This window comes from Lutjanus erythropterus, chromosome 13, assembly GCF_056507025.1.
Source record: "Lutjanus erythropterus isolate fLutEry1 chromosome 13, fLutEry1.hap2, whole genome shotgun sequence".
Classification (NCBI taxonomy): domain Eukaryota; kingdom Metazoa; phylum Chordata; class Actinopteri; order Lutjaniformes; family Lutjanidae; genus Lutjanus; species Lutjanus erythropterus.
In genome coordinates, this window is record NC_139329.1 from 38,735,758 (window position 1) to 38,843,685 (window position 107,928).

Consider the following 107,928-nt stretch of genomic DNA (forward strand, 5'->3'; position numbering starts at 1 on the left):
GAGAAAGTATTTGATGTGTCTTGCAGCAGCGTGATGAAACATGAAATATCTTCTCTCTCATCAGTTCCAGATATAATCACAGATATTTGATGGTGTTTTTATGGTTATGCTTCACACGTTGTCTGTGTTTAGGAATGTAAATTTGCTCTAAGCTTCATGCTGGGACTGGCACAAAATGTCCAAATATCTGTCCAAATCAATGGGTCTCAGGCCAAGAAGTAGCTGCCAGTTGGTTGTGAGCTGAGAGCTGAGTTTGTCTCTCACTATCTGGACAAAATTTCTACTTTTCTGAATCATCAGTTCATGACAACATGGTGGTCCTCTAAATCCAAGAACTGTGCCCCTGTGAATCTGCTGCTAATATAGCATAACATTACAAATGCAATATTGATATTTTACTCATAATAATGTCTAATGTCAAATTAATTAATGCTAACATGCTAAATGTAAACATTTTGCAAGGCTCTGTAGTGCTAAAATTAAAATATTAGCATGCTAATATGCTAACAGGTTAAACACTGCATTGGGACAATGGTTAACTGTATTCCTGAAGATTAATAAAGTAGTTATTCTTCTGAATATGCATCAATCCATTATCTGTACCTGCTTATTCCTGGGGGTCACAGGGGGGCTGGTGTGACTCACCAGATGCACACTGCTGGTACAAATCCTGCCACTGGTTGCTTGCTTCAAGCAGTAATCTACGTTTTCAAAGTCCCTGAGAAACAAGAACCTCCGAGCTGCAACCTACATGCTGTGTGGAGTCAGACTTTTCTCCAGCACTGAGCGCTGTGGAGAGACGTCTGGCTATGCAAGACTGCCATTTAAGTTATGCTATGTTTGTACAGCTCCAAGTTTCAGGTTCAGTTTGTGTCAAACAGTTTGTTTCACATCAGGTCTGGACTGGTAGTTCCCACTGTTCACATTAAGAATGTGTTGAGCTGAAAACATCTGCACTACAAACAACATGTGTCTACTTGTACAGTCGTGGTTTGGATAGAAGAAGCAGCAGCTCAGGAGTCGGTCAGGACCTGCAGGCAGCTGTTAACATGCAACACCTGCTGCAGTTTTATTTGGATGCTGGAGCTGTAAAAGGCTCACAGTAACCAGGATGTGTTCGTCAGAGTCCAGACTGCACTGGATCAGACCAGAAACCATCGCTGAAAACTTCTTTCAGTATAAATGAGCCTCGATGTGTTGTGTGTAGTACTGTAGCACTGTTCACTGTGACGGCCAGCTGAGAGGCAGACTCCCTCCATCGTCATGACAACGGGAGGCGAGTACAATGGCGTGCTGTGTCCTCCCCAGCTGGGCGGCGACGGTCATGACGAAACGATGGCGAGAGAGAAAAAAAAAAAAAACAGCTGAGATTTGTGCTGAGCGTGACGCAGCAAATAAACTGATCAAATCAGACGAGGACAAGTTAGGGTTTGTCTGGAAATTTTTTGAGCAAATATAACTAATAACAAAAATGCTAAATACTAAAAAATAATTTTCTTGCATTGACTCTTCGGAGCTGGTTGGTTTCTGTCCATGTCTGAGGAAAGTTGTGTGTTAGACTGACTGTAACTGTGAGTGGATGAGGACACGTTGTGTTGAGTCTGAACTGTACAAACAATGGCAGCTGTGTCCTCCGGACGGACGGCAATGAAGAGTCTCTGCTTCTTTTTTTGCATTAACATGACTTAATGACCATCTCTTTTTATTCTAACTGTGATTATGATGTTGTAAAACTCTACATATCCTATATTCAGTTGCATATTAGTGGTGAGGCTGAATGAAAAACTGATCATCAGCATGTTCTTTGTCCTGACCAGCAGTTTCATACTGTGACTGTCAGAAACACTGCAGTCTTTATGGTACTCACAGGGTTTTATACTGTTTTATACTTCACTGCCTGACATCAGGCAAGAAAGTGACTCAGAAAAGTTGTGAACTAAGAGAAGTTATTTCTGCAGTAAAGGCCACATTTCCACATAGACAATTTTACGTTACGCTCTTCTATGAATTGGGTTGACAAAAAAGCAATCCTGCCTGCATCATCAGTACAACAGATTAACAAATGCATGAGAAAATATCTGATATATGAACAGACTTCATGCTGCAGGTTAATCAAATACAAGGTGATGCACAGACTGCTTTACTCTAAAACAAAACTGAACCGCATCACAAGGATCACTTGCATATCTTTTCTGGTTTTGCTCTACATTATATAACTTGGAATTTTCTCTCCAAAGGCCTATTCCAGAGACACTCGGCCCAACCTGACCATGCCATCTTTGGATGCTCTTTAAAGACATCAGGGCTGCCGTACGATGTGCAGATTGATCAGGTTCAAATGATCAGGGCCCCGTTTCCCAGAGTCTTCGTAGCGCTACGTGCATTGTAAGTTGTAAGCTTAAGGGAGACCTTAAGATACGACTTACGAAGCACGTAGCGCTGCGAAGGCTCTGGGAAACGGGGCCCAGGTTGTTATCAGGCTTCTGCAGAGGATTGATGACGAGCTGATCATTTGAATCAGGTGTGTTGAAGCAGGGAAACATCTAAAACATGCAGGGCGGTGCGCCCTGAGGACCAGGGTTGGGAAACACTGTTTTAAGGTAATGAAAAGACAACAATTATTATATTCAGGAGATTGCATGTTAATGAAAGCATAACTTATTAATATCATATATATATTGATGTCAGCAATATGATTTATTTTATTGACATTTCAGATTTGTTTGCAGTGAGTTTATATAGCGACTTTACTGTTGGAAATAGTATTATTGCTGCCCTCAAAACAACATTTAGTTTTAATTTAAAGTAATAAATTTAAAAAATATATGACGACATCCTAATGATACTCGTCCTTATTTGTAGTATTTTGAGCCTTTTGCTGATTTATTGACAAAGTTGAAATAACTGAGCTTCCATTGAACAAATAAATCAACTGTTTAAATATTAACAAGATTCAAAAATCTATTTTAAAATACTTTTTTAATTATAGTGACACTTCTCTGGTGGCTAAAAAAAAACAATAACTCTGTCATTACATACGTACTGAGTGGTGTACAGTTTTCTGCAATCAAACACAGAGTGAAGAGCAACACACACACACACACACACACACACACACACACACACACACACACACACACACACACACACACACACACACACAGAGCAAGAGCAGCAAACACAACACAGCAGCCATTTTCAATATATTACTGTACGTCCCACTGAATCACACAACACAAGAAGACAACCAAAAACATCCAAAAGAACAAAACTACAGGAGCTGAGAGTCGCCATGACAAAAACTTTAAACCAATTTAAAGTAACATGTTATTTTAATGATCTGTGATTTCTTACTAATTTCCTAGAAAGAGCAATAAATTTGTAGGGATGAACTGATCCACTGGCCACATATCCGATTTTGTGCCTGTCATTGTCACGTGTTCTGCACGATGGTCACGTCATGCACACAGCGGACAAACTGACCGTGATATGACAGTCACCACCACGCTGATTACAGCTCCACAAACTCAGACACATTTGCAGAGCCAGATTGCAACAGTAGGATAAAGAGAAGACAGACAGTCTACAACAGGACAGAGCAGCTGACGATGTCTCAGAACAGCTGTAAACTCTCTAGTTCTTCATGCTAATGTTAGCCAGCAGCAGACTGCTGTTCACAGAGGGACAGTTAAAATCTCACCTCCTGTTCTGACTGAAGAATGAACAACCTGTGTTGATGTGTCTCCTCAAACATTTTCTCATCCAGACTCGTTTAACTTCTGTGTCTGTTTTTCTCACGGCAAAGTTTTACTGCAGCAAACTGTTGCACAGCATCAGTCTCCGGTTTGATCACGTGAGATCACATCCCGCAAAAATATAAAACTATAATAAGGCCTTGCAAAATAAGTTACAAAAATATTTTTGAATGCTGTCAATTATAGTTCTTAGAAAGACTGAAAATCAGAATAGGCCACAATCAGAATCAGCAGGTCAGACCCTTAAAAAAACTAAACAAAACTGGAAATTGGCTAAGAAAGTTGAAATCAGTGCATCTCTATAAATATTAATTTAATTTACAGGGGAAATGGACAGTGGTCAATTGATTTATTAATTCCAAATAACTGCTAACACAGCACAGAAAGTCTTAGTGAGCGCACAGCAGGTCAGATGAAGATGCAAAAATATGGAATCTGTCTACAGAAAAGCAAAAAAATTTAGGTGGACCACTTTTATCCATGTGGTGCAGAATTATTCCCTCTGCTCAGGGATTCAAAATCAACAACAACAAAACAATCAACAATGCAGCATTCAAATATTGATTTGGACATCAATTACCATGGCAACAATAGAGGCATTGAAGAGTTCAGGTCAGCTCTAAAAGGGAATAAAGTTTCCAATGTAAAAAAAAAAAAAATCAACACTTAAAGGAAAGTTAACAACTGCTTATAAATTCAGCATAACTACCTAAACTCTAATTCTGAAATTACAGACTCAATTATCTCGTATCTCAAGATGTTTGTGATCATGACTGAGTCGATGTTGTGAGACGAAGACATGATCACAGAAAAAGTTCAGATCCGTGTCGACTCTCAGCTTCTGTAAAATACAGTGACAGTGAACCAAAAGTTTGACTCAGTGCAGATTCAGTAAAAATACAGGTGAGTTAATTAAAAAGAAAGAAACTAAAGAAATAAAAGCATATAAACTAATCCTGACTGTGATCTTTCAAATAGAAATTCTGTAAACAGTGAACAGACAGACTGTGACGTCTTCCTGACGTCAGTAAACACAAACGTGTTCATCAGTTTGGGGTCGATTCCACTCAAGTTTTAAAAAAACTCAGGAACATACAGCCTGATGTGTCAACGCGTCCACCAATCAAATCCACGTCTGAGTAACAACCCAGACCAGATCTTTGACCTTTGACCTCAGCAGTGTGTCCCCACAGCGGCATAGCCGGCAGAGGTGGACGCCTCGCGGCGGATGGTGCTGAACGGCGACAGCTCCAGCTCGGTGGTGTTGCACTCGTTGTCGCCGTCGCTGGCGGCGGTGGTCGGGGAGCGCGGGGGGCCACACTCGTCGCAGCAGCAGCAGCAGCAGTCCAGGAAGGCTCTGGTGAACGGCTGACAGAGACAGAACAGCAGCACCGGCGTCACCGCCGACTTACAGAAGAGCAGCAGCTGGCTGACCAGCTGCAGGATGTCCAGGGTTCTCCTGGGAACGCCGGCCGCCATGTACACACTCACGATGTTGCAGATGTTCTCTGGAATGATGCAGAAGCCGTAGAGGATGGCCAACGCCACCACGGCGCAGTTCATCTGGCTCTCCAGCTGGATCTGCTTCTTGCTGCTACGGACGCACGCCCGCTCCGCGTGGCGGATCTTGCGGGCTGTGACCAGCGAGCTGCAGATGGTGAACAGCGTTGGCAGGCAGAAGTAGCAGCCAAAGTACCACCAGAGGCGCGCGCCATCGTAGGTGAGTCCCAGGACGTAAAGTGTGTCCGGGAGGTCGGTGGAGATCCGGATCACACAGCGCTCACACGGCGTCACGTCCGGTGGGTCTCCATCCTCAGTGACCAGCTGTCGGATCAGCAGCTCGGGCAGCGCCAGCAGCAGAGCGCCCACCCAGATGACGGCGAGCTTGGCTGTGGTGGACGCCCAGTTCTCGATCATCTCGTAGTACATCTGCACGTTGGTGGCAGCACGAAAACGATCGATGCACAGAGCGCACAGCGTGAAGGTTGTGACCCCGAGAGACGCCACCTGGGAAGAGAAGAAGAACGTCAGGTTACACGTCACAGTGAACTTTAAAATGTTCTCCACACTCGTCTTTCTATTTTAGGAACAGTGACACAGAATAAGACAAGAAGAACACACAGTGCAGACACACACACACACACACACACACACACTCTTCTGCTCGTCGTCATGATGTCACAAACCACATCTGTTGTGTCTCAGCAGCTGTAAACACTTCACACTGTATGAGGGACAACAGACAGGCAAACCAGCTGTGTGTGTGTGTGTGTGTGTGTGTGTGTGTGTGTGTGTGTGTGTGTGTGAGGACAGTGTAACGCTGCTGTGGAGAGTCTCATAAACAAGCAAAGTCCTGATGTCACTTCCTGTCCAGCTGTTGTTCCATTGATTTCTGTAACTCAAAACAATCTCTCACTGGTCGATCAAACTTTTTATGAATCCTTGCTGACTGTATGAATTTGGTATCGTTCAAAAACTACAGTACCCATGAGTTTTTTCCACTGCAGCAGTGTGTGTGTATATGTCAGAGTAAAAGTTTTGTTCTCTTCTTTCCATCTTTTTGTCTGTTATCTCTCTCTCTCTAAACACTTTTACACAGTTTGGATCTTCCTGTTTATTCTCATTTCCTGCCACTCGACCTGCCTGACAGCTGAGTTAGTTTTTCAGATGGATGATGAACGGTTCACATCATCAGACGACTTCAGATGGTTCTGTGATTAGAGAAGTCAAGTTTGCATCCAAATGTACCACAAATTTGACCGGATTTAAAGAAATCTGCAAAAGAAAATGCAAACTAATGCACATTTCTATCCACTGCTGTTCTGTGTGAAAACAGGTGGAACGTATGGAGGTACGGACCTACTTTTCATTTGATAAGATTGTGACAAAATTAATTTTTCACCATTTTCTAATAATCGATTAATCGACAAAATAATCAACAGATTGATCGACTTCAGAGTATTTTGATTTGGGTCATGATGGTTTGTCATTTTTAAAATGTTGGTGCCCAAAGAAACACTAAACACATTTATAACACTGATTACACATATATTTATTTTTTTAAGGATCAAAATTGACAAGATATCATCATCATCATTACCCACAGTGCAACTGGACTGCGAACAGTTTGGGTTGAAGATTTGGGTGTGTTACGCTTGTAGCAGCTCATGCAGCCTGAAGCCTGCAGCAGAGATGAGGAGCAGGTGACATTAATGAGACTCCACACGCTTCACACTCAGACTACAAAAAGTCTTTATACATTTTGTTTTCTCAAATGCACACATTCTTATTTGTTGTGTAAAATCTGTATAGCTTTTCATTTTACTAAACCTGTTTTCCACTGGACTTTGTATTTTGTTTTGCACCATTTTTTTCATCCCAGCCAAGTTTTATTTTATTAGTTTTAATTTTATGATCAATATTCATTGATATCGAGTGATATGAACCTACATTAGCATGATATATTTTTCAGGTGTATCACCCCGGCCTCGGTGAGATCATCCTCATCAGACAGTCTGTCAGGCTGCTGACCTGCGACACTCTGTGGGCTTGTGGGTAATGGTGTTCATTAAGGCAGCTAAGAACAGGAACATTCACTAATTGTGTGTGTGTGTGTGTGTGTGTGTGTGTGTGTGTGTGTGTGTGTGTGTGTTTGTCTGTGTGTGTGTTGGGGGTCCGACCATCACAGAAGCTTTAATCCTCTTGCTGTTTAGTGTGATTACACTCCATTAGACAGTTAGAGGAGACAACAGGACTGATCTCAGATCTGCAGCTCTGCCTAAACTCTGACTGCATGTGCTACTGTATTTTAGTTTTTTGTTTTTTTTTACATGAATAAACTACCAACGAAGAAGTAAAACACTGGCATATCTAATCTTAGTACATTTCTTTTAATTTTAAAAAGTCAATGAAGTGAAATGAGGTGAATAAAACATGCTATTTTTTTCTAGTTGCCTTATAATAAATGTATAATATATGTAAATTTAGTGTGACTCCTTGTAAATGGATTTGAATATAAATGAACAGACTGTAACACGAAGATGACAGTTGGTGACATCAGTAAGTATCAGTGATGTCATGTAGGTCATCGTCTCAAACAAAGAGCTGCTGCTGGTAAGAAGATTAAAGTGAGTGAAAATGACCTTTTGTCTCCAGACTTCACATTAAATGATTTTTCACACCAACCTGCTGATAATGTTTACATGTCAGACAAAAACATGGCAGCTTCCGCACAAAATCACCAACATCTGATTACAAACTGCCAACAGAAAAGGTGCTTAAACCTTCTCCAAAGTTAAATTCAAGCACTTTTCAAGGTGCATTTTCAAGCTCTTCCAGCACCTTACAAGGGTGGTAAATTACACATTTATGTACATGTGATGATGATGATGATCAAGTGATCATTTTCCTTCTTCATCACATTAAATCAGATGTTACTGTGCTGTAAAACAACCAAAATGATCCCTTGTGATAGCATGTTTCAAACCCTGAACAGAGGACCTGTACACCACATGGCCAAAAGCAGTCTTTCTCTAATCTCAGTCTGAGAGACTCTCTTCATTAATCCTGATCTTCACTCTGATTGGACGGCCTGATGTCTCGTGTGCAGCAGGTGTCGCCTTGTTTTCTGCAGCCTGATGTGACGCTGATCAGATTAAAGACCCTTCACATTAGGCGACATTAAACCTGATTTAAACCTCCGTCCCCCTAAATCTCCTCCGATGTGACTCCTTCACACGAACGGGAAAATAAATGTGTAACAACATGAACTGTCACATCTCATCTATGTCAGTTCTGACATTCAAGAAGTTTCAGAGACAGGGAGTAAAGTGAACAGTCCACGTTCTGTTTTCTTAAATTCAGATGATTATCAGAGACTTCAGCAGCCTGAGTTGGAAAAATCTAATTTTCTCCCAAACTTATTGTTAATGCCTGTGATATGGGAATTTGGTACTAAACTGTACTGCAGACGCCTCATATTAGCTTTAGCTGAACCCTTGAAGTGATTTTTACATAAAACAAAAACTGTATATTTTATCCTCCATCACTCATTATGGAAACTCATTAGGAACAGATTGCTTCAGGGACAGTACAGACATGAGGAACATGAGGAATTTGTTCCCAAGTTCCAGTCGTTTAGATCAAAATTTCTTCCCACTGCTTTCTCTCCACCACCACTCACAATCTTAGGAACCTTGGTGCTATCTAGTGAACCAGTGTACATTTCCACCAGTTTTGACTGGAATCATATAATCAAGGATGTCATCAACAGGGGACGCTGCACAATGATCTGAATATGACACGCCCACTTTGGCTCCCAAGGAAAACCTGCTACTTTTCCTGGTCAGGAGTCCCAGTCCTGGTCAGGAATGGGTCGAAGAATGGTTCAAAATTAGGTGCTTGAACTGGAACGGGGCCAGTTCCATGTTGGTGGAAAATGGCCCTGTCTTCCTGCATCCAGTGATGTCACAGTGATGTCACTGGAAGTAAGGAAGAACTACAGGCTATTTCAGCTTGGATTTCTACTTTCTGCCTCTGTGTAGCGGGGGTGGGGGTGGGGTGGGGTGTCACAATGCATCCTGGTACATGTAGGCAATGCTGCAAAGGTTGCAGGCAGCACACACTGAGGAATCTGTTGCTTCAGCTGATTACATTCACCATCAACACTAACATGAACATGAAAAGTGTTGAATGTTCCCTTTAATGGACAGGATGAACAGGGAAATTGTTTAGACTTGAAAAAATGTGAACCTCTCCTTTAATACTGTATTTCTGAATCTGTATAAGATCGAAGATTGAAGACCTGTCAGCTGGTATCTAACTCATCCACACTCAGTCTGCACCATCACCAGACCCCAACCCCCCCCCCCCCCCCCCCCCTTACATCCTCACCTCCAGGTAGGGGATGATCCTGCACGAGAACTCCCCCAGCAGCCAGTTCTTGGTGAGCTCGTGGAACACCACGAGCGGCAGGCAGAAGAAGATGATGACGAAATCCCAGAGCGCGAGGTTGGCGAGCAGCGAGTTGGAGATGCTCCTCATGTAGTAGTTGTGACACACGATGCACATGACCGACACGTTCCCGATGATCCCGACGCTGAAGATGACGGCGGCGGTGATCATGATCGCGTACGCGCCCCACGACTCCGCGGTCACCGGGTAGAACGGGTTCTTCACCTGCTTCCGCCTGGGCCGCGTGTTCACGGGCCCGAGCGGCGTGGTGTCGGGGAAGTCCGGCAGAGTGTAATCCTCCTCCTCATAGTCAGTGGTGTTCAGTCCGAAAGGGGGTTCGGCTTCTTGCTCCTGCGCCATGGCCGCGGCTAAGTCCTCGCTCCGCTTCGTCCTGCGGGATTTTGCGCTCCGTCTTTGCCGCGGGTGGTGTCTGCTCCTCCCGGGGCTACAGGTGAGTCCATGCGGGGTTTGTTTGAGCACTTCTCCCGGGCTGCATCCACCACTCCGCGACTCCTCAGCCTTGTTTAAATCAGTGCGTAAAGCTTCATCTCCGGGTACAGGCCGGATGCGCCGAGCTCCATGTTGCGCATTGCTTTTACGCACAACGCGCCGGTGTGCTTGAGTCCACAACAAGTCAGAGGATGATGGATTTACGGTATCCAGCCACGAGGCCTGCGCACTCGCACCGCGCGTGCCCCCATTGTCCTCCCCGATGACTGTGCGCCATCTCCGGCTCTGCGCATTCTTGTCAGCGGCGGTGGATTCATAATGAGGGCTGAAAGTCGTCTTTGTTTTCTCCCACTGGAACTGACTCGCCACGGCCTCGCTGCAGAGCCACAAACACAGAAACCTCGAAACTGGAAGCAGCATCGTGAGGTTCGGTCTAACCCGTCACATCAAACTGATTGACTGTTTTCCAAAATGATCGATTCATCTCTAGTTTCTGATAATCAGTCCCAGAAAAAAAACAAAATCTCAACTCCAAACTGCCACAAAACTCAGTTTTCCTTCATCTTTGCGCGCAAACTCCTGTCATTAAGTCTTTGCTTGTGTACCAGTGGTGCACCTGTCGGGTTCGGGTGCGTCCCGGAGCGGCTCCAGTCTGGAGGCATCACCAAAGAGACCAGAGCGGAGAAAAAGTCCTCAAACCGGGCTGAAATAAAGTGAACTGACCGTTCAGATCCCCGGCAGAAAAGGGTGGTGACTGAGGCAGAGTGTTGGATCCCGGCCGGGGCAGGTCCACCTTCGTCCCATCAAAGTTTCTGTGCGCTGAAGGAGAAGGAGAGCGCGGAGAAATGCGGCCGCTGGAGACGCCGAGCTGCGTCTGAGAGAGGGGAGAGGACCCGAGAGGAGGAGGAGGAGGAGGAGGAGGAGGAGGAGGAGGAGGGATTCATCTGTCAAACCTGCTGTGATCCGATAATAAACTGAACAAACACTCTGAACTGTAATCTGCTTGGATTATTAGGTGTGAATTACATTAAATTATGATTTCATGAGGACATTTGTTTTATATACAAACAAACAAACAAACTTTTTGATTTTAAAGAATGTAAGAACTTTTGGACATTTTAATGAAGTGACAACAATATCAATTTCTTTAGAGCAGATTACAACATGTCTTCTATTTCCACAGCAGCCAACACTGATAAAAATCCCAAAACGTCACCAGCATCATTTATATGTGCTGTGACTCCTCTCCTGAACTTTCATTGTACAGCAGTATTTAACCCTCTGGACACTCAAGAGGGGCTGGAGACTTAGCAGTGTTTGTTTTTGGGCGTCAGGGGTGTGTTATTCCAATCCAACTGTCTGACAGTGAATTGATTGTTGTTAAAGATTCATTTCCACACATCACTGTGGCTGTTAGGCTCAGCAGTGAACCAGAGCATCTTGGAAAAATGGGGCTCGATAGCAAAACATTGATAGCAGCAGTATCAGCCTCTCTAACACAAACAATAAGACAAAGTGAGAGCATTCAGTTAGCAGGGAGCATGTTTGTTATGTATCAGCCACCTCTTCTGACTGCCGTGAAGGTTCTTGGTAAAATCCCCTGGATCCACGCGAACACATTCCAGAACCCTACGATGACTTTCATCCATCTGTCAGAACAAATGAAACCATTCCTCCTAAAAACCATTAAGGTTTCCACTTACTAGAGCTGGTGTCACCAATGTGGGTCCCACGATGGAACACAGGCCTCCATCATGGTGTCTGTTTCACCATTCAGGCAACAAATTTCTACGACAAACATGGCGACAAGGATGGGATCTGTAATAAGAGGGACTTGTTAGGGAAGTTTCCACATTTAGGCATCATACATTTGCACACACTGGATCAAACTAAGGCCTTGAGGTCATTGGGTGACCTGGACTAAATCTTAACATTGAGACACAACATCTCTTCTTACGACAGCAGATGCAGCTGTTTGGTCCTTTAGGTTAAAACACCCCGGTAGCATTTCTATGACAGCAGAGATCTGTCTCTCTGATTGGAGCAGAGAAAACTGCAATCAGGGTTTGGACATCATTGTCCCTGAGGAATGGGAGGAAAGCATGCTCAGTGAGTCTGTGAGTAAACAAAAGTAAGCAGTAAACAGGAGCATCAAGTGGATGTACTCAGTACAGTACTGGAGTAAATGTACTCGGATACTTTCCACCAGTGGAAATAAAGAAAACAAAGATGGTGCTTTGATGTTTGACTTGAATCCAGCTGCAGCACTTTTTCACCCTTAAAGCTCCTTCAGGGGAAACATGAGGAGAAAAGTGGATTTGAAGACGTTGATCAAATGTCAAATCTTCCTGATTCACAGCTCAACTTGATATTTATGTTGATGGATTTTAGTCGTGTTCATGTCACAGGTTTGAAAGCTGCCAAAACAAAGTAGCTCACAATCACAATCACAAATACTTTATTGATCCTCGGGGGGGAAACTGGTCACGTTACAGCTGCTCCCATTCAACAATACAAACATATAGAAGCACAGAGAAATGACAAGAATAGAAAAAGAACAAGTCTGTCAAAATATCGACGTTCTACTACAATATATAAAAGAGATCATAGAACAATAATAACTAAATATATACAACAGCAAGTTCACAAGTAAATATGGGCCTTATTCTACAATATATACCAGCAATATATTCATATAAAAACAGCAATCAATGGAAAATATGAGAAGAAATAGAAAGAACAAATACATCAACATCGTCATCATCATCATCATCATCATCATCATCTTCATCAGTGGTTATTTAAATTCCTCCAGTTTGATTAAATCAGGGTTTAATGTTTGAACTTGTGTGCTGAGTTGAATTTCAAAGCCAGTTGAACATTTTAAATCCAGTTGAACTAAATGATGAGGACATTGAATTTTTGCCAAATGAAGACAGAAAGCGTCGACATCAGCAGTTGAGAGGAAACGGCGCCATCTGGTGGCAGAAAGCAGCTCCAGCAGGAGCTCCACAACATGAACAACTGCTTCAACACTGATTTCTGAGGGGAAAAAGCTCCACAGGTCGACTTTATGTGTCTGTGTTGATCATGTCATGTGAAAAGCAGCAGGCTCACACATCAAACTGTGATTCACTGATGCTGCAGGAAATATGAGCATCAAAATGTTTTCACTTGTCAAACTTTACATTGAAAACTTTCTGCCTGATCGGCCACATGTGGAGCAAATCCACCGTATGTGTCGCTGATTTCAAAACAAGGCGTCTGCAACATAAAGACAGCAAATGAAAACCATCTTCCACGGCAGAGTAAAGCTTCACGCTGAGTCGTTACCACCTTGTTAAGTCATCATTATCTCATGATTATCATGACTCAGCATGTTGAACCTCAAACTACACAAGTGACAAACAGCTGCTCCACTTTTATCTGTAATGTACAAATAGTTGATAAAAACACAAACAGCAGAGTTCATATTTGTTGAAGCCACAGGAAGTAAGTTGATCATGTGACTGTTTTGATTCTGTCAGAATAAAAACAAATGCATCAGGAGACTGAAGACACGACTGCATTCAGCTCACATGTCTACAGGCTCAGACAGACAGTCAGGTCCATATACGCTGTTTGCAGTAACGTTAATGCTTAGCTAATGTTAGCTAGCAGGTTAGCTGTTAATGTTGACATATATTTGAGGTAGTGGGAGACTCGCGCTGCTGTTGATGTCCAGTGTGATGACGGAGACGCTGGGAAACGTGACTTTGTTTATTTGCTGCTGTAGTTTTCTTTGAACTTTAAGGTCCAGTTGAGAACAGGACGTGTCAAACTGGTGGTGTGGGGAGTTAATTTTAGAAGGAGCATTACAGCCACACTCCGGGGCAGCCACAGCACTGACTGTTTGTCTGTGCTATAATTCCTGCTCTGTCCTCCACACTTCTAAATGTATGTTGGGACTGGATGAACGCAGTTTTTCATTTGGTTCTATTATTGTGGAATCCAGGGGCGCAGTAATGAGGGGAACAGTGGAACTAAGTACCCAGGACCCCAACATCTGGAGGTGGATCTCAGAGCAGGTCAGACTGCAGCACTGACAGTCTTCTCCACTGGTTGTGATTGGTGTGTCAGTCAGTGCTGGATGAAGCTCTCCTCTCCACTCTACCTCCCAGTAACTCGGCCCAGTCAGAGTCTCTCCACACACAAGCTGCTGCTGCTTCAACCTCTGTGGATCATCAGGACACAGCTGATCCTCTCAACACAAACTCCTTCATCATCATCACTCACAATAACAGAGACGGCCTCCAGCTGATGAGAGAAGCAGAGAGACAGCAGGAGTCATAAATCAGTGTTTACAGAGACTCTTCTTCATCACATCCAGTATAAAGAGCAGCAGGACTTCAGTCCTGTTCAGAGCACAAGTGGAGCAGCTGTGGAGCGAAGCTGCTTCCTTTCAGCTCTCATGTTAACCTGTTGGAGTCGACACACTGAGCTGGAAGCTCACAGACCATCAGGTCTGTTGACTCTGCAGATTTCACTCAAGTACACAGTGGAAATAACCTGCTGAGAGTCCCTGAACGCATCATGACTGCAGAAACACAGAGACATTCACTGCTCACTTTAATGATGGATTTACTGCTGTTAGAGTTCAAAGCTGTTAAAAACCAGAGTCTCACTTTGAATATTTCATCTACTTTTCAAATATTAACATGATAAACATGTGAATATTCAAAATATTTGGACAAAACTACAGACACATGGACAGATATATATATTTATGATGTTAAAGGTCCTACATGTTCATACAAAGACTGAAGACAAATCATCAGCTGTGGTTCCTGGACTTCAGCAGGTTCAGGTCTGTACAAAGACCACATGGTTACTAAATGTAACCACGGTTCTATGAAATAAGAGCCAGTGATTTGCAGGCTTCAGTCAGACTGATCTGAGATCTGTGACAAAGATGAACTGATCAATTGTTTAGTGTTGAAACAAACACTTTGAGATCCTGAAGCCTGTCACCGTTCTCCTCTCACAGCTTCACTGAGGAAAACAGGAAATACTGGATCTTTACTTTGATTCAAACTGTGTTTACTTCAATACTGCTGAAACCAGCATGGACTGACTCCGCCCCTCTACTGACCTCACAGTCTCCAGTCGACAGTGTGGACTCTCCACAAGATCAAACAGCTGCTTCACTCCTGAATCCTGCAGGTTGTTGTAGCTCAGGTCCAGATGTGTCAGATGGGAGGGGATGGACTTCAGAGCTGAGACCAGAGAAGCACAGCTGATCTCTGACAAACTGCAGCGCTTCAATCTGAATAAAGAATAAATGATGAAGATCAAAATCCATTTATAATCCAATCAGATGTGTTGAGGTTTTAAATGTGCAGCTCAACATTACTATGTCCTAATCAATGAACTTTTCTCTAAAATGAGCAGAGTGACTTTGTCATTGTGTTATTGTGGATCATCATAATGTCAGCCTTCTACACACATCATCCAAATGTCAGCACAACATTCACACACCTATTCATGTCAACACACATTAATAACATGCTGCTGATCTCAGACCAGTCTGGAATAATCATCAAATCAGACATGTTGTTACTTTCACTTTCATTCTCTTCTGTTTCTTCTCATTCAAACAATCATGTGTCATTTGATGAAAAATACAGACACATGTTTTCTGTACAATTTCAAAATGTTCAATATGAAATCAATCAGACTTTATCAAATAAAAATTCATTTCATCAAGTCCTGCAATTTACAGACATGTTTAACAGCTGTCCCAGCACTTCTGCTGTTTCTGCTGCTTTTAACCCAATAGTTAATAATCATGCAGCTTTATTTTGAAGTTATATTTTGGTGTTTCTGTCTTTATTGGACAGGACAGCTGAAGAGCAGACAGGAAAGGGGGTAGAGAGCGAGGGGATGACATGCAGCAAAGGGCTGCAGGCAGGAGTTGAACCAGCAGCTGCTGCAGAGGACTAACAGCCTCCATACATGAGGCAGACGCTCTACCAACTGAGCTACAGGGCCGCCCTGTTAATAAGCATGAACCTTTAAAAATATACAATACAGAACAGGTCAAGCCTCTGGTTTCATCAGAAATTGATTCTTTGATTAAAGACAGAAATAAAGGCTGGACTCTGGCCAGACGTACTTGGGACCCTGGTCACTTACTTATTTTCAGACAGCTTAGAAACAAATGTCCATCTGCAATAAGAAAGACTAAATCTGATTATTATTTAAATCTAATCCTAAAATCAAATTCAAATCCAGCTCATTTGTGGAAGGCAGTAAATTCTCTTAACCGTAAGTCTTCCATCTCATTTCCTCCTCTCACCACAGCAAATGTCTGTTTTATATCAGAGCATGAGGAGATTTGTGTAGCTTTTAATGAACATTTTTCATCTGCTGGTAACCAGTTTGATCAAACTTACACAGGACCACCTCTGTCCACTATTGATCCAGTCACCCAGATAATGACAACTCCTCCTTTTTCACTGCAGCCTTTCTCTTTTGATGAAGAGGCCGATGCACTCCTTTCTATGGATTCTCAGATTTCTGTGGGAGACGATAAACTTGAGCCCGACTTTTTAAAACTTGCTGCTCCAGTTGTGGTCGGCTACATTACACATATTTTGAAGCTTTCAGTCAAGGCTCAATCCTGGGGTCTGTCCTGTTCACACTTTATATCAATGATATGACCTCAGCTGTCACTGGCTGGAATATTCATCTTTATGCAGATGACACCATTTTGTTGTGTATTGTGAATGATGCACACTCTGACATAAATTCCCCCCAACACTGCTTTTCTCATCTACAAGTTGCACTCAGTAATAATAAACTTCTTCTCAATGCAGACAAATCTAAATTCATGTTGTTCAGCACATCAAAAAATATGAACCTTGACAGCCTCATCATCTCCACCAACAATGGTACAAATATTGAAAGGCTCACAGAGTAGAAGTACCTTGGTATTTGGATCCATGAAAAGTTCACCTTTAAATATCATGTTTCCAAGCTGCTGACTTCTCTACCAATGAAAACTGCTTTCTTTTATAGAAACAGACTCTCCTTTCTGCTGCAGTGTAGAAAGATGCTTGTTGAGGAAACTTTTTTTTATCAGTCTCAGACTCTGGGGATATTTTATAATAAAAAACTTCTCTTGTGGATTTCATTTTGGTAGATATACACTGTACAAGAGCAAAATACATGAACTGACCTCAGAGTCTTCAGTCGACAGTGTGGACTCTCCAGTCCAGCTGACAGAAGCTTCACTCCTGAATCCTTCAGGTTGTTGAGACTCAGGTCCAGATCTGTCAGATGGGAGGGGTTGGACTTCAGAGCTGAGACCAGAGAAGCACAGCTGATCTCTGACAAACTGCAGTCCTTCAATCTGAATAAAGAATAAATGATGAAGATAAAAATCCATTTATAATCCAATCAGATGTGTTGAGGTTTTAAATGTGCAGCTCAACATTACTATGTCCTAATCAACGAACTTTTCTCTAAAATGAGCAGAGTGACTTTGTCATTGTGTTATTGTGGATCATCATAATGTCAGCCTTCTACACACATCATCCAAATGTCAGCACAACATTCACACACCTATTCATGTCAACACACATTAATAACATGCTGCTGATCTCAGACCAGCCTGGAATAATCATCAAATCAGACATGTTGTTACTTTCACTTTCATTCTCTTCTGTTTCTTCTCATTCAAACAATCATGTGTCATTTGATGAAAAATACAGACACATGTTTTCTTTACAATTTCAAAATGTTCAATATGAAATAAATCAGACTTTATCAAAAAAAAAAATCATTTCATCAAGTCCTGAACTTTACAGACATGTTTAACAGCTGTCCCAGCACTTCTGCTGTTTCTGCTACGTTTAACCCAATAATTAATAAACATGCACCTTTATTTTAAGTCATGTTTTGGTGTTTTTGTCTTTATTGGACAGGACAGCTGAAGAGCAGACAGGAAAGGGGGTAGAGAGAGAGGGGATGACATGCAGCAAAGGGCTGCAGGCAGGAGTTGAACCAGCAGCTGCTGCAGAGGACTAACAGCCTCCATACATGAGGCAGACGCTCTACCAACTGAGCTACAGGGCCGCCCTGTTAATAAGCATGAACCTTTAAAAAATATACAATACAGAACAGGTCAAGCCTCTGGTTTCATCAGGAATTGATTCTTCTTTATTCTAGACTTTTTAAAACTTGCTGCTCCAGTTGTGGTCGGCTACATTACACATATTTTGAAGCTTTCAGTCAAGGCTCAATCCTGGGGTCTGTCCTGTTCACACTTTATATCAATGATATGACCTCAGCTGTCACTGGCTGGAATATTCATCTTTATGCAGATGACACCATTTTGTTGTGTATTGTGAATGATGCACACTCTGACATAAATTCCCTCCAACACTGCTTTTCTCATCTACAAGTTGCACTCAGTAATAATAAACTGCTTCTCAATGCAGACAAATCTAAATTCATGTTGTTCAGCACATCAAAAAATATGAACCTTGACAGCCTCATCATCTCCACCAACAATGGTACAAATACTGAAAGGCTCACAGAGTAGAAGTACTTTGGTATTTGGATCCATGAAAAGTTCACCTATAAATATCATGTTTCCAAGCTGCTGACTTCTCTACCAATGAAAACTGCTTTCTTTTATAGAAACAGACTCTCCTTTCTGCTGCAGTGTAGAAAGATGCTTGTTGAGGAAACTTTTTTTTTATCAGTCTCAGACTGTGGTGATATTTTATACATGCACACCTCTGCTGACACTCTGAAGCCCCTGGACTCTGTTTATCACTCTGCCTTCAGATTCATCACTGGAGACAGTTATAACAGCCATCATTGTGACTTGTATACTAAGGTTGGGTGTCCCTCTCTCTGTGTAAGACGTGAAAGACACTGGCTTTTATTGATTTATAAAGATCTTATGGCTCTTTTACCTTCGTACATCAGTTCAATCATTTCTTTTGATGTGGGCTCTTATCAAACTCGGTCTAGTGACTGGATTACACTGCAGCTGTCGACTGTTTTTACTCAGTTTGGAAAATCCACTTTTTCATATTGTGCACCTGTAATGTTGATCAACAGGCAGAACAATTTAAAGCTTTCCTCATTTTTATCCACAGGACAATTTCAATCTTTAACTGTACTGCATTTTAGTTCTAGATGTTCCTGTTTTACCTGATTAATGTCTTCTACATTTGAACTGTTTTTATTTATTATTGACACTTTGATTTATTTCTACAGTTTTATTGTTGCTTTTATTGTTTTTACTTCTTGTTGCCACTTTTATGTAAGTTTCTCTTTGGTGTTTTCTGTGTCTAAGTGCTTTTATTTTTTATTGTTTTACTCTGCGACATTGAAAATGAGTCTCTACCTCAATGTATTTCCAAGTTCAAATAAAGGTTGAATGAATGAATGAAAATACTGTGTTGTGAAGGTTTTGTATAAAAAGACATTCCTGAACATGTGTTGAACTTGTTTGACTTTTTTGATTTCTTGATGTCTCACATGGAACAAAAATGATAAATGTTGATTTAATTTGGCAGCACATTGAAGGATAAATCCTACAGTTTCCTTAATAACATGAATCCAGTTTGACTTCAGACTAAATTCACAGATAAACTGTTCAGACTGACAAACTTTAAAAAAGAGCTGTTGTGATTTGTGCTGAAACAAACCCAGAAAACAAGAGAACTGAAGGAAATTTAAAACTTCTCTTGTGGATTTCATTTTGGTAGATATACACTGTACAAGAGCAAAATACATGAACTGACCTCAGAGTCTCCAGTCGACAGTGTGGACTCTCCAGTCCAGCTGACAGAAGCTTCACTCCTGAATCCTTCAGGTCTCTGTTGTAGCTCAGGTCCAGATGTGTCAGATGGGAGGGGTTGGACTTCAGAGCTGAGACCAGAGAAGCACAGCTGATCTCTGACAAACTGCAGCAACTAAATCTGAATAAAGAATAAATGATGAAGATAAAAATCCATTTATAATCCAATCAGATGTGTTGAGGTTTTAAATGTGCAGCTCAACATTACTATGTCCTAATCAATGAACTTTTCTCTAAAATGAGCAGAGTGACTTTGTCATTGTGTTATTGTGGATCATCATAATGTCAGCCTTCTACACACATCATCCAAATGTCAGCACAACATTCACACACCTATTCATGTCAACACACATTAATAACATGCTGCTGATCTCAGACCAGTCTGGAATAATCATCAAATCAGACATGTTGTTACTTTCACTTTCATTCTCTTCTGTTTCTTCTCATTCAAACAATCATGTGTCATTTGATGAAAAATACAGACACATGTTTTCTGTACAATTTCAAAATGTTCAATATAAAATAAATAAGACTTTATCAAATAAAAATTCATTTCATCAAGTCCTGAACTTTACAGACATGTTTAACAGCTGTCCCAGCACTTCTGCTGCTCTCATTTCAAACCACAGATGTGGACTATCTTCATCACCACCGTCATCTTCATCAACACACAGCTGACTGACTGTGAGCTTCATCCTCATCATCTTTAGAAGTGAGCAGACTGACATGAATGTTGTCTTCATCTTAAATGGAAGCTGCTACCTTATTATTTATGCTCCTGTTTACTGGTCGACTCACAACACAAAGTGACATCATTTTCTGACAGGAAGCATCATCACATGTTGAAGTGTCACCTGTCGTTGGTCAAACATCAGACACCAAACTTCAAACACCTGACTTTGTGTGTGTGTGTGTGTGTTTATGTATCAGTTCCAGTAAAATACTGTGTTGTGAAGGTTTTGTATAAAAAGACATTCTTGAACATGTGTTGAACTTGTTTGACTTTTTTGATTTATTGATGTCTCACATGGAACAAAAATGATAATTGTTGATTTAATTTGGCAGCACATTGAAGGATAAATCCTACAGTTTCCTTAATAACATGAATCCAGTTTGACTTCAGACTAAATTCACAGATAAACTGTTCAGACTGACAAACTTTAAAAAAGAGCTGTTGTGATTTGTGCTGAAACAAACCCAGAAAACAAGAGAACTGAAGGAAATTCAAAACTTCTCTTGTGGATTTCAATTTGGTAGATATACACTGTACAAGAGCAAAATACATGAACTGACCCCAGAGTCTCCAGTCGACAGTGTGGACTCTCCAGTCCAGCTGACAGAAGCTTCACTCCTGAATCCTTCAGGTCTTCATTGAAGCTCAGGTCCAGATGTGTCAGATGGGAGGTGTTGGACTTCAGAGCTGAGACCAGAGAAGCACAGCTGATCTCTGACAAACTGCAGCCCCACAATCTGAATAAAGAATAAATGATGAAGATAAAAATCCATTTATAATCGAATCAGATGTGTTGAGGTTTTAAATGTGCAGCTCAACATTACTATGTCCTAATCAATGAACTTTTCTCTAAAATGAGCAGAGTGACTTTGTCATTGTGTTATTGTGGATCATCATAATGTCAGCCTTCTACACACATCATCCAAATGTCAGCACAACATTCATACACCTATTCATGTCAACACACATTAATAACATGCTGCTGATCTCAGACCAGTCTGGAATAATCATCAAATCAGACATGTTGTTACTTTCACTTTCATTCTCTTCGGTTTCTTCTCATTCAAACAATCATGTGTCATTTAATGAAAAATACAGACACAAATTTTCTGTACAATTTCAAAATGTTCAATATGAAATAAATCACCCCTCCGTGAACCGCCACCTTATCGTGGTGGAGGGGTTTGAGAACCTAAATGATCTTAGGAGCTATGTTGTTGGGGGCTTGTTGCCCCTGGTAGGGTCTCCCAAGGCAAACAGGTCCTAGGTGATGGGTCAGACTAAGAATGGTTCCAAAGCCCCCAATGAAGCGTTTAACACCAGGGTCGTTTACGTCACCCGGATTAGCGTTACCGGGGCCCCACCCTGGAGCCAGACCTGGGTTTGGGGCTCGCAGGCGAGCGCCTGGTGGCCGGGTCTTCGCCCACGGGACCCGGCCGGGCCCAGCCCGAAGGAGCAACGTGGGCCCGCCTTCCCGTAGGCCCATCACCCGTGGGAGGGTTCAGAAGGGGCCGATGCTATGTGGTTTGGGTGGCAGTCTTGGGCGGGGGCTCCGACAACCTAATCCCAGGACATGGAATCTCACAGCGGGGACATGGAATGTCACCTCGCTGGGGGGGAAGGAGCCTGAGCTAGTGCGGGAGGTTGAGCGGTACCGGCTAGAGATAGTCGGGCTCACCTCCACGCACAGTCGGGGCTCTGGAACCCAACTCCTTGAGAGAGGCTAGACTCTTGTCTACTCTGGAGTTGCCCACGGTGAGAGGCGGTGGGCTGGTGTGGGCTTGCTTATAGCCCCCCAGCTCAGCCGCCATGTGTTGGAGTTTTCCCCGGTGAACGAGAGGGTCACCGCCCTGCGCCTTCGGGTCGGGGATAAGTGCCTCACTGTCGTTTCGGCCTATGGGCCGAACAGCAGTGCAGAGTACCTGGCCTTCTTGGAGACCTTGGGAGGGGTGCTGGAAAGTGCTCCGACTGGGGACTCCGTCGTTCTGCTGGGGGACTTCAACGCTCACGTGGATGGCAATGGTGTTACCTGGAGGGGCGTGATTGGGAGGAACGGCCCCCCAGATCTGAACCCGAGTGGTGTTCTGTTATTGGACTTCTGTGCTAGTCACAGTTTGTCCATAACGAACACCATGTTCAAGCATAAGGGTGTCCACCAGTGCACGTGGCACGGGGACGCCCTAGGTCGGAGGTCAATGATCGACTTTGTGGTCGTGTCAACTGACCTCCGGTCGTGTGTCTTGGACACTCGGGTGAAGAGAGGGGCTGAGCTGTCAACTGATCACCACCTGGTGGTGAGTTGGATCCGCTGGCAGGGGAGGAAGCTGGACAGACTTGGCAGGCCCAAACATACTGTGAGGGTCTGTTGGGAACATCTGGTGGAACCATCTGTCAGAGGGGTCTTCAACTCTCACCTCCGGGAGAGCTTTGACCAGATCCCAAGGGAGGCTGGAGACATCGAGTCCGAGTGGACCATGTTCTCTGCCTCCATTGTTGACGCGGCCATTAGGAGCTGTGGCCATAAGGTCTCCGGTGCCTGTCGCGGCGGCAATCCCCGAACCCGGTGGTGGACACCGGAGGTAAGGGATGCCGTCAGGCTGAAGAAGGAGTCCTATTGAGCTTGGTTGGCTCGTGGGACTCCTGAGGCAGCCGACGGGTACCGGCAGGCCAAGCGCGCTGCGGCCCGGGTGGTTGTGGAAGCAAAAACTCGGGTATGGGAAAAGTTCGGGGAGGCCATGGAGGAGGACTACCGGTCGGCCTCGAGGAGATTCTGGCAAACCGTCCGGCGCCTCAGAAGGAGGAAGCAGTACCCTGCCAACACTGTTTACAGTGGTGGTGGGGAGCTGTTGACTTCGACTGGGGATATTGTCGGACAGTGGAAGGAATACTTCGAGGATCTCCTCAATCCCACTGACACGCCTTCCGTAGAGGAAGCAGAGGCTGGGGACCCAGAGGTTGACTCATTCATCACCCAAGCTGAAGTCACTGAGGTAGTTCAGAAGCTCCTCAGTGGCAAGGCACCAGGGGTGGATGAGATCCGCCCTGAGTACCTCAAGTCTTTGGATGTTGTAGGGCTGTCTTGGTTGACACGCCTCTGCAACGTTGCGTGGCAGTTGGGGACAGTGCCTCTGGACTGGCAGACCAGGGTGGTGGTCCCTCTATTTAAGAAGGGGGACCGGAGGGTGTGCTCCAACTACAGGGGGATCACACTCCTCAGCATCCCTGGTAAAGTCTATTCCAGGGTACTGGAGAGGAGGATTCGGCCGATAGTCGAACCTTGGATCCAGAAGGAACAATGTTTTCGTCCTGGTCGTGGAACACTGGACCAGCTCTATACCCTCCGCAGGGTGCTTGAGGGTTCATGGGAGTTTGCCCAACCAGTCCACATGTGTTTTGTGGACTTGGAGAAGGCATTCGACCGTGTCCCTCGTGGCATTCTGTGGGAGGTGCTTCGGGAGTATGGACTACGGGGCCCTCTGCTAAGGGCCGTACGGTCTCTGTATGACCGGAGCAGGAGCTTGGTTCGCATTGCCGGCAGTAAGTCAGACCTGTTCCCGGTGCATGTTGGCTACCCTCTCCACATCGAGAGGAGTCAGCTGAGGTGGCTTGGGCATCTGGGATGCCTCCTGGGCGCCTCCCTCGGGAGGTGTTCCGGGCATGCCCCACTGGGCCTGGGAACGCCTTGGGGTACCTCCGGAACACCTGGAGGAAGTGTCCAGGGAGAGGGAAGTCTGGGTGTCCCTGCTCAGACTGCTGCCCCCGCGACCCGGCCCCGGATAAGGGGAAGATAATGGATGGATGGATGGATGAAATAAATCAGACTTTATCAAATAAAAATTCATTTCATCAAGTCATGAACTTTACAGACATGTTTAACAGCTGTCCCAGCACTTCTGCTGTTTCTGCTACGTTTAACCCAATAGTTAATAAACATGCACCTTTTTTTAAAGTTATGTTTTGGTGTTTCTGTCTTTATTGGACAGGACAGCTGAAGAGCAGACAGGAAAGGGGGTAGAGAGCGAGGGGATGACATGCAGCAAAGGGCTGCAGGCAGGAGTTGAACCAGCAGCTGCTGCAGAGGACTAACAGCCTCCATACATGAGGCAGACGCTCTACCAACTGAGCTACAGGGCCGCCCTGTTAATAAGCATGAACCTTTAAAAATATACAATACAGAATAGGTCAAGCCTCTGGTTTCATCAGAAATTGATTCTTTGATTAAAGACAGAAATAAAGTCTGGACTCTGGCCAGACGTACTTGGGACCCTGGTCACTTACTTATTTTCAGACAGCTTAGAAACAAATGTCCATCTGCAATAAGAAAGACTAAATCTGATTATTATTTAAATCTAATCCCAAAATCAAATTCAAATCCAGCTCATTTGTGGAAGGCAGTAAATTCTCTTAACCGTAAGTCTTCCAGCTCATTTCCTCCTCTCACCACAGCAAATGTCTGTTTTATATCAGAGCATGAGGAGATTTGTGTAGCTTTTAATGAACATTTTTCATCTGCTGGTAACCAGTTTGATCAAACTTACACAGGACCACCTCTGTCCACTATTGATCCAGTCACCCAGATAATGACAACTCCTCCTTTTTCACTGCAGCCTTTCTCTTTTGATGAAGAGGCCGATGCACTCCTTTCTATGGATTCTCAGATTTCTGTGGGAGACGATAAACTTGAGCCCGACTTTTTAAAACTTGCTGCTCCAGTTGTGGTCGGCTACATTACACATATTTTGAAGCTTTCAGTCAAGGCTCAATCCTGGGGTCTGTCCTGTTCACACTTTATATCAATGATATGACCTCAGCTGTCACTGGCTGGAATATTCATCTTTATGCAGATGACACCATTTTGTTGTGTATTGTGAATGATGCACACTCTGACATAAATTCCCCCCAACACTGCTTTTCTCATCTACAAGTTGCACTCAGTAATAATAAACTGCTTCTCAATGCAGACAAATCTAAATTCATGTTGTTCAGCACATCAAAAAATATGAACCATGACAGCCTCATCATCTCCACCAACAATGGTACAAATATTGAAAGGCTCACACAGTAGAAGTACTTTGGTATTTGGATCCATGAAAAGTTCACCTTTAAATATCATGTTTCCAAGCTGCTGACTTCTCTACCAATGAAAACTGCTTTCTTTTATAGAAACAGACTCTCCTTTCTGCTGCAGTGTAGAAAGATGCTTGTTGAGGAAACTTTTTTTTTATCAGTCTCAGACTCTGGGGATATTTTATAATAAAAAACTTCTCTTGTGGATTTCATTTTGGTAGATATACACTGTACAAGAGCAAAATACATGAACTGACCTCAGAGTCTTCAGTCGACAGTGTGGACTCTCCAGTCCAGCTGACAGAAGCTTCACTCCTGAATCCTGCAGGTCTCTGTTGTTGCTCAGGTCCAGATCTGTCAGATGGGAGGGGTTGGACTTTAGAGCTGAGGCCACGACTTCACAGTGAGTCACTGAGAGTCGACAGTCAATAAACCTGTGATGACAGAAAATATGAAAGTTAAAGACTAACAAAATCTGACTCTTTATTATAAAAATAAAGTGACAAAGCACATGAACCTGAGCGTCTGCAGCTCAGCTGGTCAGTCACTGATCACAAGGTTTGTGGTTTGAAACTTGAGCTCCTTCTGTCCACATGTCAAAGTTTTCCTGAGCAACATCAGGAAACACAAACTGCTGTTTTTGGACACAAGTGTCCAAATGACTGTGACGTAAACGTGTCTTATTTTGATGAACAGCTGATTTGTGTTTGTTAAACTTTATTTTAATGAAGTGTAAAATCCCTGCAGGTTGTTACTGCACTCGTATATATTTACCTCAGTCATGTGTTTGTGTGTATTTTGATGAATCTTATGTTTCTCCATCTGCTTTTCATCTCACACTAAATGAACTGAATGACTCCTGTTGCATTAATAGTTTCATTAGTACTAAAGACTGAATGATGATCATTTATGGATGATAGTTTTTCTCAAGTGGAGTTCAGCAGTTTAACAAGATCATTTCTTCTGTGAGCCTGGTGAAGATAAAAATCCTCCAGTGAACTGAACCTACTGAGCTCTCCTTCACTGGCAGAATGAACCTGGAGGACGTCCCAGGATCTGACTGTGTCCTGAGCTGCTGTCTGAGGAAATCAGCTGACAAATACACAAAGACTGTGGCTGCAAATTCAATGAAAACCAGCGTGGAAATGAGAGCTGCTACTTTCTCTGCATATGTTGCCTTTAGTGTCTCTGTTGTGAAATGGTGCAGAAAGGAAACACGTTGTCTGACAGTTTGTGTTTGCATTTCTCACATTAGGGTGACCAGATGGAAAAGCTTCAAAGTTGCCATGAAGTCAAAATCTCCATGTTTCATAGTTTTGATGACATGTGTATTGATGTATATGTCAGCGGCAGTGGAAGACATCTATCAGGCCTGATGTCGGGGCAGAGCCTCAAACATCAGCAGAGACTCAGCTCACCCTGCCCACCACCTCATCAAACTCCTCCCCTCTGGCAGGCCATACAGGAAATACATGCACATACCACAAGACTGAAAAACAGCTTGTTCCCTAAAGCTGTAAAACTGCTGAACACAGCCTGAACCCCCTCCCACACCCCCACAAACTCCCACTAGAGAAGGCAAGCTTTTGGCTCTGACTGAGAAGGTGAGACAAGGCATGAGGAGCAAACAACTCCTGAAGAAGGTTAGCTGCAGGGAGACGTCCCTGTTCACTGCCCCGCCACCAGGAGATGTTCTGGGCTAAGGAGCCAAACATCTATGAGCGGTGGTCCCCAGCTGATGACCCTGCAGCTAACAAGTGGGCACCGGTGGAGGAGCTGCAGGCTGAGAGCCTGGCAGGATGAACACCTACCTGTTCACATTAAACACATTCTGAAAAAACAAAAACGTGTTTTACCTCATTTTTATGTCTTTTTGTTTACAACATAATTCCATATGATTCCATATTTCACAGTTTTAATGTCTCCAGTGTTAATCTATAATGTAGAAAAATAAAATTAAAGAAAAAACATATATAGATATATTTTGTTTTTATACCTTTACATTTATACATTTTAATATTTGTATATTTCTATACTTGTATATTGTGTTCTTGATGTATTTTTCTAATGTTCTCTTGTATCTTTTCTAATCTCAGGGAGTTCCATCATAATTTCATTGTCTTGTTGTCTGCAGCAGAACAATAATAAAGAATCTTGAATCCTAGTTTTGGCCGTAGAGATGTCTGCCTTCTCTACAATATAACAGAGCTGGATGACACGAGTCCTGTGGAGCTCAAAGTGACAAAAAATACATCTGAAAAATTCAACAACAACGTCTCTTTCCAGAAATCATGACCTGGTTAATCCTCAGACTTCGTTGTGAGCAGTTTCATGTAGGAGCTACTTTCTTTCTGCAGTTGAATCTACTAGAACTACTTTAGACTCGACCACATGATCCACAGACGTCGCTCAGTGAACGCAGCAGTGAAGTGTGTCAACAGTTTAGGATGTTTGTCAGTGAATAAGTGCTACACCTCCTCCAGAACCAAACCAGTTCCTGTGTCCTGCTAAAAGAGGGTTAGTTCTGAACTGAACAACAACATCAGCCCAGACTGAACTACCAGAGACAGAGATCTTCATTACTGGTTATAAAACAAACTCATTTCTAGTGAAGCAAATCATCTGAAAAGATCTTCATTGTTGGAACTAAATGATGTAAAATCAAACCTTTTATTAATGAGGATGGAGAGGGGGATGTTTGATTTGTTCTTCAAGAGGGAGGATGGCCTCCCCTCACATCCTCTCTCAAATCAATCAATAATTATAGATATTAGGAATAAACTGTAAAAACAAACAGAACAGTTCTTCATATGAAATAGATCAGAAACTGCTGAGAAGAAATATGACAGCAATAACTGAATAAAAGATAAAGTGAAAAAACTTCCATCAGATCACAAGTATTACATGTCTGTGTGTCTGAATATAAAAAGATCAATAAACAGACACATTATAGAAACATAGTGCACACACTGTAAAAAATAAAACTACTGTCAAAACATTTTTAAGTCCTCATATTTCTCTGCTGAATTTGTATCAAACCTCCATCACCCAAAGAAAGACAGAAGACGACAGAAGAAACTTGTTTCACTGACTTGATGACTATAAACACAAAAAATGACTTTTGTAGATATTTGTAGTTTAACACATGTTGAATTATTTCTATTATTATCATTAAACATTTGTATTCATTATTATTATTTTAATTCTAGTTGAAGGAAACTTTTACAGTGTAGAAGTTTTATATTGTTCATGTGTGTAAAGTCTCTTTAATACTGAAGGCTTCAGCTTTTTGTTGCTTTATAATGTTGATAATCACATCTGGACTTACCGAGCCTTTCTGCAGTTCCTCACAGCTGGAATCAGTCTCAGTCGTCCCTCATCTGATGTGTTGTACTTCTTCAGGTCCAACTCATCCAGAACCTCCTCTGACATCTGCAGCATGTAGGCCAGAGCTGAGCAGTGGATCTCAGAGAGTTTCTTCTCTGGTCTGTTCTCTGACTTCAGGAACTCTTGGATCTCCTGATGTACTGAGTGGTCGTTCATCTCCGTCAGACAGTGGAAGATGTTGATGCTTCTGTCAGGAGAGATCTTATAACTGTTCATCTCCTTCAGGTTGTTGATGACTCTCTGGATGATTTCTGGACTGTTGTCTCTCTGACCCAGCAGGCCTCTGAAGAGTTTCTGACCCAGCAGGCCTCCTGAGTCTCTTTGACCCAGCAGGTCTCCTAAGAGTCTCTGGTTGGACTTCAGAGAGAGGCCATGAAGGAAGCGGACAAACAGGTCCAGGTGGCCATTTTCACTGTTGAGGGATTTCTTCATGGCTCCCATCAGGAACTCATCCAAAGATAAGTTGTTTCCACCATCTGAGGCTCTGTATTTCTCCAGGAAGTGCTTCAGTACCTGTGTGTTCCTGTTGGTGTAACAGTGGAACATGTAGACTGCAGCCAGAAACTCCTGAACACTCAGATGAACAAAGCAGTAGACTGTTTTCTGGAAGATCACACTCTCTCTTTTGAAGATCTCTGTACAAACTCCTGAGTACACCGAGGCCTCTGTGACATCCAGACCACATCGCTCCAGGTCTTCTTGGTAGAACATGATGTTTCCTTCCTTCAGATGTTCAAACGCCAGCCTCCCCAGCTTCAGAAGAACTTCCCTGTCAGCCTCCGTCAGTTCCTGTGGACTCGTCTCATGTCCCTCATGGTACTTGTTCTTCTTCCTCTTTGTCTGAACCAGCAGGAAGTGTGAGTACAGGTCAGTCAGGGTCTTGGGCAGCTCTCCTCTCTGCTCTGTAGTCAACATGTCCTCCAGAACTGTAGCAGTGATCCAGCAGAAGACTGGGATCAGACACATGATGTGGAGGCTCCTGGATGTCTTGATGTGTGAGATGATTCTGCTGGACAGATCTTCATCACTGGACCTCCTCCTGAAGTACTCCTCCTTCTGGGCGTCGGTGAAGCCTCGTACTTCTGTTACCCTGTCAACACATGAAGGAGGGATCTGATTGGCCGCCGCAGGTCTGGAAGTTATCCAGACCAGAGCCGAGGGAAGCAGATTCCCCTTGATGAGGTTTGTCAGCAGCACGTTGACTGATGACGTCTGTGTGACATCAGACACAACCTGACTGTTGTTGAAATCCAGTGAAAGTCTGCTTTCATCCAGGCCATCAAAGATGAACAGAAGTTTACAGACAGCCAGCTTCTCTGCTGTGACCTTCTGTAATGTTGGATGGAAAACATGGAGCAGACTGAGAAGACTGTACTGATCATCTTTGATCAAGTTCAGCTCCCTGAACGAAAGCAGAATCAGCAGACTGACATCTTGGTTTTCCAAACCCTCTGCCCAGTCCAGAGTGAACTTCTCTACTGAGAAGGTTTTTCCAACTCCAGCGACGCCGTTGGTCAGAACCACTCTGATGTGTCTCTGTTGGTCAGGTAAGACTTTAAAGATGTCCTGGCACTTGATTGGAGTCTCATGGAGGGTCTCCTTCTTGGACGTTGTCTCCAGCTGTCTCACCTCATGTTGGGTATTAACCTCTTCACTCTGTCCCTCTGTGATGTAGAGCTCAGTGAAGATCCTGTTGAGGAGGGTTTCACTTCCTGTTTCATCACTTCCTTCAGTCACATGTTCACATCTCCTCCTCAGACTGATCTTATGTTCATCTGAAACCTCCTGCAGACCACCGTCCACTAAAAAAGACAAAAAAGCTGTGAGACAAAACAAAGACAATCTGTTGGTATTTTCATTACCAATAAAAAACAATGTAAGAATATATAAAGAAGTAAAGGTTATAAAGTCCAGTTTCAAGGAAACATCAGAAATTCTCTCTTTTTCTCTGACTTCCTTTGACTGTGTGTCCGTGTTAGAGATTCATGATGTGGATTTTATTCAGCTGATTCTGATAATTTGATTCTCATGGCTGATACTGATAAGATAACTGTTAATTTCACGTTTTTGTATTTTAAAAACAGGTTCATATAACCTGTAGTGTAAACTTCATAAATATACTTCAGCTTTTATAGAGCATTTAACCAAAGAATTCAAATTAAATTATTAAACAATCAGATATTATAACTGATACTTTATTTATTACTGATCTATAACTGTGACAGGTCAATATCAGCTGATCATTTATCGGCTCTGATTTTTATTGTGCTTCTCCAGTCAGTGTAGGTGTTTGATTGACAGCAGAGGCGACAGGCTGAGCTGCAGCTCTTCATCTAAACCAAGGACCCCTTACAAGATTTACCAGGGACCCCCTCATGTTCGTCCCCTGGAATAATTAGATAAAGTCTATTTTTTACTCTTCTATAGTCTTATTTATGTGAAAGATGGACAGATGTGCAGTCTTACTTTGTTCAGTGCTGCTCTGACTGTCGGTCTGCAGTCCAGGTCTTGTTCTGTGAGGTAAAATATCTGTTTCTGTCCATGAAGTCTGGAGGCTGTGAAGAGAGCAGAGACGGCAGCTTCAGTTTCAAGATTACTGTCACCAATTCACCCCCAGCAGAGACACACTGGGGTCAGACACAGACGCTACATGGATCCATCTGGACACATCTCAAGATCATTTTCTCAGATTCTGAAGATTTAAAAATCTTTACAGCGACTTCAACATCAGAGCAAAGATATATGAACATTTTATGGAAGTTTAAATGATGAAATGGAGGTTCTCAGCTGTTTTGATGAAGAAATAAAATAAGATCCATCTTAGTTTGAAACAGTATCTGCACTCATAGTTCTGCATCATGAATATAAATATTTTAGCATTTTGTCTTTATCCTTAATGAATCATCTTCCATCAGGTCAGTTTACAGTAAAAACAGTCTCTTACTTTGTGTCTGAGGGTCCAGGTTCATTACTGAAGTCTGGAGGAGGCTCTTTGGACCAGTCACTCTTCATGGACAGACAGCTGGACACTGGAGACTCTGCTCTCTGTCTGTTGGACTGAACTCTGCAAACACCAACATGTTTTTATTCACATCACATGAATCCTTCATAAATCCTCTGATGAAAGTCATTTATGAAGCTCTAAATACACAAACTGCTGCTGCTGTTGATAATCAGGAGCTTTAACAGTTTGTATCAGTCCTCTTAGATTAGATTACAACTTTTCTATCTGACTGACAGCTGTCACAGATACTAAGAGGAAGACGGGACAAATTATTGATTTTATTATTTTAAATTATTATTTGTGTCTCAGATACACTGAGAAAATTTGTATAAATTCAGTTTAAAAAGTCATTTTGTGTGACAATAATAATTTTGTGTGTTTTAGAAGTTTTTAAAGTGAATCCAACAGATATCAGTAGGGTTGGTTACTGAACCAATATGACATCACTTCCTTTACGACCAGAACCAACTGGACCGAATCACAACACAGATTTCGGTGCTTCATTTCAGAGCCACACGCCTGAGCTGTTGATTGAAAGTTGTCCTCTGGTTCAGATGTTACAGACACATCAGTAAACATGTGTAGTTAACATTAGTGACAACACTCTCTCTACATGGCTCTGGCAGCAGGCAGCCTGTTCGCTCGTAGACACCGGAAATACAATTCAAATCAAACTGTATCAGTTCAGGGACTGTTTAGACACCGGCACCATTTTAAAAGCATCATGTTGACACCATTATCATAAAAAACAAATGATACCCAACCCTAGAGGTCAGAGATCGTCCTGTCAGAGTTCAGTCCAGTCAGCAACAGTACATCAGGTAGGGAGCTGATATTACTGCTGCTGGACAGTGAGCTGATGTCAACAACAGGATGTGTGAAAGATCCTGATTTTAAAACACATCTGACAACTAGAGCTTGTTGTCAAATGTGGAGGTTTGTCAGAGGATTCATTTAATAATGTTTAAACATACTGTAGTCCCCCGGTGAGAGTATGGTGAGTGTAGACGTGATACAAAAACCTTCTGTCATCATGAAGCACAATGTTACTCTACAACATCACCAGAAACACTGAATGACTCAGTTATCAGTTCTCTTACTTTGAGTCTGAGGGTCCAGGTTCATTACTCAAGTCTGGAGGAGGCTCTTTGGACCAGTCACTCTTCAGAGACAGACAGCTGGACACTGGAGACTCTGCTCTGTCCTCCTCCTCCACACAAACACTCATCTTCTGATCTGAACTCAGTCTGAGAGAAACAGGAAAACTGACTGTGAGCTCAGAGCACAAGTTTGTTCAAGAGACAAACACAGGAAGTAACACACACACACACACACACACACACACACACACACACACACACACACACACACACACAAACACACACACACACACAAGGACATATGCAAATACACACACACACACACACACACACACACACACACACACGGAGAGAGAGAGAGAGAGAGAGAGAGAGAGAGAGAGAGAGACACACACACACACACAGTGTACAGTATAATAAAGCACCTCAGTTTTCTTTAAATCTCTTTGTTTTCTCAGGTTTCAGCAGGTTTCATGTGAATTTTTCAGCCAATCAGGACTTTGTGTCGACAGCTGAATCAAACTGTTGAGTTCATTCTAACGTTTCTTTCCTCTACAGTCCACAGGGAGAAAACTGACTCACACACTTTGACAGTAAAATCATAAAAATGTTGTATTAACACTCACCCTGCCTCAGCCTTCAGTTCTCCTCCGTCTGCTCTGATCTGTCCACACAAAATGGAACCTGAAGTTTCTGACTGAACACTTTCACTTTCAGGTTCCTCCCTGTTCTCATGAACCCAGATCACATGGTCAGTGTTGCTCCTCCCCTCTACATTTACAGGAAATCACTTGATCTGTGTGTGTGTGTGTGTGTGTGTGTGTGTGTGTGTGTGTGTGCGTGTGTGTGTGTGTGCGTGCGTGTGTGTGTGTGTGTGTGTTAAACATGATGTGTTTATGAGCGTCTCTCTTGACTTGAACAGACTGAATTAAAATGAGTTTTGGTCAAAATGTTGGTCGGCTGCTTCGACTCCTCCACGTCTCAGAGGGAAATATTCTACTTCTCTGTGAACTTCTTCAACCAGCGGGTCGACTAGCTGACTGTACTGAGACACAGACCTGCTGGAGATCAAAGCTACAGCTGCAACAACTATTGAGAAGCAAACTGTGTGATAATAAAGTGTGTTTGAGGTCACACCTTTACACGGTAAATTAGACAGATCATTGGTTTTGGCATCAGGAACATGCATGTAAAGGAAATAAGTTAATCACTTGTTGCTGACTGATGCATGAAATGAAACAAAGAAGCTTGTAAAACTGCTGAGCCACTCCAACTACTTAGTAAGAGATTAATAAAAAAAAAAAAAAACACACCCTCAGATCAATCTGTACTTGATGAACAAAGAAAACACTCTGGTTCGTCTCTGCTATCTTAAAGAATGGCTGCATAAGTTCATGCTTCCCAGTCCATCCCCCACCAGTCTACATATACAACAAAACCAGGTCACAAAGAGAGACGAGTGGCTCATCTTTGCTGTCAGTGGCTCAACTAGTTGTGCAGGGGCAGGTGCTTTAAGTCTTCACAGTCAATCGCTGATCAAATGAGAATCACTATAATCCCCCTACAACCCTCTCAAGGACCCCAGACTGAAAACCCCTGCAGTGAACTATTATATTCTATTATTAGATGAAGACTAATTGTAGGAATATTTGTCTGAAAATTACACACAGGGATTCACTGTGTACTTGTGGTATTTGTGTACAATATTTCTTCTCGTTATTACTGAATAAAGTTTCAGTTGTCCCTGCGTGCCTGAGCAGTTTGGTGAAGAAGTCAAATGACAGTAAAGAAATATTATCAGTGATTCCCACTGAATTCCAGGTCAGAGCAAATATTCACAGGTCCTGTGAGCCATCTAGTGTAAAGTCAGGGTATTACACTCATACGTCACTCATCTGAAGTGCAACATTTGAACTTAAAGAGAATATAAAAGAGTTTGAGTTGGTCTCTGACTGACAGGTTTTACTGATTTACTGTGTTTCCAAATATTTACAGCTGTGGTCTCTTCTGGCTGCTCGTCTTCAGTACCTGGTCAGGTCAGCACGGAGCCCACAGCTCATGATCTGAACTACTTTGACCACCTTCACTCTGTTTGGGACTTCAGATGTTTCTCCTCTACAGTAAACATGAGAACAAACAGAAAAAATGGAGACCTTTGTTTCTGGGCTGGAGAGACAGATGAAGGCCACAAAATTTACCAAAACTCTGCAAACTCACCTTCTCTTTCTCCTCCCTCTAGACAAAAAGTAGGTCAGGTGATTCTGTTTGAAGGATGTAAACAAAGAAATGTAAAGATAATACAGATATAGAGATAAGAACATGAAGAACAGATGCAGAAATAAAGAATAACTTTAGTTTTCTCTTACCATTTGTGTTTCCTTTTGTCTGTATCTGTGCATCATCTTTGGACCCAGTTTAAATCAATAAAGGATCAATAAGTCTTTTATGAAGTGTGTCATTCTGTCAGTCGACCAGCAGATGGAGCAGCAACATCACAGATCAGGACTGAGAAATTCTCAGTGAAGACTGATTTCAAACTAAATGACTTTGTTTTCTCACTTTAACACAAAGTTCTTCACATAGTTTTCAGGGTTTTTAAACTTCGTGAACCAGTTTAATATCAGTTCTTTATAATGACAATGAGATTTGTTAGAAATCCACATCAGACACATTTGATTTATCTCCATCCACTCAGGGTGTCATATATGATGTTATATGATACTAAATATGATGAGAAAAATCACTGAAGTGAAAAATACATTACAAATGAATTAATTTGATCAGTGACGATTCAGTGCCACTAGAGCTGCAACAATTAATCAACTGTTAATCAATTATTAAATTAATCACCAACTATTTTGATAACTGATTACTCACTTTGACTAATTTTTCTTTGATTCCAGCTTCTTAAATGTAGATATATGTTGGTTTATTTACTCCTCTGTGACACTAAACTGAATATCTTTGGATCTGAGGGAAAACAGGTCATCTGAGGGTTTGGGAAACACGGATCAAAATAACATTTTTAACCATTTTCTGACATTTTATAGGCAAACAACTATTAATCAACAAATTATAATAATTGCTAGTTGCAGCCCAAAGTGGCACATTAATTAATTCTGAACTGTCAGACGCTTCGACTGCTGCATGTTTTGTTTTGGTCCATGATCATGATTGAAGACATAAGACTGTGTCCACATTTCTCTGTCCTTAATTCAGGTTCAGAAAATACAGAAATCCTGCTTATAGATTTTTGGACAAATGGCACTGTTTTATTTGATTTGATTTTTTTCTTCTCAGGGCAGATTCTGCAAAAACATAACTGACCCAGGATCTGTCACGCTGATGAGACGTCCCTGAATCAGAAAACTCTGATTCATCTCTTTTATTTTGAAGGAGTTGTTAAAAGTCTCCGTGAGCTGCACAGGAAACAGCTGAAGTTTTAGAAACTCCCTCACACGTCAGTCAGCAGTTTAAAAAAAATACTGCAAAACTTTATGTACATTTATTTTGTTTTAAACAATAAATACAAATAAAAACTACAAAGGAAGTGAAAATACAAAATAACTAAAGCACAACATTTTTTTTTCCCCTGCAGGTTTACTGGTGACCTTTGACCTTCAGATGATTCAGGCGGGGTCGGGTTCGGCCCGTATGGAGGGGGGTCTGGTGACGGTGGTGTGGCAGATCTGATAGCAGGTTTGGTTCTGTCCCTCGTCGTCCTCTCCTCGGTACGCCGTCAGACACAAATCGAGCCACGGACGCTCACCTGAGGACAAACAACACACCTGAACTCACGTGTTTCTGCCACTTTGGGGGACATAATGTTGACTTACGTTCATTTCCTGGAGGCTTACCTTAACATTAATACTTGTTTAACCCTCACTTTGACCACTGATCCTAAAATCAGCATTTCCAACCGAGGTCACGGCTTTTGTCTTCAGTTCAACTGGTCTTGAGTCGGAAATGTGTCCCCAGATATAGTTTAAGCCTCAACCTCACAGGTTTAAGAGGCACAACTCAAAATAGTAAAACTGTTGCGTAATAAGTCTTAATCAGAGGTGAAAAAAAGTGCTGAAAATACTAAAATATTACTCAGTAACAAGTAAAAGTACTGGTGCGAGAAAAATACTTCAGTAAAAGTACAAAGTATTCTTGTAAAAAACTGTTCTGAGTATTGATGTTTGATCAACAGCAGACATTCAATCACAGAGGTTTCTTCTGTCACCTTCACACCGTGTGCCGTGTTTGTGTGTTGCCATAGCAACAGGTAACACAAGGCTTTGTTGCTTGATCATGCCGTTGCAGATTTTATCTGCATCCTATTAAAGACGTCAGAGACGGAAATCAGAGAAATCACCGGTGATCATTTGAAGTTTTCAGTAACATCAAACACTTTGCTCACTGTGGATGACATTAACCTACAGATTAAAATGTTTCTGATTCTGAAAATGTCACCTGCACCCTGAAACAGCACCAAAGAAAACTTGACAATCTTTTTTTCCCTCCTCTTTCAGTTGGGAAACATCAAAATTAGAAAATTACAGCCACCATCTGTTAAAGCTCACAGGTGGATGGACAGAACTGCAGGACAGCACCTTATAGATGAATCTGATCATCTCTTAGCAGAGAACAAAACCTGGATTAAAGAGTTTTAACTTAAGTGACAGATGTACCAGTGCTGCCCCCTGGTGGACAGAGGGAGTCCATTGTCTGACGGATGCTGTTCTGAGCCTCCTGATTGGCCGCTACGTCCTCTGCAGATACCCTGAAGAACGTCTCCTGATGAAACACACAAACCATCAATTTCACCCATTAACTTTTACCTTAAAACCACTTTAAAAACTGTATCAGGTGGTTTTTAATCATGTAGTTTAGATGTTTATTTGATGTCAGTAAACTCATCATGACACATCAGACAACATGTTTATGACATAAACAATTATTAACATGTTAAAATGACTATGGTGTGATTTGTTTTTGCAGGAATCTGTACCAACTGAAGATGTAGAATCTGATTTGTAGGACAGAACATCTCTGCCTCAACACATTTATTCATTCAACATTTCTTCACATACACTTTAACTTTAACAAATTCTCCTGCGATTAAAAAAAAACTTGCTGAAAGAGTTCAATGAAATTTTAAGTAATCGTGCAGCTCTAGTGGGCAGGACTTGAAAAGTGATCTGAAACTCACGGCGTCTCTCCAGAGGAAGACGTCCAGCGTGTCGGTGGCGTCCTGCAGCTCGAGCTTCATCACGAGGACGAACTGCAGCAGCTGAACGCCGAGAGCTGCAGACCAGAAGAACGGAGACGTCAAATCTGTGGGATTTATTTCAGAGGAAAACCTGCAGCTAAAACTGAGATCAGCTGAGGAGCTTTCAGAAGCTTCTGAATCAGGAGGAAAGACAAAAGAGATGAAGAGACATCGGAAGACACAAACAGCATCAACAACAACGTCTGAGTAACAACTGAGAAACTTGATTTTTTTGGTAGAGTGAGATTACTGGTGTCGTGGCTGCAGCTGCTGAACTTGATGATGCATTTTTGGGTGATTTTTTTTGGCCACTTGGGGGCAGCAGAAGAAACTGACATTTGCGAGCTCTTCCCTGTGTGTCCACGTCAGAGTCAGAGAGTCAAACCAAACTCTCTCTCACCTTCTGCAACGATCTTCTCATCGATCAGCTCGACTCCTTCGGCACACGGTTCCCTCACTGCAGCCTCAGAGCACCGCCGGCACCTGAAACACACGCAGGGAATCATAAAGAGAAGAGATCATCAGGGCTGCTTCACCGTGAATAAAACACTAACATGATCTATAGAATCATCAAACATTTTCTCTCATTAACACTGAATTTGTTACACAGAAAAACATCTGGCACAGCTGCTTGTTCAAGGCAAGATTTATCTGTAAATCCGTTCACAGATTGATCTGAAGCTCATCTCTGACCCGTAGTATCTCTTCCTGCCTCTGAACAGGAAAGGTGCAGACAGGTCGAGCAGAGTCAGGTGACCTCCTGATGACCTCACAGGTACGATGTTCTGGTAGCCGGACGCTAGTCGACACGTTTCCTCCAGAGTCGAACCTTCAAAGACAGAAGAACTTCTAATTGTCTCATTTTAGGATCAGAACTTGACTTTGTGTTTTCGATGCCAGAATGAAAAACTTAATATTTCTTACCCATGAGGAAGAGGAGCTCCTTGGTTTTGCCGTCGGACACGAGCTGGGTGGACAGGTGAACACTCAGAGTTCGTTTCAACGATCCCCGGGAATGTCCGGGGACGTCGACCCGCCCAGAGATCGCCCACGACGGGGGACTGCAGGGTCCAGAGTCTCCGGAAGCCTCAGAGAAGAGACCTGCGAGCAGTTCATCGTCTGGGACGTCCTGCCTGAGATCACAGAGCAGAGTCAGAGGACAATCTTTTATATCTCCCTGTTTATAATGTTCTTATTTTTATTTTTAGATTTCCTCTGTTGAAATTGTTCACATCTTTTAAATTTCCTTCTTCATATTTAACACCGTTCTTTTCCCCGTTGTGGGAGTAATAAAGGAACATCTTATCTTATCTTCATGTTTTACAAATCGAACAACCCACAGTGACTCAGACAGAGACATGCAATCAGATCTGCAGATGTTAAATTTTGTACCTACAGCAGCAAATGTTTACATCAGTAAACCTGAACGAAACTGTAAGAAAACTGTATTAATCTTATATTAATGTTACGTGTGAGCCTACATAGATGTGCACTTGCTGCAGTAGAGTTTCAGAGCCTGGTGGAGTCTGCGGGGCTCGTAGGATCTCAGCTGGACTCTGACGTGGTGAACTCGACCCGGATCAGACCGCTTCAGCTCGGACAGCGTCACCGGCTCAATGTCGTGACCGCAGCTTCTCTCTGACGCACACAGTGAAGAAACGACACAAATAACACAGTTAAGAGTTTCTACAACTTTAATAAATTTTGAAAACACCACATCACAGTTCATGGGTGGAAAAGTGTCAGAGTCACAAAAGGCTGTGTTACATTGCCTTAAATAGTCTTTTCTGCTTTATTTTTACATAAGTTCAGATATGGGCTTCTAAAAATGTTCACCAAATTCAGGGGTTTGGTGGCCTTTAAAATATTAGCATCTATCATTAGTGATTATCTGTAAATCTCACAGCAGCTCAGATTCTGCTGAATGGATTTTAAAAGAGAACATATCAGAGGTCAGCAACATTTAAAATCAACAGAACCACAAAGAAAGAAAATCTGTCTGGAGCCACGTTTATTAAAGTCTCTATTTTCTTCTGAGATGACGGTGAGGGTTTTCAACCTGAGGTTCTGGAGCCACATGTGGCTCCTCCTGTCTCACTCCAGTGGCCCCCTGGGACTAAATTTTCATTCATCATTCTCGATGATTCTCATATTCTTCAACATTTTTCTTTTATTATTACTTTTATTCTGTTATCATTTCATCAACTAAAATGTGTTTGAACCTTCATCTTCAGTTCAGAACCTTTTCCTCTAAATGTTTCTGGTGGTGAGTCTGAAGCAGAGCTGCAACTTTCAATTCATCTGTCAATTATTTTCATGATTAACTGATTAATTATTTGGTCTCTAAAATGTTTAAAAAAATATGAAAAATATTGATCAGTGTTTTCCAGATTTGTCCACAACTCAAAGATATTCAGTTTATTCAAGATGATCATCAAAGTGATCAATCAATTATAAAAATACTTGACGATTGACTAATCAATTATATTCGTTCTATTTTACGTTCTAGTTCTAACCTTGAGTCTCCCTCGGCTAAATATTTATTTATTTATTTATTTTCTTAATATTGATATCAAATCCAAAAAATGTCCCAAAAAACTCTCAGAGTAAAACAGAGAAAAAGAAAGACTGGCCACCGTAAGAATCTCTTTAAACTTACAAAAATGATAAATTTAAATTAAAATGTTAAAATAAGAAACATCATTCATTTCACATTTATTTTTTTGCTACTGGAGAAAAGAGCTGCAGGTTACTGACCCCTGGTCAGTCTGACATGAGTCAGTCTCCTTACATGTTGCCCTAAAATATTCACAAATACATTTTGGAATGATTTGGATTTTGGTCTGTGCTGATGCAAACTAATCTCATTTATAATAAATGGGCCTAAATCCAAAAAAGACGCTACCTTAAGTATTGTTTCTATTTTCAGATTGTTTGAAAACCCAAAGTGAACTAAAGTGAATTTTAAAGTGTGAAAGAATATTTATTTAATTATAATTCCAGAGACGAATGTACTGTATTTTCTGATTTTCCCACAGACCTTCAAACTCCCCGACTTTGACCCACTTTGAAAGTTTTCCTCTTCGAATCCCAGGATATTCCAGGGAATCCAAAATCAATGAGAAACAACAGAAAACATCCAAATGAAAGTGCCAGAAGAGCTGGTGGTGCCTTTAAATATCATCCAGACTGAGAGGAAAAAGTGTGTTGTGGTTCATACCTGTGCTGCACTCCTCTGCTTCACCATCTAAAGCAGAACCAGAGAAACCATCAAGGACTGAAGCAAATACAGGAATACACAAATCAATAAGTAATAAAAAAAAAAAGCTGATAAACAAAAACAAACTGTCGTCTGCTGAGCTGCTGCAGCGGAGGAAAACAAAATCATCTAATCTGAAAAACATGTCATTAGAGGGCTTAAAACAAGAAAACAGGTTGTGTTCTGTCTGCTGCAGCTCATTTATCCTCCACTATTTGTTTTTCTGTCTACTGAAACACAACTGGTATATTTGCTTTTCTAAAAATATTATCCTAAATCAAGGAGAGTCGGTAACAATAAAACAATATTCAAGCATTATACTAACAAGAAGCTTTCAAAGGAAAGTAAATAAATAAGGACACAGATTGAATATGAGAGAATAATAATGATGCATATCAATGACTTTAAAGTGTGTTTGCATGAGGAACTTATTGATAGTGTATTACCTACAGCAGAAGGTCGTCGGCACCAGTTTAAGTGTACGCTATATTTTAAATATATCGAGACTTTACCTTGCTGTCAGACTGCCTTTTCAGATGGGAAACCCGTGCTATGTGAGACAAACACTGCACTCTTTCAACCAGACTCCTTTGGTCATTTTACCTTGCAGAACACAGGAGCTGCTGGTCTCCTGCTGCCTCAATCAGATCGTTTTTCTGTTACTGTGCAAATTCTGTGAACCCAAACGAAAACTTTAAAACACTAAAGTCACACAAAAACACAAACTAACCAACTAATCAAGGCAACAAAGGATGAAGCAACTCCTTTGTTCTGCAAGTTAAATTAGTGATTTTGTAAATGGAGTTTGGTTGGTGTGAAGAGAGCGATACTTAGCTGATATAACAGCAGAAAACACTTCCCTCTAATAAACTAAGTGCATGCTGACCACCATGTACTGTTGATAATACACTGACTATCAATAAGTTCATCATACAACCCCACTTTAAATAATCCAAACTATTCCTTTAAGTCATTCATTTAAAAAAATGTTGGTATGTGTGTTCTTAAAAGACGTGTTTGGCGTTTGCTGCTGTTAAAACTGAATTACCTAAATGAGTACGAACCCAAATTTGGATATGCTGATGAAGAAGTTAAATTTAATAGAAAAAAAAGGGCACTTCCTGTGTCCCACATATTTAGTCCACTCAGAGTTACACAACAGACATCAGGCCTGCAGCTCAGAATGCAGACCTTGTTTTTCAGAGTTCTTTTAAGGCTGCAGCTGTTTGTCTGTCAGTGTGGAAACCTTCAGGTCACAGCCGAAGTTTGGACTTTTTATTATTTCCCCAGTGAAGCGTGGGCTTTTAGAAGGCTCTGCTAATGGACGCAGCTCCCCGCAGCTTCAACCCGTCCATCCATCCATTCCTCAGTGACGAAACCGGTCCGTCTGAGCAGTCAGGACGTTCAGATTTCTGCTGCTGGCGGAGACATTTCTTCATTTAAACAAAAGACCGGCCAGCGGCCACCACTCTCATCGCTCTTTCTTTCTTTGTATTTTAGTCACGCAATGAAAATATTTTGATTTTTATTCTCAGTCATTTGTCAGCAGACACTATGAAGAAGGTTTATTGGAAAAACAGGACTGACGGTGAGTCTACACAGGAGGCGTTTTTTTCAGTTTACCGTCTGGCTTCTATTTTAATCCAGCTGTCTACACAGGAAGAGTAACAGCTAGATTTTCACCTGTGCTATATCCACTTAAACGCAGCTTTTGTCTACACTTAAGGTTTATTTTCTGTTGTTTTGAGGACCTAACTGCAGTGCTTTTGTGTTGGCTTTAAGTGCACTGTGCCAGAACGCTTCCTGCATAGATACAATGTTAGCCCATAAAAAGGTCACACAAGCACAGGTCACAAGCAAGACCCAAGTCACTGCGGCTAGAATCAAGCAAGTCAAACTGAATCTGGATTTTCTTCAATTTTCTACCAAAATGAATCTGAAATCCAGTCTGACACGCTGCTGCCACCATCAAGTACGAGGGAAGACTGCAGCGAATCCTTTGCTATGCAGAGAAGCTGATTGGCTGCAGTCTGCCATCCTTCCAGGACCTGTACGCCCCCAGATCTCTGAGGCGTGCAGGCAAGACTGAGGCCGACCTCTCACACCTTGATGCAAACTTTTTGAGAGACTTTCCTGCAGCAGGAGGCTGCCGTCCATCAGGACCAAAACCTCACGCCATTACAATAGTTTCTTCCCATCATCACAGCTGGTCTCATCAATAAGGCCCAAGACACAGGCTCTTATAGACCCCCCCCCACATTATGAAGTAACGTTTACACACCTGAATCAATTAACACACATTTCTTGGTCTCTATCTTGCACATTGCAAATTTTTTTTATACTTTACACTGTGAAGTTTTGCACATTCCTGCACAAACTGTGCAGCTCTTTCATTTAAATAAGAGTCATATTGTGCACACTGAAAGTATGTTTATACACAACTCATTTACAACATTTTTTTTTCTGTCAAAATAGGCAATCTTGTAAGACATATTGTTACCACAACATAACTTATTGATCTACAGGTATTATTTCTTGGAAACAGGCTTGTGTCTTCTGTTGTTTTTCTAATATGTTATTGACAGTTTTCTATTTTCTATTTATGTTTCTTGGGTGCTTGCTTTTTTTTTTTTATTGTTCCGCATCGAAACACCAAATGAAAGTCTTTATATTTGAAAACCTGCTTGACAATAAAACACTCAGACCCTGACATCCATTCATACCCAGAGACTCTGGTGGCGTGCTCCAGATCTCCAGCAGCACTGAGTCATTCAGCTCGTCTTCCTCGGGGACGGCCTCAAGGACGCTACAGACACAGAAAACAGGAAGAAGATGACATCTGGTTATGAGGACTTGTGATCACAAACACACACATAAACATAAACACGATGAATACAATGAAACATCCAGTGAAATTAATTAAACACAGCTGCACTGTGTCATTAAAATATCCATATTTCAGAACTGAAAAGAATGAACCAACTAGGACTGATTTTAAAACTGGATTAAATCCTGGATTATTTTAGACAGCAGTACAGTTTTACGAGTTTAACCAGAACCAGATCTCAATCTGAGCAAATTTTTAACAATTAACTTCTAGCCTCAGTTCTCTCAGGTATATCTGTCCCTCGTCTCCTGCCGTACCTCTTCAGGTTCTGCACGTCGGGGCTGTTTTCTGGAAGAACCCGGATCCCCCGGCCAAACGCCGTCCCTCCGTGCAGGTGAAAAGCGAGGTGATCCACCTCCTCTGACTGGCTGCTGGTGAGGCCGGGCACCTTGCTGGATCCTGGGATCGCTCGAAGGTTGTAGATCCTCAGGAAGTCCCCGGGCTGATGGGAAAATTAACACACAGAAAAGAATAAAGAAATTATTATTAAAATATTAGAAACATTCGATCTGCAGGCGGAGAGAGGAGGAGCTTGTGTTCACTTCTTAAAAATTAAAAAGGTGGTGGTTAATAATGTCAAATCAAGAAAAACAAAGTATAATGAATGAATTATGGAAGCTGAGAACAGCCAAACAAACAGTTATTGTAAGATCATAATTATTTCAGTATCTAGAGATAAGAAAGCTTGTTATTAATTTAGCTCATTATCTTGAGAAAACCCAGATAACTCTAATGACTGACAGGAAGAAGTGACGTGTGTTGATTGATTGATAAATGTTAATAAATAACGAACACCTCCTGATCTGACAAATTCAGCCTAAATAAGTTGCTACAGCCGTCGTGATATAAGATACAAGAGGAAACAGAAAGTTACTTAGTTTTTGTTGTGTTACATCATTTTTCTTTTAGTAATTTTCCTCTCGTTATGTCATCTTCATTTTGTTACATCTCCTTTGATTAACAGCATTTTGGCTGCAGGTAGAGTCAGTCACTACACTGTGGCTGATTTCATTAATCTGGACAGAAGGTGCAGTTTTTTCCTCCAGTCAACCAATCGATTGGTTGAAGACGAGGTAGAATTTCAGACCCAGACTTGACCACAAGCCAACATCTATGGGATGGGACACAATTAAAACTGGACTAATCTAGTCTCACTCTGTTGTATCAGCTCCTCTCTCACACGAGCGAACACCTTCATCAGGATTTATCCTCACGCTCTGTCACACTGTGAAGGTGCTTCTGTGTTTTCTGGTCAGTCAGTGTCGACTCCATCAGTTTTAATCGAACAGCAGATGGCGCTGTTGCACCAAACTTCCACTCAGCACGGTGACAGTGATTCAGAGGCTGCTCAAAGGACTTGTTTTGGAGGGTTTGTCATTTTTGTTTTTTTTTTTTTCTCGTCAGCTCTCCGTCACGACGAGCCTGCAGTCGACAGAAATCTTTCCTCACTCTCATCACCAGTAAACGCTTCACTGATCAAGAGTCAGAGGGATTCACTCAGTTCAGATATTTCACTGAAGACTCGACTGTTTTTACATGACTGGTTTAGTCAATATAAGACCAAGATACACACACATACTGTATATATGACCTTTAATTGCATTAAAGCTGAAGAGCAGAAGAAAGACTCAGAGAGTGAATCCTCTATAAGCTCTGGCTCCTTTTAAATCCATTTTCTCTGTATACTGAGTGAAGTTTGACTCAGTGTCAGGGTGGATTAACGGCTGATCTCCTGAGGCCTCTCCGCCTCTGAAGATCCACATGAAGAGTCGAGCGATGAACTGGGAGGACTGGAGAGCTGCACCCACTCACAGGGAAGCACTTTATTATCTGGAATTATCCTTTCATCTAGTATCGCGGCCAAATAACTGGATGTTACTTAGAAACTGACGAACAGGAGAAGTCCTGCTGTTCATGCGAGTTCAAAGAAATCACCAGACTCACTTGGTATGACTGCCTCTGTGTCATGATCTGAGAGGAGGACATTTAATGAGAGGAACAAACAATATTTTAGACTAAAACAATAAAAATATTTTACAGATTATTTATACAAAGCATGAACACTGTAACATGAACGCCTGTTCTTTGATTTTCTTGACAACGGTTCATCTGATTGATTTCACACCTGGCAGGTGTATTGTGGAGGACAAAAAAGTCGAGTGCAGTGTTGAGGTTGGTGCTGTAACAAAGAACTTTATGCTTTGGCTCATAACTTGCAAACAGAAAGTATCAGAAATGTTTTTTTTTCCTGGATTATGTGGGTTCAATCCACACCCATTTGCATCTAGATAGATTTTCTGCCATTTTGAATTGTGTCCAAATCTGTTTTTTTTTACTCCTACAAATTTTGAACACAAAATTTGGCACATATCATCTCAGGACAAGGGCTGCAAGTAACGATTATTTTCTTTTATTTTTATTAATTGTTGCAAGTTTTCTTCAAAGTCAATCAAACCGAGTGGTTTGCGAGAATGCAGCAAGCAGCCACACCACAACTGACCCTCCACTAAGCCCCGCCCTCCTTAGTTACTGTTGCTACTCCTGTCAAGGTTGGCTGGCTGAAAATGTTTGGTGTGATTTTCTGCCAGACATGATTAAGTAAAAGGCTTGTTGGATGTTATCAGTCCTGAGCGTGACTCTTTTCTCCAAACAACGGTGGCAGATTTAACAAAGAAATTGGCAGCAACTGTTGAAACGCACAGTCTTTGATTCCACAGAGGAGTAAACAAAAGCAGCTTCTCGTTTCTGGCTGACAAATGTGGATTTGTTGGTTAAAATGGTGACACTCTCTCTCTCTCTGCAGTTTTCATGAGTGTAGCTGGCTAATGTGAGCTAATGTTTAAACTCTTGAGTGAGCCGAGATGTCCATCTCCAGTGTTTTTATCACACATTTTAGAAAAAGAACCCTGTGAAAGTGAATTAAACATGTGAAGTTAACAGCTGCGTACACGATATAACTTCAACACTAACAGACTGAGGCTAAAGCTAGCTTACACCACAGCAAACATAAGTCTGATGCTGAAATATGAAACGTATATGTGATAGATGACAGAAACACACTCATTAACATGGGAAAAGGAAGTAGAAGACAGCAATGCTCACCCCAGAAAGGAAGCCGGGACAAGAGCTAAGCTTAGACCTGAGACAGGGAGCCAGAGAGAGATGCATTGTGGTCGGCCCACTTTTATTCTGCACCAGCGCTCAGTCCAAAGTTTGGCTCCAGCTAGTAAGCTAGTGTTAGTTAGCAGGAAATGCTACCGCTATTCACATCAAGGTCTGCAAATTATGATGAGTAACCAGGTCATAATTTTTGGAAAGCAACATTTGTTTTGAATTTTTCAAATGTTCTTTAATTTTCTATTTTTTTCAGACATCTCTGTGGCCGATATCTCCAAAACTCCAAAATCAATCTACATGGTAGCAGTAGGGCAGGTGAGAAACATGTATTTTTGATTTTGGGGTGAGCTTTACCATAAGGTGAGACTGCATAATTAAGAAATGTTTCAACACATGAAAAATTCACACAAATCCAGAAACATAAAGAAAGACAAAACAAAACTCAAGAATGATGTGAAGTGAAGTGTTTTGGTGCACTTAGCCTGAGCTTCCAGTCGGCCACTCTTTCACCTGGCTGTCCATCTTCTGAATTATCTCGGCATCATTTGGAAACATACCTGCCTTTATTGTTACAGATGATTCCATCCCATCAAAAGACTTACTGATTTTGTAACACTTGATTTAAAATATATAGACTCTTGTTGGGGTCATCCAATCAATCAGACTTTTTTATCTTCATTTAAAGTTGTGGTAGGAAACATTGTTTTGGTATCATTAAGAAATAATTTCATAATAACCTTTCAGCATATTGTAAATCAAGTGGTCTGAGAGAGAACTAGACTTCTGCACCTCCTCTTGGCTGTTTTCAGCCTTCAGGGAATCTGGCTCGTGACGGTAGACTTGAACCAATCACAGGCCTTCTCAGACCGGGGGCTTCTATTGGCTGTTCTACTAGTGCAGCTGCGTGCACACGTTCCTTCAGTGAGACCCTAAATCAATGGCAGAAACTCCAGCAAGAAGAGTCACTATAAAGCTGAATTATGAGACAGAGAATCTTAAAAGAATCCAGCTAATGAACAACATGTTCAGCCCAGAGGTTTATCAGCTCACTCTGTTACTTCTGACTTCGCCTTCAGTTGAGTTCATTCACGTCTATCATGGGACTTTTGCCAAGGGCAGAGAAGTCTGGGCGGAGCTGAGACACAGAGCCGACAGACAGTTACTCAGAGCCGGAGGGCCCTGGATGAGAGGGTCGGTGGCAGACTGGAGCTTCTGGAGGCAAAAAACACCGGAGTCATTCTGATGCCAACTCTTTTATTGGCAGAAGGGGAGCTTAGAGTGTTTGTTTCAAACTTTAGGGATTTAAAAAGTGGATTTATTTTCACTTGTGCTTCTCAGACCTCTGCATCAGCGACCCACGGAGAAATGGCGAACCCACAGATTAGCCAGATGAGAGCTCAGCATTTGTTTATAAACTTTTGGGATTAAAAAGTGGATTTATTTTCACGTTTGCCTGTAAACCTGTGTGCAACAGCAGCCATGGAGGAGCCAACCATGCCGGTTACAGTAACATACTTAGTCGCTCTGTCCATGTTGACTGCTGACCGGAGCAGAAATGTATTTGAAAGTCACGTCATGAGAGTAAAGAGAGGAGGGATGTAAAGGATCGAATCTTATGGACTGTCTGTACTGACACACATACACACACAGCGCTTTTAGCCAAGCATTTTTGGCTGCGCTGAGTCAAACCATGTCGCACTGATTAGCATTTCTATAACCACTTTTATTGTGCCACGCAATTCAGATGAGACTCAACAATCAACTGTTTATAGGGTTTCTACCTACTGCAGCTTTAAATAAAATTTGGCTTCCATGAAGTTAAATTTAATAAAACAAGGCCAGAAGTTGCGCTCTCCTCTTTTTTTTTCCAGGGTGTATCTTTTAGTTCTTCAGCAGCACTTTCTAAGTACATAAGAAAACATGCTATTTGAGTATGAATCATTATTAAGATTATATAAATCCCACTGTGGCAGGAAGAAAACAACGAGACCAAACAGGCAGTATTTTTGTTTGCAGAATCCCAGACTCTGCCTGGGTTTCACTTACGTCTCCAGAGACTGGGATGTTTAGCAGAATGAGACAGAAGAAAACAAGCGTAAGTACTCGGGAGTCTGGCTGTGTTTTCTCAGAGCTACACGAGAGTTTAGCAGAATCTACCACAGTTTGTGTTTAGAAACAGGTGTAGAGTGAACTGAGAGAGTGACTAATGCTGGGAGACTGAATAAACACCAGAAGACTGACAGCAGTGTGAATAAAGGCGGCGCCATGTGGCGTCGGCTCTGATCGGGCCTGGTCGAGCTTCCTGTCTGTATTCACATATTACATCCTCTGTAGTGGCCCCTGAGAGGCCAGGTGTGATTATAATGTGCAGACATTTAGCTGAGATAAGCAGCGCTAAGTTTAGACCAGAAACGTGACTCTTCTGATCAGAGGACCAAGGTCACAGTATGTCGAAAAGTACAGCTTACTCAGAAGCTTTTGTAGATTAAAGTTGGAGCTGCAATCCTTAAAAGAACTGTTGACGGTGACAAAACTTGTATGTTGTCAAGTGGACATGATATAAGAGACAGAAAAACTTACAGGCGTCTTTGTGAAGACAAATGTAAATATAAGACTCTCAGATGTCCACACAGAGACAACCATGAGTTGCCAGGTGTCCCTGCAAAACCTCTGTATATTACAAAGTCCAATAAAGATCATGTTAGGCAACAACACACCACATGTTATTAACCAACCAGACAAATTTGAATGATTAAAAAATGGCTAAACATATGAATTTGGGTCTCAAAATGAAAAAAGAAAATCAAATTTCTTTGCTCTGAAACTCTGGGGGCGTGTCCACTCCCCTGTCTCAGTGTCAAACACCACAATGATCTGAAAATGACCTGAAACATGGACGCTGCGTCTAGCAGCTTTATTGGACATGTCCAGAAATGTTTGCGCCACCAGAGCCAGAGGACAGTCACAGGATGATATTTGTTTTCTTTGTAGTCACTGAAGTGAGCTGAATAGAACTGCCGGGCTGATGTTGACTGAGAGGAGGCTTCAGATATGTTCGCAGCTGAGTGGGGACTTGGGACAGTCGGTTCGGAGTTCGTCACTTATACAGCGTTGGGGGACCATGACTGATAAAATTTAGAGGAAAATGCGCTAAGCTTTAGTCTTAAGCTATGATGCACATTTTAGTTGACGAAAAAAATTATTTTATTCTATGAATAGCTACTAGGGCTGCACAATTAACTGCAATAAAATGGCAATATGGCCAAAACACAAATTTTTGAAAAAGGAAAAATATGTGGGTAAACAGCATTATAATGAGGTACTGCAGTGCTGCAGAGATGACCAGAACAAAAAAATCTTGTTCTCCAGATGAAAGAAAAGATGTTTGGTTGGTTCAGACCTTTATAAATATCACATCATCACAATTCTAACAGCTGTTTTTTCAGTGAACATGAAAATTGTAATGCAAAACTGATCATTTAATTGAAATCTGACTTTTGTACCAAATCATGCAGCCCTAACCGATTCCCAGATACAACTGAACAATGTCGGGACCTACAGCAATGATATATGAAAAAAATTCATTTCAATTTAAGTTTTTTTCAAAGCCAAAGGAACCACATGCTGCTCCAGAGCTGCAGGTTGCAGACTCCTGATCTAGATGGATAAATAGTGTTTAAAGCAAGAGGAGAAATATGTACTTTCTGTGGGTGAACTGCTCCTTTAAAGTACGGGTATGTATTTGGCATTGGTAACAAAACTCAGGTACCATATATTGGCACTTTGTAACTGCAGGTGATTAGACCCAGAGGGCTGATAACCTTAAATATCTAACATAAACTCTACAGATGCATTTCATTAAAACTTCTACTAGAAACTGCATTATAGTCTGGTGAGTATGTTGTCTAGAGAGAACCATTTTCTCTTCTTTAGAACAAGATTACCTGAGAATATTTACTTTTTAAAGGAAATTAAAGTCCAGGAAGAAAAGAGAAAATCTCCCCATGGCCTAATCATTACAAAAACAGTTGGCATAGCAACCAACAGCAGGAAAATCAGCAGCATCTTTAGAGCTCTGCGACCGGCTTTTTGAGCTCTTTGACCAATCAGATCATTCAGCTGAGACCACATTTGGTATAATGGGCACATTATCGGCATGATCAGCATGTGCGCAGGGGGCGTTCAGGGACCGCAGGACACGCTGGTCCACAGCTCTGAGAGAGATCGGCCTGTCTTACAGAAAATGGCTCCCTGCAGCTTCCCCTGCAAACAAACCATTTTCTTTTTAAAGAGGCTGAGGGAACAGAGTGGAGCAGCCTGTGGCAGCTTCTGTAAGTACTTGATCTGTATGAAAACTAAACACTCCACCGTCCGCCCACCGCCAGACAGCCAAGACGCCGCTGCCGCTGTCTCATGGTATTAGTGCTGCTCGGCTGCTCAGTAAAAAGGGATTCCTTAAAATTCAAAAGATTGCTTTGGGCCTCCACGGCTTCTCGTCGAGCTGAGGCTCAATAAAGCAGCCAAAAAACTTGTGCCCTCCCTGAGAAGAAGAAACTGTTCATTTCACACTGGCTTCTTTATGGAGCAGCAGGAAATGGGCTTTAAAAGCCAGACAGATACAGCCTAACACGACAGCGGGGCTCTTTGTGCTGGAAAATCAACTCGATGGGGAACAGGGGATGTGACCGACTGAAGTACACCTCATTTCAGATTAAATACCTTGACTGCACTCGGAGCCTTAAAACTAACAAGGACGGAACATACAGGCTGTTTTCATTATTGAACAATCTGTTCATAATGCTTAAATTAATTTCTCACTGCTCAAGTCAGTATCACACTATATTTTGGTCAATAACAACAAGAAGAGTCATAAAAAATCAGGGAAGTTGGTTGAAGAGTTCAAGGCATCTCAACTTGTTTTCCATGTAGTTATTACATGACTACTTGAGGAGCAGCTCCATCATCTTTTTGTATCTCTGAGGTTTTTATATCACTCTGTAGTTTCCCAGTAGTGTTCTTTATGCTTTCATATCTGAGCATTAAAATGTTGGGTCTAAGTACGTATGTCCTGGTATCAAAATGCTATTTCCTGGTGGGCTGGTGGTTCAGCTGGTGGAGCTTGTGACTTGATGTAGCTTTCTGCTAAATATAAACATCCTCAGACGAGCTTCAGTGCTCTAATCTACACTAGGCTAAGTTGGCGTGTCCATTTGAAAATCGTGTAAACGTGCGCAGACAGAGCTGCCTTTCAAGCAATCGCATTATGTGAGCTTCTGTGTTGCAGCTGCTTGTTTTCCCTTTGCTGTTGTTTTAACGTGAAAGTGCCCCCTAGTGGCAGAATCAACATATTCAAAAAGTCAAAAATATAAATGTCACAAAATATTTGTGACCTTTTAATTGGTGTGTGTGTGATGACAGCTTTGTATCACTGAACTGTCTTGTTGTGATGTTGTATATATGTATTTTCTTCTTCTCAATGAGCCTCTGATCAAATAAAACCATCTATTTGCGTAGGATTTACTGTGACATCTGTTTGTTCATCAATACTCGACATAACTAAACCACCAAATTAACCACTGGTTTATTTAGAGTAGTCAGAGTGTTTATAGAGGACCTCTGTTGTGCCTCTTGCTGGTTCCTTATCTCTCTTCATGAATAATAGAAAGAGGAGGTCGAGGCGGTCACCGAGGCCACTGTGGAGTCAGACGGCCGCCAGGGAAGTCCTGTCCCTCACAAAACCTTCAGCAGCAGAATATATTACTCAAACTGGAGAGCGTACTCAGTTAGCTTTACTCTACATTAACACAACATTTCTGATCAAAAGGTTGATAAAAAAGCAAAAGAACAGACGGCCAAACAGTCTGACAAAGGACAGCGCTGGGAACTAAAAGCTGTTTTTAAACTCTGCTCCACAGATTACACCCACTCACATTCACACAGAGATAAATCTGACCGAGGCAGTATTATCTAAATAAATGATCTGTACACGAGATGAAGCTCCGCACAGACGAGAGCTGTGTAATGAAGCGTCAGTGTGAATGCGGATCTGAACTCTCGGTTGTTTGAGTGATGCTCTGCTGACTTCTCAAGCGCCAGGAGAAGCAGCATTTCCGTTGCGGTCGGTGGTTTTTGGAGGAGATTCGAGCCCGCGGGCTGACATGAAGTCTCATTTTCCTCTGAGCTGTGTTCACTAAACAGGAAACAGTGTGGGAGTAAAGAGCGCGCTGCATTAGCGCGCGACCCCCCAAAAACATTCAATGACATGGAAATGTGCACTCGGTCGAGCGTGAGTGCTAAAAATGAGATAATGAGCGGAAGCTGTTGGAGCCGAACACAGAGTGAGGAGATAACGATGACAATGTGAACACAACAATCAATGGCTCAAACTTCCTCTACAGTATTTCAGGATGTGGCCATTAAAGAAAACAAAAGAAGCAGTTATGAAAAACAACGCCTTGATCCAAAAGTCCCCCCCCTCTGGACTAAGGACTCGCAGACTTCAAGAATTACATTGAGTCCACAAGTCCTGACATTGTTCTTTCATGCAGTAAAATGGAGAAACATCATGGTTGATGTACTCAGTACAACTTTAATTTTGTCTGAGCATCAACACTTCTAATACTATATCTAAACCCTTGGCTGAGCGGTTGAGTGACGCTTGAAAGGAGATGGATGGAATTTGTTTGAGATTTGAGATGACGGTGCAGAAAAAGGGCCAGAAATTAGCGTGTCCACCCGGGTGTCATGTTTCCATCGCTGCTAATCAGAGCTGGAGCTCTGAGGCTGACGCTTATCTCCCGATTAGTATTGTGATTCTACAAAGTCTGGCTACTGATATTATGATTAATTGCAATTTTTGTTAGCTTTTTAAGCACTTGACCATGGGAAAAAAAGTTGAACCATACACTTTGAGAGACTGTAAATCATGAGTCAAATTTCCAAAAACAATGCACATCACATGTCGGTCATTCTTTGAGTTTCATTTCAGCAGCATCACTGCTATACTGCATATACAAGTAGTAAATTAAATACTTTTTGAAGTTAACTTAAGCTGTTCATGTTCTTCAAGCTGGCAAATAAAATATATATAAAGTATATTTTTGAAGAAAAGAGCTACATTTAGCTGTTCCTCTAGTAGTGAAGAATAAAAAATAAAGAAAATACAAATACTTTTTGCTGCCCTCTGCTGCCATGCAGTGTCTCCTTCAAGCAGTAGATGGATTTTGAATTTGAGTTTTGACCCTCAAAGGTCACTGTGACAAAGTAAACGTCATTTTATGTCTGAGGCCTGTATGAAGCCGATTCATTGATATTCCTCAACATTCACATCAACTGACATTAGTGTTTACAGTCTATTTAGTAGAGATGACAGATATTTACTCTTTTAATTTCTGAGTGAGCTGCAGGGACCAGGACTGAGACTGAAGACAGCTGCTGGTTCAGCAGAAGGAGAAAATGAGGTGCATGTAACCAGGTAAACATCTGTGCCGCACATTCTGCTGAGGCAGAGACAGCGAGACTGCAGGGGTGGGGTGGGGTGAGGAGGACGAGGGGAAGATAAATGGATAAATTAAGAAGGGTAGAGTCAGGAGAAACTGAACATAAGAGATGGAGAAATGGAAGGGAAGAGACAGGAGGAGTTAGAGAGACTGTGGGGGCGAATAATGTGACTCTGAGGCTGGAAGAAGGCGAGAAGGAGAAAACAGGAAAAACTGTGAGTTAATCAGAGTTTATTTTAGGAAACGTGCCTAAATGGAGCGAAGGCAGCACATGATGCAGCAAGTATGGTGTGAGTCTATCAGCTGATAATCATACAGCAGCAAGTGATAGAAATGTGATAAATTTTTATCTTTTTACAGCTTTAAGAAACAGAAACCGTGCAGTCTTTTCCATTTGGATTCATCAACAGCAAGCCACGTGAAATATGTGCTAATTAGTGTTTATTGTTGTCCTGCAAGTTTGTTTATATCAGATCACACAGAGTGCATGTGCCTCCATTGATTAAGTTACAGTAGCTACAGTAAATCAATAAGTATAATCTTCCATGCTCATTAACAACACATTTATCAATTTCTTTCAGCCCAATTATCTGTCCTCCTCTCAAGATGTGACTTGGCAGCCGTTTATCGAGCGGAGAGCAGACAGAGCTGAGTGACAGCTGGAGCTGAAAGAGGCTGTCACATGTTCAAGGCTACCAACACGCAAAGAACTCAAGCACTTTTTAGGATGTGTGAGCAGGCAGACATGTTCACACGTGCAGTCAGTCGACATCAGGGCTCTTCAATTTCAAATTTATATTTAGTTTAGCCTAATTAGCCTATTATTGTTAAATATCTTTAAAGTGAAGTTGACTGGATGAGTGGTTCAAGCAGCACTGTGGCCCAGTCTGAAGGTGCACACGCTCCGAACAGCCACGCCCACCAGTACGTCAAAAACATGAGAGACACAACGTCTGTCCACGTACATCGGGACTGACGGCACACCGCGCACTATAATCTACACACCCGTGATCTCCGTGTGCACACAGATTTATGAGTGTTTCTGCTGATGAAGGCGGTGAACGAGTGACAGACTGACATTCTGTTCCTTTGATTAAGTCTGCAGAAGGTTTCTTCCTTTCTTAAACAAATACCATTCAAATAAATGTTTTATCATCTCTCTGTGTGTGTGTGTGTTTCTGAGAGAATCAATGATGGAGGAGGTAACACACACACACACACACACACACAGAGCGACTGTGGCACTCGTCCTCCTTCTCCTCGGCGCTCTCTTGTTCTCAGCTTCTCTTTTCATCATAATGGGCTCCTTTCTCTCCTAATGGCCTTCTTCTCACAGAAACGCCTCAGTCGATTTCACACAATATCACTGATGATTCACCAGAGGAGCCTGGTAATTGGGGGAAATATTCCTGTTCAAACACTTCTTTAGTGGAAAGACTCTCACTGTGTGTCACACTGTGTAAGTGTGAGGTGAATTGACTGACGGGTGTTAAGAGACACCTGCGGAAAAAAAAACCCAATCAAAAGGACATTTTACCCATAACACATCATTCTGAGCTTTGCTTACAGTCTTTATGTGTTTTGAATGGATTCTTCTTCATCATTTAGACTTCAGATCAGGGTTCGTGGGTCTGTGAGGATCCTCCTGACAGCCAGATGCGGTCACGTGTCTCTGAACAGATCATAGCTATTTTGGGAGAAGTAAAAGTAATGACCTGAAGAAGTTTTGCACAATTAACCGTAAAAGAAATCACGATCTAAATTCAAACATCTATGTGACTATCAACAATGAAATATTACAGCATGCATGCACAGCAGTGGTAATGATGACAACAACAGAACGTGTCTTCCTCCATGACACAAACAATAACGTTGCCCTGGAGACAAAGCTGCACTGCTGAGATGGGTTTTTATTTCACGTGGACTTTTTTGGACTTTTTTACGACAGAAATTATATTTTTGTATTTCAGAGAGTAAAGTGACGAGTAAAGTTTCACATTTTACCAGTGTGTTTAATATATTTAAGTTTATATCTGCAGTAAACCTTCTTAGCCCCAGGCTAAGGACATGCAGTGTGAAAAGCCTTTAAGTTGTAAGCCACTTACTGCGCCAGGGCCAAAAGCCCGATCACGCATCGTTAGCAAAAGTAAGAATTAATTTCTATATCTGCCCTGTGATTCGATCATTTGAATTGGTTTGTCATTGTTCCATATAAATGCAGTAGTTTTTTCTGGATTCCTGCAGATCAACAGAAAAATGGAGAAAAAGACAAACTGCACCAAATCTTTTTGTTGGTGGTAATAAAGTAGCTATACATATAATTTACTGATTCAACAGCGCAAGTGATTTATTGTTTAATTCTTCTTAAACTATATTTTTGAGGCAAAGCAGCCACTTGAAATTCACTAACAAAGAAGCAGCTTATCAATTAAACATTTAACCCTTAACATGTCAGTGTTGGCATGGTGACGAGTATATCAGCATTAAATGAAGTCACTGAAGTAATATGCTGATCCTTAAAGTATTATCCCAGTGTCTGAAATAAAAAAAAAAAAATGACAGTCACAGCTGAGTGTGACCGTGTGGGTATGAAGAAGTAATTCCTGGTCAAACTGATGAGACAAACTGCACCACTGCTTTATAATTATCAAATTAAAATCAGAGTTTACACAACATGAGCAAAAACCTGTTACTGTTCTTGATTAAGGAGCAACAACAGAATCTAAAATTTAACCTGATCTTCACACCTCAGTTCTCACACACCTGACAGTCTTCTTCTCACACAGGAAAAAAAGCAAGCCTCACTCTCACTTCTGTCACATGGTGCCTGTGTTTCCCTTTTTTCTCAGGTGTTTCAGGTCAACAGCTGTAAATACAGCGGTGTGATCACAGCTCAAACACACTGAAGACATACTGGGACACAACACAGCTGAAGGTGGACGCAGACACACACACACTGGATGTCGATCAGTGTTTACCACGACACACATCTCAAACAGCTGGTTGTCCAACAAGATCACATGCTGGACTGTTACCGTTAAATCAAATTATTCATAAAGCTAAACTAAGACATTTTTGTTCAGTAAGGCTGAGTGAAGTCTATCACTGTGGAGACTCCAAAACCCCGATCCTAAACCTGATCTTAAGTGGCACACTCCAAAAACAAAATCATAATTCAGATACTCCAAAACCTGATCTTATCCACAGTAGTCCAGAAACCTGATCCTAACTGCAGTAATCCCAAAAAAACACATCCTAAACAGGACACTCCACAGACCCAATCCTCTATGGTGCGTTAATCCCAGACAAAATAAAACAATTTCTAATATTACGTTTTGTTTTCTATTCACACAACTTCTCATCAGTGATGTCTGGCTGTGTTCTGTGTTTGTGTTTGGATCGTGATGTTTTTATTTGTTTAGATGGACACTGAATCTGTCCTGTTCCTGTCACGCTTGCTTTCTTTGTTGCGGTGACTCAGCCTGAGCTGTTGACTCGGATCACTCACTTAATAACATGTGGAGGTAGATAAACAACAGTTTAACTCATGCTGCTGCTCTCATTTGTTCCGTCTGTTACGTCATTTAACAGGAACCGATTTCATTGGTCAAAGGCTCATTTCTGCTCGGCTTGGTGTGAGTATCTTGTGCGTAAAGTCTGACTCTGTGTGGAAATACTCTGATCCTAGAGATCAGTTTCAGAGCTGTAATACAGCAGTACTTCTGTACACAAAAGAAACTCCTCCAGCTCCGAGGCTTCAGGTTGAGATCATGATCGTCTTTACTCTGCTTTTAACATTTCACCGAGCCGCGTTTAATCCTCTGACCTCCAGATGATTTCAACACTTGACTTCAAACTCATAACCTCCACTGTTGTTTTACGGTAAATGACGTGTTGATGAAGCGTATTTACAGCATTTTGATGTGGTTAAAGATATTCTGTGTAATGAACCGGCGCTGTTGATTGTGAAGAGCTCTTCAGCGCCTCCAGGGTCGAGTGTGGATGTGCGTCACAACCACAGAGTGAAGAGTTGTTCACACGGTAAAGCAGAAAAATACATCCTGCTCGGCCTCACAGGCTCAACATTTAACCAACTCCCTAACAACAACTGACAGATAATCACTTCATACGGTGATAATTAAGCAAATGAGAACGAGAGGAAATTAAAATCACGTAGGCAAATGATTAATAAATAAATCAAATATGAAAGAATAACGTCGGGGTAATCTGAGTCATTTTCTATCACCATTAAAACCTCACTGATGAATTCTCCGCAGGATGACGAAGCTCCCACTGTCTATTCTGAACAACTCTGAAATATTAAAGTGAGCTAAAGGAAGAACTAAGAGAAGAATAACTTAAATCACCTTTCTGGTTTTTACTGATTGATGTAATGGGCTACAAACAGAGAATAAAGAAAAAGACATTCATCAGCTTCAGTACGCAGCTGGTGAGCTGGACGTGCTAAGATGTGACCGTGATTTTAATAATTATGATTTCCTTGGAAAGTTTTGGCAGGATTTCTAACCAAACAAAAAGTTTGATTTGTAACAAAAAAGTCTTCCTAATTTGTTGTAAATGACATTTATTCTAATTTTCTATCATCATTCTTTCCTACTGTATATCTGTTAATATTTCAAAATCCAACCTTTTGCTCAGGTACAACTGTAGAGGGAAAGTGGAAATTTTGTGCAAATCTCTTGGTCAAGTAACATAAATACAAAACAAGATACTCATAAAAATAAAATGCATAGAATTGAAAGCATAAAGTAGAACAACAATTCCTGTCAAAGGTTCACTAACTTTGAGTGAAAAAAATGTGAAGGCAGCCAAACAGAATGGTTTTAAGAATACAAGAAACTCAATATGAACAAAAAGTGGGAAAAATGTTGGATGTGGCAATGAAGCAAGGTCAAAGCTTTCTGGGAGGAAGTGAAGGAAGAAAAAAAAAATATCTCAGAGACCTTCTTATGAAACCTATTTTTCTATTTCAGGATTCAATCCAACAGGTCAGAAGAATACCAAGAGTGAATGAGTGATGATAGATACGGGCCTTCTGCACGCTAAACAAATCAAACGCACTATTTTGGAAAAATACGAGAAAATCAAATGTCACATATTGGGTCGGCAAAAAGAAGAAGATGCCTTTCACTGCACTCTGTGTGATCAGGGCCCTACTGTGAAAAAAAAATACTTGCAACCTTTTCAGCACCACGGACAGAGACGCTGAGCTGCTCAACAACTGTTTGAGACTTTTGTAGAGACGGGTTTAAAACTCAACTCAAATAAGTTTCAAGAAGGTGAACACCAGCTCACACTTTTAAAAAAAAGAGTTCCTGTGGGTGTTTTACTGGGAAATGGAAACCAGATTTTGGCGAGAGTTGCAGGAAAATACCACGAACCCTGGTCAAGACATTTTCAGTGTGTGGGCTGGCAGAGAAAACAGTGGATGAAGGTATTCTGATGTGTTTGTGTTGTGTATATATATATAATGCTTCTCTTGCACAGCCCTTTAAAACACTGCAGCTCATGTAGCTGAGAGCATCTGGTACGTCTGCGCTGAACAAGACATCTGAAAACATCAAATTCTGCTGAGGGCTGAGAGCTGAGCTGAAGCCAAGAACAACAAACCTCCAGCGCTCAAACATCTGACGCTTCAAGTCTTTAAAGATGTGAGTCTGTTTGAAACTTTCAGTGATGTTAAAATCAAGGTTACAATAAAATAATACGTTCCTCTACAAGCATACAAGCAAACGCAGAAAAGAAATCTGTGAATAAAAGCCTGGCCCTCTTGACAACTCGAGTACAAGAGACGTATCAGAGCAAGTAAAGAAACAACAGAAAGGCCCTGAAAGTACCCAGAGGTCATTGCAAACTCATTTATCTTTAAATATATTCAGAGCCCTGCGTGTGAAGTGAAAAAGCAGCTGCGGCTGTGTGAGATTAGCTCTGCAGCGGGAGGTCAGCAAATGTGGTTTTCACAGCTACGATCAGTGATTTCTCCTGTTAGAAGAGAGTTATTTGTGATTATTACAGGGTGGATGTCCTTGCAAGGAAGCAGTGAGAAGGACAAATGAGCTGCCGCTTTCCTGCCAGCTCTCCCCTGACACTTCAGCTAACTCCACAGGCCACTCTGTCCTTTTCATTCTCTACACATTGTTAATCAGTATAAAGACCTCCGGGTGCCAAAACACTAAGAATAACATAAAAAGAAAGAAAGGGCATTTATGGCTGTGATTGACAGAAGTATTAGACACGCTACTGTATGCACTGGATTCTTCCAGTGCATACAGCAGCTTTTAGACTGCAGGGGACATTTTTAAACACAGATATTTGAAGAATTGCATATCAGAGAATAATTCTAATTGTACCTTCTCTTTTTACAGCTACTTACAGAGAAGTTGACAGTGGAAAGCAATTGAAAGCATAACTTTGAAATCAGTGAAACAATATCTAGAGTTACTATTGACTTGGACTTGGAACCAAAGCTAAAAAGGAAAACTGTAGTAACTGTAATTTTGTGACAAATTCTTCTCAGTAACTGAAACAAATTACAATCTCAAGTCTCCAACTAAGATTTATTTTTAGTCAAATCAGATTTGAATATTTGGTGAGTTTGTTTTACCAGTAAGACACGTTTTAAAGCCGTTCATTCAGATTTTCTCACAGTCATAGACAGTAAAAGTGTGTGTCCTCCTTAAGTTCACTTAGAAAATCAGTGAATCTGAGAAACATCTCACGTGGGCTGAAGACACCGCTGGAGGCCGCTGTCCATCATCACTTGATCTGCACACGCTGCGCTTTATTTTTAAGATACATTTTAACCAAATCAGAGCTGGTGATTGTTGGAACAGTTTTATTTTCTTTCTGTCAAGCTTTAATGAAGCTGACGATGACGTTTGTGATGTTTTACAAAGGGAGTCTGGTTAAGTTTGGCGACAGCAAACACATCAAATAAATCAGAATGGTAGAAAAACCACCTGAGTCTGTCAGCGGCAAAACAAACAAGCGTCACCTGACCTGTGTGCTCCACTGATGCGCTCAGGTGAAGTTTCTGCTGCGCTCCGTTTCTCTCCCTCTTCTCTGCTTCCATCACAGTTCGTTTTGTGGTGATTTAGAGACTCGGTTTGTAAAGTTCACAGCCTGTCGTGTTACACTGCTCTGTGTACGACGACGCAGCTTAAAAACTACTTAAATTTAACCACCTTTCACCTTCTCTTGACAATTAACCACCAGCTCCTGTTGTCACATGATTTTTTTTTAATCTATGCACCAGCTAATTAAAGAAAATATTTATGATTCCCCCCATGATTCCTCACTGAAATGTTCTCTCTGTGCAGTTTTTAATAGGCATCCTGTTATAAAAATGACAAAGAAAAAAAAAAGTGAACAGCCTAAAATATGTAAAAGAGGGATTTGGTTCATTGGTATGATAGATGTGAATGTCTGCCTGTGGAGTTAAAACTTCAGCAGGTGAAGCAACAGAGATTTTTAGTTTAAAAAGTTTAAATAATAACAAACAGATGGGGCCACGTCTACAGTTTATGTTCCCTTGAGTCTGTGTGGACTTTAAATACATCTGTTAAATGTGACAAACGGGTAAAAAGCAGAAGAGACGCTTTAAAAACCAGTGTGAGTGTGAACTGTGCTAACAGGATGAGATTCAGAGTTCGATATGCTCAGCAGAGCTTTGTAATGAACCTGTCTGAGAAAAACAGGAGCGACAGTGAAGAACCTGCAACTACACAACAGTCTGTGAGTTCATATGTGTGTGTGTGTGTGTGTGTGTGTGTGGTTTGTCTTGTAATTCAATGTGACTCTGCAACCGACACGATGTAATTTATGTCTCAGAGACCTGAATCAAGATGGATGTGCTTCCCTGCAACAGTGACTAACACACAGACACACACTCTGCCTATGTCACCCACACACACACACACACACACACACACACACACACACTCATACACTCACGGCACAAATCACAGGAGACTGAGAGAAATCATTCTAAAAAGACTTGGGTGGATTTGTTCAGCGTTACATCCAATCTAACAAGCTGAATGAACCTGAATCTCAGTGGACGAGTGATTCCTCTGACCAGCAACCACACACACACACACACACACACACACACACACACACACACACACACACACACACACACACACACACACACACACACACACACACACACACACACACACACACAGGTTTATTAAACTCTGGTCTTATTCAGGGAGAGCCCTCCATTTCTTCTATCAGGAATAAAAACACTGAAATCACCAAGTTAAAGGGGAACTTTGGTATTTTTCAACCTGGACCTTATTTTCCAACGTTTTTGTGTCTAAGTGACCAACAGTGACCAGAAACTTTGAAATGGGTTTTGTATTGAAGGAGATGAGATGAAGGAGGTCAGACACCAGAGAAGCAGCGGAGAGAAAAGTCGTGTCATGTTTAACTCAGTGAATGAAGAGTTTATTTCAACCAAACCACAGCTGGTGATTGTTGGAGCGGTGAAAATACTTGGAGGTGGAATACTTTTTCAATACCACGTCTTTAAAACAATTGAGTATTTGTTAATTACAGTATCCGAAATACCAAATCCGTAAAAACATGATCTACATGCTGACTGACCTCAGTTCAGTTCAGAAATTTGGCCTGCAGCACAACCAGACTGTTTTCAGTGACTTTTTTCTGTACCAGCTCTGCGTGCAGGATGTCAATTTAAAAAAAGGGGAAAAAAAGCTGTTTTATTTTTGCTGTCATAAAACGAGATATCGTACAGTACTCGTGGAAAGAACAACCAAGATGGTTTTGGGGGTTTAATTTTATCATTATTATTATTATTAATGTTAATTATTTAATTAATGTTTTGTCGTTTTGTGAGGGTGAAAAATAAGACCTGTCTGCTTACACAAAAAGAAGCGATGTACAATATTAATCATCAGTATCGGGAGATAAAGGCTTTAAAATTAAATATCTGCATCAGTAAAAAGCTAATACCTCTGCAGATATGACAATAAGATGAATCTTTAATTATGTGCATGTGACATGAATTATGTCTGCGGTGTGGAGGGACTTGATTTTTACTCTAAATATGAAGAAAAAAGATGTGTGTATATCAAGTCAACACATGAGTTGAAAACAGAGCTGCAACAATCTGCAAACTGGATTGATAATCAATTAATCAGTATTTTTTTAAAGAAACAAATGTACAATGTCTCTGTAAATGTGAATATTTTCTGGTTTCTTTCCTCCTCTCTGACAGTAAACTGAAGATCTTTGAGTTATGGACAAAAAAAAAAAAAAACATTTTAGGGCACCATCTTGAACTTGGACCAGAAAACTCATTGATCAATGGAGGAAACGATCAGCATATATAACAGATAATGAAAATAATTATAACAGAAATTACTTGAGAAATATTTTGATAACTGAAAAGATTGTAACAGGATAAATTTATAGATTAACCAAGAAAATAAACAGATTAATCGAGTCCATCTCTGAAGGGATCCTATTTTAAACTGTTTTCAGGCCGTGACTCGGACTCAGTTCAGCTGAGTCTGAACCGTCAGTCTGAGCTCCAGCATGATGTTCACTTCTTCACAGCGTAATTAAAAACTATTTTGACTTTAATTATCATGAGAAAACATCATGGATTTGGCCTGCAGCTCAAGTGACAAAGTGGAGCAGTTTGACACAGGCTGACTAAACACTGGTCATGTGACTGAGGCTGCCAGCAGGGAAAATATATATATGAGCTCTAAAATACGAATCTTTTGGTTGAACGGAATGCAACGAACGAAGCTTCGAATCATCCAGTACGGAGATAAAGAACATTAAAGTACTGACATCAGTAAGCACATGTTCAGTCTTTGTGTTTCACCACAGGTGGTAAACGGCGACAATAAAAACTGTAAATGTAAACTAAAACAGGTGTAATGAGTGTCGGAGCTCCGCAGCTGTATGTTAATGAATCTCTGTCTGCAGCGTCGATAACAACAGCTGAGAAGCAAAGAGGATCAAAGCCGCCGTTTAACTCTCCAAAGAACGGGGAGGAGACTGAAGAGAGATGGAAATGAATGAGCTGAGACCTCAAACTGCATCCTCTTTAAAAATTCATGGTGATTATAGTGTGACGCGTGATCTGAGGTGAGCCTCAGGTGACGCAAGCTGCACAGAACAAACTGGTTCGTTTGGCGGAACAAAGAGAGAACGACACCAGCCTGATGTCCCGTCAGTAACAATGCAGGATTCTTCCTGACTGTGGTCGAGTCTGACTGAAGGATTTGCAGATTTAAATGAATAAGTTTATCATCTGAAGGTGGTTTTCAAGTTATTAATTGTGATTTTAGCCTTAATCATGCAGCTGTGTTTGATACTAGTCCTAATCTGACACCTTTCAGTACTGAAGCCAAAAAGATAAGATTTGGTACCTTACTTTGAGAAATATAAACATGCTTCTGTGAAGAAAAAAAACCCCCCTGTGTTTCTTAAACAAAAGAAACCAAAGTTCTCTTAACACTCACAGTCATAGCAGAACTTTGCATTAATAAAATGGAGATTTAAATCTGAAACTATCTGATCAACAAATAAGTGAAAAACACTCTTTTATACTGAGATACATTTTCGATATGCAGCCCAGAATCTTGATTTTGAGAGTAACTGCAGCGATCACGCAGCACCACGAAACACGAAAGAAACTCAAACCTCAACAATAGAAAATAATATCTTTAATAAATAATAAAACCCACGACCACCAATTTTCAGAGCAGGGAGCTCCTCTGGTCAGGAATTAAATTTAGACAGTGGTTAAAACGCAGGTTAAGGTTCCTTGAATTCCCAGAAAAGTTACTGTGGTGGAACAGAAAGGATGATTGATGCTGCAGATAAGCAGTGAATGAATCACTTGTGCACCTTTCTGCTGATGTCATACGGCACCACCATATGACATCACAGAGCTTTAGAATGAAACAACAGAAAGTTAGATAAAGGCATAAAGAATGTGGATATACAGTATAAGCTTCTCTCTCCCTCAAGGGTCCTTTTCTCTCTTTCTTTTTTAGATGAAACATCTCTGCAGATGTCGTCCTCACACACTGAGCCTTCAGTACACACTGACTGTAACAAAGCACACACACTTATTAGACTCAGCTCACAAACAAACCTCTAAACATTTGCGCAACTTTGAACCAACGGGAAAATGATGGATGGTGGCTGTTGGAGTCAAACAAACACCCAGCAGAAAAACTAACAATGTTGTGTTCCTCACTGATTCCTTTTCCATCTGATAAATCTGTGTGCAGTCAGCAGGTTTTACATCAGGACCAATCCCTCCGTCTTACTCTGTAATCTGAGAAAGCTCAGCAGAAACACAACCTGTTTATATCCTTTATTTACCAGGAAAGTTGACTGAGGCTGTGTGTTTTCTTTCCCTAATACTCTGTAACACTTTCAGTTCATTTGTTTGTATTTGCAAACTTTATTTCACAGGCTTGTGGCTTGTCTGGGGTAAGACATGTTTCATACATTATACATTAAATACATTATTTTCACAGATAAAAGTATTTCCACAACATTAAGTTACGTGCAGGACATGCACACTAACTCAAGCAGGTTGTTAAATCCTTGTTGCTTGGTGCAAAACAAAAATGCAATTCCAACAAAAACCTTGAGAGTCATGTTATTTCTTCAGTCAGAAATTACTTTGACCAATTAAATTTGTCTGTTTCGTGACACAATGTGAGCGAGGACAAAGCGGCAGCGTGCTTTTTTCGTTGTTCCTCCAACTACCTCGTCCACATCTTTGTTAGCGAGTGATCGGTCTCAACAGCAGAAGCTGAGGTCACCGTGACAACAAAAGCTGTTCAATAATGAATGAAAGCAACAGGAAAGAGTTTTCTTTTCATTCATATACAACAAAGACTAAAAATCATTATAATCTGACCTCAAACTCACTTTCCTCTCGTCACCTTGCAAAGTTTGGCTGAACCCAAAACTTTATTTTTCTTTAGCTAAAATGTATTTACAGCAAAATATCACTGCTATTGAACCTCCTCAGACGCACAAGAATTTCACACATTTTCACACTGAAATTTCAGTTTGGTCCTGATGTTTTAACAGTTTTTAGTTTGTCCACTCAGAAACTGGAGCATTTGCATGTCAGTGGCGCGACACAGAGTTTAAGGGATGTAAAAATCATGTTGGTGAATCTCTCTGAGACTTTTCTCACAACATACTCTGACAGTGTAAATCATAAAAAGATTGTTCTCATGCATTTGGTCCCAACTGTTGTTTGACTTTTTTCCATTTCAATTTGGGATGAATAAGATTTAAGTTTTTGGTTTGAGCTCCCATCATGCTTTGGGTGACACGAACATGGCACCATGGAGTGAAAATGTAAGCAGAAACAAACTGAACAAACCACATCGACGGAGAAAAGTTTAGAAGAGATACTATAGAGTTTGTCGCCACTTCTGAGTGTCGCCACGATATGTAAAACCTTAAGATACTGTGGCATCACAGAAGGATAATTCTGCCCCCTAGTGGATATACTTCTTATCATGTAGGAACACAAAACAACACTGCTAAGGTAACGACTCTCGTTTATGTGTAAATGTTATCATCAGCTTATGAAAAAAAAATCATACAGCATCAGTCCCTCTTTGCACTGTAACCATGGAAACAACAACCATCACTGGATCTACACTACTTTGACAGAGGCTCCTTCAAGCTTTGCTATATTTCTCTTGTAATCCGTTAATGTGGGTTTGGATTAAGGAGCAGCAGACCCGGAGAGGATCAACAACGCAGGCGGCATCTTTAAAACGTGCAGTCAGATCAGCTGGACGCACCGCTGCAGATCACCCCAGGGAGGAGAGGAGGAGAGCGGAGACAAGAGAAACAGTCCAGCTCAGCCAGGACAATGAAACGGACAAAATGGGACTGAAACTGGACAAACAACGGGAGACCAGGGACTGTTACGCCACATCTTACAACATCGTATGCTGAGCTAACAGGACGCAACACGCAAGACTGAGTGTTCAAACTCAGTCACAGTTAATGGATGATGCTTCTGAAATATTGAACTTATTATGGAAAGGTGTCAAGCATATTATTATCACCAACTCCTTACTGCTGTTTACATTCAACTAGGGATGTATGCAATAGAAAAACTAGAAATACCAGAAATACCAATCGGTTAAATTGAAGACAATAACTGTAATTTTAACTTTCACAGCTGTAGTGTCGTGGTAAATGATGTTGAGCTCTGACCTTCAGCTGCCTGGCGACCTCCACGTGGTTGTCGTAGACGAGGACGTTGGCGATGAGGTTCTCCATCCCTGCAGAGAAGGAGGCGGGCCCCTTGGTGACGCCCGGCTCAACTATCACCTTCAGCAGCTTGTGAGGAGACCTGGTCCCGTCCCACACCTGAAAGACACAAAAACATGACGAGAGTCAGAATCTGCCGACCGCAGAAGGACAAACATATTTTCAAACTGCTACAGACATAAAATCTTCTATTATTGTATATGTAATTTTACATTTCATAATAACTGCTCTGAAAAACAAAATAAAATAACCCAGCAGAGAGAGTCAGAGGGAGAGAGATCACATTGATGCAAATATCATATAAAAATCCAGCACTGCAATAAAACATCCTGCTCACTGATTTGCAACACTGTCCATTATGGTCGTAACATCAAGAGCTATAAAAGAAAAGCTACTGTGGTATAAATGGTATGGAAACCTCTGTGATGGTTGACAAATTTATATTATCACACAGTGTACATCATCACAGCAGCCAACCCTGGTTCTCTGCAGCTTCACAGGACCAGGATGGAGACAGAAAGAGACAGAAACCAGAGACTCAAAACCTGAACAAAACCAAAAACTGACTGTTTATGACTGGTTATTGTGTTGAGTGAAAAGTGAATGAATCACAAGGTGACCATTTTGTACCTCAAGAGGCGACAGTGAGTCACATCAAGTCTGTTCTCAGGCCTGAAAATGATCCAAAGCTCCTGTACTCTCAGCTCCATGGCTACCTGAGCTTATTAACTAATGTCAGCTACAGTTAGCAGTAGTTAGCAGTTACTCTGGAGATATGCTGCCCCCTGTTTGTTTGGGGTCTGAATTCAACAGGTGGCCACTTGTATTATTTCACCTTTAAGCTCTAAGACCATTAAATCCAAACTATGATGTGAACAAACTCTTAATTGATGACAATCTAAGGTGCCTGAGGACACGATATAAATATCTATTCTTCATCTAATAGCCGTTTATGAGTTGGAAAACATCCTCTCCTGGTTGCATGATGCGTTGTTGTGTAACAGCAGGCTCAGAGCAGAAATCAGTGCGAGCAGACTGGCAGCCGACCAGCAGTCACTGCCAAATCCTGCTCAAATTTATCTCTTCTATCAGCCTCGCTGGCAGGAAACCAGCCACCACTTACTGCCTCATTTCTGTTCTGAAAAGCGAGGTGGCAGGTAAAACAGCTCAGGAGGACCGAGATAAAAAACATGAGACCTCCTCCCACTGAGGCCAACTGACTGTGGAGCAGATTTACTACAAGACAGATGGAGACCGAAGGCAAACAGCTCACCTATTCCAAAGGGAAAAAATACAATGTGAACTACTTAAGAAGGTTGAAGTTTTTAAAGGAGTCGTAGATGGAGGAACAAGGATGAAACAAGACAGCAGCGCTGCTTCTTAACAAAACAACGAGTCACATTAACATCGACAACAAGACAAAAACAGGTGAATGTGGGTAATAAAAACAAGACAGTAAGAACAAATGGATTTAAGCTGACAGTAAACAGCCTCCAGGGAAGTTTCCCGGTGAGTGTGATGCTGCTGCATGAATGCACATTGTAGGGATTTTGTGTTGTTTATTAGCAGGAAACATCACAGACTAAATGTGAACTTCACCTTCAGATCTACTGTAATTATCATTAGTCTGATGTTGAAAATATTCTAATTAAATCTTGGAAATATTCAGTTTTTCTAGTCCCTTAAGACTTAGGAATATGTGAAACACAGACCTGAGCCTGAGTTAGTTTGATGGTTCTAGTTCTCGATGCCTGCAGTCACGAGGACGTCCCGTGTATGGATGAGTTTTCAGACTCCACCCTGATGAATCTTTAATTTACAGTACCGTTTATCGGATTCTCGGGTTTGAGAAGTCGTCCAGGTTGGTGCTCATGACACTTTGGCTCCGGAGTTGTAACACAAACACTTTTCAGAACCAAAAAGGCTCCACAAAGCCGCCAAAGCCACAACAGGATATGCTTCAAACTGACAGTGAGTGATATCAGGGAGCCTGTGTGCGTTAGAAACAGGGAAGTAACTTAGATTAACTTCTGCAGACCCACTGGAACAAATCTGGTGGTGCCAGTTTATCTGAAGGTGCCTCAAAAACAGGCCCACATCATCTGTTAAACTAAGCTAAGCTATTTGCTTCTACATTTCCCAACTTGTGAAAACTCTGAAGGTTTGCTTTGATTGACTATCGATCAATCCATCAACCAGTGAGCTAAATTTAACGGATCCTGACACATCGTTCAGCACCTTCAGACTGTTACCTCGTTCATTAAATATGCAATCTTTACTGTCTGGTGTAACGTAAACTCCTCATTTTCCCTGAAGCTTATTAATTTTGATATCATATTTCATAAAACATATTAATTTCCTCTGTCATTATTGGAAGCACTTTTTGTCCAGGTGAGAAGTGTCCCACTTATGGAAATGGGGTCGATGCAGAGGGTTTCAAAACTGGCTTCTGTTTGGATCGATTTTTCATTCAAAGCAGCAAATTTCACTGCAGGTAGCATTTGCATTTCCATGTTTGCACGTTAGCTTTAAACTAGAACTGTTAGATTCCATTAAAGTTGCTGGGCTACAGCAGGAAGACCTTCACTGAGACAGAGAAGAAGTCAGCTACTGACGTGGAACACCATAACCTCAGATACCTGTGTAAATGATCCACCTGTGTGTAACTGACACATAATTAGCACCCAAATAATACCATATAAGGCTGAGCTTCCTGCCTCATTAACAGCAAAAGTTCATTCATGAAAATGGCATCAAAGAGTAAAAAGAAGAATTTTACGAGTTCAGAGTCTAAAGTTCTGCTTTCAGAGATACATAAAGGAAAATCTGTTATTCTAACAGCATCAGCAGTGCAAAAGACCTGCTAAAGCACAGAAACGGGAAAACCAAGTGTTGTTAATGCAGTGTTACCTGAGGGTCTGACTGTCACTGAAATAAAGAAGAAATGTCTCGATATGAAAAAAAACACCGTGCTACAGTAAGTACAGGGCGACAGATGACTGCTGTGAGAGGAGGAGGTGGAAGTTTGCATCACAGAGACAGAAGACAGAATAAGTGAGGAGGTTTGTCTGGACAGAAACTTAAAATTCAGAAGATCTACATCCAATACACCTAGCAGTAATAAGACACGTGTGACTGGAGGTCACATCTATCAATGAAAACATTCTCGAACACATTGACATCAACTTTTAATCCCGCTTCAGTCTCATCGACTGTTCATATAAGTTTGTTGCCTCATCTGAAAAAGGTTTATTGTTGCTGCTTTTGTCTTGTTTTTCCACTGCTAAATACAGTTTTACAATATTAACACAAGTTGCCTGAAGAAATGCACCACATATTGTTAGGAAATCAACTTGTTCGGTACGTCTGCAGTTTATCCGGAGCGTCATCATCATCATGTCTGTAACTTTCTTACCCTCAGCAGCGTGCAGGTGGTGTCGATGGGAGCTTTGGCGAGCAGCTGGCAGGTCAGGTCGAAGTAAGCTTTGGGCTGAACGGCAGACAGAGGGATTTTGGCAGTCTGGGGGAGGGAGGCCTGACTGGCAGCCCAGGATCGCAGCTCCTCTACGGTCCGACGGTCCTCCTGGTCGAAGTGGAAGGAGCGGCTGGAGGTCCGCGGCTCCACATCACTGCCCACCGCCCCGTCAAACGTCACCACAGAGAAACCGAAGGTGTTTTTCAGAGTGATGGAGTCGTTGAAGAATTCAGTCTGTGCAGAGAAACATTAAATCAATGTTACATATTCTCAATTTAAGAATAACATGAGTGGCTTTGGATGTTTTACTTCAGAACTTCGTCTGGACCTTGACTCTGTGCATGCGGACAATGTCTCCGATTTGAAAGATTTTGGGATGGTCCTCCAGCCTCGGACAGAAGACGGTGCAGCTGATCTTGCAGTTGGACTGATCAGTGATCTTCAGGCTGGAGCAGAAGTCTGTGGAAGGAAAATGTCCTGTGGTCAGACAAACAAAGGTCTCCCACTTCCTGCCAATCAGCCTTCTCATCACTGTGGAGTCATCAACCAATTTTACATTATTGTTGTCATATTAGTAACACAGTTGTGTGCGATCAGGCAGACCAGCAGGGGACCCAGGCAGCATCCTTGTGAAGCAAACAACCTCTAATTTCTTTTTTTCAAAATCTTTTTATTTCCAAAGAGTTCACCATAAACCAGCGCCAATATGTGGTCATTCAACCATAACAAATCCCGTCCCTCCACCTTCGGACACCCAGAGAAACAAAACAAAACTGACAGACAAGTAACCAAAAGAGCAAGGAAAGGAAAAAACAACACAAAAAAGTATAGTTAGAACTAAAGATGAGAAAAAGCGGTAGCAAAATTAATGGCAACAATAATGTCATAATCCATAATTTATGATATGTATATAAAGGCTCAAGGCCATGAAGCTTCAAAAAAGTGAAAAGTGATCACTGAACTCCTGTTGAAAAGTAAGAAAACAGTGGAGACCAGAGTTCTTAAAAAAATATATCCCTGATTATTTTTTTTCTAAAGTCAGTCTCTCTACCTTGTGAGGCAGCTGGATTCACGAGGTCACGCAAGAATCCATCTTGCCAGGCTCTAAGCTATCCGTCTGCGCCAGAGGTGGCGTGAGCCAGTCAGCGTACTCGGACTACCAGCAGCTGTGCGCGCGGTTTTAGGGGTGTCTACGGTGAGAAGTGTCCATGGCCAGCCTTGGCTTCGGTTAGGTGAGTTGATCTGATTGGTTGAAGTTGGCCCGTGTTAGATGCGACAGATGGTCCATCCCAAAAGCACTCACCCTTTTCCAAACAGTTTCTACGAACGGCTTCCCAGATGTTTCAGTGAAAAAAGACTCTTACTCTAATGGTAGGAATTGTGATAACTGGTCAAAGAGCAGCTGAAAAGTAGGAAGGGATTCGTTTTTCCAAAATAAAAGCATGCATTTCTTTGCTAAGTATGTGCATTTTTTGTCTCTAATTGGAAACCTGCCATATCATTTAATAAATACAAACAAGGATTCAAATTAAATTCTATTTTTAGGACTGATTTAGTGAAAGCAGCCCTAAGCTTTACTGTAGATGATTTTCTCACAGTCTGGGGCCTAAACTTCAAAAATCAATGAGCCAGTTACAGAGCTGTAGACTAAAACCTCTGAGTTTTAACACCAAGTCAAAGCACTTTTAACAATTTTCAGGGCAAAGTCGGAGTTGGAGTCGGCCATAATGGCTTTTCCAGCTGGGCTACTTTCTGTGTTTACAGTTTTTATTACCCCAAAACTCTTAGCATGTCATACGTATATATGTTTGGATTTTGCTAAGCTTCAGCATGATTTTCAATACCATAATCAGAAATAAAGTTCTCTGAAACATATAAGTTGCTGCTATTTGATGGAAAACAAAATATAAAATTAAAAGAGTCTATTTCAGTAGGGAACTTATCTAGCAGAAGAATTATTTTGAGGTAGAAAAAAAAAATAATCAGCTGGTCATTTTTACTCTAATGTCTAAGTCTCCTTGTTGATTAATTAAATATAACTAGACATGGAATAATGAAAATGAAAAAAATATAAACCGGTCAAGCCTGGATTTTCATATTAAAAATGAAAAAGAAATTTATTTTTTGTTTTTTTGGCAAATATTGTGAAATAGTATGACCTAATATGATCTAAAAGGGTTAAAAGGGCATTTTTTATTTCATCTTGACATATATGCAGCATATATGAGTGTGTTTGAGTCCATGCCTGTTTGGATGTGTGTGAATATGCTTGTGTATGTTTGTGTACGTGTTTTTGTGTGTGCGTGCTCCTCCAGCGTCTGATCAGATGGATTTTTCCAATATCTTTGTTTACTTTAACAGATGCCTGAAGGATCCACGAAGATGATGACAAAGTCTGGACGGCTTCCAGTCTTGCTGCTGCTTTCTCTTTATTAACCCTCCCAAAATACACACACACACACACACACACACACACACACACACACACACACACACACACACACACACACACACACACACACACACAGACACACACAGACACACACACACACACACACTTCATCATCCTGAGCTGCATGGCTGCGGGTCGACTCACACTGAACTGTCTGGTGTTTATTGTCTTATCATCATCTTCATCGCTCTTCTTTGGTATTTCTGGGACGTTTTTTTTTTTCCTCCTATCAGCTGCAGCGTGTTAACAGGGAAATGAAGTCAAAGACCAAACATTGTTCCAGTGGATTAGATTAATGCAGCTTCCTGTCTGACGCTGACGAGCACCGAGGCTTTTAAAGCTTTCTGAGCAGCCTCCTCAAACCAATCGTCCATTATGAGTCTATCAACACATAAACTGAGAATATATTTTCCCATCCGGCTCCTCTCCACACCTTTCTGAGTGTGTTACAGAAATAATCAGAGACATTTCCGCGTTATAAAAAACTCTGCACTCGCTCAGCACTGATCCAGCTTTTATCACCTCATGAAAGACTTTCTCTTCTTTTCTGTCTGTCAGCTCGATTCTGTCTCAGAGGAGACGATGCAGTTTATGTTTCCAGGTCTCATTTAACAAAAACCACTAATCTTTCTTACATTTTTTTAAAAACACGTTTCTAAAACAAAAGTCTCCAACAGAAGTTGAGCAGCTTGACTCTTGTCTCTGTCCGTGGTGCTGAACTTCTTTTTTCAACAGCAGCTGCTCTTTAGCTCCTCAGGACAGGAGCTGCTACACTTTTAGAGACAAAATTTCACATTAAAATTTTTTTATGTGTAATGAAAATAAAATCAGTAAAAATGAGAGAAATTATTAATATAATGTGAATAGTTTTAAATGTATTTCATTTATAAATAAAAAGTTCTGTAAAATCTTATTATTTTGGCTTAAATAAAATCAATAAATTATTCTAAAAATATTATGACTTTTCTATTAAAATTGATACTTTATTGTAGGATATTATGACATTTTTCTCTATTACTCTTCATTAATTCTGACTTATTTTAATTTAATTCTGCCTCAGTACACTTTAAGAAATGTTTGATTTTGTCCTCGTACAAATAGAAATTTTTGAAAAATCAAAAACTTTTTTATAACATTGACTTTTGACTCATGACTTACTCTGATAATGTCATGATTTTTTTAATAAATTACATTTTTTTCATGACTTTTTAAATCTAACAATATCAACAAACAAACAACAAACGTCTTTTTCTTTTTTCTAATGAAATTAAGAATTTCTTTTTCAAAATATTACTACTTTATTTTCCTAAACGGATTCAAAAACTGCGGGATGACGTCTCGTCAGCTGTACTTTGTGTTTGGTGCCAAGTAGCACATGTTAGCATGCTAACATGCTAAGCTAAGACAGTGAACATGCTGCTAAAATCAGCATGTTCAGATTGTACCTGTGAGCGTGTTGACGAAGTGATTGTGTTGTTGTGAAGGTGTTTCCTCCAGGCTGTTTAAGAGACACACACAGTTTCTGTCTTCCTTCGGTCTGATTCCAGACTGACCTGTTCCACGGCTTTTGAACGGCTGCTTGAAGAAGACCACCACTCCATACACGTTGACCACACTCCCAGCCTTCAGGTCGCCCAGTCGGGCGTATGTGTATTTTGGAACCTTGGTCGTCCTGGAAACCTGAGAAGAAAGGAAGCGGAGTTGAAAAAAGGCACCAACAGCTTGGCTAATATAATACATTCACTTCTGGATGCAAGACTGGCCTTAATTTGATGGAAAAGCTTAAACATGTTTTCGGCTCATGTTTTAAACATCTTAAAACATATAAAAAAAACAAATGTATACATTTCTCAGCTATCTTGTTGGAAATCAGGGTTGCACAATTTGGTAAAAAAAAAAAAAAAAAATCATATTGCAGTTGCAAGTTGCAAGTTTTGCATAACAATTTTCATGTCTGTTTCAAGTCTGAACCAAACAAACATATTTTCTTTCATTTGGAAGATTTTTAGACCAAAACAACTGTGCAGCACTACAGTACCTCATTCTAATATTGTGATTTTATTGGGATTAATTGCGCAGCTCTGTTGGGAATCCAGTTAAAAAACACTGCATGGATGAAACTGACTGTTGTTACATCTCTGACAGAGTGAGATGAAGGGCAGCAGATCAGAAAACAACAAGGACTGAAAAGAATCAACTTTTTACTGAGTAAAGAAAAAAAACATCCATCTGTGCTGTGCAGTTTATTTGTTTGTGTTTTTAGTTTCTAATCAAAAGAAAAGAAAAAGATGTGATTTGATGATTTGATGTCGGTCAGAAGTGTTTTACACTTTGGGCAAACCTCATTTAAACAAAGGGCTGAATGATTTTGAGAAAATATCTAATTGCAATGATTTTGACTGATATTGCAATTACAATATGATTTGAAATATTAGAGGCAATAATCATTTTTACATAATCATTCTTACTTTGATTGAAAAACATGTTAAAATGACTGGAGACTTTTTTTCGTTTTGCAGCAATGTGTACCAAATGAAGACGAATGAAATGAAAACCAGATGAAGATCTCTGCCTCGACACATTCATGCATTTAAGTTTTGACACATTTTGCCATTAACAAATATTGCAGGAAGCCATATTGCAATTTTGATAAAATATTAATTAACTGTGCAATCCTATTTAAATATAATAAAAGTTTGCCTCCTCCTCTTTATGTACCCATCCTGACACACACAGGGATGTGATCATGTTCAGTATCTGATTACAGGACCAATTCTGCAGCAGCACTTTCATGAATATTTGCAAAACCTTTCAAAATACCTAAATAAAGAATTTAGTGTTTGCAGGTGATGCATGATGTGTTATAACTGTGTGCATAACTGGACCTAACATGCATGCTAACGTGCTAACAGAGTGTGAACAGTGAGGTCATCATCACCTCTGTGAATCATCACTGCTGACTGTGATGAGGACAGAACTGATGTTCAAACACCAAACAACTAAAACTCGTTTTTTCTGAGATTGACAGATTTTGTAATCTTGGCATTTAGCTAAACAAATGTCATTTCTGATAAACGTTAAAAGCTCGGGAAGCGTCTGATGAGAGCGAGCGATAGTTTGCAACTTCCTGCAACGCTTCCTCGGTCAGATGTGATTTTCGAAGGAGGATAATGAAGATCTGAAAAATGAGCATCTGCTCATAAAAGAGAAACGCAGACAAAAGCAGTCTGTCCAACATTTATTTTTACCGGCACTGATTCTACAGAACAGATCAAACTCTTTTAAACAGAGTCTTTAAACTTTGATCACTGGCTTCAGAAAATATTTAATCTCTCATTTATTTTTATTCTCTCTGTTGCATTGGTAATTTATTCTGCTTTAAAAATGTTTATCACAGCTTCACCTCACTTTTAATCCATTTTACTGATCTGACATTGGCTTAATATTTGATTTCCTGTGACTGTAAAGTACTTCACATCCATGTTTTATTATATTATTGTACATTTAACAGTGGCAGCAGATTATCCCTGCAGTCTCTTTACCCAGAACTCAAGAAGTTCTGTATTTGTTCTCTGCAGGACGACAGTCAGAGGAGTTTTAATCCTCAAAGCCTGACGTTATTTTTGCTGTTTTGCTTTACATTCACAGAAGAGAACTGTCCCTGCACGACATTCAATATTCAGGATGAGCTGCTGAGTTTGTGTTTCGCTCAGAAAGTGGAGACTTGCTTCCTAACTTTAGCACCGATTCCCACTGGATGTTTTCCTTCATGTTATTTCAACACTTGCTGAGTCACTGGCAGCTTTCACACACTCAATCCTCCGTTCATCCTGCAGGGTAGAAAGGACTGGGGGCGCTAGCTCGTGTTAGCTTGCAGCAAATACAAGTCCTGTAACCTCTGCACAACATTACCTGTGACCTGAATCATAACATGGAGTTACATACAGTATGAAGTGCTTTTTTTTATTGGCAATAATAATGACACCAAATAACAGGAGATCCACAGAGTTGCAGAGCTCATGACTGGCTGCAACATATTTTGCCGCTGTTTTTGTAAAACGTTGCTCTCTAATATTTTTGTATCGCTTGCACCGAGTCAGGAAGTGCAGCTCAGTCTCTGCTGTACCCTGGTCACAGGAGGAACACAACCTCTCCTCTCTGTCAGGCCTCCCTCCACTGCCGGCCTGTGCTCACTCAGTCTGTATTTAGTCAGTGTCTTTGATGGGTTTCTATTTGTCATTTTGTCATCTCGGTCCAATAATCTGTGTATTTTCCTTCTTTCTGTGGTTGACCGCAGCCTAAGGTTCATTATGGAACGATGAAGTTATTTTGAAACTTTTTGCTTGTCTGATAGTGATTGGGTTTGACTTCTATACCTATTAAAAAACTGTACTGCATTATAAACAGTTATAATGGGTTATTACAAAAAGTCGTAGCCTATTGTTAACACAAAAACTTACATTAAAGCAAAAAGTTGTGGTGTTATGATAAAAAGTGATTATGTTATGAAAAAGTAGCTGTGATGTTTTGACAAAAAGACAAAAAAAAGTTGTGATTTCACAGTAAAAGTCAGACTAGGCTCCAGACACAAACCAGACGTGTACTGATCAGAGGAAAGCGCATCTTTTAAAATGTCAGATTTCCTTTTCACACTGGATTTAACACCCTGTTTTAAAATGTTCTGCACCTCTTTGTTCTGCACTTGTGACATATTTTATCCACCAATTTCTCCATGTATGAAGCAATGAATTATTCATAAAAATAATGAGATCGAGACGTTTAAAGACGCTGGTATCAAACAGTAAGAATCCTCATCAGCAGACACAGAGATCTGGTAGGACCTCTGATCCAGCCGGGGTGACTCAGCGACAGCCGGCAGATGACATGAAGCGTCCTGACAGATACAAGACCTTTACAACACACTCCAGCAGCCTCCTTCGGCTAACCGGGCTTCTGACTCTGACCTCGGCGGAGACCGTGGAGCTCCTCTTGACGGCCGGCGGGGATCTGGGGTCAGGAGGAGGCGGCGGGTGGGACACCTGAAGGACGAAGACGGAGAGGAGACATTACAGCCACCAATACAGACAAAAATGACAGGATGAGTGAGGAGAGTGGAATAATATCTACAAAAAAATCAATGTCACAATAAAATTAAAGTAAAATTGAGTGAACTTTATCCCAGAATATACATATATATATATATATATATACACACACATACATATACATATATATAAATACATATATGCTGGAAAAAAGTTTTGAAATTGCACAGGTGATGTTTGTTTAGCTGTATATTTGAGGAACCTTGTTGTGTTGTTAATGTTGTGAGTCTGCTGGTAAAACATGAGGAGGATGTGAAATTCATCATCAGGTAAACAGAGACGCGTCTCCAGGTGGTGGAGTTGATGTTATGTTTGTCTGACACTGACGTCAGACGAGATGAGTCACGTTCAGTTTACAGCTCGCGCACACACACACACACACACACACACACACACACACACACACACACACACACACACACACACACACACACACACACACACAGGTAATGAAGCTGTGATGCATCAGCTCAGACAGAGAGGACAAGCAGTAAATGTTCACCTGAGGTTATGACATCACAGAGGGTCACCTGATCGTGACTCTGGGTCTCAGAGTTTAGGCACCAAACTGCTTTTCAAATTAATATTTTCCTCTGTAATTATATTTTTTTGTTCACCCACCAGCCATTGATCTAATTTATTAATTTTGTATGATCTGTCCCGCCCTGTCTGCCGTTCATCCACATGTCTGCAGGTTTAACCCAGGTACCTCTTGCGAATGCGGCTGAACTGAGACTGAACCCAGCCTCCGAGGGAATACTGCATCGAGGTGATCAACAGTGGCAATGTGGACAGAAGAGGCAGGAAGCAGAGAGGAGCAAAAGGAAGGTCGAGCATCAGAGAGGCAGCGAGAAAGAGGAGGAGGAGGAATATTTTCACACCTAACGCCGTGGATTTAAGATTTAGTTCAATTAAAACAGAGCTGATGATTGTTGAACAGTGGGAAGACGAACAAAGATGTTTTAGGTGAGTTTGATTTTGTTTCTGTTGAGGTTCAAGTGTGTTTTACAAACAAGCTCGTCTTGGTGTGTAATAAACCATAAACCTTCTGAATTCAAGTTTCTCTATTTTACCAGACAGCAGGTGTAAAAAATATTTCCTTTTGTGAGTTTATTGTTTTTACTTATTAAACAAAAAATCTAAGAAAGATTCTGAGAGTAAGAACCTCACCGCTCACACACATCTCACAGGTGAAACTACGAGGTGGATCAGAGTATCGCCTTTTGATGCACAACATGGTTTTATGAGACAGGATGGGCCGGGGAACCTTTTTAGCTCCTGCCTCAGAATGAGTACTCTTCCTGCACAAGTGATATATACATCATTAGCACACCTATAGCCTATCCATGTGACAAACGTGTTGGCAACTGCACCACAGTGAGTTTAACCTCAGTTGAAGGGCTCAGGTGACTGAGACAGAGACTAAGAAAAGACCTTCTTACATATGCATACATAAGATAAATGTATAAAAAGTCCTCACATAAATGCAGGCATCGTCTCCTGACAGCAGCAGGTTAAAGGGGTGCAACTTGTCCTTATGAGCTGTGGGAGATTTGCCCACAGTGAAGCCAGAGGCCACCACCACATCCTGCAGGAAAACACAAGATAAACAACAACACGCAGAAAAATCAGGGATTAAAACTGAGAGCGCACAGAGAGATAAATATACATCCTTCTTCCCAGAGGGAGGACAGATTGAAGCAGCAGATGTAGCATCCTGGGAGACATTAAGTAAGACGTCACAACAAGCCGGCGATGATAAGCTGGTGTGAAAAGTGGAGATTGTCTTTTGTTTGGCGTGTCAGCTGCCCCCGAGACGGCTTTAAAGCCTGACAAAGGGACAGCAGATAGTCTGAATAATCATGTTACAGAGACACATAGCCCGACAAGAACTCTGTGATCTACAGCCCGAGCGCAGCGGCTCAGTCTGTGATCACTTCCTGACTTTACTGAGCTTTACGGCGCTTTGAGTTCCATCAAGACGCCGCTGTAGGGCAACCAAAAAAAAGGAGGATTATCCCTGATGTGTTCAGTTTTCCCGTCCAGGTCAAAAAAAAAAAAAAAAGATTCACCGCCCTGTAAACAACATCACAGCTGCTGCGTACAGATGTGACAGTATCAGAGGAAACTGGCACCGCAAGCTGCAGCGGCGATGATTCAGACTCACTTTATTTGTTCAGTTCAAGAGAGCTGCAGGAGGTGAACTGTCACACCAGAGCTTGGCACATGAAGAACCAAGGCAACAGAGCTCAGGATCATCTGTTCTCTGAAGGAAAACTTGAACATTTATTTTGACTGTAGGGGTACTTCAAGTGTTTTAATCACTAAAATCTTTCTATATACGTCTCCTATACACCAGTATGTGGCACAACGGTGATGAAAATGTAGTTTTGTTGGTATTTTGGGTGTTTTTAGTGGTACTTTTTAGAGTGTGTGGTTAAAAATGTTGATGAATCATCCTGCACTCGGGTGTACACTAAATGAGCCTGAGCCTCACTGGACAATAACACAACTGGATCATATGTTCTGGAGAAAATATTTGCTTGTTTTCCCTCTGATGTCTGGGTACTCAGCCGCAAATCTCAGTGAATTCAGAGCAGAGCATTAATTTAAAAGGTTCTTGACACACATTTTGCCTTTAACAAATATTGCAATGATGAACTAATTGGAAAAATACTAGAGTGAAACCCTACTTGCACTTGAACTGAAGCTTATTTACTGTAACACCTGTAACACGACCTCCTGCACCGGTCGCTGTCTGCCTTTGTATGTTGTAGTTTTTGTCGTCACTACTGCATTGCATTGTGGGATATTCATGCTGGCATAGTGTCCGGTGCTTGCATACTTTTTTCCCCAGAAATAGTGCGCACCTGTACATAGTAAGTACTATGAGTATTACACTGAGGTTTGGTCAGTCAGTGGTAGAAAGAGACCTGAAAATCTGTACTCTGTTACACTGCTAAAATATTACAAGTAAAAGTACTGGTGTTCTCAAACACTACTCAGAGTATTAGTTACTTTTAACAGCTGATGTCAGTCACCTCCCCAAACTACATCTGCAAATTTTGTGCGTTTTCCTGAGCCAGTAATTGAAAGCGTCAAACAGCTCAGTGCAAATTGCTGCCACTTCAAGTGATTAAATGTCATGAATACACTTTTAACTGGCTAAATTCTTAACAGCGGTTGATCAATTAATCATCAATCATTAACATCCTTACTGTAAATGTGCGCTGCTGCAGCATTTTGTTATGTTTTTCAGTTGTATGTCTTTGTTTTTATTGGTCCGTTTGTGATCAGATCACCTGATTGGCTACTAAAATGCAGATGACAGGTCTGAATATTAATCCAAATTGTACTCGGTACAACTATAATTTTAAAAGTAACTAAGTAGATTCCATCTTGGAATCTCATACTTAAGTACAAGTAAAAGTACAGATTTGAAAATCTACTCATAAAAGTACAAGTACCCAAAACTTAATTACAGTAATTTGAGTATTAGTAGTTAGTTACTTTCACCCCTGGGTTTATTTCACAATAAAAGTCACTTTGTGTTACGTCAGTTCAGCACTTTGAATACGAAACACTGACACACACTCACACACTCCCTTACATCACTTGTATCTTTTTTTGTACTGTTCTGCATTTTTCTGTATTTCAAATAAGCCCTCTGGGTTTTCTGCGTCTCCCTGCATTATATATCATTTGTCATCTTTGCTTTTCTGTGTTTTAATTGTGTAAAATAAAACTAAACTAAAGTGAACTAAGCTATGTGGGAAATGCCGCAGTATTTAACTCAGCTCTCATATGGCTGCAACAGAGTGAGGCTGATATTAATGACATCATATCACTAACAGTAAAGATGGATTACATGCATGTTTTGTTTCCAGTAAATCTTTTGTCTGTAACACTGATTTGAATCTAGTACAGGAATGGCAGAAGTATACAGAATGGAAAATAGAGACCATAAAATGTCTGATCTACTGTACGGTTACTGCTTCTACCTAATTGCTATTTTCATGTTGAGTTTTTATTTCTATCTTATTAAATTCTTTTATTACTAGACGTTCTAACTTTTTATTTGTGAAGTTCTCTATCTGCACTCTTTCTCACTTCTCCTTGTGCTTCTATATCGCCCAAATTTCCCCGATCAATAAAGGATTATCTCATCTTATCTTATGCATAATTCCAATTTATTACAACTTGGCCCTTACTGTCCATATCTACCTCCAAATAAAATAATCTGGATCTTTTGAAAGGTCAGGATATTCAATTATTTCAAGCCATCAGAGGCTTAAACCAGCATTTCTTTCAACACACAATATGTAAATTAATGCATCTCATCCTACAGATTAATGTCAATATTCATCAACACATCACATGTATCACTCAGCTCATTACCTTAATCAAATCACAGGGTTTGTGATCCAAAAAAAATAACATTTCCACAGACACACCTTCCAAATAACAAGCCTAGTTTTAATTAAAATAACATAATGCATTCTCATTAGCATCACATGAATATTCATCATAAAAAGGCTTTCAAACTGTCGTTCTCTCAACCCTCTCAGGCTGTAAGGACCCAGCCTCGCGGGAAAAACTTCTCCAAACTCTTCTCTGCCTGACAAGGACACTTTCTCCACTCGCATTTCTTATCTAGTCAAATAAATCTGTCATCAATAATAGACGTAATAAATCATATAATATTCTGAGCAGAGTGATGGGTTTGTAAACTGTCTGCGCCAGATGTGTTAGCATTAAAACAACCTCAACAGCAACAATAAAAAGACAGTTTATTCAGACATCCAAGAAAAAAAAACACACAAATAATAATTTGCATTCACGCTCAAGGTGAACATTTTCTGAGGTAATACATTAAAAGGAGTCAATTTAGAAGAAAACAACATGAAAAGACGTTTGTCTCTCGATCTACCGATGGACAGATAATGTTAGAAAATGAAATTGCCTTTTGTCCATCTGTCTTTCAGCAGGATTAGAGAAAAACTACTTCATGCACTTGGAGCAAATCTGAATGAGTGGGGAGGATACACAAATTATTTTTCATTTTTATTAACATTGCGAGATAGTAGAGATGGGTCACAATTTTTGAAAATTCAAATAGTCATTACATTTTAAAAATCCAATACTTCATGTGACTATGGTTTGTCTTTTAAAATCTGTTTTCCCGTGTTTGTTTTTCTTGTTCTGTCTTTTTATTACAGGCCCTGGTAGTATCACCTTTGTTCCAGGTGTCAGTAACACGTGTGTGGCACGTTTTTTTCCAGACGAGGACAGCATAGCATTTGCTACAGCACCGTTAGAACCGCTATGTGCAGCTGCACGAACAGCCGAAACATGCAAAGACTACATTACATGTGGACTACGTTACGTTGCGTCATCTTGCCCAGCGTATATGCCACAATGGCCCACCTAACCTGGATATTGTTACCAGCAAAGTCGGACAGATGACAGCTCGTCAAAACACGAGGTTTGGCAGCGTTCTGATGTAGAAAATGAATTAGATCGGCTCTGGCAGCTAACATCAGCTCCACAGACTCTGTGATCCTTTTCGGTCTAAAAAGTTGGTAGCATTACTGAGCTGTTGTCATGTTCTGTAAGTTAATGTGTTCATACTGCACAGCGCAAAGTGTCACACATTTCAGCAACATTTAAAAAACGATTTAGCGATTGTAGACTGTGATTAATACATGCCATATATTTTGGACAGTTTTTAACATGATCAATTCATAAATTGTGCTCAATCTGAACTTCTTTCTGAGTGTTTTCTTACTGTTGGACTAGTCTAAAATAAAGTCTGCATTTAATTGACAGGAAAATTAGTTGGCAGAAACATCCCTACTGTCAACTGAATCATATGTAACCCTGTCACCTGTCATTACATATGCAGCTGAGAAATACAGAGTGCTGTTCTGCAGACCAAAGACAGAGTGACACGCTGCTGAAAAACCTTGCAAATGTGCTTTCCACCACCTCTGAACACTGGGGACTAGAGGGTTAAGTCACAGCATGCGGACATGACAACACTAGCAACATGGTGACACCCAACTCTAAACACCTGGAAATAGCCTTCTTTTGCACATTCGTTACAACTTGCTATAAATGACGGATTAAACCCTGAAAACAAATCACGTGGCTGCAGCCGCCTGTCGCCTGGTCTCACATTTTCATCACAGCACAACAGCAACAAGCCGTGAAACGAAAGAAACTTCAGGGCCTCCCTGAGCACAAGTTAATGCAGTACTGCTGAACCAGATAGGATTCTATTCATGACATGTTTCAGTGACTACCTGAGCAAAGATGGGCCTTTTTTTTAATCTGAACAAACAACTGAAATGCGTATTATCCTGGCCTTTCTGCAAAACATGATGGGACATCCAAATGAAGTTTGAGTTTGTCTTGGAAGGTGAAGAATGTGTGATCTTTAACAGAAAACACACCCCCAGGGACTGTCAACACTGACACCAAGGAGAGAAAAGGAAACAGAAAATAACTCAAACTGTAAATTGGATTCAGTAGCAAGACAGTGCCAGTCTGTAAACGAACATCATCACCATCTCCATCCACGTGATCACAGCAGCAGGCAGTCTGCACGAGCTAAACATAGATTCACATGATGCACGGTTCATACATCAGGACTGAAAAATCTGAAAATGTTCCTAAAGGTGTGGTTACTGTCTGCACTCCTTCAGATTTTCCAGGACAGTAATAAACCCTGAGGAGTTACAAGTAGTGCTTATAATGTATATTATATTATGAATATGCTTTTCTATGTGCTTTAACCTGATGTAAATAACACAAACACCTGCTTCAAGATAAAAGAAAAGATCACAGTAACTGCTGCATCTTCATATGTTCTATCTGAATCATATCTTTGATAAATGATTGAACGTACCCCTTGATTGACAGCTTGATTAAAGTCCTTGGCCAGCGCTCCCATCAGGACGACGTTAATGGACGGGTTTTGAGAAGACGCATTCGTCTGGGAATCTTCTTCTGCAAAACAAACACAGAGCAAGTTTTTAGACTGAGCCGAAGTAAAGACGGAGGATTCAACATCCAGATTAGGATGATCTCTGTCATGAATGAAGCACATATTTGTAATTATGAACTTGTAAACATGAAGTAACAAAGGCTGGACTTTCTGCAACCCTGTGAACTCAACCTAACTGTTAGGAGCTACTTTGCTTTACATTACAGGTAGAGATCCAAGTGGACCAACATGACGTGTGGAGTTCCCCAAGGCTCAGTCCTCAGGTCTCTATAATTTAATGTCTGCATGCATCCATCCGTACATCATCTAAGCTGATCCCCTGTAATTGCTGTGTCCAAGACTAATTTCCTTTGGGACAAAAAAGTCTGTCTATCTACTGTGTCGGTCTGGTCATGTTTAATAAAAAAGTACATGATTAATGTAACTATTCTTAAGTCAATTCTTCATGTAAACATTGATTTTTTAATAATGCACCAGGTTAGAGGGTTTCTTGTACAATTTACAGTATCAGTTCTCTGAGAATTTCTTTCATATCTGAGCAGAATTGGTATTGTAACTGAAATATTCCTAGATGTAGTGACTGGAATCGTCACTCAAGATGAGACCTTGTGAATAAAATCGGTACTCAGCCTTACCTATCCTAAGTATTCAGATGACGCCAACCTTTATCTTTCTCTGGCATCAAGTGACTATAGTTCTATAAATTCTGTTTGCAAGTGCACTGAACCAAATAAATCCAATTATTAAATGCCATTAACAACCAAAAAGTTTGCATTTTCAGGTGAATCTCTGAAAATTTGCACATTTCTGTTGCTGAGAGATGTAATGTAATGTAAGATGTAACAGCTGTAATGAAAAGTGTCAAACCTGAAGTATAAGAGCATCTTATACATCAGGTTATACTTATTATTCACTTCCAGTGAATGGGAAACAAATGTAATTTGTTTGTAAAATTTATGTGGCTCTGTTCATTAGTGGTGCTTTCAATGTCTCACTTGAGTGACAGATTCACAGAGCAGTAAAGCAGCTGCATTTTTATAAGGGATCTGTGGTGCTGAATCTAAAATGCTTCCATTGACTGTTGTGCTTATCTGTTCAGCACAGCTCGCTCCTTTCCTCCATTTTGTGTTGACACAGAACAGCAACAGTCTAGTTTACTGATAGGACAACAGGACATCAACACACAGGAATGACTATAGATTTTATGACTGCTTCTTTCTGGAGTACAAGACACGACATGCTGCACTTACACACTGAGAATTTTGAATTTTCTAAGATCCTTCCAGACCATATTTTCACTCTAACATTGTGACAGTAGCTCAAATTTTAAATGAAAAGTAATGACTAACCTAACCAACACATAAGCTCTGTTTCATCCAAATGTAGAGAGAATCTTAACAAAATTTCACGAAAATGGAAATGAATGCTTGCTACACTTAAGCAATTATTGGGAGTTGGTTCATTGAGAGCCACGTCCCCAAAGCCGACCTCTACCGCCCGAGTCCGGTCCGCTGGGACCCCCACCTTCACTGCCACCCATCAGGTAGCGCACCAAACTGCAGCGGTTCCTCCCAGCAGATGGTGGGTCTACAGGATGGAGGAGTATTTGCTACGTTGCTTTTTCTGGCTATCCGTTATAAACTCTGCTCAATTTTAACTGCTTTCTGAGCGTTTTCTTTTCTTGCATTTAGTCGACAGGGAAATTAGTTGCCAGAAACATATGGTGCATCTGTAACGTCTGCACCAGAGACACCGGATTTTGGTCCCCAACTCTTCTCATCTGTCTGAAGAAACTGGTCTAAAGTAGGAAAAACACAGACACCAATCGAGCTCGAGCAAACACAGCCTGAATCCATCTCCACAGAACCTTTACACACTATAACAAAGGAAACAAACAGGAGAAACTTTAGTGACAGTGTCACAAATCAAACACAAGGTCCCACAATGCACCAGCAGGTCAAACACTGTACCAGAGCTGACAGACTGTCTACCAACCAACAATACAGGAGATGCTGACCCGCTCGTTCTGGAGCTGGGGACACAGGCAGAGTGTCAGAGAGTTTAAATGAATAGGAGGAAGGATGCCCCCGCCACAATAAAAGCCTCAGCTCTCTGTTGCTTTTTAATCAGGCTGTTCAGTGATAAGGAGGCCACAGACAAGGCAACAATGAGGCACAGTGCCCTCCGTCTGCTCCTACAAACCCGACAGCTAAACTCCTTAACACACACACACACACACACACACACACACACACACACACACACACACACACACACACACAGAGTGAAACTCTCCACACCATGAACTCTGCAGCACTACACAGATTTTTAGCCTCTTCAGGCTCATAGTTTTAGTTTTACAGCACATTCACTGTCTGGTTCAGTCTCAGTAGCAGCAGGAAGCTGGCACAATCACAATCGAAACTCTGAAAACTCTGAAAACTTTTCCGGGTGAAGTCTCACTACAGTCCAACAGCAACCTGAACCGTCAAGGCCATCGTATTGGATAGAATCTCACCATCCACCTGCTAACAGAGGAACTGCTGGTGTTCTACACACAGTAGCTTAACAAATAGCTTGGACTAACATGATATACTTTTCTCACAATTCGATACTATCACAAAACTTGGGTGCCAATTAATTATTGTATTGTGATTTGATATTACAATTTATTGCAATTTCCGTTCTCTAAATACTAGACCGTGCTAAAAAGTTGAATCATGCACTTAGTTGTATTTCAAAAAACAGTTTTATTTCAGCAGCATCATGGCTACACTGTATATAAAAGTATTGAATAAAATATTTTTTATTTAAGTGCTTCATTTAGTTCTTCCTGTCCGACTCACTTATGAAATTGATTTTTCATTTTCAAACACTGGAACTGACTGCAACTGTTTTGTGTTATTAGAGAAGCTAACTGATCTATCGATTTATCTTGTTATTGTTTTATCTTTTATTACATTCCTCAGAAAAGCAACACAAGGTGACAGTATTATATTTTCTTAAAAAGAGACAGACATAAATATCACCTGTGAGACAGGAATGGCATTGAGAGTACAACAGAGAGTGGACATAAATTTGATGTATTATTTTAATTGATTTTGTTCTATATTTAATTTGGTCCTGCTGTGTTGTTGCTGCTGTTTTAAGGGTCTATGTGACGTATTTGTCTTTTGTTATTTTATTTTTAGTGTAGTGTTTTGTTATTGTGTTATTGGGAGGGGTCCAGGGAAGCGGTGTGGGGGCGGTGTGTGTGTGTGTGTGTGTGTGTGTGTGTGTGTGTGTGGGGGGGGGGTCCTTGTCATTTGTCCAAATAAAGGAGAACTAATACACAAAGTTTACACAAAATCATGATTCTCTCATGTTTTAAATGATTACATTTATCTAACGCTTTTATCCAAGGTTTTCTGTCACTCATTCACTCACACATCGATGACAGTGAGCTAACGCGCAGGGTGACGGGCTCTGACGTTCAGCGTCTCACCCGAGGACGCTTGGACATGTGGACAGGAGGACGGGGGATTGAACTGCCGTCCCTGTCATCAGCGGACGACCCCTCAAGACGACATAAAATTGTACAAAATGTTCCTTTTCCTTTCGTTGAACAGACAATCAAAAGGACTGTGAATACCAGAAGTTTTTTTCTGCTCTTGACCACTCAGAAAACATTTTTCTTACCTTAGAGAGGCATAAAAATAAGAAAATGAATTATTAATTACAATTAATCTAAACTTGATCAATAAGTAATGATTCTTGATAAAACTATAAAAGATAACTGATAACAAATAATTATTCTAACAGTATAAACTGAGTTTCTTCTTTTTCTTAAAGTTAAAGACTGAATTTTCAAACTTTCGTTGTGGCTGAAAAGTTGCTGAATGGGTTTCTTGTGCCCTTTAAAGCACTGAACTCACTCTTACATCTGTTCCAACCTGCTCTGAAAACTAATTCATAAACCGACAGAACACAGCAGCCAGCAGCTGGGACCAGATTCAGATACAAACAGGCAGCTGACACACACACACACACACACACACACACACACACACACACACACACACACACACACACACACACACACACACACACACACACACACACACACACACACACACACAGGAACAAACACATGTTGGGATTTACCTTGGATGACACTCTTCAGGATGAAGTTGTTAGCCGCTAACGACACCAGCGGACCTTTATGAACCACTTTCCCCTGGAAAAACAGAAACACACTGAAGTTAGAGACAAAGTGGGGAGCATTTAGCTCTGAGTGAAGCTGTGCAGAGTTTCACTGAGGGCCTGTCAACTGATCAAAGCCACATCAGAAAACTGAGCAGCGTTGATGAGCGCCTCGGGGAAACGAGCTGCGAGACAGAAGGTGGATTATTCTGCTCCTTTGGTTTTCATAAATATATTCCTGCCGAGTACTAATCAAGAACAAGAAAACAACCTCACGTAAAGGAAATGAGAAACTAGGTGGATGTGAACAGATGGTGGCAGGTGACAGATAAATGAAAAGGGAATGAGGAGGAAAATACATGGATATCAGTGCAGGAAAATACCAAGAAAACAACAAAGTCTTGAACTCTACAGAAAAAACCTGTGAAGGGCTGCACAACACATATTTTAGTTCACTGTTTCCAAAATGTCTTGAAAGGAAAATTTGCATGTTTTTCAAATTAACTCTTGCACAAACACCCATAACAACAAAAACATTGAGGGCTGTATTTCTGTGACAATGACCAGCAGAAGTATTTTCCTTTCATTTAGCTTTGCTTGTGTTGTGTGTCGAGCTGTTGGTATTTTGTAGAGGTGCAGTGACACCGATGATTAAAATAACAATTTCACCAAGTTGTAGTAATCTCTTGGCTCCTCATGATTTGATTCCGATGGCTACAGTGTGATTATAAAACAGCATTAAATCATACGGTGCGGCTCTTGTCCAGGTCCCTGTTCACTTAAGCTTCACAGAAGCCAAAATACTTCTATATGATGGCTGTTAAGCCAGGAGGTGTTTATTAGAGTGGCAGTGATTGCAATTTTCTTGGCCAATTCCAATTTATTTATGAGTCTAACCTCCTGATTCAGATTCAGTCTTTCTAAGAACAATAACTGACAGAATACACAAACATTTCTGTAATTTTTCTTTAGTGTAAACTTAAAGAGGTGATTAGAGTTTAGAGAAATGGATTTAAAATGTCCTATTGTTGACTATTCTGCACTAATTCATAGTCTTTCAAGAGAGAAGCACGATGGATCTAATAATCAAATTTTTCTCCTGCTCCTCATTTGGCCAATAGCCAGCAAATTTTTATGTTCCTGTTTATATTGTTCTTATTGTTTTTAGATTTCCTCTTGTTTATATTGCTTGTTTACTTTTTATTCTTTATTGATGCTTCTCTCTACTTTGTTATCCGTGTGCAGATTTCCCCATTGTGGGAATAACAGAGGAATATTTTATGTGATTACTGTAAAAATGAAAAGCCTCTGTGATTACAGGCCTGCTGGAAACAAACCTTGACTGTTTTGTTGGAGCAGTCGGTGGCGGTGCTGATGAGCAAGATGGGAATCCTGGTCAGGTGTGTTGGTACCTGAGCACCTGGCCCCGCCCCCTCTGACAGCACACGGACGGGCATGTTGTCAAGGCGACCTGAGGGACATGAACCGAAAAATACGATTAATTTCTGACCTAACAAACTGGGTGAGAAATAGTTCAGGTTAGAGTTCATTCTGTGGTTTAATGAGACTGACACAATGATGTCAACAGAAAATGTTCAGCTCATGTTTGTCTGGTCTGGACAGAAGTGAATGTCAATGGTTTCAGGCTTTAATCCGTCGTCCGTCTGAGAGGACAGGACACACAGCTGCTGACAGACACTGATCTGGCCTGCGATCTGTGGTTTTAAGCTCTTTGGTTTGAAGTCCAGTCTGACTGTCCTCCACCACAGACGACTCATTACCAGGATAAAACCTCTGACGGGAAACACCAGATCCATGTCGACAGCACGGCGGGAGGGTTAAAGTCTGTGAGGCGTTTCAGAGAGAGACCCAGAAAAGTGTTGGCTGTGTTCCCAGCAGGTAGCACGTTGCTTCCTGTCAGAGCTCGTTAGTTTGATTTCCGGCAGATTTGACTGGCGAGTCCCTCGGTGGTACCTCGTCGATCGAGGACACCAAAGCGGGAACAGCCTGCGAGGCAGACGAGATGTTCACTCGGCCGTACAGTCAGCGGCTCAGTCAGGCAGAAAACCGAGGCAGGAAAAAAAAAACATATATAAAATAAACCTCTCTGATTTAGACCGGAGGGGAGGAGCTGGAGGCCTGAATTAGAGCACGATGAGTGATTCATTCATGAGTTCAGAGCTGCTATCTGGAAAGGTACCGCGGACGATTTGGATCTGACCTACAGCTGCTACGAGTCCCTCCGTCAGTCTGTCTGTGTATCCGTCTGCCCCCGAAACATCACACAGAGCTGCAGGTTCACAGACTCATCTACACCTGCAGGTTCATCAGCCAGGACAGCTGGAGCTGCAGCTCACCTGGCAGCTCACACAGATTTAACACCAGAATTAGTCATTCAGGTGTCGCTGTCGCATAAAACAGGCAAAAATAGCCTTCTTTCTTGGTGGGTGCACACAGGAGGTATACAAAAAACTGTTGATTACCTAAAACTGACATCATGTGTCTAGTTAGATTATTTCCTCATATAATTAAAATGCAAACAAAGTCAAATCATATTTCTGAAAGCATTAAAAAGTGTGAGAAAGCAGCATTATAATGAGATACGCTGTCTACGCTATCACATCATCATGATTTTATTTTATTTTTTCAGTAAAAATAACAATTGTGATGCAAAATCATCATTTCCACTAATCGCATCACACATCAGAATCGCAATTTCAGTCAAAAAAATCACAATATGACCTTTTTACCATATTGTGCAGCCCTATTTGAGGCCAGGGGAAAAATATGTATCTTTGATTTTGAGGTGAAATTCCCCTTTAAATGCTGTGACAGCTTTTAGGTGATTAACTTTTCAGCAAATCGTATCATAGTTGTGAGATTAACGGGAGAGATTCCAATCATTTTGCCCAAAAGTTTCATTTTGGCCTTCTGAACTAACATTAATTAGTTGCATCTGATACAATCTGCTCTCAGTGATGCTTGCTAATAAAGAAAGACAAATTGCTGATTCAATAAGAGATTCATTAGCATCAGAGGTGAGCAGCATGAGAAACGATGAGGTTATCATTAACAGAAATCTTTCAAATGTGAGTCACACAGTGATGAAAAATAACTTTGATTTTAATTGCATGGCCACGCAGCATCCTGACAAAAAAATCCTGACACCTGGACCTGAAGCGAGCTGACCTATGGCTGCTTTGTTTGTCAGCTTCATGTAAATGATTGGTACGGACCGGGAGTCCCTCCCACAGAGCAGCAACATATCAGAGACCACCAGTCGGCAGTAAACAGTCTGCTGATCCCCGCGGTGGGACGGCAGCTGATCCCTGCCAAATGACGACCGGGCCACCCCGAGCAGACGGCGGCCTTCCTGCTCCTCGGAGCGTCACCGAAACCCACCGCTCAGCTGCTGCGGGACGCTCATTAACTCAGAGGGTAAATCAAGTTCATCCCAACAACATCGGTCATGAGGAGCAGAGGAGGCTGAGAGGGACGGAGGATAGATCTCCAAACAGCAGCTCGATGCTGAACCCTGGGCTCAGCGCAGCAGTTAGGACTGCAAACCAGACAAGACTGCTGGGGGCGGGAGGACGCTCGACGGTCACGCAGACTGAAATATTACTGACCTGTCCCCCTCAAACAACAGTGTGACCTGCTGAGGTGCCACTAAGCAAGACAGTGTCCCAGCCAGCTCATTAAATCTAATCATATCTACTGATGGCTTAAAATTTCATTCATTCAGGAATCGTATGTAAAAACACTGCCAAAACATGAGTCGACTAAATCCTCAGTCACATGACAGAAAATTAATCCACAACAATTTTGGTAACATTTGCTCATATATTAAGCATAAATGTTAATCATTATTGCAGCTTCTCCAATGTGAGGATTTTCTGCATTATATCATCACAGAACATCTTGGCGTTTTGAACAAAACAAACATTTGAAGACATCGACAATGTGACAGAAAAGGTGTCTACAAAAAATGATTAGATACGTCTGCAGCTCCCCTCGACTTAACTGAGCTTTGGTATATTCTCAGCGTTCTCGTGGTCCTAAATTTCAGCCACAGCAGCCGGCTGGTTTCAAAGAAGACGCTCTAAAATCCCCCTGTCCAGCACCAAACAGCAGACAGACACTGTTAGAGACTAGCTGGTGAAAACTGTGCAACATTTAGGTGAGCGGCGAAAGAGCCTGACCAACTTAATCCCTCAAAAGACCAAAAAAAAGTCCTAAAAGATAGTGGATATTGGACTTACATTCATTAGGAGGATACACAACTCCAAATGAATGATAATGTTGCTCCATAACTGCTAAATGTGCAAATTTAGCAACTGTGTGCTGAAAAGCTCTGAGCCATATCGACTTAAAAGCTGATTATATGTCAATGTTGTGGTTGTCACTTGTTGTTGCTGCCCCAAAGTAGCCAAAAATGAGTTATTACAGGTTTAACCTCCCTGCACCAAACTAAACACCATCTCTTCTGTAGCTGTGTGACGTCCACCAAACTGGCATAAGACGATGTCCACGGTTAAACCTCAGCAGTAACCTGACAGCAACCCGTCTCACTCAGCTGAGAAAACTGTCACACCTCTACAGGGCCAGAGGGTCCAAAATACATCCCTGCACCGGGTTTAAAAGGATCTTTGTCTCTGCACCACATGTCCATGACTTAACAAAGTTTGCAGACTAGCAAAACTGAGAAAACTGAGCTATGACAACAATAATACACAGAATAATTGGAAGAAACACAACAGTGGCCTGAGAAAATCACTGCCATTAATGTAGCAGAGCTTTGCATCTAACTGGGCGTGTTCAAGAAGAAAACAATAAATGGGACACAGAGACAGAACATTAGTGCAATGATCAGCAGCAACAACAACTGTCCATCAGCCTTCGGCCCAACCCTCATGCTCACTGTCCACAACTATCACGAGTACACAAACTCCTTGCTGGAGTTGCACCGTTCTCCAACTGTGGTGAGAAAACTTTCACATTGTTCACTAGTCTAAGCTGAACAACAACATATGTGCTGTTTTCTTCTTCTTGGCTGTTTGGATGCTAATATTGTAGGTAAGTTCTATCAAAGTTTCCATCCAAATGAAGCACAAATGGGTTTTAAAATGAATTTCCATGAAATCAGCAAAAGAATTAATGTGTTTCCATCCATTACTGTTACATGAATATTAAGAGATGGCATTTTGAGATAAACAGCTAATCAGGTACCATTAAACTATTGCAGAAGAAGAAGGAGTTATAAACACAAACAAACTCTCGCTAAACATCCACCGAGAAACAAACTCAACTCCTAACTTGCATATTTAATTGACATTTTACAATCTCTAATTTTCCAAAGTACACTCATTAATTTTGGACAGAGGTGAACTCCAGCATCAGCTCCAAACCGAAGGTTCATTTTCTACAACATAAAACCTGCAGCTGCCACAGGCGCACGCTCCAGCAGTTTCACCTATTGAATAAATAAAAAATAAACTCCTGCAGCTCAGCAGGTGATTTCAGGGGTTTTTATCAGGTCAGGAGCAGCTTGCGAGTGCAGAGCGGAGAGAACGCGTCAGGGGAGAGCAGCTCTGCAGTGCTCAAAGAACCCCATTTATTAAAACCATTTAAAACCACACTTCAGCACTGAGTCACAGGCTCTCTGTGGACGAAAGCAGAGAAAAAAAGACAGACAGACGGACGCTTTACACAGACACTCCTGTTTAAATTGTCTCACATCTCACATCCACATTCCACTTCCTCCAGGAAAAAAAAGGTAAAAGTGACATTTTTAAAAATCACTGCTGCTTCCTCCTGCAGCTCCTCACACTACACAACCATTAAATACAAACATGTAGCCTCGACCCAGACCTTTGAATGACTGACTACAGATCAAACCTGCTCTAATCAACATTTTAAATATTAACACTGGATAAAACATCTGTGCATAATGTGAGAAATGACACTCTGCTTCGTGTTTACTGTTTGGTTCAGCCTCAGCAGCAGGCAGTCGTCTTAGAGAGATCGATGGACAAGTTGCAACTGCCGATATATTCATGCAGGTGTGAGTGCATATCATTAAATTAGCTAATTAAAATGACAAGAATCTGCCAAAAGAAAACAGCAATAGAATTGCAAATAGCCGATAAGCCAGCAGTACAGCAGCCATGTTACCAATCAATTAATCACTAATAATTAATAGGGCTCCAACTAACTGTAATTTTCATAGTCGATTAATTGTCATTTATTTTCTCAATTAACTGATTAATACTTGCTTACGTATAAAATGTCAGAAAATAGTCAAAAATGTTCATTGTTTCTTAAAGCCCAACATGACGTCTTCAAATGTCTCATTTTACCCCCAACTTCACTTTTATTAATTCAAAAAATTTCTTAAAGAGATTAATACATTTAAAATAGTTGGTGTTTAATTTAAATTAATAATCAAATAATCGATTAATGGTTGCAGCTCAATAATTAAGATACAAAACGGACACCTTTTTCTCAATTTATTTTTTTTTAAACAAATTTTTTAAACAATGGCAGCAAATTAGTTATGTGAAACAGTTAATTAATCACAAACAAATGAAATGAACAGAATAAAAAAATCAATAAGACTCAATCAAAGCAGCTCCGCCAAACAAAATAATGTCAACTGAGGTGCAGTGGATGCCATTTCTACACTATTAGGCGAACCAAACCATGAGAAAACCTGTGTCCTCTGCAGAAACCGTACAAAAAACATACATTTTCATTTAATACATTTTTAATAATATTTGATAACCCACTGGCATTCAACCATACTGTTCTGTTGATATTTCAGAATTAATTTACACCTTTCTTTAGCGTATCGTTAGTGCTAGCGTTAGCTGCTGCCTCACAGTAGCAGATGTGTTATCAACTATGTTGTGTTCCTGTGAAATTTGGCCCCATGTTCCTCCAGATTTCACCGTCAGTCGTCTTTTTAGCAGCTGATTCATTGGGAAGCAGTGAACTGATAAGGATTTGTCAGATTTCCAGCGTTTATACAGCTAACAACCTGGAACACATCAGTACGACATTATCCTTTTGATAACAGCATTTGAGCTTCCCACCCTAATTATGATGTCAGAGGAAAACGGCCGCTGTGTAAATACGGTGAACTGGCCAATCCTGATTGGTAGGTACAGTAGGTAGGTTGGTGGCCATTACCACTGGGTTTTTTTATTGTTGGCTAGTGAGTGAAGCAGCCACCTGCAGTTGCATATTTCACCAGCGTTTGGCAGACAGGCAGACAGGTAGGTAAGATTCACCAAAGAACCTCAGATAAACCCATTGTTCACGACCTGCTCAGCCCCAAACAGCAAACCAACGCAAAGGTAGACAGAAAGGTGCATACACATCCTGCGGTCATTTCTTTAAACCAGTCATAAACAAATGTCTTGAGCAGAACTGCACAACAGTGTTAAGCAGGAACTTGTTTTGATGGAACATTTGCACGTCAGGAGGCGAGCTCTGGCATTAAAATGGCTACATCACCTCAAAGGAAAAGACAACAGCTGCTAGTTTGTTTATGCGTGTACCATTAGCATTCCAGGTGCTAATTGTCGTTTTCAGCATGTAGGTTGCAGCTCAGAGGTCGTTGTTGTTGTTGTTTTTCTGGATAAATAGTGGATCCCACAACGCCGACAGAAACCAAGCAAGCAATGGCAGGCTTATACCGGCAGTGTGCATCTGGTGAGTCACACTAAGTAGCTTAGACTTGTTGGAGACCAAACCTGAGGTAAAAGAAGAATGAATATGAGCCTAATATTCATTGTGGGACAACACAGTTCTAACGGGATGATCATAATGCCATGTTGGTACAGCTGCAATGGTTCATGTGATGTAAACGCAGTTATCTTGGGGACGTCTGTGCTGCTGAGCATGTTACAGCCAGACAATATTTGCAGATGAATTGAAACAGTATATATATTGATCAAGAAATGGGAATCAAACCTCTAACCCTGACGGTGTTGGTGCCTTGATGAACTGAATGTAGCCCTGAATGAACAGTTAAAGTAAACAATATGTCCTCTTTTCATTGGATTCATCATAAGAACAGAAGAGACTTAAAATATTCAGTATTTCAGAAGACCTGGAGGAGGCACAATGATACACACAGTCTGTGTAGCGGAAAGTGTTTTTATCTATGAATCCCCACAAATCATCCGTCTTATCTCCTCACCCCCCCGGGTTACAAACACAAATTTATTTCCATGCGGACTGGAGGAGCTTCCTCTGCAGTAGGAATCAGAGAAATCCTCCCAGAGGACAGAGGGCACGCAGCTGATAAGAAGAAACCGACACAGGTTCAGTGATACAAACATCGTCACTGAAAACACAGAGACGGGACAACAAGCAGCTGTTCACAGAATCATGAGGATTCATCGATCCATTAACTGTTTCATCAATGAAAAATCAGAAAACTGCCCACAATCACATTATCCAAGAGCACAAAGGCATTATTAAATGCCTTTTTTTTTAAAAATCTCAAAATACATCTTCGTGAGACTGCCCACTACTGACGATAGGCTGAATCCAGAGGTTTTTTTGGGCCAATATTTGGGGCAGTATTTGTTATTTTATTTAGCTAATGTACAGCTGCTGCTCCAGTGGCACTGGACACACCCACTCAGCTGGACCACGGGGGCAATCCTACCTCAAAAACATGAGCCAATGTGGCAAGTCTGATACAGCAGGGAAAAGTCATCGCTGTTATTCCAAGTTTTGTTCCATTTCAAGCTGACTGTTGAAAACTTTTTTCTCAGGTTAAAGTAACGTCAGTCAGTAAAAACATATGAGCTTAATGATGTACGTCTCTGTGTGTAGAAGCAGATTTTGATAAGCTTCACAAAATTGAAACAGTGAAGAGTTGCTGACTGCAGGCCCCACAGTGCTGGTTTTATCACGTTAATGGAGATGGTTAAAGGTTTTAATGAGCTCCTATGGAGGTATCACCTCCCTGAAAAAAATTATTTCTTCTAAAATTTAATCTCACTTTTGGCTGAGAACCACTCGGGGCCAAAGCTGTCAGATAAGACGACAGAATCAGCAGGTCTGTAATTACAGTATCAGAGAAGATGACAACTTAATTAATGGCACAGAGGTTTTTTTTTGTTGGAAAAACATACCTTACAGCAATGTAAGATATCAAGAAAGTATTCCAGTGAGATGAGAGACATTCAAATGACAGCTCAGCATGATGAGAAAGTAAAGACAGACTAACAACACATCGAGAGTAAATTCATTCACAAACTTAACCTAAACAAATTCTGTAAATTCTACAATTAAAGATGGTATTCAAATAAAGGCAGAGGTTGGGTTCAGATCATCATGTGGTGGAACTGCTTGCATTATAATGTCTCACCTGTCTCACCTGAAATTCAGTGTAAAGGACATTACAGTACATCTTGGTTTTGATTGAATTTGGCCGCAGGCATGTCCAAACTGTTCCATAAAGGGCCGAGTGGCTGCAGGTTTTTGATCCAACCAGTCTACAGCACACCTGATTCGACTAATCAGCTGTTTGAAAGACTGACATCAGGTGATTAAATGAGTCGAGCCTGGTGTGCTCCGGCTTGGTAGGAATGAAAACCTGCAGCCACTCGGCCCTTTATGGAACAGTTTGGACATGCCTGGTGTAGAGGAAGTGGGGTGTGGAGGGACAGTGATGCTACATGTGACCTGCTCTCCTGGTAACAAGTGATCACAAACAATCACAACAATTCACGCAAATTCAACCAATCCTTGTGAATTCTGTGCAACCTTGCAATTCTGTCAAAAACTCCACTACTTTTCTGTAAATCTGACTTAACATCGTAGCTTCCTGTGAGTTCCACCAATCACAGCAGCACAAAGATCATAAATCTCAATGAACCAATGCAACGTTTTGTTTTATTATTCACTATTTCTTGCATTTATATATATATTTTTTTGTCATGGGTACTGAAAAGAACACATTTTTTGTTGTAATTGACATTTATTAACGCTCTATGTACTTTTAGTTTATAATTTTGTGCCGTTATGAGTTTGAACAAGATTTTACTTCTTTGTGGAATACCCCTTAGGTGCACTTCTTGGTTTAGACATAAAGCAGATTTTTATCACTTTTGTAATTGTGAGCAGTTTCATCCCATTAACAAGCTGCATTTGATTTTTAATGAATGCATGCAACATGCATTACAATTTTTTTGAAAGGCTGCCATGAAATCAGGCATTCTGGGTGACAACAATTCCAAAAAGGGCTTGTGAAATACTGCAGGGACTGTTTTTTTATCTGCATTGATCATGAGACTAATTAAATGCCACAGAGGAGCTGAATTTCTCGCTCTTTTTTGGTGCAGCCGATGCAATGACTTCTTCCTCTTAAAGAAAATAAATGAGGGACCGTAGCCCATAGTAAAATTTTGATATTGCATCCAAAATGTATTGCTGTACTATTACAAATTATTAATTACAAATGATTAATTTAATTAAAAATTGATGTCCTTCATCATTGTAGTAGTTTTACAGTGTCTCTGTCAGAAATCATCATCATCATCATCATCATCCTGCCAAACCTCAGCCAATCAGGACGAAGCGAGGTGGAGGTGAAAACAAACATGTCTGACAGACAGTGACGGGGCGTGTTGAGATGCTGCCTTGTGGGTTGTTTTTTTTTTGTTGTTTTTCCTTCTGTGACAAACAGCCGCTGTGTGTCAAAATTACAAACTGTCCTCTCTGTTCGTTCAGCCGACGCCGGAGGGTTTGCCAAGACACAAACTGTATTTACTCCACATTTACATAATCTTTGTCTTCTCGTCTTTGTGTGGGGATGGGGGGATGGGGGGGGGGGGGGGGGGGGTCGACAGAAGCAGAAACTCCCAGAATAGATCTGGAGGGATGATTGTCCCAGTGCAGGAGAGAGCTGTGTTTCTGTATGAAGAATCAGTAGCTGACCGACATGCTGCTCTTCTTCTACAGTGAAGCCGACTCCCTCCTCTCTCTCCTGCAGCTCGGGCTGCGTATCATTTAAAAATGATACCAGCACCAATAACGGTAACGAGGGCTGATTGATATGATGATATATTTTGTGGGCGAAGAGGAAAATGTCATCAATAGATATTCACCTCTATCGTTTCTCTCACCATTTGTTTATGAAAATATTTTGAGTAGGTTATTTCTTATGTCACCATTTTATTTCTACTTAATTCTCCACCTTATTTTACCATTTAGTGACAAACTACTTTCATCTGCTCCCCTCACTTCTCTCTTCTGTGCTTCTGTTAACACTGCTGTTTTCCCACAGACACTGTGATCCTGTTGAAGTGTTTAGCGAGTTGTTGTCATGTTTTGAAAGATAATGGACAATGTTAATAATGCACGGTGCAAAGTGCCACGCTTTTAACTGCCATTTAAAATACAATGAGGTTACTGTAGAATAGGGCGGGGTTAAAAGAATTGATTTGAATTGATTTTCCTTTGCATGGTCCAATATTGATTCATAAAATCCCCAAACCAATATTTTAATGTCTTTTCTTCCTGTGGATGTGTGGTACAGCCTGCAGTTTTAACCCTGCGAGTCTCACATGATCAGCCTTTGGCACAAGATCTCACTGATGCGCAGGAAGGTGGTGAGAGGGGGTTTGACCACGATATGTCTCCGGTCAGAGAAGAGAATCAGCTGTATTTCAGCTCTTTACTGCAGATCTGTGACTTGTTACTGAGAACAACATTAACTAAGGACTGTAAAATATGATCAGCATACTTCCCTGTGTTACTGTGTGAATACTAAACAACTGTTGCAGTGACCACATTAACTGGGAGTTACAGGACAAGCTTGCCAATTAGCTTATAACTTGGCGAGTCAAGCCAAGTTAGCCCTACTGGAGAACATGTTTAACGGCTTCAAAGGACTCTTTATATATTACTTATTTTTCGGGGCAATGTCTAAATGTCTAAAAAACTGTGTTTCTTAATGTAAGACTAGTCTAAATTAAAATTTGCATTTAACAGGGAAAGTACAGACACTATAAAAACAACCATTAGTTGCAGCCCTACTAAACAACAAAAGTTTCATCTTGTATTTTGGCTAGCTCATGGAATAAACACTTAGAGCAAACTTGCCACAGGCAGATGTCTTACAACAAACTGGACACACTTTTAGTCAAATGTGAATAACACAGAGGGTCTTAAAATATGAAAGATGAGCCTTCAGATTGTTATTTCAGTTTAAAACAGCCTTAAGTGTAACCTATCAGTGTTACTTACACATGGCCAGAAACATGTGGCCATATTTCAGTTTTCTGCAGAAATGACACAGAGGAGGTTTATCTCAGCCTCCTGCTGGACACATTCAGTCTCCTCTTTCAGCCTCTTTAACAAGAAACCAGACAGAGTATGGAGTCTTTTTTTTACTCCTGCCAACAATATTCCAGGTGAAAAGGGTGAAATAAGTGGCAGGTGTTGTCTGTAATGTTGCAGCCACCAAGGCAAAGAAGAGAAATACCAGGATGCAACAGCCAGATGAAAGTCCAGTGTCCTCACCCACTCATACAGCTGTCCAGCAGGCGGTCGCCGGGGTCACACATTGTGTGATCCATCCCACAGCAAGCAGCCGCCACTTCAAAAGCAGGAGACTTTTAACTGTCAGGCGGGTGGAGACGAGATGAGTAAGCTCTTCAGGCCTCATAAATATTCGTCTGCAGCTCCACACAGGAGGAGAAGAGAGGAGAATCCAGGAGCTGAACCGTCAGCAGACTGACACTACGCTCACAATAAGACTGATAAATTTGTAAAAACATATTTATTTGTCACTTTCAGCCCCCTGTCCAGATCAAAACAGAATTTATCTCCCATCAAAATGGGCTTTTACTAAACTGCCTCCAGGGTGGCAGCATGATGTTTGACAGGTCTCAAGGATACAGAGTGTTTTAGTAAGAAACACTGACAGAACTGAGTTTGTTTACAAGAGGAAAACTCCAGTGGGTAGTTTTATAAAAGACAACTTTGATACAAGACAAAAGTAGCTCTCTGGTGCTTTAACACTGTGTGTTCATGAGGTTGTTGTCCTCCTGACAGGGTTTGTGTCTCCCCAACCAAATATGAAAAGAGTGAGGTCTGCAATTAATCAGCTCCTTTTGAATTTGAAGTGCAGTATTTTTCTGATCAGGCCTCTGCCATGGAGTTTATTAAATAAAGTAGAAATCAGACTAACTCTGAAATATGTTAACATTATCATAATTCTAATGTGCTTTTTCAGGATTATTAATAAAATACTGAAATATTGATGAGAGAAGTTTTTGATATGACCAGGGCGTGTCTGCAGCACTACAGCTGTTCATTATGATGCTATTTTCTAACACATTTTTCCTCTTCCAAAAAATTGTGATTTGGTTCTGCAACTTAGATACTGCATTTGCTGATACTGAGATTTCAATAACACCGATATTGTGTAACTCTAATGTTTTATCTAATGTTTTAACTATTTGCAAGTGTTCACGGTTATCATGATGATTGAATAGTTACAGAGCTTTTGTTGCATTAAAATACTGTGCATTGAAAATATAAGACCACATCAGTGTTGTTATGATACTGGAATTTCTCATTTATATATAATGCTTTGAAAATATTGATATTTGATAACATTTTCAATACCATGGAGGGAAAACTGACTCGAGATTGAGGAATAGCATTTTAGATGTTTACATTAAAATAAATATAGGACAATGGATAATCAAAAGAGCATTTTAGACAAGCGATAAAAAGAAGACAGAAGTGTGAGTAAGTGAGAGGAGGTGAGACTGTTTAGGTACTGCACTGGTGTGTGTCAACTCGCTGTCAGAGAGAAGACAAAGTGCAACTCGTACCGGTGTATCTGATGTGAGCATGTGTGCATCCAGCAGACATCAGAATGACGTGAAAACTATTTACAGGTCAGATACTCGAACATGACATGAACAAAGTATTTAAACACACTCCATACACAGTATAAACTAACAGCAGCTCAACAGTAACTCAGCTTAATGGCATTTTGTGCAGCTGTCACTTATATTAAATACCTGCAGCCTCTCTCCTTTAAGGAAGCAAAGCAAATTGTGATGCAATTTCAATTTGCTCTGAAATACAGGTTGTAAAACAGCAAAATCCATTTTCTGAGCTGTGAGGCCCCACACTGCCATCCCTTCATCTGATTAACCAAGCAGCACCTCAATAAAACGTCAGCAGTAAAGAAACGGGCAGAGTTGTTTCCAAACACAATCACAACCTAATTGAAGAGAGGATGTGGAAGAAATGAGAGGAAAATAAGCTTTAAAGTGGCCCATTGTGGCTCAAACTGCTCTGTTTAACAATGATGTCTCCTTCTACTCCTGCAGCTCAAAGCTCACTGACTGACGCTTCGATAAGAAAGATACAAACTGTCAACCAAAGACGCTCACAGAGAGATTCATAAGCGCAAATTCATACAACACAAGAAACCAATAATAGACATGTCAAGAGGTTAAAGGTCACAGCACTCACAGATACAACATCACATTACTGCAAACATTAAATTGCTGACAGTTTGACAGGTCTCTCTCTCTCTCTCTCTCTGTCTCTGTCTCTGTGAGTGAGGGAGATTTTTTTTTTTTAATCGCACTGCTTTCAAATTGCTTCTTGTCACATCTCTTCTGCGACCTCAGTGTTGAGAGACACAACAGACATGCAGCTGCAGCAGTTCAGCGAGGTGACGCCACCTACTTCACCTGCCTCTCCCTCGGCTCCAGGGCTGCACTTAAGCAAAATTTTATCAAAATTGCAATATGGCTTACTGCAATTTTCAAATCACAAGAGGTGCAATATTTGTTCAAGGCAGAATGTGTCACAAAACTAATTTGATGCAGATTCCTGCAAAAAAAAAAAAAAAAAAAAAGACTCATGTGCATAATCATTTTAACATGTTTTTCAATCAAAATAAGAATAACGATGTAAAAATTAGATTACTTCTAATATTGCAAATCATATCGTGGTTGCAATATCAGTCAAAATAATTGCAATTACATATTTTCTCAAAATCGTTCAGCCCTACCCTGCTCAGCTCTGTCCATCAACTTAATACAATAATATACACAGGAAAAATAAGAAGGAATTTTCTGTGTGATCTAAAGCCTTTTGTATTTGAGGTAGTATGTCCCCTCAGAGATGCCATAAGCCAGGAGTTATTGGCAAAGTACTGTTTTTGACATGTAGGAACAAAAAATAAAAAGGTTTGGATGCTGGTCATTACATTATGTCTCCATGTCCGGCCCATTTAGTGAACTCAAGACACTGGTGGCAACCTTTATCAAATAATTGCAATTTTGTTCTGGTTCTCGGTTTGGATATTGCACTTGATCACACTGCGATTTTGCAATTAATTGTGCAGCCAAGGTGTGACATGGTACATATTAACCATGATAATGTATCAGTGGGAGGTACTCTGTGCCATCTGCCATTTTTTCTGCAATTTTATTTTTGTGTTAGCAATACAGCACTTGTCTAGAACAGTGCCTGCTGAAAGCAGAGGTATGCTGGTGGATAATGTTATCGACTAGTGGAAACCAGCGTACTAAACCAGCTTTTAAGAGCTCTGAGCCAAGACAACAGCTGTGGCAAAACTCGATCCACCTGTCACCGCTCCTGTCATTCAGTTCAAGAGTAAACAGTAATAAATGAAAGTGTTATTTGTTTATTACAAGAGAAATAAAGAAATCACGCTAACATAAACAGTGACCTCTTACAATATCCCAATTTATCTGTGTAGCTCGTATATACATGTCTGAAGTTCTTCTGTTGCAAGTTCACTGTTCGCTAGTTAGCCTGCTAGCCAACTTTAGCAAACACTAGCAGGGATGGCAGCAACTTAGCTTTCTAGTTAACGTCAGCAAGAGCTTAATCATCATATAGTCGCACTCAAGACACTTCAAAGTACTTTGATACAGTGCTGAAGTAAGATAATGAACAAAGAAAAGTGTCAGAACGCATAGCAAGTGAGATATATCCTGTTCTGTCGCTTAAACGAATATCAACCTAACTCCATTTCAAAATCCCTCGATTTAAAGTTAAACTGATTCTCTGCAGTCATACACACAAAATAGATGATGATTCACAAGGTTTTATGAATAAACAGAACCCACTGGTAAATTCGGCAAATGTGTAATACATAATGCATCACGTTAATTTAGTCATACTAATAGTAATATTCAAACTTTAGCCTCGGACTGCAAGCAGGGCAAATAAACATGATTTGGGGGGCAACAAAAGATAACAGTGTGTTGAATGTGAGCCGTATATTAAAGTGGGATGTACAGATTTATAAAATGTCTAAAATCGTACTTTAAGTGTTGTGTGTTTGTGCCAGTAAGTAATGAAACTCAAAATATACGGATTTTTAGATAGGGTCTGGTCACGTCTTCTCCCTCTCTTGGACAACGGTTGTTTGAGTGGTCAAACTGTCACTAAACAGGTTTATACGACTAATGAACATTTCATTTAACAAAAGGATCATTGTCGTACAATATCCATCTTCAGCTGTCCGTATGTAGAAGGAAACACGGCATTACACACTGGAAGTACGAGAAGTGAACTTACCCGCTGCAGGAGTTTGTTTTCCCTCGCTTGGTTTCGAATTGACAGGCTGCGACAGTGCGCATGCGTCAAGTGAACCTCAATACGCTTCTGTTTATATTGACACGGACTGACTGAATTTGTGAGCAGAAAATAAAAACATAAAAACAATAATACATTAGAAAATAAACTGTAGCCAGAGAAAATAAGGTAAATAAAGATAAATGGCTCCAATACCTCACAAAGGTGGTGACAGTGGTGAAACAAATTCTGTTTAATTATGTCTCCTTAGAAAGCTGTGGTTGACCACAGAGATGTTACATTATGACTTAGATACTTAAACGTAATTATTTTATTTTATTTTTTATTTATTTATTTTCCCATCATTCACTGGGGGCAGCTGTTCCACAGGTTCTCTCTACACGGTGTGACAGCGGCTCTCTGCTGGAGCTGGAATCTGTCA

The 107,928-nt window shown here is 40.9% G+C and overlaps 3 protein-coding genes and 1 pseudogene across 5 annotated transcripts; all 4 read right to left on the reverse strand.

Annotated features, from left to right (window-relative positions):
- Positions 1 to 3,879: 3,879 nt before the first annotated feature.
- On the reverse strand, positions 3,880 to 11,042 carry gpr37a (G protein-coupled receptor 37a). Its single transcript, XM_084733644.1, has 2 exons — positions 9,648 to 11,042; positions 3,880 to 5,762 (listed from the first exon to the last, which is right to left on the reverse strand). The coding sequence occupies exons 1-2, from the start codon at positions 10,575 to 10,577 to the stop codon at positions 4,929 to 4,931; spliced, it is 1,764 nt and encodes a 587-aa protein (XP_084589770.1). The 5' UTR covers positions 10,578 to 11,042; the 3' UTR covers positions 3,880 to 4,928.
- Positions 11,043 to 12,598: 1,556 nt separating this feature from the next.
- On the reverse strand, positions 12,599 to 22,235 carry LOC146317115 (NACHT, LRR and PYD domains-containing protein 12-like; annotated as a pseudogene). Its single transcript, XR_014771753.1, has 6 exons — positions 22,088 to 22,235; positions 21,300 to 21,436; positions 19,961 to 20,131; positions 17,377 to 17,550; positions 15,289 to 15,462; positions 12,599 to 14,453 (listed from the first exon to the last, which is right to left on the reverse strand). The product of XR_014771753.1 is annotated as an NACHT, LRR and PYD domains-containing protein 12-like (transcript).
- A 6,905-nt stretch (positions 22,236 to 29,140) lies between these two features.
- Positions 29,141 to 35,467, reverse strand: LOC146317116 (protein NLRC3-like). Of its 2 annotated transcripts, none has more exons than XM_084733632.1 (5): positions 35,336 to 35,467; positions 33,308 to 33,454; positions 32,148 to 32,267; positions 31,670 to 31,758; positions 29,141 to 31,023 (listed from the first exon to the last, which is right to left on the reverse strand). In XM_084733632.1, the coding sequence occupies exons 1-5, from the start codon at positions 35,365 to 35,367 to the stop codon at positions 29,141 to 29,143; spliced, it is 2,271 nt and encodes a 756-aa protein (XP_084589758.1). In that variant the 5' UTR covers positions 35,368 to 35,467. The 2 variants fall into 2 exon arrangements, with proteins under 2 accessions (XP_084589758.1, XP_084589759.1); XM_084733633.1 differs by having other exon boundaries at positions 29,141 to 31,005; positions 35,336 to 35,466.
- A 1,325-nt stretch (positions 35,468 to 36,792) lies between these two features.
- pot1 (protection of telomeres 1 homolog) lies at positions 36,793 to 107,536 on the reverse strand. The gene is made up of 20 exons (XM_084733734.1): positions 107,490 to 107,536; positions 92,219 to 92,352; positions 90,843 to 90,915; positions 86,601 to 86,701; positions 81,171 to 81,278; positions 79,550 to 79,624; positions 76,139 to 76,265; positions 72,462 to 72,592; positions 72,074 to 72,367; positions 68,602 to 68,757; positions 44,968 to 45,152; positions 44,547 to 44,629; positions 41,785 to 41,811; positions 40,046 to 40,202; positions 39,489 to 39,697; positions 39,258 to 39,393; positions 38,965 to 39,047; positions 38,505 to 38,599; positions 37,984 to 38,089; positions 36,793 to 37,076 (listed from the first exon to the last, which is right to left on the reverse strand). Exons 2-20 carry the CDS (start codon positions 92,336 to 92,338, stop codon positions 36,937 to 36,939), a joined length of 2,406 nt encoding a protein of 801 aa, XP_084589860.1. The 5' UTR covers positions 92,339 to 92,352; positions 107,490 to 107,536; the 3' UTR covers positions 36,793 to 36,936.
- Between the last annotated feature and the right edge of the window lie 392 nt (positions 107,537 to 107,928).

What these genes read in the sequence shown, in the direction of transcription:
- LOC146317116 (XM_084733632.1), bottom strand. Translation starts at nt 35,367, where the DNA reads ATGAGCTGTGGGCTCCGTGCTGACCTGACCAG. An exon ending in CTCCGTGCTGACCTGACCAG is followed by an intron (nt 33,455 to 35,335) that starts GTACTGAAGACG and finishes TGTTTCTCTCAG; the next exon opens with ACTGAGTTCAGATCAGAAGA. An exon ending in CCTGGACCCTCAGACACAAA is followed by an intron (nt 31,759 to 32,147) that starts GTAAGAGACTGT and finishes CTCTCTTCACAG; the next exon opens with CCTCCAGACTTCATGGACAG.
- pot1 (XM_084733734.1), bottom strand. Translation starts at nt 92,338, where the DNA reads ATGCCCGTCCGTGTGCTGTCAGAGGGGGCGGGGCCAGGTGCTCAGGTA. An exon ending in CCTGAAGAGTGTCATCCAAG is followed by an intron (nt 86,702 to 90,842) that starts GTAAATCCCAAC and finishes TTTGTTTTGCAG; the next exon opens with AAGAAGATTCCCAGACGAAT. An exon ending in GGAGCTCCTCTTCCTCATGG is followed by an intron (nt 39,394 to 39,488) that starts GTAAGAAATATT and finishes CTGTCTTTGAAG; the next exon opens with GTTCGACTCTGGAGGAAACG.
- gpr37a (XM_084733644.1), bottom strand. Translation starts at nt 10,577, where the DNA reads ATGCTGCTTCCAGTTTCGAGGTTTCTGTGTTTGTGGCTCTGCAGCGAG. An exon ending in GGATCATCCCCTACCTGGAG is followed by an intron (nt 5,763 to 9,647) that starts GTGAGGATGTAA and finishes TTCTCTTCCCAG; the next exon opens with GTGGCGTCTCTCGGGGTCAC.